This window comes from Trichomycterus rosablanca, chromosome 16 (genome assembly GCF_030014385.1).
Source record: "Trichomycterus rosablanca isolate fTriRos1 chromosome 16, fTriRos1.hap1, whole genome shotgun sequence".
Classification (NCBI taxonomy): Eukaryota; Metazoa; Chordata; class Actinopteri; order Siluriformes; family Trichomycteridae; genus Trichomycterus; species Trichomycterus rosablanca.
In genome coordinates, this window is record NC_086003.1 from 15355901 (window position 1) to 15500079 (window position 144179).

Consider the following 144179-nt stretch of genomic DNA (forward strand, 5'->3'; position numbering starts at 1 on the left):
GATATCAGCCCACAAGTTCTCTATGAGATTGAAGTCAGGGGATTGTGCTGGTCACTCTATTACCTTAGTCTTGTTTGTCTGTAACCAAGATGTTTTGGGTCATTGTCATGTTGAAACACCCATTTTAAGGGCATTTCTTCTTCGACATAGGGCAACATGATCTCCTCAAGTATTCTGATATATTTAAATTGATCCATGATCCCTCGTATGCGATAAATAGACGTAACACCATGGTATGAAAAACATCCCCATATCATAGTTTTGTACCACCGTGCTTTACTGTCTTCACAGTAAACTTTGGCTCGAATTCAGTGCTCGGGGGTCGTCTGACATACTGTCTACGGCCACTAGACCCAAAAAGAAAAATTTTGCTTTCACCAGTCCACAAATGTTGAGCCATTTCTCTTTGGACCAGTCAATGTGTTCTTTGGGAAATTTGAACCCATCCAGGACACGTCTTTTTCTTAACAACGGGACTTTGCAAGGAGTTCTTGCTGGTAAATTGGCTTCACTTGATCATCTTCTGTACTCACTGGGAACTTCAGATGTTCCTTGATCTTTCTGGAGGTGATCACTGGCTGAACCTTTGCCATTCTGGCTATTCTTTGATCCATTTAAACAGTAGTTCCATGCTTCCTTCTGCATCTTTCAGGTTTTGGTTGTCACTTCAAGGCATTTGAGATCATTTTAGCTGAGCAGCCTATCATTTGCTGCACTTCTCTGTATGTTTTTTCCCTCTAAAATCAACTTTTTAATCAAAGTACGCTGTTCATCAGAACAATGTCTGGAACAACCTATTTTACCCAGTATTTCAGAAGGAAATGCGCTATGACCAACCTTTGCAACATTTGCCCCCCTCCTACCTTAAATAAGGGCCAAAACTGACACCCGTTCTTCTGCAGAATGAATGACCACCAATTGAACTCCTCACTGCTATTATTTTGAACAACCCCCTTTCAATCAATGCTTCAATTACTCAGAATGAACGGCATGCATGTCCTAATTGTTGGGTTTGTTTTGTTTTCAATACTCTACTACACTTTCAAGTAAATTTTTTGCTATGTAGAAATAGCATTTCTACTAAAAACAGTGATTTATGAAGTTAATGGTGTTGGACTGCTATTATTTTGAACACTACTGTATGTCCCCACCTACCCCAGTACCTTAACCATTTGGCTCTAGGCTATCCTCATAAATAGTTTTCTTTATGCCTACCATTTGAGTTTAACCAAGTTTAGAAACAGGCTCACATTTCTCATGTACTACACCAACTATAAATACTAGCCTGTTTTATAGAATGAACTGGAAGTCTTACTCTGTCTCTTTGTCTGCATGTGGTAATTCTTCCCAGTGCGCACTTAAAATTTTCAGGACTGCTTTTCTCACATTCAGCAAATGACACTGGAGTAGAAGATCTGAGCAGCAAGAAATTTCTTTAAATAAGAAGTTGATGTTCTAACAGGGTTTAAGGAGATTTATATTCTTGAATTGTTGTCTACTTAAACTAGAGTAAGGTAATGTTTACTATGGAAGCACTTCTGTAAGTCGCTCTGGATGAGAGCATCTGCTAAATGCCGAAAATGTAAATGTAATGTAAATGAATTCATGTCCCTGGTGCTGACAGTAATCAAACTGGTTACTTAGGGTGAAATAGTTATATATTTTCACTAACTGCTTCACTCTGATGAGTCACAGGAGGTCCGGCACTATCTGAAAACGTTAAGCAACCAATCCACCTATACAGATTTGTTCCTGGAGGTGGGAGAAAACCAGGAGATAACCTAAGAAGACATTTACATTTTCTGCATTTAGCAGACGCTCTTATCCAGAGCGACTTACAGAAGTGCTTCCATAGTAAACATTTAATTTCTCAAGTTTTAGTAAACAACAGTCGAAGAACACAAATCTGCTGAAACCTGTTAGAACCAAAGTGTTTTTTTTTTTTTTTTTTTTTGAGAATGGAAAAAAATGTTAGTAAATAAGTACAAGTCAGCTTAAGTGCTTAGTAAAAAAATGGTTTTTTAATCGTTTTTTAAAGACAGCAAGAGACTCAGATGTTCGGACAGACAGAGGAAGTTCATTCCACCACTTGGGTGCTAGAACAGAGAAGAGCCTTGATGCTTGTTTGTTTTTGTTTTATTAGGATTTTAACGTCATGTTTTTACACTTTGGTTACATTCATGACAGATACGGTAGTTACAGTAGTGTTAAAAAAAATAGCAGTCCAACACCATTAACCTGATAAATCACTGTTTTTAGTAGAAATGCTATTTCTACATAGCAAAAAATTCACTTGAAAGTGTAGTAGAGTAATGAAAACAAAACAAACCCAACAATTAGGACATGCATCCCACTCATTCTGAGTAATTGAAGCATTGATTGAAAGGGGGTTGTTCAAAATAATAGCAGTGAGGAGTTCAATTGGTGAAGTCATTCATTCTGCAGAAGAATGGGTGTCAATTTTGGCCCTTATTTAATGTAGGATGGTGGCAAATGTTGCACAGGTTGGTCATAGCTCATTTCCTTTTGAAATACTGGGTAAAATGGGTTGTTCCAGACATTGTTCTGATGAACAGCGTACTTTGATTAAAAAGTTGATTGTAGAGGGAAAAAACATACAGAGAAGTGCAGCAAATTATTGGCTGCTCAGCTAAAATGCCTTAAAGTGACAACCAAAACCTGAAAGATGCAGAAGGAAGCGTGGAACGACTGTTCGAAAGGATCAAAGAATAGCCAGAATGGCAAAGGCTCAGCCAATGATCACCACCAGAAAGATCAAGGAACATCTAAATTTACCAGTAAGTACAGAAGATGATTAAGTGAAGCCAATTTACCAGCAAGAACTCCTTGCAAAGTCCCGTTGTTAAGAAAAAGACGTTTCCTGAATGGGTTCAAATTTGCCAAGGAACACATTGACTGGTCCAAAGAGAAATGGCTCAACATTTGTGGACTGATGAAAGCAAAATTGTTCTTTTTGGGTCTAGTGGCCGTAGACAGTATGTCAGACGACCCTCGAGCACTGAATTCAAGCCACAGTACACTGTGAAGACAGTAAAGCATGGTGGTACAAAATGATGATATGGGGATGTTTTTCATACCATGGTGTTATGCCTATTTATCGCATACGAGGGATCATGGATCAATTTAAATATATCAGAATACTTGAGGAGATCATGTTGCCCTATGTCGAAGAAGAAATGCCCTTAAAATGGGTGTTTTAACATGACAGTGACCCAAAACATCTTGGTTACAGACAAACAAGATTGAGGTAATAGAGTGGCCAGCCCAATCTCCTGACTTCAATCTCATAGAGAACTTGTGGGCTGAAATCTGAAACGCGTTTTTTTGAGGCAAAACCCAAAATTGCAGAAGAACTGTGGAATGTAGCCTAATCATCCTGGACTGGAATACCTGTTCAGAGGTGCCAGAAGTTGGTCGACTCCATGCAACACAGATCTCGGAAACAATTGTTATGCCACTGAATATTAGTTCAGTAATTTAAAGTAAAGTAAAACCTCAAACATTTTTTCATGTTATAGATAAATTTTTTGAGTTTTTAAAGAAAAATGCTGGCACTGCTATTTTTTTGAACAGCCTAATATTAATTTTTCTTAACTTTCTGTAAAGGATTAACACAAACTGGCTACATATAGTTAATGTTTTGATTTAGAATTGAAAGTGTAGTATTTTCAGTGCGTTTGCATTTATGGAAATAAAAGTTATTATAATGATTTTGTGCTTTATTCACTTTTTTAAAGTCACTGCTATTTTTTTGAACACTACTGTACTCATCACACAAGGTTTATCAGTTCTCAAGGTTATATCGAACACAGTCATGGACAATTTAGTGTCTCCAGTTCACCTCACTTGCATGTCTTTGGAATGTGGGAGGAAACCGGAGCTCCCGGAGGAAACCCACGCAAGCACGGGGAGAACATGCAAACTCCACACAGAAAGGACCCGGACCGCCCCACCTGGGGATCGAACCCAGGACCTTCTTGCTGTGAGGCGACAGTGCTACCCACTGAGCCACCGTGCCGCCCCCTTGATGCTTGAAGACATGGTAAGAATATGAGAAAATCCTTACAGACAGTGACTGTAAACAAGGACTAGTTACTGAAGATGAATTAGTAATGTAACATTATACATAGCTAAGAGGCACATGTAGTCTACCATGCTTTCTGGTAGACTCCATGAATGGCATGTGTACAAACTGGCAGAGTCATGCCGGTTACGACAGTTATTACTGTGAATATTCAAGGACATCCTCTGTGTACAGTGAGTGGTGCTGCCAACCCAGATTTCAGTGTGTGGACTGGAGCACACAGCTACGCTAAATGCTAACTCATTCCGGGCTGTAGTCAAGGCTAAAGGCTTTGTCTGTTCTTTCTTTACTGGTAAAACCACAGATCTGTGGATGTAACTGGATGCTGTTGTTATGAAGATTCCTGTGTGTGTCCATCAGTGAAGAGGAGACAGCTGTGTGAGAGGATCAGAACTCGGGCCGCATAGCACTGATTGAGAATCCAGGCTCTAGACTACGCACGATGCGTAGGAATCGATCGTAAACTACGTGCTGGAAAGGGGTTCCGGCGTGGAAGAAGTGCACACGGTTGTGCTTGCATTGCACGATCAGACAGCAACCGGGCGAATGACAGCTGCTGTCCGCGGTACACCGAGCAAGCTTGGGAGAATCGGGACGCTTCTGATGGACAGCAATGTGGTGCAGGTCCAGAATGCGCTTTGATGAACTGATGACAGCATTCCAGCCAATCGAGAGAAAACTTCCGAGCTTACAGTAAGAGCTGTGGGGTAAACAGGGGCAAACGAGGCACTGCGCACCGGATCAGTGCCGATCTGCATGTTTCCCCGACAAGGCTAACTGCATCGGGGTGTTATCGGGGTACGATCGGCGCGGTTTGGAGCTAGTGGTGTTATTTATGATCGTATGCAAGCAAACAAACAACTGACAGGCTGTTCCGGGGCGTAGCGTCTCGCGCATGAGACGCATGGGTCCTGCGTGCACCAGCCCCCGGATTCCCGCACGGCTGAATTAGCGCTGATCGAGGCAGACGGTGCGGTGCGGTGCGGTGCGTGTTTGTTTACTCCACATCTACCGAGCAAGCTAGATCATCGGAACGAAGATCTGCACCTATTGAGGGAATCCCTGTGACATTCAGATCTTAAAACCATTCCCTTTCAGTAGGACGCGGCGTCAGGATTTACGAACATTGCGTAAGGCTGTAGCGTACCCTACGCCGCTTTAAATCCAAACCGATCGGGTGACATTGCAGTCTTGGAAATTCTTTCCCTTCCCAACCCCACAAGGTTTTGGACGTAAGCTTTACTCCTTATAAAAATAAATAACTACAGCGAGAAGGTGGAGCGGCGTGCGTCCTACGTGGTGACGCAGTGGGATTTTTACGCGTGGTCGGCGTTTGGCCCCGCCCTTCCCGCCGTGACGGCGATGGGTCGGAAGCGGTGTGTCGGTGCAGATTGTTCGAAGATGGCGGCCGGCTGCTGCGGGGTGAAGAAGCAGAAGTTGTCGGGATCCCCGGGTTCAGGGGGTCCCGGAGGGGCGGGCAGCGGGGCAGCCGGGACCGGACACTGCGGATCGGACTTGGGGATCGGATCGTCATCGACGGTGGTGGCCGGAAACGTGAATCGAGTGAACGGACTCGGGGGTCCGGGGGGCAGCGGGACTAGCAGTAATAGTAGCGGTAGCAGCAACACAAGCACCGCTCTGTCCCCAACTCCCGGAGCCTATAACTCTACTGGCCTGTCCCCCAACCTCAGCCCGGGACCGGGATCCTCCAGCGGGGCCAGGAAGATGGTCGTCTCGGCTGAGATGTGCTGCTTCTGTTTCGACGTGCTTTATTGCCATCTTTACGGATACCAGCCTCCCCGCACACCCAGGTTTACAAACGATCCCTAGTAAGTAGCAAGATGGCTAAGCTAACAAACTAGCTAATGCTGTTTGTCTCTGTTATCCAGATGAAATAAAACCTCACTCAAAGAGTTAGCTAAATGATTCTAAACCTATTATATGCGTTTAAAACGGGCTCACTTTTACTAACACACATGCTAAGTTTTATTCGGTTTTAAAGACCATTCATATGGAGTTACTTTATCATTCGCCTTGACACATTTTTAGAAAATACACTAAGTTTACAGTCACAGCTATGTAATGTTTGCTAACAAGTCAAATCACCACTAGCAACGCACAGCGTATGAACTTTGGATTGTTGTTTTTTAAGTTAATTTGCCAGCTATAATTCTGTCAAAGTTCTATATTGCTTTACAAATTATTATACAACTATGTTCTATATTTTCTACCACCGACTAATGATTTTACACTGCAATTTAATCTGAACGTGTTAAACTAAGGTTAACAGCGATTTACTCCCTTTAACCTAGGGCTGTGTTCCAAATCGCATAGGACACACTACACAGTCAATCGCGGACACAATTGCTGGTGTGCTAGATAGACATGCTACTTAGGACAGGAGCGTACGATTTGAGACGTATCCCTTAAACCGTTTTAAAAGAACATAAACACTGTGTTCTGTTTTTTTTTTTTCCCCTAAAACGTTTAATACACATTAATATGACATCTCGGTAGAATAATCAAACATCTTAATAACTTTGGTCTGGTCTGTATTGTATGATCTGGTTTAATTTTAAAGGGCAGATTAAAAAAAAAAAGACATCAGAAGCGTTAAGAGAAATCTGCACACAGCAGGTCAAGCTTTCCTCAGCGTTTACATTCGCTCTTTAAGGTCATTTCCTGCCAGTGCTTTTTTCCCTTTTTGTTCATTTAAAATAATATATACATGCCTTTTCATTTTCGAAGGTCATCGCTATAGTGAACTTATTGCTAACGTTGTTGTAATATGCCTGTTTTACTTGAGGTGATAATTGATCGATGATTATTTAATTATTTAAATATTAAGTAAGACAGCACATGCTACAAATTACTGTCTACAGTTTTACCAAGACATTAAATATATGTACGTTACCTAATTTTATTATGTTTTTTACCATCAGCAAGCAAATTCCAAATATTAGCCGCGGTTTAGGGATTTAGTCGCTATGACCTGGGTTGCGTCCCAAACTGCTTAGTACACACTACACAGTATATAATGGATACATTCGCCTAAGTGCGAGTTAGACATCCTAGTTATTAGTAGGGTATGCGGATTTGGACGCAGCCTTAGATTAACGTTTTACCCTTTGTGTTCGCACAAGCACAATTTAAAAAATCTTGCTCTTTTTATAATACAATTCACCAGCTACAATTTACTCGAGCTTTAAAAATAGCTTTAGTGTTTTTATCCCGTATTAGTTTGTTTCCTACAAAAGGCTAACTAACTGTCCCAGACTACACACACAGTACCCACTCTGTTGTCTATTAATGGCACAGTTGCCAGTGTGTTTGTTAAATATTTTAATAAGTAAACCAGTATGCATTTTTGAAACAAAGCCATACTAAAAAGGCACAAACTGTATCATTTATACTTTAAATATTTACTTTTTTAAGGACAAGCTTTGGCAAGTTGTCTAATTTGTATGTCCTGCACACATCCACCCCTAAATTTCTTGAATTATTTAATTTATAAATATGAATGGCTCTCTAGTGTATACATTTATGCATTATACAATAGCTAAAGCTTTTAAAAATGATCTGTGTGAGACATCTGTTAAGTGTAATATTTCCAGGTTGTGTAATGGCAAATCCAGGGGCTTAGTGGGTAGCACTGTCGCCTCACAGCAAGAAGGTCCTGGGTTCGATCCCCAGGTGAGGCGGTCCAGGTCCTTTCTGTGCAGAGTTTGCATGTTCTCCCCGTGTCCGTGTGTGTTTCCTCCGGGTGCTCCGGTTTCCTCCCACAGTCCAAAGACCTAGCCGCTAGATGCACAAACCAGTGCATTGTAGTGCCGGTCCCAAGCTTGGATAAAATAGGGAGGGTTGTGTCAGGAAGGGCATCTGGCGTACAAATTGTGCCAAATCAATGTGGATCACGATCCGTCGAGAGCCGACCCCGCAACCGAACGGGACAAAGGCCGAGGAAGAAGAAGAAGAAGTAATAGCAAATCCAGCCCAGAATACAACTCTGTTCAGGCTGATTTTTAAACCTCACACTACTGAATGGTAAGACAAATTAGTAAGGATGGCTAATAATCTTGTATACTATTTAGTAGAGTATTGAACAGGTTCGGTTGCAGCCACTGTTTTTTTTATTTGTGAGTTTCATATGTATTAATGAGTAAATATTGCTATATTTTGTCACCCATCCCCACTATCACTTTGCTAGTGAGAAGTAAAATAACATCCTTGCCTAAAATCATGCTGGTTTATTTCTTTCTGCTCCGTTGTGTTTAATCTTTTTATATTTTTTCTTTTTCTATCATTGTCTTTCATTATTACCTGTCTGCAGCCCCTGTTACTAGGTCTTGTCCATTGTTTTAATGGACTACTCCTAAAGTGAGTGATAGTACTAAGAAGCGAACTGCAATCACTAACAGTCTGTAGTTAGAGGGAAAAACTAAATTACAGTCTCTCCACTTACATGTGCTCAAACCTGTTTGGCAAATTTAAACATATTCTGTTTTAAGTCTTAGAATGATTTACCTTTACCCTACTGACCTGAAACACTAGTTCCTGCAGCTTTATGTTAACTGTTCTGCATTTTGTTTGTTCCTTATAGGAACAGCTGTGGAATCAGTGGAATAGAAATGGAGTCATTTTTTAACAAGCAAAAATGTAAAGCTCTGAAACCATCATTGCCTTTTGTGTCATGTGTGTCCAATTTAGAGTACTTAAGACACCTTAGGTAGGCGGTCTTTTAGACTCTCATGAACCAGACTGGATAATACTTTACATTTAAATAAGCCTCTTAAATTGCTCTCGAGGAATCACTGTAATCAGGAGGGCTTCAGGGAGCTTACTGGGGCATTTTGGCAATCGTTTCTTTCAGATTAGTGGTACTAAATATCTGTCACTGCTGTGTCAGTGCCAGTGACTGAACATGCTATATTTATGTAAATAATTCATTTTGATATTGCTTTGATCTTAGTCACACTGGGTCCAAAGATGGACCCAGAAAGACTAGCACATGTTTGAAATACACCCAGGTCATTCTGCCAAAGGTTTGCAGGGCATCTCACAAAATGACCTTCCCTGTCCCCCAATCACTTCAGCAGCAGCAGTTAATTTCAGATGTCCTGGAGGTCATACATAAAAAAGGAGAAGGATTGAGAGGCAGATGCTGGTTTTGTGTTTTGGAGGAATCACATGCTAGCCCTTAAGTTACAGATATCTATTACCCTATCAGAAATTACACAAGTATTTTTTTCTGTGCAACAGACTCTTATACCTAATAACTTTTTTTGTGCAGTGGTGAATCAGTGCCCACGGCATGGGTGACTTGCATAGGTGTGAAAGTGTGACCTAAGGTGTTTATGGGATTTTAGAGAGACCCATGCTGCCATCAGAGCAATTTTGTTTCTCTTTAACTCCATGTTTCAGCAAGACAATACCAGGCCTCAGAGAGTGTGTGCCAGAGTGTGGGCCTGCTACACCTTTTTCTAATTGAAAATGTATGGCACTGGCACATCATGAGAAGAATTAGGGATCAATAGGGATCACTGACTGTTGAGTAGCTGGAGTAATCTATCAAGTAACAGTGGGCAAAAATTACACTTTCAAAACTTAAATAATTACAATCTTTAGTTACTAAATAATTAAAACGTGTAACTAATAGGAAAAGTGATGTAACAGTGGTAAATGTGCCTCTGTCCCAACTTTTTTGATTGTGTTGCAGGCATTACATTCTAAATTTGTAAATCACTGAAAACATTGTAATTCTTTGTACTTTTGAGAGATAAATCAAGCTTTTAGAGAATCAACAAATCATAGCATCTTGTTTTTATGGCATTTTACAAAATGGACTAGGAAGAGACTAACCACAAACCTCTGACAGGATTTTGGACGGCCAAGACTTATTGATCCCAGAGTACATTAAGGATATGTTGTTTGGTACTGACCAACAGATGGGCTGCTGTGGTTTGGAAGATTTTTAGTCTCAGACCAAAGTGTCTATGCCAACTCCTGTAGACTCCGTACGGGAGTAAAGTACCTACAGTGGGCATCAGAGTAATGGATTGTGGTTGAATGGTCAGATGGTAAAAAAAAAAAATGGATTCAAGATCATTTGAACGTCCTAGCTGACGCGCCAGATGCACTGTGGGAAAATCCAGCTTGCAGCTTACTTACTAAAGTGGAAGGACCTGCTGGTAACATCCTGGTCCATGTCTTGGTGGGTCAGAGTGGTTTTGACAGTATGTTAGGTGGCTGGTTGCTTATGATCAGAAATGTAAGATTTATGGCTACACTATGACATACAATAGTATAGTATCGCAAGCAGTCCAATGTCGACCAGTTATACCCTTTTCCCCTGCACACTACCCTACATTGCAAAGGGCTCTCATGAAAGTAGAAGTTTGCCGAAGGTAAGGCTGTGATGGCATTCTACACCAGGTACTGAGGGCAAATACACTACCATCACTGTAAACAATAGCAATAACAGGATTAGTTTTTGGTCTGATTTTCTTTAGTCCTGTTTAATTCTATCATGGTTTTTAATCACACCGCTTTATTAAAATCTTACCTCGACTAAAAAGTTGAGTTTTCAATATAGCAATGGTATTCTGTAATTACATTGGAGACACCTATCACCATAAAACATATTCTGAATGAATGCCCAGTGTACAACAGTGAAAGACAAAGTCTCCATGTGCCCAATACATTCAAAGAAACTCTCACACAAGATAATACAGTAATAATCATTAAATTCCTTAATTATATAGGACTGAAAACATATACACTGGTCAGCCATAACATTAAAACCACCATCTTGTCCATTTTATCAGCTCCACTTACCATGTAGAAGCACTTTGTAGTTCTACAATTACTGACTGTAGAGCATCTGTGTTTGTTAACATGCTTTGTTAGCTCCCTTTCATGCTGTTCCTCAATGGTCAGGACTCTTCCAGGACCGCTACAGAGCAGGTATTATTTAGGTGGTGGATCATTCTCAGCACTGCAGTGACACTGACAGGGTGGTGATGTTTTTGAATACCGTGTCCACTCACTGTCCACTCTATTAGACACTCCTACCTAGTTGGTCTATCTTGTAGATGTAAAGTCAGAGACGATCGTTCATCTATTGCTGCTGTTTGAGTTGGTCATCTTCCCACAGGGTGCTGTCGGCTGGATATTTTTGGTTGGTGGACTATTCTTAGTCCAGCTGTGACAGTGAGGTGTTTAAAAACTCCAGCAGCGCTGCTGTGTCTGATCCACTCATACCAGCACAACACACACTAACACACCACCACCATGTCATTGTCACTGCAGTGCTGAGAATCATCCACCACCTAAGTAATACCTGCTCTGTAGTGGTCCTGTGGGGGTCCTGACCATTAAAAAACAGGGTGAAAGCAGGCTACCAAAAAGTATGCATAAAAACAGATGGACTACAGTCAGTAATTGTAGAACTACCAAGTGCTTCTATATGATAAGCTAATAAAATAGACAGTGAGTGTAGAAACAAGGAGGTGGTTTTAATGTTATAGTTGATCTGTGTATCTGATACAAGACAAATAAAACTAGCGAAAAGCACAGATTTCTGCCATGAATATCATAAATGTGACAGCATAGCTTTTTCCATTGGCAATTCTGTTTGGCCAATCAATAGTCTGTGTTTTTCTTTGCCCCACTCATACACCCTGCCTCAGTCCACTTCGTACCTATTCACGAAAGGTAACAAAAGTTATCATGGGTACCTTAGGTACAGTATGGGTCACTTGTCAATGGAAACAGCAACCAAGTGTGGGATCACAAATTTAAAATCAAGCGAATCCTAAAATTCATTTATTATTTTTTTCGTGAATTCAGGGTCAGTTGATGTAATGTACACATCAAATCAAAAAGCTGTATACTGCTAAAACCTAGCCTAGACCCTTCGAAACCATTAGGTCATGGAAAAATGAAGGATAATGAAGGTTATTTTGGTTGTAATCACAGCTGCACTGTAGACCTTGCTGTTAGCTATTGTTTTCTCTAGTGTTCCACCTCTCAGCAATTTGTGCAGAGGCCTTTTGGTCCTGTATCCCTGAAAAGAGAAAGACAAATTAGGGATATGATTATTTTTGTGTACGTTTTTCAGTTATGACACTTTAAGCGCAAGTAGAAATGTGTTAGTGTTTATAGGGTGTGATTTTAGTGGTCTTGTAAGATCATTACTTGCCACGCTATAAGTTTGTTCAAAAATATCTTGTCTGATTTAATGACACTGAGACTGTATTCCATGTTAGATTATTTTATTTCATATGTCACGTTTTTACCACCACTTATACAGGTCAGGGTCGTGGTGAGTCAGGCTTTCTCTGGCAGAGTATCACATTGTAATGCTGGCTTTAGTTTTTAGGACAGAGGTAGGAAAATATTACACCATCAGTATTTTCCACTGACTTTAAACAATTTCAGTAGTGATATAGTCCAGTCTGAACTTGTGGATATACTGTGAATAAATCTCTCGACTGTTGTCGTTAGGGGCCCTGACCTGAGCAGCCTCGTTTTCACCCCAGACTCTTGCATGTCCTCCTTCACCACATCCATAAACCTTCTCTTTGGCCGTCCTCTCCTCTTTCTCCTGCCTAGTGGCTCAACACCCTTTTCCTGATATAACTCTCATTCCTTGTCTGCACATACCCTAACCATCTCAATCTCCCTTCTTTAACTTTGTCTCCAAAACATTCTATAAATAGGTGATGTCCTACAGTGTAATGGCACCAGGGTAAGGTGTTTTCTCACTCCTCGTCTGTGTTTCCAGACGACACGATTTGGATCGGTTCCAATGGATCACAGTCATACCAAACCTCACTTTCATTAATACAGGGGCAAGGTAGTATGTAGCCGTTGGCTTGTTGAAGGTCATGTGACCAGCATGTCTCCAACATGTCTCATGCATAGGGATCTCTTAAATTAGCTTTCTATTTTTATACAGACTCTACCAAGTTCAAGCTGATAGCTGGGGGTCTAGCATAGGTCTTCCCCATCCCTCTATACACACACGCGCGCGCACACACACATTAAAACCACCTCCTTGTTTCTACACTCACTGGCCATTTTATCAGCTCCACTTGCCATATAGAAGCACTTTGTATTTCTGCAATAACTGACTGTAGTCCATCTGTTTCTCTGCATGCTTTGTTAGCCTCTCTTCTCTTGCTGTTCTTCAATGGTCAGGACTCTCCCAGGACCACTACAGAGCAGGTATTATTTGGGTGGTGGATCATTCTCAGCACTGCAGTTACAATGACATGGTGGTAATGTGATAGTGTGTGTTGTGCTGGTATGAGTGGATCAGACACAGCATTGCTGCTGGAGTTTTTAAATACCGTGCCCACTCGCTGTCCACTCTATTAGACACTCCTACCTAGTTAGTCCACCTTGTAGATGTAAAGTCAGAGACGATCGCTCATCTATTGCTGCTGTTTAAGTTGGTCATCTTCTAGACCTTCATCAGTTGTCACAGGGCACTGTTGGCTGGATATTTTTGGTTGGTGGACTATTCTTAGTCCAGCAGTGACAGTGAGTTGTTTAAAAACTCCAGCAGCGCTGTTGTGTCTTATCCACTCATACCAGCACAACACACACTAACACACCACCACCATGTCAGTGTCACTGCAGTGCTGAGAATGATCCACCACCCAAATAATACCTACTCTGTAGTGGTCCTGGGAGGGTCCTGACCATTGAAAAACAGGGTGAAAGCAGGCTAAAAAGTATGTAGGGAAATATATGGACTACAGTCAGTAATTGTAGAACTACGAAGTGCTTCTATATGGTAAGTGGAGCTGATAAAATGGACAGTGAGTGTAGAAACAAGGAGGTGGTTTTAATGTTGTGGCTGATCAGTGTATAAATGTCTGCTGCAGTGATACAATACTTAGTGATACCAGTGTGTGGTATGATTTTATTCATTGCATCATATCACAAGCCTGTTTGTACGTCTGTGCTTAGTCACATGAATCCAGTTGGAATCTTGTAAGGACAGTACACATTAGGAAAATGTGTTAATGTAATATCTAGAGCGGTACGATCTCTAACATGGCTTAGCCTAAGCTTTAGCAACCACATCTTAAAAATATTTTTTTTTTAGGCCTTCTATGTAAATCAGTTTTTTTTGGCAGTATAAATGTAAATAATTTGGTAACAAGATACCGATACTAAGGTGTATCTTGTTGCCCCACTAGGGGTGTGTTCGAAAAGCTAGGGAGCTCTCTACATAGACAGCATTCGAAATCCTAGATGCCTTAATATCCTGTCCAGTAAGGCATCTTAAAATTTCAATGTTATTTTGACTCGAGAACGAGTGAGCATCAGAAGCGTCCTTAGTGATTAAGGCAATCCCAGCATTCAGTGCGGCAGCTCTTCTCTCACAGAAAACAAAACAAAACATGGTTGTCAGCAAATTTAACCGTTTTCGGTACACGAAGGGAGATGTTAGTTGACATGCTAGCGCGCTGTGCCACCCCATCCCATTGGTTTGAATGGCAAGATGCTAAATGCAAAACCCGATGGAATTGCTGTCTAAGTAGCGCGTTCGAATAACCTGACTTATAAGTCATTGACTTATTAGAATCCTTTTTACTGAGGCAGCTGCCTATGTAGGCAGTAAGACAGCAAGGCAGCTCCTAGGTTTTCGAACACACCCTAGATAAACCTGTTAGTACATCTATAGAAATCACTTTCGCTTTTAGCAGAGCTTTCTTGGTTGGGTCAGTAGATGGCATGAAAATTTATTTCACAATAATCGACTTATTGTTAAGCAATTGCAGGGAACAGAGAACGGTCAGCTCCAGAAAGAATGCCAAGCTCTAATGCAATGGCATGTTTTAGTATTTCTTTGCAATTTGGAAAGACTAAGGCAAAGACCAACCTTTCTAAAGATCATGATCGATAAAAGTTCCCCAACAACTAATGGTGTCCAAAGGTTTCTATCACCATTGTTAAGACTGCAGTTCTGAGCGTGTTCGTTTTATGTTGCATTTAGAGACAGGGATATGTTAGCTGGCATTCTATCGGGTTCTGTCTCCACAACCCATTGGTTTGGAAGTTAGCTTAGTTAGCTAAAACTGTGATGATGTAATTACCTCAATCGCTGTCTAGGTAGGGTGTCAAAATAATCCACCTTATAAGTTTAATGTCTTATTAGAATCCTCTTTACTTATGGAGCTGCCTAGGTAGACAGTGGGCAGCAAGTCAGCTCACTAGGGTTTCAGACGGACCCACAGACTAGTAGTAGGTTTTAAGATCAGCAATAATATGTAGGCATTGACTAATTGTGACACAAGTATTAAAAAAGTGTCCTTATTATTCATTTCTTTGTTAATTTGCTGCATTATTTATTTGATAAAGCGAATCCAAGCGCTGCAGAAAATATTATTTTCTTTGGAGAGGTTGAATACGTCTGAGTGCAAGTGTAATAAGACCCTTGACATTACTCAGGATTTACTTGTGTCTTCACACTACTCTCAAATAACACACACACTTTTTTCTACAGATGGTCTTTCAACAGATGTTTACTGTCTGTGCAGGCTAACCTGAAAACAGTCTGTCTGGTGAAATCAGACTGATCACTGATGTATTACGTCCAATTAAAATGTTCTGCTTGGCTTTAAACACCTTGACAGATGCGATTCCTCCTTCATGTCTGAGATTCAGTTTAATTTTAACCATGAAATCAGTGAGGCTTATTCAGAATAGCATGTCATCCCCCAAATCGCTTGCATGGCTTTCGTACTGGCCCAGTAAGGGGCTTTCCTGGGAGTTGACATCCTTATGTGTCTTAACCCACATTCTCTTCTAATCTACTTCAACTCACAGTACTCAGAGGACCTGGATGCTTAGTTTTAAATTGACTGGTAATAAAAAGGATGCACTGTTCCTGGTTAACGGGATGTCTCAATGCAATATAGTACCTTAGTATGAAGGCTGTTGCTGGATCTGTTTTGGTTTGGAACTGTAGATGCAAATTTTTCCTATTTCTTTTAACCACTAACTAACCATTGTTGGTCAACACTTAACCGATAACCAACTTATAGCATCCCACCAATGTGTAAAACATAAAAAAATGGCATGTTAACAAGTCACACATGCTTTATGAATTTAAAAACAGCGCAACGTAGTAAACATGGCCTAATCAAGAGCAGTGAAAGAAACATAAACATTGTGAGCACCAGTTGAGCTTTCAGACGATTCATTGTAAGCGCCAAATAAACATGCTAATTATAATTAAATAAGATGCAGTCTGTATTTAAAAGCTTCTTCTGAGACTTTAGCAGTTTACTTCTATAGTGCAGCATGATGCAAAGTATCCACATCATTTTTGAATAAAAAAAAAAATCCCAATACCGATTTCAACTCCACGCTCTTTCTCTGTACAGACTGCAGCTGCACTTTCAGTTAAATTAATTTAAAAGTCATCTTTAACTGGCAGCATTGATCTGACAATTGAACTTCTTTGATGGTTATAGGTTAACCAGTTACAGTAGACCCTTGACTTACGAATTTAATTGGTTCTGAAGGGCTGTTCTTAAGTCAAAATGTTCGTAAGTTAAACCTATTTTTCCCATAAGAAATAATGTAAATAGAATTAATTAGTGCCAGACCTCCCAAACCACCTCCTTACCTAACCTCTCTAATGTCTTAAATGGTCTTATTTTCCTTAAATCTTAAATAATAGAATAGACATTCCTGTGATAAACAATAATAAACAACAATACACAGTAGTACTGTACTGTACACACATCACATTTCAGTACAGTACGTGTGCTGTACCATACACTATAATAAATTTCCTTTTTTTTTAATAAAATGTATCTACCAGAAATAACTCTCATATTTCTGTTATTTCCTTCTTTATTTCAATAGTGTTGTATTTTGTAAGTGTAATTGCACAAAAGAAAGAATACTTTACTAAGCCGACTTCCTTCTTCTCTCTCACTCACTGTCCCCTCTGTCTGATACACAGTGACAGCTACTGGCATGAGTAATTATACAACACAAAAATACTGTAGTAATAGATTCATTTTCTCATCACTACGCTTTCTCTGCACCTTTCTGGGGACATTTTAATATTGAATTTTGCAAAATATAAAGAAAACGCCGAAAAAGCACCGTCCGCTCTCTGAATGTTCGCGAATTTTGGTTCGTAAATCGAAATTTGTTCGTATGTTAAGTTGAAAAAATGTGCTTGTAAGGGTCCACTGTAATTATATAGTCATTTCTGGGGGCTAATAAGACTTGCACCCAGCCTCCAGAAGAGCTTTAATTTCTCCTGGGATTCTGTCTTACAAATAAGTGGTTTATAGTGTGATAGTGGCCTATGCTACAAGAACAAAATTCTTCAGTTCTTTGAGAGATTTCAGATCTGATTCACAGTCAGCACTTGGAAATTCTCATTATTGTTGCTTGTTTAGATGTTATTCATTAACCACTCTTTATTTAGGATAGTATTAAGGATGCATCATCCTGAGATATGGAACCATTATTAGGAAAGTTTTTGGATAACAGGGTGCATTCTCTTATACTTGTTGGCTGTTATGTCATTATGATCCCTCAGTTTGTTTGAGTCTGCATTGACATAGACAGCCTTGGCGTTTGGCAAAAACAAACTGATTTCAGTTAGAATGTTGTGTTGAAGCATGGCCATACATCAAAATGATGCTGTGTTATTTGTTACAATTCACCAGGTTTGAATCTGACCAAACACTGCCAGACATTTCATAGAGAAGATCAGATCACAGCTATAGATTCTCATCCAAAAATTTTCCAATTCATTACCTGTTTTTCTTTTTTTAAGACATAAAAAACATAGTTATTTTAACTTTTAAACATAGTTATTTCAGTGATTGCACTTCAGCAACTTTTTTAATGCATTTTCTCCCCATTTTCCGATTTAGTGCACTCAATTTTGTCTTCCGCTGCTGAAGGATACCAGATTGCATCCGAGGAGAGCACGTTGCTGTACACGCCTCCTCCGACACATGTACAGCCCTCCTCTTCTCGCCCCTGCATTCTGCGCAGGCGTCTCTTCCGCCAATCAGGGTCCTTACCCAGCGTATGAAGACCCACCCGCACTGCCAATTATGTCCACTAGATGGTGCCCAGCCGACCGGAGGCAACACCGAGTTTCGAACCGAGGAGTTCAGAAACTCGGTGCTGGTGTGCGAGTGGAATATCCCGCTGCGCCACCTGGGCACCATTAAAACTTATTTTATTCTGGTCACTGAGCTTTAACACGTGCACATTTTGATCGATTCAGCCTTCTTTGCATTTTTGTACCTGCATTCTGAAAACCCTCCGCATAAACATACTAGCAACCTGATTTACAATTTTTCAAATGATTTGATCATAATAATGAACAATTAAATAATAAGCATATTCTGTATTTTTTTTTTTTGTTTGTTTATGCATTTCTCCCCTTTTTCTCCCTTTTAGCACGTCCAATTGCCCGATTGCGTCATGCTTCCTCTCCACCAGTGCTGATCCCTGCTCTGATTGTGGAGAATAAAGCATGCCGTATGCATCTTATCACCTACACCTTGACGAGTGCAGTGCAGTTCAGCGTTGTGTACGGAGAGACACACCCTGAGAGCACTCTTTTCTCATCTCTGTGCAGGCGCCATCAATCAGCCAGCAGAGGTCGTAATTGCACCAGTCATGAGAGAGAGACCCCATCCGGCTTAGTCCCACCCATATCTGAACAACAGGCCAATCGTTGTTCATGTGGCCGCTCAGTCTAGCCGGCAGGCAGAGCTGAGATTCGATACGATGTGACATTACGAGATTTTTTTACTTCTAAAACTAAAGCAATTAATTTTTCACCCACAGGAGACATATTTAATTATTCTCACTGACCACGCTCACACGCACGTTTAATGTTATTTAGTTCCGTTTGACAAAAAAAACCCTTCAAAATAGAGCTAACAGCGAAGATAACCGGTTACAAAAGCAGCGACCGCTGTTATAGGACGTGTTTGTGTTCAATACTCTGTTCACAGTGTCGATACAAGTGATTCAGAAGTCGACTCATTTTAAGCACAGCGTAAGTTTCTTTTCTCAGTCAATTCTCCGTGTTTACTGTTATAATGAATGTTGCGGTTCTAAATAAACACCAAATACTACAGAACATTTTGTGTGACTCGCTTACCTTATAAAGCTCAGGCTTAATTATACTGGTTTTTACCACAGAGCGGGAGCCGACTCAGAGTCGTTTACGATTTACCGAGGTGAACCACGAATGGATGTGCTGATAGAATCGGCTCAGATGGGATCGGACTGTATTATCTTTTTAAAGTAAATATTTCAATCAGCAGAATCGCATCGCATGTAGGATGTGCACAGCGTTAATTACGTGCGTTTATTAATGAACGTTAACGTTAGCTTGTCAGAAGCTTTCTCAATTATGTCTGTTCCACTGCACTATTTTACACTAAAAACTACACTATTCCATAATGATCCAGATTGCATCATTCTAAATAGGTATCGGTATCGGCGAGTGCAAAAATACATGTACTTGTACTCGTACTCGGTTGGGAAAAAATGGTATCGATGCATCCCTACATTTTATTATTCATGTGACATTTGCTTCCAATAAAAGATTTGGCAACAAACTGTTACATTGAACAAAGTAACTTAAGATGAGCGATTACTTTTTACATGTAAACATTCATGAAACAAAGATCCCATCTATAATCTCAGTTCTAAATCTGTCCCAAATAACCACTAATGCTTTTGTTTGGAAAAAACACTCATCCAACTGGACAAATAACCAATTCCAAAGCACATCTAAGAATCTGAACTGAAAGCTATTGATGGCCTGGTGCTTCTATGTTATTTTAAGATTGAAGAGTAAAAACAACTCTCTGCTGATTGTGATTGATTTGCTTGTCAGACTTCTGACTGAGCGAAGAGTTGAGCTGAGAATTCTGGAATGAATTATTCATGGCATCTATAAACCCCTGTGGATTAGCACAAGTGTGTTTGCTCCATCTGAAAGGTCCAAGAATCAACCAGGGAGGCATAGGATGGAAATGTTCATCATGTAGTCCATTCATATCACCCTACATTAGTGGCAAAACATAAACGCCTACATTTGTACTGAGATGATGTCTGGACAAATTAGTGCACACTTATGTTAGTGTCACAGGCAGGTTAATATAATAAAACTAGAAATAAAATGCATTAGGATTTATGATTCAGATCAGTAATGTGGATGTTTAGGACACAGAAGATGAACTGTAATAGAATAACAGAAGTCTGTTTAATAGCTTTTGCCTGGCCTGTCTTTGAAGAAGGCAGAAATCTCATCAATCAGTCATGCTTCCCGCCTTCTTGAGTGGATGGATAGATAGTATTACATTACATGAATGTCAAAAAGACAAGGCACAGACAAGACTAGCAGCAGCGGGAAAGAACATTGATTTTAATTTAAGTACCTATCTGTAGTTTTTTACAAAAACATGGTCTGATTGGCAATTTGAAATCAGTGGAATGACTTCCTGTAACCACATTAAGATCCTCTGTAAATATCCCCTCCACTGCCAAGCTGCTACTGTTTGTCCTTTAAAGGAGTCTCCCCTAGATCCTTGTGTTTTATGCTGTCTTTATTTTAAGTAGTTAAGAATAGGGCTGTGCAGTATGACCAAAAAGTTGTATCACTTTTTAAGATTCTGATGGTTTCACGGTATATCATGGTATGTTTTATTTTTTTGTATGACTGTGACTGTTTATATGTCTGTGGCTTATTCTACTGTCATCAGTAGATAAAATATAAACATTTTAATTTTACCATGTACAACCCCAAATCAGAAAAAGTTGGGACAGCATGGAAAAAGTACATTTCTTACATTGACTTTTATTTGATTGCAGACAGAATGAACCTGAGATATTTCATGTTTTATCTGCTCAACTTCATTTCATTTATTAATAAACATCCATTCCTGCATTTCAGACCTGCAACACATTCCAAAAAAAGTTGGGACGGTAAAGCATTTATCACTTTGTAATGTTGCTATTCCTTTTCACCACACTTAAAAGTTGTTTTGGCACTGAGGATACCAAGTGATTTAGTGTTTCAGCTTTTATTTTGTTCCATTCTTCCTGCAAACACGTCTTAAGATGTGCAACAGTACGGGGTCGTAGTTGTCACATTTTTCCTCTCAAAATTCTCTGTTGGGGACAGGTCAGGACTGCAGGCAGGCCAGTCCAGTACCCGTACCCTCTTCTTCCACAGCCATGCCTTTGTAATGTGTGCAGCATGTGGTTTTGCATTGTCTTGTTGAAAAATGCATGAACGTCCCTGGAAAACATGACGTCTTGAAGGCAGCATATGTTGCTCTAAGATCTCAATGTACTTTTCTGCATTAATGCTGCCATCACAGAAGTGTTACTTACCTTTGCCAAGGGCACTGACACAGCCATATACCATGACAGACCCTGGCTTTTGGACTTGTTGCTGATAACAGTCTGGATGGTCCTTTTTGTCTTTGGTCCGGAGAACACAGCATCCATTTTTTCCAAAAAAAGACCTGGAATGCTGATTCATCTGACCACAATACACGTTTCCACTGTGTGATGGTCCAGCCTAGATGCCTCAGAGCCCAGAGAAGTCGATGCCGCTTCCGGACATGGTTAACATAATGCTTCTTTTTTGCACAGTAATGTTAGTGGTATTTGTGTATGTAACTCTGTATTGTAGTGCTTGACAAAGGTTTGCCAAAGTAATCCCTCACCCATGTGGTTATATCAGCTATTGTTGAGTGGCGGTTCTTGATGCAGTGCCGTCTGAGGGATCGAAGATCATGGGCGTTTAGCTTAGGCTTGTGCCCTTGGCCTTTATGCACTGAAATTCCTCCCGATTCCTTGAATCGTTTAATGATATTATGCACTGTAGAGGGAGAAATATGCACATTTCTTCCAATCTTTCTTTAAACATTTGGGGCAATGATAGCTCAGTGGTTAAGGTACTGGACTAGTAATCAAAAGGTTGCCGGTTCAAGCCCCACCACCGCAAGTTGCCACTGTTGGGCCCCTGAGCAAGGTCCTTAACCCTCAATTGCTCAAAAAATCATGTTCAGTCATAACTGTAAGTCGCTTTGGATAAAAAAAAGTCTGCTAAATGCTGAAAATGTAAACATTTAAATCATTTTCTTACGCATTTGTTGAAAAATGGAGATCCTCTGATCATCTTTGCTCATCAGAGACTCAGCCTTTCCTGGATGCTGCTTTTGTACCAAACCATGATTACAATCACCTGTTGACATCACCTGTTTAGAATCACATCATTATTTAGTTTTTTCACCTCATTACTAGCTCTAAATTGCCCCGTCGCAATTGTTTCAGGCCTGAAATGCAGGAATGGTATATTAACGAATGAAATTAAATTGAGCAGATAAAACATTAAATATCTTGGGTTCATCCTGTCTGCAATCAAATAAAAATCAAAGTAAATCTAGAGAACACTGCATTTTTATTTTATTTGCATTTTCCATACTGTCCCAACTTTTCTTAATTTGGGGTTGTATATAATAAAGGTTTTGAGTGCTATAAGGTTTGTTTGGTCCTTATGTATACAGTTTTATATACAATATTACATGATTTGCTGCCTATTGGAGCCTAAAGCTGTTGTATTACAGTGGGGCCAAAAAGTATTTAGTCAGCCACTGATTGTGCAAGTTCTCCTACTTAGAAAGATGAGAGAGGTCTGTAATTTTCATCATAGGTACACTTCAACTATGAGAGACAAAATGAAAAAAAAAAAATCCAGGAAATCACATTGTAGGATTTTTAAAGAATTTATTTGTAAATTATGGTGGAAAATAAGTATTTGGTCAATAACAAAAGTTCAACTCAATACTTTGTAACATAACCTTTGTTGGCAATGAAAGAGGTCAAACATTTCCTGTAAGTCTTCACCAGGTTTGCACACACTGTAGCTGGTATTTTGGCCCATTCCTCCATGCAGATCTCCTCTAGAGCAGTGATGTTTTGGGGCTGTCGCTGGGCAACACGGACTCCACAAATTTTCTATGGGGTTGAGGTCTGGAGACTGGCTAGGCCACTCCAGGACCTTGAAATGCTTTTTACGGAGCAACTCCTTCATTGCCCGAGCGGTGTGTTTGGGATCATTGTCATGCTGGAAGACCCAGCCACGTTCCATCTTCAATGCTCTCACTGATGGAAGGAGGTTTTGGCTTAAAATCTCACGATACATGGCCCCGTTCATTCTTCCCTTAACACGGATCAGTCGTCCTGTCCCCTTTGCAGAAAAACAGCCCCAAAGCATGATGTTTCCACCCCCATGCTTCACAGTAGATATGGTGTTTACTCAGCATTCTTCTTCCTCCAAACATGACGAGTTGAGTTTTTACCAAAAAGTTCCATTTTGGTTTCATCTGACCACATGATATTCTCCCAATCCTCTTCTGGATCATCCATAAGCCCTCTGGCAAACTTCAGACGGGCCTGGACACGTACTGGCTTAAGCAGGGGGACACGCCTGGCACTGCAGGATTTGAGTCCCTCTCGGCGTAGTGTGTTACTGATGGTAGCCTTGTTTCTTTGGCCCCAGCTCTCTGCAGGTCATTCATCAGGTCCCTCCGTGTAGTTCTGGGATATTTTGCTCACCGTTCTCATGATCCTTTTGACCCCACGGGATCGAGGGAGATTATCAATGGTCTTGTATGTCTTCCATTTTCTTACGATTGCTCCCACAGTTGATTTATTCACACCAACCTGCTTGCCTATTGTAGATTCACTCTTCCCAGCCTGGTGCAGGTCTACAATTTTCTTCCTGGTGTCCTTTGACAGCTCTTTGGTCTTGGCCATGGTTGAGTTTGGAGTCTGACTGTTTGAGGCTGTGGACAGGTGTCTTTTATACAGATAACGATGTCAAACCGGTGCCATTAATACAGGTAACGAGTGGAGGACAGAAGAGCTTCTTAAAGAAGTTGTTACAGGTCTGTGAGAGCCAGAAATCTTGCTTGTTTGTTATTGACCAAATACTTATTTTCCACCATAATTTACAAATAAATTCTTTAAAAATCCTACAATGTGATTTCCTGGATTTTTTTTTTTCTCATTCTGTCTCTCATAGTTGAAGTGTACCTATGATGAAAATTACAGACCTCTCTCATCTTTCTAAGTAGGAGAACTTGCACAATCAGTGGCTGACTAAATACTTTTTGGCCCCACTGTAACTATGCTTTGGTATGGCGATATATGGAAGAATTTATACTGTATGAAGAAACAATGCCGGTATACCGCCCACCACTAGTTAGGGGTAATTTTACCAGTTTTAAAAATGAAAATGTAGCCATGACTTGACTGTGTTCATATTGAGAACCACTAACTGCAAATGCAGTTCAACTGCCAAGAACATCCACAGTGGTCAACAGTCAAGCATTGTTTTTAATACATCTTTTAATGTATGAAACCTTGAAATTAGGAGGATTAGGGTAGTTAAACATTAGAATGAGAGAAGAGAAGGTAAATGACGTGATGTCACATTAACTGTGATGTCAGATAATATGACATGTTGAGTCTGTGAAGTTCAGCCAATTGAGACAGACAAGGGGGGTGATGAATATGAGGGTACAAAGGCCACTCATGCCAGGGGTTAGACAGAGTCCTCCCTGTGATTGGTGCACGCTTTTCCCTCAGGATGCAGCTTCTTGTGCAATTATGCTCATCTAGTTTTCATGGCATACAGCACAGAAGGATAGTACTCACTTCATGTAGTGCCTGTGGGAGTAATTACCATCACACTAAAACAGAGAAAGGTTTCTCAATGTCAAATAATGCACAGACTGAATCTGAGTGTACCTAAAAAGACCTTTTGTGTTTGGTTTGATGCATTCACCTTATTAAAGGGCTAAGCATTTAAGAGGATTTTGAATTCTACCTTTGACATTTTCATTCTGGGTAATGGATTACGACAGTTTTTGCCAGAGCAAGCAAGATGATATTTATTCAATGCTTGGATTACAAATGTTTCGTTATACGTGTTCCTTTGCTCCGTCTGACGAGTACACCGATCATTGTTTGCGTAGTGCTGGAGCTGTTCTGCTATCCACAATTCATTAAGAAAAATCATTGACGCCTTGTGGAGTGTCGGCTCAGCTGAAATAACAAACCTTCTGACCCCTGTTTACAGGTATCCTCTCTTTCTCAACCTAGCCTCACATAGCTGAATTCATGCCATCCCCATGAGCCAATTGTGTTCCCTCTTTTGAAATTTTAGAAGCCTTGACGAAGGGGCACTAGGTTGTTTCCATTGCTATTCATCGATATCCATTCTCTGGGTGTAAGTTTATCCGTCCTGCCTATATGCTTGTTTCTAGGTAGTGCTGCTGTCTCTGAAGCTATTGTTTGATGGTGCCAAGGGCCTGCTGTTTGAGATTGAGCACCAAACCAGTCCTGCTGCTATGAATTACCAACACTAGCTTTTCTCTTACCTACTAGAGCTTCCTTCTTCCTTCTTTCTCCAGTTACCCCTTACTGTCTTCCCTACTCTTCTTTTCATTCTTTGAATACAGAATTAGGTGGCGCAGGGGGTAGCACTGTCGCCTCACAGCAAAAAGGTCTTGGGTTCGATTCCCAGGTGGAGCAGTCTGGGTTCTTTCTGTGTGGAGTTTGCATGTTAGCTAGATAGATAGATAGATAGATCAGTAAGAAGTAAAGTAGAGTATCAACCTAATATAGGTTAAAAGTAGCGTCTCTGAGAACTGAGCTGCTGCAATTGGCTGCCACTCAGCTTGACACCTAAACTACTACTACTCCTCCCTGTGTGTGGGTTTCCTCCGGGAGCTCCGATTTCCTCCCACAGTCCAAAGACATGCAAGTGAGGTGAACTGGAGATACAAAATTTTCCATGGCTGATGAATCTTGAGTAACCAGTAATTATCTGTCCTGTCATGAATGCAACCAAAGTGTGTTAAAAATGATGTTAAAATCCTTATAAATAAATAAATAATACAGAATTCAGTTAGCATTGTCCATTATATAAGAGGATGTTTATAGTTTAGGTCTACCAGTATTGAATTGTACTAAAATTTAATGTAATGAAACCTTTACACTGATCAGCCATAACATTAAATCCACCTCCTTGTTTCTACACTCACTGTCCACTTTATCAGCTCCACTTACCATATAGAAGCACTTTGTAGTTCTACAATTACTGACTGTAGACCATCTGTTTCTCTACATACTTTTTAATCCTGCTTTAACCCTGTTCTTCAGTGGTCAGAACCACCACAGAGCAGGTATTATTTGGATGGTGGATGATTCTCAGCACTGCAGTGACACTGACATGGTGGTGGTGTGTTAGTGTGTGTGGTGCTGGTATGAGTGGATCAGACACAGCAGCGCTGCTGGAGGTTTTAAATACTGTGTCCACTCACTGTCCACTCTATTAGACACTACTACCTAGTTGGTCCACCTTGTAGATGTAAAGTCAGAGACGATCGCTCATCTATTGCTGCTGTTTGAGTTGGTCATCTTCTAGACCTTCATCAGTGGTCGCTGTCAGCTGAATATTTTTGGTTGGTGGACTATTCTCAGTGAGGTGATTAAAAACTCCATCCACTCCTCTGATCCACTCATACCAGCATAATACACACTAACACACCACCACCACCCAAATAATACCTGCTCTGTAGTGGTCCTGTGAGAGTCCTGATCATTGAAGAACAGTATGAAAGGGGGCTAACAGAGCATGCAGAGAAACAGATGGACTACAGTCAGTAATTGTAGAGCTACAAAGTGCTTTTGTATGGCAAGTGGAGCTGATAAAATGGACAGTGAGTGTAGAAACAAGGAGGTGGTGTTAATGTTATGGCTGTATTTAGAAGTAACAAGATTTTTTTTCCAATCAAGTCATTTTCAATTCCCAATTATGAATCTAATACCGCTTGCTTAATTCTCAGTCTGATCAAGAGGAGCTGGATCACCACATGCCCTGCTGACAAGTGTCCAATCTGCTGTTGGTGGTTGGGCTCTCATACAGAGCTTTATCACATAGGGAGAGCCACCCTGGGCTCCATGTAAACCCTCCCACTCTTGTGCAGGCACCTGGACCAGTCTCAGAGATTTCATATTACAGCGACAGCAGGAAAGGGACTTCATCTGACCTTTCCTCGCTCACACAGCCAATTGTGTTTGTGTGGACACCCGGCCAGATTGGTGGCTCAGCCAAGATCCGAACACACCACAGTGGTGTGCTGACGCATTCTAAAATATTTATTAAACATGGACATGGATCCATGCAGTTGGGCTTGGGTGTAACAGTGGTCTTAAGTGCTAGCCCACCACCACCACAGAGAGTCTCGGAATCGGCTCACCGTTCTTGTCTGTAGCCACCTCTACCGACAGGATCTCTGTTTTACTCTGTACTATTAAAGCTGTCTGTAAAAATCTGCCGTTAGGTGGTGGAAAGTTGAGTCGGAAGATTTACACATGTCAGATGAGCCAAAGAGTTTTTGTGTATTTAAGTAAATTGAGTGTGCTGATCTGAACTAAAAATTAAAAACAAAGTCTAGCAAAGAAAACAGGAGGTTCCTGTGCTCTCTCTACTGCCTGCCCAAATTGTTTTCATAGTTTATGCCCCTGCTGAAGTATTTTTTTTATTTTTTATTTTTTTTAATTTATTTTTAATTTTTCCCCTTTTTCTCCCCCTTTAGCGCATCCAATTGTTCGATTTGCATCGTGCTTCCTCTCTGTCTATGCCGAACCCTGCCCTGACCGAGAAGATCGAAGCTAAACCATATCCCCTCCGAAACATGGGCAGCAGCCGGATGCATTTTTGCCACCCACACATCGATGAGTGTGGCGCCACCTAGCGGTGCATGCGGAGAGACACACCCTAAGGGCACTCTTCCTCATCTCTGTGCAGGCACCTCTAATCAGCCGGCAGAGGTCGTAATCGCATTCTGACACAGAGAGACCCACATCCGGTTCTTTGTCCCGCCCCCATCTGAGCAACCGACCAATCGTTGCTCATACAGCCACTCAGCCTCGAACTGGTAAGGCAGAGCTGGATTCGATACGATGTACTCAGAACCCAGCTCTGGTTGCAGCATGTCTTTTTACCGCTGCACCACCTGAGCGGCTGCATCCCTGCTGAAGTATTTGAAGCAGAGTTCATGTATGTATCTGTTGCTTCTCTTTAGGGCTGCCACTAATGATTACTTTCCATTACGATTACGTTCTCTTCACTGGCTTCCTGTAGCTGCACGCATTCAATTTAAAACACTGATGCTCGCCTACAAAGCCAAAAATGGACCAGCCCCAAGCTACCTTCTCGTGGTCTAATCAAACACCGCTCTGTAGCACGCAACCTCCGAACCACTAGTCTCGCTCGCTCCCAAACTTTTGATGATTTGGGTCTTGGAAATTTTTTACTTTTAGCTTTTCTTTGAAAGCTTGCTACAATCGGCTTCTGACTCTGGCTGCAGACGGCATTTTTTTAAGACTGCGCTTAATGCCACCAACCAGTGACTGGACTAAATACGACTTAGGGTCATGCATGCAGCAAGTAGTGCTGAGGGAAATCATATGAACGCTTATGTGAACGGAAACTTCGTAGAAATGAAAAAGGATCTTTTATAAGTATAGTTTTAAAAACGACACATCGCATTTTTAGCGTTGACGTCATCGACTAGGTCGACCAGTCGAGGCAGCCCTACTTCTCTTGCTATTTTCTTCAAAATTACACAAGGTGTTAGGATTTTAATAATGGCAAAATACACCTATATTTGGCACTGTAACACTCAGTAAGTGCAAAGATAAGAAGGTGTTAATTCTTACTGCTTTAATGAGAGCTTAAGTCTTATCTAGCAGGCTAACATTAGCTGCATAGCATAAACAACATACACTTAGAATTTAAAGTAAAGCAAATATTTTTCTTTTAACTCTCAAGCTATCTATAGCTTCCATTGTTGGTCACTTACATTTAGCAGTGTTTATCCCTTTGAAGCTTAATCACAGACTGCTACTTATTGTGCTTGATTTGATCTACATAGTCTTGTCTGTATATTGTATTGTTTGTAAATTGTAAAGAGTCTACATAGTCTTGTCTGTATATTGTATTGTTTGTAATTGTAAAGAGTCTACATAGTCTTGTATGTATATTGTATTGTTGTAAATTGCAGAGAGCTAACAACAGCCGGAAACAAATTCCTTGTGTGTGTAAATATACTTGGCGAATAAAGCTGATTCTGATTCTGATTCTGATTCTGATTGTAAAGGCAACAGGTTGTTCTAGCATTAGCACAGTAGCAAAAACAAGGCAATTGGTTCTACAGCAGGGGTGTCCACACTTTTGTGGCTTGAAATCTACTATTTCAGTTGACAGGTCATTGCGATTTACTGTTTAATGTAGTCCTCCTCCTTTTTCTTTTTTTTTTTCCGTAAAAACCTTTGAAGCTTTTTAAAATGCACTTCAGTTCCTATGTTGATATTCAGCAATTAGCGTGCAAGCGACTGAAAAATCACACTAACCTTATTCTGATGATTTGCACTGAATGGTGTCAGCCAGGTTTATGTAGTCTGGACACTAGCTGCTGATGCCAATCCTCAAGTGTTCATCAGTAAGGGTGGACCGATATTTAGACTTAATTATTTTCATGTTGAAAAAGGCTGATTCACCCAAGTAGGTTGATCCAAAAATGCTTGTTTTATACGATTGCGTCATGCTTCCTCTCCACCAATGCTGATCCCCGCTCTGATTGAGGAGAACAAAGCTAACCCACGCCCCCTCCGACACAGCTGTATGCATTTTTGTCACCTACACTTTGACGAGTGCAATGCGGATCAGCTCTGTGTACGGATAGACACACCCTGATCTGCACTCTTGTCCCGTCTCTGTTCAGGCTCCATCAATCAGCCAGCAGAGGTCGTATTTGCATTAGTTACGAGAGTCCCTATCCAGCTTAATCCCACCACTATCTGAACAACAGGCCAATCGTTGTTCATGTGGCTGTTCAGCCCAGCCGGCAGACAGAGCTGAGACTCGATACGATGTATTCGAGATCCCAGAACTGGTGTTGCAGTGTGTGTTTTTTACTGCTGCGCCACCTGAGCGGCCTGTTAAATAGTAATTTTTAAATAGTAAAGTGTTCGCCTTTGTGTGGGTCTGAGGCTGATCAAATGCTAGAAGACTAGTTTCTTGTGGCCTATTTTGTTTTTAGTCATGTGTTCTTTCCCTTGCTGTGACCGGACTAAGTACTCAAGCAGGCTGTGTTTATATTTTAAAAGGTATTTTGGATTCATTTCTTCAACAAAACGCAAACTCACTGTGGGTCCCGATTCGTCTCCTTGCTGTCCGTCACTCAAACTATGCATCAAAATAAAACACATAATGAAATGTATATAAGTAATGAAAATGTGGCAATCTGGTCTCACTGTGGTTTACAAGATGTAACGTAAAAGCCTCAACAAGGGGTGTTTGTGTAAAAGTTTGTTTTGTTTTTATGTGCCTGTTAACATTCATTTGTTTAATTATTATTATTTTTCTTTACGACTCATTTTTTTTGGCTCGTGACCCACCCAAGGGTTGCTTGAAAAACCCTGGTTTGAAGTATAGACTGTATGCTATGTGTTAAGACCACACAGGTTCAGTTTTCATAATAAAGTCCTTACACTTAATGCCGTTTTACTTGGAAAGATGGCATTGATTCAGGCTTGCAAGCTGTGAATGCTGGAAAGAAGTGACTGCATAATATAAAGACGGTTTTCTGTAATTGCCTAGCCCTATTATGCCTGGTTAAAAATGTATGAATGAAAGGGCAAGGATAACACACTAGCTGACCTCTAATAATATTATTGGCTTTATTTGAATTCTATAAAGAGATCTTCAACATGAAGGATATGCAATGTTTGGCTAACCTTTGTGTCCTATTCATTATGTTGTCTTTAAAGAACGTTTTTTATATTTTTAAAATCTATTACTAATTTATTTTCATTGGGTGCAAACTGAGACCTTTCGTTAGAAATGAATACGTGTTAGGTTCTCCCCAACCTTTAAGGCTGTCACAGATATCTTATAGCTTATATCTAATGTCACAGCTTCCTTATATGTAAGCGCCCAGCGTGTTAATGAGAATTTAACTGGGTCAAAGGTTTTGAAATCTGAACATCTTCTAATACTAAGAACTGTTGTTGTTCCCAGTGGGCATTTAAATATATGCCAAAGGTGTTGGTCAGCGATTTGTATAGGCCTTTTATACAAGACTTTAACTGTTTTTAGATATCTCTCATTGTGCATTAGCCATTGTCATGTTGAAGCCTTGTCATGAAGAGTTGTCTAGGGAAGTGCCACACTGTCTCTGAACTTTTGGTATGAGTCACTGTTCTGCCAGTGTTTGTCTATGAATATTGCATGACTATACTTTTATACTCTTTATGCACCTAGACAGTAGATGTGGCTAAATTAGCAGAATCAAGCTAAGAAAAGTGTCCACATACTTATGTAAATTTTGTTTGAATAATTCATTTGGAGTCTGTCAACAATTGTATATAAATATTATCTACACCAATCAGGCCTAACATTATGACCACCTTTCTAATATTGTGTTGATCCCCCTTTTGCTGCCAAAACAGCCCTGACCCGTCGAGGCATGGACTCCACTAGACCCCTGAAGGTGTGCGGTCGTATCTGGCACCAAGATGTTAGCAGCAGATCCTTTAACTCCTGTAAGTTGTGAGGTGGTGCCTCCATGGATCGGACTTGTTTGTCCAGCACATCCCACAGATGCTCGATTGGATTGAGATCTGGGGATTTTAGAGGCCAAGTCAACACCTCAAACTCATTGTTGTGCTCCTCAAACCATTCCTGAAGCATTTTTGCTCTGTGGCAGGGCGCATTATCCTGCTGAAAGAGGCCACAGCCATCAGTGAATACCGTTTCCATGAAAGAGTGTACATGGTCTGCAACAATGCTTTGGTAGGTGGTACGTGTCAAAGTAACATCCACATGGATGGCAGGACCCAAGGTTTCCCAGCAGAACATTGCCCAAAGCATCACACTGCCTCCGCCGGCTTGCCTTATTTCCATAGTGCATCCTGGTGGCATGAGTTCCCCAGGTCAGCGACGCACACGCACCCGGCCATCCACGCACACGCACCCGGCCATCCACGTGATGTAAAAGAAAATGTCATTCATCAGACCAGGCCACCTTCCATTGCTCTGTGGTGCAGTTCTGATGGTGCACAGGGGTCAGCATGGGCACCCTGACTGGTCTGCGGCTGTGCAGCCCCATACGCAACAAACTGTGATGCACTGTGTATTCTGACACCTTTCTATCAGAACCAGCATTAAGTTCTTCAGCAGTTTGAGCTACAGTAGCTCGTCTGTTGGATCGGACCACACGGGCCAGCCTTCACTCCCCACGTGCATCAATGAGCCTTGGTCACCCATGACTCTGTTTACCACTGCTCCTTCCTTGGACCACTTTTGATAGATACTGACCACTGCAGACTGGGAACACCCCACAAGAGCTGCGGTTTTGGAGAAGCTCTGAATCAGTCGTCTAGCCATCACAATTTGGCCCTTGTCAAACATTTTTCCTGCTTCTAACATCAACTTTGAGGATAAAATTTTCACATGCTGCCTAATATATCCCACCCACTAACAGGTGCCGTGATGAAGAGATAATCAGTGTTATTGACTCCACCTGTCAGTGCTCATAATGTTATGCCTGGTCGGTGTATATTGGTTCACTTTCTTTCTTGTGACCTGTTCCAGACAAACACACTTATATTTTTTGCTGTCTTCATTTCTGATCCAAGTTTACTGCTGAAAAAACCCTTGAAACTAATCAAGTTAATTTCCTTATGGTACTAGTATACTGCAGAAACACTTAAAACTAATCAAGTTCATTTCCTAAATGATGTTAATTGAAGCACTTTATTTATAATGTATGTTTGCTTTCTTCTGATGAAAAGCACTGTGATCTGCTGACCAAGCATCATCTGTCAGAGCAGATTTTGCCTGAGCGCTTTGGTTTTTAGATGATTAATCAGACTGACCTCTACTTGATGATGAATGTGGACATGCTGTGAGGTTATTCGCATATGCTCTACTAATAATCACTCTCCAAGCTTCTATGACACTATATACATACAGATCTGATAATTTAACAAAATTAAAATTGGGCAGTCATCTGATCAGCCAGCTTGCATGAGCCTCAGTAAATCTCTGAACCGATTGAAGTCAATCAGTAATCTGATTTACGCCCCTTGGCTATGCCAGACTTGCCATTAAGAACTTCATTCTGGTTTTGCAGGCTCCATGAATGAAATGTAATAGCCCTAGATTAACTTGGATCACGAAAGCAAGTCGTACCTGTACACCAATTTTATGCATTGGGAGTACTTGGCTAAGATACACAATGAAAAGCACAACCTCAACACATTTATACACATACACTGATCAGCCATAACATTATAACCACCCCCTTGTTTCTACACTCGCCGTCCATTTTATCAGCTCCACTTACCATGTAGAAGCACTTTGTAGTTCTACAATTACTGACTGTAGTCCACCTGTTTCTCTACATATCTTTTTAACCTGCTTTCACCCTGTTCTTTAATGGTCAGGACCACCACAGAGCAGGTATTATTTAGGTGCTGGATCATTCTCGGCACTGCAGTGACACTGACATGGTGGTGGTGTGTTAGTGTGTGTTGTGCTGGTATGAGTGGATCAGACACAGCAGCGCTGCTGGAGTTTTTAAATACCGTGTCCACTCACTGTCCACTCTATTAGACACTCCTACCTAGTTGGTCCACCTTGTAGATGTAAAGTCAGAGACAATCGCTCCTCTATTGCTGCTGTTTGAGTTGGTCATCTTCTAGACCTTCATCAGTGGTTACAGGACGCTGCCCATGGGGCACTGTTGGCTGCATATTTTTGGTTGGTGGACTATTCTCAGTCCAGCAGTGACAGTGAGGTGTTAACAAACTCCATCAGCGCTGCTGTGTCTGATCCACTCATACCAGCACAACGCACACTAACATACCACCACCATGTCATTGTCACTGCAGTGCTGAGTGGTCCTGTGGGGATCCTGACCATTGAAGAACAGGGTGAAAGGGGGCTAACAAAGCATGCAGAGAAACAGATGGACTACGGTCAGTAAAAGTAGAACTACAAAGTGCTTCTATATGGTAAGTGGAGCTGATAAAATGGACAGTGAGTGTAGAAACAAGGAGGTGGTTTTAATGTTATGGCTGATCAGTGTACATACATATAATGTTTCCTTTAGATGGACAGTCATAGTGGTATAGAAGGTAATAAAAAAGCAGATAGCTTGGCGAAGGAAGCAAGAAACAGAGATTGCTTGGAGATGCATCCCAATAACTGATGCCTACCCAGAAATCAAAGATTACTGCGGAATAAAATGGCAAGAAGATTGGTCTAGCAATTCCCAAAACAAACTGCATGAAATAAGTCCAGACATCAATGTTAAACACAACCCAGACTTCTTTAAAAGGAAAGACCAAACAATTATAACCAGGTGCCAAATTTGACATACTGCCCTCACCCACCGACGACACCTGGTTGGTGAGCAGGCACCAACCTATCAATTATGTGCTACAACCCTCACAATTAAACATATTTTGTTTGAATGTTCTAGAATTTCAGTTATCAGAGACGACTTAAAAGAATTGATTACTCCAATTACAATTCTGAACTTTTCAGGCAGACTTGATATAAAACAAATGATCTGAACAAATAATGATGTACAGTTTTAATATCTGTCTGCCATAAATATAGCCGGTATGTTGCTGATATGGCAATAAACCCATCAAACAAACAAACTTCTTCAGATGGAATAATTTGGTATTGAATATTAAAATATTAGGGCTCGGTGGGTAGCACTGTCGTCTCACAGCAAGAAGGTCCTGGGTTCGATCCCCAGGTGGAGCGTTCCGGGTCCTTTCTGTGTGGAGTTTGCATGTTCTCCCCGTGTCTGCATGGGTTTCCTCCGGGAGCTCTGGTTTCCTCCCACAGTCCAAAGATGTGCACGTGAGGTGAATTGGAGATAAAAAATTGTCTATGACCGTGTGTGACATTAAACTTGAACTGATGAATCTTGTGTTACCAGTAACGTCCTGTCATAAATGTAACCAAAGTGCAGTTCTTTAACAACTGACTTTGGCACTATTTGGCAACTATTTGTGAATGTGAATCACTGCACCTTTAAAGATCATTACACAGAAGGATCGCTGTGTTTGGTCGCCCAGCAGTTTTCGAGTCAAAGTTCAGCTAATTTGAACTTTTAACCTGGTTTCTCTGGAATTGGGTTTGCTGAATTGTTTATTTAATTATTATTAACTTAAAACCTGGTGTGACTGGGACATGGTAATGGTAACATGACACTGTATGGCCAAACTGAACTGATTATTGAGTTTTTGCCCATACAGTGTACATGTGGTGGAGCATTTTATTATTCAGGCTGAAATAAGAGCATCACTACACATTCAGATTGCAAAATTGAAAAGTAGTGTTGTACCACTTTAGCCACCCACATTACATTTTCCTGTGAAGCACACCTGAGTACCATAGTATAGATAAGCACTCTGCAAAATAATAAGAAAGTTTTATGTGATAATGCCAAGACTAACAAAAAGCATATGGGCAGCCAAAATCCCTATCTAAAAGAAAACAAGACACATTAATAATACAGTCTCCAGATGTTTCAAATTTCAAATTGCCTTTAGGTTTAAGTGAGGGAATGAGCCTGCTGTAATAGGTGCCATGTTCAGGGTGTATTTCCACATAGCACCTGGTTTTAGGAGGGGTTGCCTGACCCACTATTAACCTTCTGTTCTGATAAACAACAAATGTTCTGGGCTTTCTGAGGGAGTATTTTATGGTATATACTATGATTTTAGATATCAGAGTATATTGTTTAATGATAATAAATCAAATAATATACCAAGTCCAAAGCCAGTAGACTTCTTATTGTTTGGCTAAACAGTCTTTCGTGGTGGTTGCCCTTTATAAGTACAGATTATACGCCTTATTTTAGCTATAACCGCTGCTGAAACTGAATTTGCCTCCATTTGTTCTTTTAAGCCTTGTTCAGGGTGTATTTCTACAGTACATTGCACCTGGTGTCACGAGGGGTTGCCTGACCCACTATAAAACTAATAAAGTTCTGAGCGTTCTAAAGAAGTATGGTATATACTATGATTTTAGATATCAGAATATATTGCTTAATAATAATGATGATAAATCAAATAATATACCTAAGCTAAGTCCTAAGCCAGTAGACTTTTTATTGTTGGACTAAATACACTCTTAACAGTCTTTCATGGTGGTTGTCCTTCATAAGTTCATATTATACGCCTTACTTAAGACATCACCGCTGCTGAAACTGAATTTGCCTCCATTTGGTTTTTTAAGCCTTGTTCAGGGTGTATTTCTACATTGCATCTGGTGTTCGAGGGGTTGCCTTACCCACTATTAACCTTCTGTTCTGATAAACAACAAAAGTTCTGAGTGTTCTGAGGGAGTGTATTATAGTATACACTGATCAGCCATAACATTAAAACCACCTCCTTGTTTCTACACTCACTGTTCATTTTATCAGCTCCACTTACCATATAAGAAGCACTTTGTAGTTCTACAATTACTGACTGTAGTCCGTCTGTTCCTCTGTATGCTTTGTTAGCCCCCTTTCGTGCTGTTCTTTAATGGTCAGGACTCTCCCAGGACCACTACAGAGTAGGTATTATTTACGTGGTGGATCATTCTCATCACTGCAGTGACACTGACATGGTGGTGGTGCGCCCTGTGAGCAGCGTCCTGTGACCACTGATGGTCTAGAAGATGACCAACTCAAACAGCAGCAATAGATGAGCGATCGTCTCTGACTTTACATCTACAAGGTGAACAAACTAGGTAGGTGTGTCTAATAGAGTGGACAGTATTTAAAAACTCCATCAGCGCTGCTGTCTGATCCACTCATACCAGCACAACACAGCTCATCCACCACCTAAATAATACCTGCTCTGTGGTGGTCCTGTGGGGGTCATGACCACTGAAGAGCAGAGTAAAAGCAGGCTAAAAAGAGTATGTAGAGAAACAGATTAACTACAGTCAGTAATTGTAGAACTACAAAGTGCTTCTATATGGTAAGTGGAGCTGATAAAATGGACAGTGAGTGTAGAAACAAGGAGGTGGTTTTAATGTTATGGCTGATCAGTGTATACTATGATTTTGGATATCCGACTATATTGATTAATGATAATAAATGGAATAATATACCAAGTCCAAAGCCAGTAAAATTCTAATTGTTGGATTAAAAAACAACTCTTAACAGTCTTTTCTATGGTGATTGTACTTCATAAGTACAGATTATATGCTTTACTTTTCTCCATCACCACTGCTAAAACTGAATTTGCCTCCATTTGGTCTTTTAAGCTTAAAACGCTTGTCAGCTGTATCCTCACCGTGATAAGCAGATGCTGAGTACAAAAAACAGCAGCTTTTCCTTCACTATATTATTCTTAATGTTGAATCATCAGTAATAAAATGAAGTGAATAAATTGTGAATGTGCTGCAGATGCTATTTTGGTGTTTCGAGATTACTCACACTTTGAAAATGTAATAAAACACTACGTTTTTGATGTAGATGTAATAGTTTCGTTTGATATTCTAATACGTATTTTTTGTCTTTTCAACAGCCCACTATTTGTCACTTGGAAAATCGGCCGGGACAAGCGGTTGAGGGGTTGTATAGGTACATTTTCTGCCATGAACCTGCACTCAGGACTCAGGGAGTACACCCTTACCAGGTACAATATCTGTTTTTGTTGTTATTAATGTTGTTATTAATGTTTAAAGCAAGTTTCATTTTGTGAATACAATTGGCACATTTTAGCTAATATAAAGAAAAATCTAATTACTATTTACTAGGGCTGGCTCAATACCACTTTTTTATGTCCGATACCGATGCTGCAAATTGAGTATCTGCCGATACTGATACCAATCCGATACGTCATTTCTCCTCTCAAACAACTAAGCAGTAATAATACATGTCTCAATGCACCATGGTTAAACTAGCTATCTAAATATCAGTGCTCAGACTGTAAAACAAATATTCTAAAGGAATAAATACAGAACCTACAACATCACACTTATGCAGAACTGCTGTTTTTATTTGAACTTTTACACACAGAACATTTAGCCGCATTTCTGGCTTGTTTAACAGCACCGTACAAACATTTAAAATAAAATTTAAAGTGCAACTTTATCTGTATTTAACAAATAAATTATAATTTCAATATAAAATTCTAGATCTGTCAACTCTCAAGTCTACACCTTATAGAGGCAGTGAAAAAAATATAAAATAAATAATACAAACTATTATTTATAAATGCTAAAAATGAAACAATTAAATAATAAAAGATAAACAAATGTATCTATCTTTTCCTGGCTTGGACATACCTCACATCCTCAACGAAATTTAATTCATTAGTGTTATGAAATATAACAAACTACACAGTTTCCCGTTTAGCCACAGACGTCCTTTTCAGACTCCAGCAGGGTTTTTAATAATAAGCGCACTTTGGTTTTTAATAATCTAAAAACGTTACAGAACTTTAACGGAAAATCTCAACTCTGCGTCAGTTCTAATTGGTCCATCGCGTTTGATTGACATCCACATCTTCCAATTGTAGACAATTTATATGACACGCTGTAAAACGAGTGTAAAACGCGCCGTAAAACACGCCGTGTTTTTAGATGTGGCAGTAGTAGATGGTTTTTAAAATGCTAGAAGTTTAAGTAGATCAGTGTGTTTTAATTTCTGAATAGCCTTATTTACATTAAGTGTTATTCACATTAAGTGTTATTTACATTAAGTGTTTTATTACATTAAACAACAGTATCAGATCGGATTACACGTTTTTTTTCTTCCGATATCCGATCCAGTGATTTGGGCCAATATCGGACGGATCGGTGCCAGCCCTACTATTTACCTTTAAGTTTTGCTTACGTCCTGACTCACCTTCGTTGGACATTATTCCATAAGACTTAAACCACAGATCCAGATCATTCTACTTTTTATTTTTTTCTACTTTCTCCTTTTAATTGTTAACCTTTGGCTGCTTACTAAGGTGTCATTAGATACAGTATGTGTTAATTATTTAACTATAAATATTTTATTGCTGGTAATATTTCTCGTGGTTTTATGCACAGTGGCTCAGTAGATAGCACTGTCACCTCACAGCAAGAATCTCCTGGGTTTGATTCCCAGGTTAAATTTGGGTCCTTTGGGAGCTCCGGTTTCCTCCCACAGTCCAAAGACGTGCAAGTGAGGTGAATTGGAGATACAAAATTGTCCAAGACTGTTTGACATTAAACTTGTGAACTGATGAATCGTGTGTAACAAGTAACTACCAGAGGTGGAAAGAGTACTAAAATATCGTACTCAAGTAAAAGTACTATTACTTTAATGATTTTTTACTTGAGTACAAGTAAAATTACTAGTCTACAATCTACTCAAGTAAAAAGTAACTAATTTAAAATGTACTCAGAGTAAATGTTACTACGTTACTTTTTTAACAGAAGGAGGGACATCATTTTCCAACAGAAGTTCATAGATGAATGAGGGTTAGGCGGTTAGGGTTGCACTTATAAAAAATATAACGGGTCTTACACAGGAACATGAATAAAATCAAAAACAAACCAGCAGAATCTCACAATCACATTTATGCTGTCAGTTTTACTTCAAATAAATGAACATAAAAAATCACAATATTTCATAATGCTTTGCTATCATTGCAAAATGAAAGCGTACCGTAAACAGCAGAACCGCGACCCAGATCAGTCACACAGCAGCAGCAGAAAATCATAACCACTTATCTGCTTACCTGATCTATATCTGTGTGTTGTCCCATTAGGGATATAATCCACTTTATATAAGACCATCTTGTATGTTTCCAGAATATATAAATCCATACCCAACTGTTTTATCCACCTAACTAATGAAAACTATTGTAGATCATTTATTCTCTCAGCTTTACTGGTAAAAAGCTTAAATTGGTGATTCGTTCACTGAACTGTCATTTATACAACAACCAATGAAGAAAGAGATTGAAATTCCGCCCAGAATCTGAATTCGGAAGCTCTGATTGGTTTATACATCTGAATCTCTTCACCAAATGAACCGATTCATGGATTTGTTTATGCCGGATCAAACAGCCTAACAGTTTAGTCACCACTGCTCTATATGTTTGCGCAGGTTTGATGTCGAGTTTTTTATTGTTTTCTTTTTTTTTTTACTCTGTAACGGATGTTATTTAAAATGTAGCGAATTACAATTCTTAATACAAAACATACTTAAGTAAAAGTAAAATTACAGGTTGTAAAATCTACTTTAAAAAGTACAAGTACACAAAAAAACTAGTTAATTACAGTAACGCGAGTAAATGTAATTCGTTACTTTCCACCTCTGGTAACTACCCCTGTCATGAATGTAACCAAAGTGTGTAAAATATGACACTAAAAATCCTAATTAATAAATAAATAAATAATTCATGTAAAATACACACACCAAGCCCCAGCCTAATCTTAAAATTTAATAGTTCTGTTCTTCATGATATAAATACTGTAATTCTAAAATAGGGGGCGCTCTGGCTGCTTAGTGGTAATTTCTGTTAGCCCATTACTGCAGAAATCTCTGGTCGTATCTCAGTGATGCTGTCGGCCAGCCGATCGTCAACACAGATATGATTAGCTACTAAAGCTCCGCGATGGATTGTTCCTGATGGTTTGTTAGGCCCAGTGTTTCTCAGTGGAGCTGGAACCTCGCGACCCTGACTAGGACAAACCGGTTGATGGAAATGAAATTTGACAAGTTGACCAAGCTAGATTTAAATTGAACAGACCTCTGAGTTTCTGTCATGCAACAATTTCATGCTCATATCTGTAAGATCAGGCAGTAATGCAGTCTCATCAGCGCACCTGGGCTCTGGCTCAACTCTGGCCGGAAATCTTGCGGCCAAGTTTCAGCCTCCCAGCCATTCCATTACCCTGGAAGCCATTTTTATCGTCCACAGCGGCGGCCTTAACCTTTAAACCACTCAATTCAGATTATGAATAGAGCTTAATGTTCAGGCTGTATATCACTCACTGCTTGCAGGGAGCCAACCCTGACTACAGACACTCGTCTGTGTTTCAGTAAAGACAAATAAGGGTCGTTAAGTGATTTAAAGATTCTTTTGGGGGTTGGGACGACCCAATGTTATATTACTTGATATTACTTAATATATTACTTAATATCAAACTGGGCCATCCCAACCCAGTTTGATATTTACAAAAAAGTAACAGTAAGGGTAACAATGGGTGAAAGTGCACCCGTTTTGAGAAATTCTGAGATGTTTAGTGGGGGAAGGTGCAATGTGGCTTTATGTATCAAAACAAGACACTAAGTAGAGCTTACTAAATTTCTCTAAATGTGTTAATTAACCGGCACGGTGGCTCGGTGGGTAGCACCGTCACCTCACAGCAAGAAGGTCCTGGGTTCGACCCCTGGGCGGGGCGGTCTGGGTCCTTTCTGTGTGGAGTTTGCATGTTCTTCCCATGTCTGCGTGGGTTTCCTCCGGGAGGTCCGGTTTCCTCCCACAGTCTAAAAACATGCAATGAGTTTAATTGGAGACACTGAATTGCCTCATACCTTTCTCGGATGCGATTGGGATGCCTATCAACGGAACACTAATTAGCTATGCTAAAATCAGTAGAAAAAACGTCACTCGGAAAAAGATGGCATGCTCCCTGCGAGTAAGAGGTGAGAACCTACCCCAAGTGAAGGACTTCAAATATCTTGGGGTCTTGTTCACGAGTGATGTGAAGAGGGATCATGAGATCGACTGTAGGTTGGGTGTGGCGGCTGTAGTAATGCGATCACTTTACCTGACCATTGTGGTAAAGGGAGAGCTGAGCCGCAAAGCAAAGCTCTCAATTTACTGGTTCATCTATGTCCCTGTCCTCACCTATGGTCACAAACTTTGGGTAATGACCGAAAGAACGAGGTCATGGATACAAGCCGCCGAAATGAGTTTTCTCCAGTGGGTTGCTGGGCATACTCTCCGTGATCGGGTGAGGAGCTCAGCAATACGGGAGGAGCTTGGAGCAGAACCGCTGCTCCTTTACGTGGAGAGGAGCCAGTTGAGGTGGTTCGGGCATCTGATAAAGATGCCTCCTGGACGCCTTCCTTTGGAGGTATACCAGGCACGGCCAACTGGGAGGAGGCCCCGGGGTCGACCCAGGACCCACTGGAGGGATTACATCTTCCAGCTAGCATGGGAATGCCTGGGGATCCCACCAGAGGAGCTGGTAGAAGCGGCAGGGGAGAGAGATGCCTGGAACTCTTTGCTTGCATTGTTGCCACCGTGACCCTGAGTGAATAAGTGGAACAGATGATGATGATGATGAAAATCAGTGGAAAAAGGAAAAAAATTTGCAGCCAAAAGGTCGACAAGCTGATCAGCTTCATTTTATAGCATTGATCAATCTAAGATCAAATCGGAAACATTTGGGCAGTATGGAAAATGCTAATAAATAAAAATAGAGTTTCTTACATTTACTTTCACGTATTTCATTGCAGACACTATAAACCCAAGATATTTCATGTTTTGTCTGGTCAACTTCATTTCATTTGTTAATAAACATACATTCCTGTATTTCCATCCTGCAACACATTCCAAAAAAAGTTAGGACGGTAAAGCATTTAGCACTTTGTAATGTTGCTATTCTTTCTCACAACACCTAAAAGATGTTTTAGCACTGAGGTTACAAAGCAATGAAGCGTAGCAGGTGTTATTTTGTCCCAATCTTCCTGCAAACACCTCTTAAGGTGTGCAACAGTACAGTCTGTTTTTTTCTCAAATTCTCCACACATTCTTTATTGGGGACAGGCCAAGAATGGAAGAATATTTTGTATTTTAGCTAACCCTGGTTTTACATACCTGCCAATCCCTATCTTCTAACAGTTTTTACATTTCACGACAGCAACCAGTGTAGCTTTCTCTGAGATCCTTGAAACCAGAACTGCTACTCAGACCGCATTACATGGCAGCATAACAGGCCTGAAAGGGGCACAGGCTGTACCAGATTGGTTTGTGTCTCTTTGATCTATAGGTTATAAAAAAAAGGAGTATTACGTTTCTTGGACTCTGGGGCATGTGTGGCTGCGGTGTCTTCAGTTCAGTGATCAGACTAATCTTATGATGTGTGCAATGCTTGACTGTAGTCGAGAGGTATTTTCATTTTTGTATAGTTCTTATATTATTAGAGTTTTTCCTTCAATAAAGTACATTTAATTTTTATAAAGCGTTTGATACTGCCTAAAGTAAAGACAGAAAAAATTCAATTCAAGTGGCTGAACGTTTTACCACTAATAAGAGTCATCTCAGTCTGGTCCCAAAAAAAACTCTGGAGCAAGTGGTTTGTGGTAAGAAGGTGGTCCAACTTGAATTCGTCTTATCTTTATGAGCTCTTCTTTTCTGCTTATGCCTAGTTCACACTACACTATTTTTGCCCTGGTCGGCGACAGATTTGCCGGCTCGGGAGCAACTCGGCGTTCACTCGCCGATCAAAACTCGGCTCTCGATCGCTATGTGTGAACTACCCAACAACTCGAATCTGACCGAAGCGAGATTTCTAGCATGTCAGATATCTGAATCTGAGTTGCCCGACTGGCAATGAGCGCTAAGTCGAACAGCCACTGAGAACGTAAGAAACAGGGTGAGGGAAAACGCAGGGGAGGCATTGTAAAAAGGTGGGACAGGGGCATAATATAGTTTATATCAGAATACATCGGCACACACAAGTTTTACAGTATTTCTGATCTGATCGTTCTCTACAAAACATAACGCCAACACTGCATTGCAAAAATATTTATTAACCTCCAACTCACTATAGAACAATCCATGCTGCTCGCGTAGCCAAATCCACTCAGATTCATTTATTTTTTCTCCTTGATTTTACACGGAACATCAACACACAAACTTTGATCGCTCGCCACTTGTTGACGTGCATTTTTGGACATGGTATCATTAAACCTTTCGTCACTTCTCGCATTTGTTTTTGTGACAGAAAGTAGTTTGGGAGACCATAGAAGCTCGCCTGCGATTCCAGTTGGTGACAGATCGTGTAGTGTGAAACCCATCACCGATCAGTCGTGTAGTGTGAAATATACACTTAGACTTGAAAGACTCCTGCTTACAAGAAATCCAGTTGTGTAGTTTGAACTGTACAGCGACCTGACGACTTGGAAAGTCGTGTAGTGTGAACTTGGCATTAGTCGTCCGAAGGCGGCACGTCATCTGAAGCAGTACAGAGTTTTCAAGACGGGCAGTTGTAGCCTAGCGGTTAAGGTACTGGACTAGTAATCAAAAGATCAATGGTTTAAGCCCCACCACTGCCAGGATGCTGCTGTTGGGCCCTTGAGCAAGACCCTTAACCCTCAATTGCTCAGACTGTATACTGTAACACTACTGTTGCTTTGGATGAAGGCGTCTGCTAATGCTGAAATTGTAATGTAAATGTAAGACGTGCTCTCAGATTGAATTTGGCGTTCTGCGTATTGAGTTTTGCCTGCTATATTGCACAAATAATTACCTATATGGTCACAATGTCAGACCTCTTTTGGCCAAAATCTCCTGTGTCTGGCTTGGCCATGGCCATTGAAACAGAGGCAGACATGAGGAATTGACAATTTATGCATTATATCAGTTTGTATTTTATTTATATTTTCATAAATGGTTTAAAATGGTAATAAAACACTCAGCTGTACAGAGATTTATTTTAATACTACAGCAACCAAACTACTTAGTATGGTAGGGTGAGGTTTGGAATATTCTCCTCACTGATGTGTCCTTCAGCTCTGCCATCTGAAAGTCCTAGATTGGCCTAAAAAATCAAAACTACTTTCCTGCCCTAGTCGGGTCTTTTGTTTTTATTCACCTTTTAGCCAAACGTCCCAGCATGCTTCTTCAGACTTTTAATTTTGGAGATAGTCTGGACTGGACTGATAATGATTTTACATGCTAGAAAATTGTCAATGACAGGCTGGCGACTGGTAAAATCAGGTTGTTGAGTTTACTCCGAAAGATTCTCATTCTCAATAAGCATTCACTGCATGTAGTCACTGTTCAAAGATTAGCTTTGCAGGGAATGCCCTTAATACCGCCGCCTCCATGATTTTCAGTCTCGCATAAAACCAGAGACTTCAGAAAGCGAGGGAGCGTTACAGAAGCGAGAGAAGAAAGTAAGCAAGTGGCAGCGGAAGTGTATGTCTGCTCAGGCTTGCTGGCTGCACTGGCTTGTCATGTCTTCTGGTGTGCAAAAGAAAACATGAAAGAGGGGATGACAGAAACAGACAATGAACCCAGAGAGGTTTTGGGAGTACCCCTGGAAATGCTTACTACGGAGTTCATCTACCTGCTTTGCACTCCTGCCACGTTCTCCACACTGCCGGTGCTCTGTAGGCAGCTGCTGTGTTTGGTCATCATGTCAGGAAATGGATTAAACCATCTATTTTGGGCTGAGCAGCGAGCCAGGTGGACAGGAAAAAAATATTGTTAATAGTGGGGAAAGGGCGGGGGGTTGGGATTCTCGCTCTCGCACTCAGACATCTGGGAACACCTGCTTCCATTGGCTACAAGTTAAAGCTGCTTATTGGCTGGGGTTGTTGCTAGGATGATTCCACTGTAGACCCTATAGGGGAGGCCATGTGGCAAAACGCTCTGTCAGCAAAGCGTAAGAAAGCACTTTAAATTTAGTGTCATTCGTTCCATTTTTTTCATCCCCCCCCCCCCCCCCCCCTCAGATCTGGTTGTATCTCCTCTACTGCTGCCAGACCCTGACCATAGAGGGCCTGACATGTTTAGTAGCAAGTCCTTACTTTTCACCTGTTCGATGGAGGTTCTAAAAGGTATCAGTCATGCACTGATCTCCATTATTCCCCATCTCCCAATTAGGCATCGTAGACCAGCCAGCAGAGGCAACAATTAAGAATCCCTTCGGTCCGCCTACCCTCAGACATAGTCAATTATGTCTTTGAACATTGAAGCGCTCCGTTTCTTTGCATTTAATACGATATAGCATTTGTTGTAGTTAATAAATAATAAATAGTAGTTAATAAATAGTAAATCATATACTACATGTATGTCTACCTTTATGGACAGTAAGTAGTTATTGTTTCTTATAAACCTCAAAAAGAAAGATACCAAGGTGGTTTGATTGTTCTTGTTCATCTTGATGTCCACAAGGGGTATGAAATTAGGATTGTCTTTGAGGCAAAATCATAAATGTCTGGACATTAGTGCTTTAGATGGAAAGCTGGAAAGCCTTTATTTGTCATATATACATATACAGGTGTACAGTACAATAAAATTCTTTCTTTGCTAATCCCAGCCTGTTTGGAAGCTGGGGTCAGAGCACAGGGTCCTTTCTGTGTGGAGTTTGCATGTTCTCCCCATGTCTAAGTAGGTTTCCTCTGGGAGCTCTGGTTTCTTTCCACAGTCCAAACACATGCAAGTGAGGTGAATTGGAGATACAAAATTGTCCATGACATTAAAGACTTGAATTGATGAATCTTGTTTAATTACCTGTCCTGCCATGAATGCAACCAACGTGTGTAAAACATGACATTAAAATCCTAATTAATAAAGATAATCGTATTTCAATTTGAACTCAAACTGGCGACATGGATCTATAACAAAATTTCAGGATTATACTCTTGTGAATATATTGCATAAACATGTAATGCCGTTTAAATCGTTTGTTATGGCTAGTTCTGTAATATACTCTAAGTTTGTATTGTTTTAGTAAGATTGTAAGTCCTTCATTGGCTAATTATGTCTGATGGGCACTCGGCCAGACAGATGGCACCACAAGAGCCCCCTTCCCCCCAGGCCAGACTTGATTATTGATTTTAACTGGTACCAACCTGTTGTTAATTAATACCACTGTCGATGAAACTTGGCAAGTGGATTAAATAAATGTAATGCCACAAGAAGAGCAGAGTTGCCCTTAAGTTAGATTTCAAAACTACTGCATATTATTTGTTGCGATATAAAGAAATATTATGCAATAAAACAAACCCCAGTGTTTCGGGTGTGGCCGCCATTGTCTATAGGGGTTATATAAGTTGTGTAACTTCTGTCACTAGGGACAGTGTGTACTAACTAGAAGTTTTTGGGTTACTTAAGGTACAGGAGAAATACGATACAAACTTGAGACCTAAGTATTCACAGAGAAATTACAGGGGTTGGTGAGTTCATATTTAAAAGTCTGTTCAACATTCACGTCACCTCCAGTGTTTTATGGCTGTGCTGTAAAGTGGCAGTGCGTATAACAAAAAACCCAGTCAAGCCTTAATTAGCTTAATTGCCTGTAAGAGGAACAACATGAGAGGAAATAATTAAATAAAAAAGCAATTTTTTATTTATTTTTTTTCAACTAAAATAAAACAGAAAATTTGTTTTCAGACATTTGCATTTAATTTCATTTAAGCTGCATTTCAGGTTTGATTTACTACTTTAAAAATCTATAAAAAAAAAAAAAAAATGAATAAATGAGCATAAATGCTTTACTAAAATAAATTGTTTTTTCGAGCTTTTAATTCAGCCCCACTGAACAGCTTTGAAATAAGCTGAAACATCAAATGAGGCTTTCTTGACAAAGATCACTGCCCAGCCATACAAATCCACTTTGTCTGAATAGGCACAAATTCCCACAGACATTTTTTAAAGAATTTTTTTCAGAAGAGCAGCTGCTGTTTTAGCTGAAATGATCACATAGAGGTCACTATTTTAATACCATTTGTTTTTCAAATAGGATGTCTAACAAGCTCATGGTCAGGTGTCCAAATACATTTGGCCATATAATGTATTATTAACTTTAAAACTTTGCCACCTTTATCTTTAGGCTATGATAGTCTAGGGCAGATTGAATGTCATTATTTGTCAGCCATAACATTAAAAACACCTCCGTTTCTACACTCACTGTCCATTTTATCAGCTCCACTTACCATATAGAAGCATTTTGTAGTTCTACCATTACTGACTGTAGTCCATCTGTTTCTTGAAGTCAGAGACGATGGCTCATCTATTGCTGCTGTTTGAGTTGGTCATCTTCTAGACCTTCATCAGTGGTCACAGGACCCTGCCCACGGGGCGCTGTTGGCTGGATCTCAGTCCAGCAGGGACAGTGACGAAGCTAGGGTCAGAGCGCAGGGACAGCCATTGTATGGCATCCTGGAGTTTAGAGGGTTGCACTTGCTTCATGATAGTCAGTATTTTAACCTGCAAGCTTTCAATTGGCAGCCCAAAGCTCTGCCCACTAGGCTACCACTGTCACAGCTATTTACCTCTGCCCTTCCCAATCGGAATATGTTTTAAGTCGTAAAAGTAATAGATTTTGCTGGTGAGCTAAATCTTTTAACTACATCATTATCAATTTCTGTTCTGTTTAAACCAACTCATTTTGTCTTCTTGTGCATTTTTACCACTTTACATTTTGTAAAGACTAATATTCTACACTGTAATGTGTAATGCTACTTTAAGTACACAATGCCAGTGTATGTAGGGAGGGCTACATCGAAAAGTATTCTTGTAGCTTGATGTTTTGTCAGATTGTCCTAAACAAGGCTTATCTTTTAATCATGGGCTGTGTTAGCATGCCACTATTCCAGTCCTGTACATTCACAGCAACCCCTACCTCATTCCTGTCCAGCACAAGCAGTGTTCTCTGTTAGTTGCTAAATTTGGCACATTTGCCTTAATAAAGAAATTCATATTAACCCTTTAATGGTATGCTAAACCATTTGGTTGAGCTTACCTTGAGTCTTAATACTTGGGTAAAAATAAGCTGTATTTAAATAATCTTGTTTGGGTCGTATCTACTCCTTGGTTGACATGTGTTGAAGTCAAAATATTGGTAGATGGTTTTAAGAAAACAGCCTTTCTAACTTATGTCAACTTGAAGTCAGCAGCTAAAAATCTATGAAAGTTGCATCATTTTTGTGATGGTCTCAACTGTGAATAGAAAAATTTATTTGTTTATTGTCTGTGATTGTTTCAACTGTGAATAGAAAAAAGTAATTGTTTATTGTCTGTATAGTCATTTTTATTTTATTTATGTATTCATTTAAATTTAATTATTTTAATTTATTAATTTATTTTCTTGGTGAGATCATTAAAGGGTTAATTTGTCTCAATAAAACCTTTTTAATAGGCTGCAGCACACATACCTTTACTCTCCTTTTCTACTTTTTGTACCTGATGTATATAATTAAACAACAGCTACTACAAGCCAGTCTTTAAGCTCTAAAGTAAACCAGTGGCAGGTTTTGTGTGGGCAGGTCTGTGTATAATTCACCATATTGAGTCTTGGATTGTTCAGCTGTGAATCTTCAGTGTGTGAACAGTGAGTGTCCTCAGAGAAGGCTTTCCTGGATTTCTCTATTTGTTTCATGTACTGCTCTATTACTGTTCCAGTGTCTAACACAAATTAATACTGAGGGATGTTTTGCTAAAGGACACGTTTAGTGCCACAGTCATTCAGACATTTTCTGCCCTTTTTCAAACCAGACACTGCCTGTCTGGTACATGGTGTTTTACCGGTTATCACTCAAAACATATAGGAAAGTGCTTATTAGTGGCAATTGGATGGCCCTTGGAGTAATGAGCCAAGGCTGTGCCAATGTGTAATCCGTGCCTAAGCTCATTTATAACAATTAAGTATAGTCTTAAGCAGACGTCCAGTGTGTGGTGGGTAGAGTAAAGCCGCTTTTTCATTGCACAGTGACCTACAGAACAAAACGGTACTCATCCGAATCCTAATGGAATATGGCTTGTTTCCAATTGCACAGTCACTCGTGAAGATAGGAGTTTGCTAAATGTGAGAGTGTGCTGGAATTTTCCACCCTACCCTACGGTAACTGTAAACAATAGCCATTAGGGACGTAACGATACACTCTACCCACGATGCGATACAATTCACGATACTGGGTTCATGATACAATTTTTTTTTTTTTTTTTACAAAATGGAATTGAAGACAAATTATGACAAAGTTTCCTCAATTAAAAAAAATGGAATCTTTTATTTATCTAAATAATGAATGTCCTTTTATTTCTGAGGTAGGTACAAACTATGCAAAACAATGCTGCACATTTCCCTTTTTGTGTAAAACCTGTAACCCTGTAGTGACGTCAACTAGGCGAGGTGAATAGCGCCAGTGCCCTCTGCTGTTTAAAGTGAATATTGATTTATTTTATATGAATTATGGATTCGAATCGTGGCACATGTTCACCGATTTTTAACTGCCTTGTGGTGCATCGTTACATCCCTAACAGCCATAGCATCGATCGGATAAATTTCAGTTTGCCTGGCTACGATTGTTGGGGTGTTTAAAATTCTTGCGTTCTGCACTTTTTTTTAGCTCACTTATGCAGGTCTGTTCAGTTCTGAGCCATAAAACGTTTTAGATGGTCACTAGACCTGAACAGTACAATAATACTAATAATAATAATAGCAATTAACAATTGTTTTGTCTTTTTAAGTTTGATCATTCAGACTTTAGTCTTTTTGTATTTCAATTCGTCAAATTTATTTGTGTGGCACTTTTTACAGTGGACATTGTCTCAAAGCAACTTTACAGAATCCAGGACCGACAGACCAAAAACCCCTGTTGACCATCCGAGAACTTCTTTAAAATTACAGGAAAAAAACCTTGAGAGGAACCAGACTCAGCAGGGACACAACAACAGGATTTACACAAATCATACATACACAAAATTAAATAATGTAAAAAATTTCCTTGCCTCCTTGAAAACAAGAAGTTGTATTTGTTTGCTTTGAGACCAAAGCAAGTGTGGGTTTACTACCCCCACTCTGGGGTGAATAGAAAAACTGCTGTTTGCACTCTCCTGCCTGCAAAAACAATGAGTCACACAGTACTGTTTACTACTAGCTTAGTGTGCTTCACTTTTCTTTCTCTGGTTATTTTAAGCTTCAACCTGCCTCAGAAGTGTGATGTTGGAAATGTGGGTTATGTATTTTCTGACCACTGTCTGTTCTAACCCATCAACATACAGCTTTAGTCCTTGCTTCCATTTATAACTTGTGGACTATAAATCTATTTATGAGCTCTCAGTGCTGTGACAGGACAAACCAAAGACAAGCTTAAGTGGAGGCCCACATTTTCCCAATATGTAGCTTGATTAGTGCTACTTTACTGTTGTTGACTGAGTGAGCAACCATGTAATGAAGTCATATGCCAACAACAGTGTTGTGGAGACCTTTTTACAGTTTTCTTGTATTCATTCTGTTGGAAATTCAGTCGAACGCATAGTTAGCATAGCAACTAGGGATGCTGATGATTAGCTGATAAAGAAATCATTGTTTGGTTAAAATGTCATTAAATTCAATTCCAACGGCTGACACTTAATTCAGACAAACGTATTTATTTATAGATTTACAATTTATGTATTTGTATATACGTAAGTGGGACCTTGAAACTCGAAGTCAGTTGGTTCTGGGTGTGGCGTCGAGTTTTAAAGGTATTTTTTTCTATAAGGATGTATGGGGAAACCTGTTAATGTGTTCCATGGTCCCGTGGAACTGCATATATTTTAGGCTACTGTAAAATAATGGGGTTGTTTTTGACACTAATACACTGAAAGTAACACAAATGTAATATAAAACACTAAAATACAATAGAAAACAGTTAAAATTAATATAAAAGTGCCCTTTACCTTTACTTCTTTATTGGTTCCTTACACTTCATCTTGGAATATTGCATTCCTTAGCGAGTTCAATAAGGGCACATTCACGTGAGAAGCGGCAAAACTGTTTTTGCGCCGGCTGTGCTGTTATTTTTTATGAAGTGTTGGGGTGCACAAAACTTGACGTGACTTGTTGTACTAAAACAATTTCATTAGTAGAGAGAACTTATGAGCAGTAATAATTAAGAGAGGTTTAGTGTTTCTGTGTCGTTCTTTCAATACATTAAGTCATGTTTAGCTTTTTTAACGATTCTCACAATTTCTAAGAACCTCGAGCTATAACACAAGTTTAAAAGTGAAACAGGAGGAAAATCCAGCTAAACACAGATACATGTGGAAGCTTTCAGAGTGAATTTGACAAATGTTACAAGGTACCACTGTATGTATTAATACATAAATTTAATATACATTTATTCATAAAGTTTTACGTTCTATCAGTATCAAGTGATTAAAAAAGTAAGAGTTGATACTTTGCATAATTTATCTTGGTAATTTTTGGTAATCTTTTATTTAGTTGTCTTCTTGATAGACAATTGCACCATTTGACTTTGTGTTGTAGTTTGACCCTGACTTGGTTAAATTTCCTGACACCTGACATGTTAAGTAAACACATCCCTCGTATGTCCTTAAAGAAATGCTTTGTCAAAGCAAATTTGAAGAATGAAGGCAGTGCCTTTTAGCCATTGTTTCACTCTATTACTGGAACTAGCCAAATATGTGGTGATGTTTTTCATTCCTGATGGACTCATTGTGTCGCTATGCCAGAAATAATCCTTTGTCTCAAAACATCATTGCTTCATAATAAGCCTGGATTCAATTCCTTATCTGAACTCTTTTGAGACTGATTGATAGACTGCTGCATTCGACATTGTTGAGTAGGAGTGCTTGCTGTCTGGAAATAATTAAAAGGAATTTAAATGAAAAGAATAGCAGTCGTGTTTAAATTATTTAAATATGTAGTCTCTTCTATTTTTTTTTTTTACTCAACTAATCACTTGAGACAAAAGTAAAGTACCGCATTTAATGTTCAGACTGAACAAATGGACGTTTTATTTTGCAATACAATTATACAAAACCTTAATGAAGTCATACATTTGCTCTTTTTATTTGCTCAGCATCCTGCCAAGTTTTCTTTTTTAATAAATGTGCAAATCATTATTTTCTCCTCATGATACGCCGATCCTACGATGGTTTTTAATAGGTTTGTGTACATTCTTCATTCTGCACTGTAACATTTTGTGAAGACAAAAGTAAAGCCGCAGTAATCAGCATCTTTTTTTTTTCAAATGAACTGATTTTTTTTTCTTGTCGATAGTCAAACGAGAAGTAAAAGCTGGCGATTGCTATGACAGCCAAACACCATCCATTCCCCCTCCAAAAAAACCTGTTTGTCCTCAGCACACAGGCTAGAGATCTGCCTTCTCTGGTTACACATTTTTGCAATCCTGTTTAAAGGGAAATACTGTTAAGACCATTTTGCATTTTGTATGAACTTCTAAAAGCGTTTGCAAAAAAAGTTCTGAATTTTGTTTAACTTACACCACTTATGATTTTTTTTCCACTGATTTATTCACACACTAGAAGAAAACACTTCAAACCTGTGCTCATTTGAAAAGAGATCCAATTACTCCAGTTAGTGGTAATCCAAATTTGATCTAAAGAACAAATTAAAACATTTCTCATTTCAAATTTTGAACCTTAAGTACATGATGTTAAATTTAAATGTTTAGTAAGGTATGTCTTTTGTAAACAGAGTTTTCACCAGCTACAGGAACAAAAGGGTTTGATGCATGTGTTGTTACATTTACTAGTATAAAATCGCATTCAAGGCACCCAGGTGGTGCAGCCGGGTATTCCGCTGGCACACCAGCGCCGAGATTCTGAACTCCTCGATTCGAAACTCGGCGTGGCCACCAGTTGGCCGGGCGCCATCTGGCGGGCATAATTGGCAGTGCCTGCAGCAGATACTAGTTGCCCACCGTATCTGCAGGGTGGACCGGACTATGTGTGGGTGGGTGGGTCTTCATGCGCTGTGTAGGGACCCTGATTGGCTGAAGAAGACGCCTGTGCAGAAAGCAGAGGCGAGAAGAGGAGGGCTGTGCACGTGTCGGAAGAGACGTGTGCAGCGATGTGCTCACCTCAGATGCAATCGTGCCCTCTGTTAAAGACGCATCCCAAAAGCACCAAGGTTCTAAGAAGCCTGAATGGAACCAGTTCAAAAACAGTTCTTTTGGTTAAAACGGTCTATTGATGGCAGGGTGTTAATAGACCGTTTTAACCAAAAGAACTGCTTTTGAACTGGTCCTGGGCATTTACTAAACAACCCTTGAATGGAAAAAGCTATCAAGCTTACCAAACTAAAATTATTTCATTAAACCTGAGTGGAAAGTTAAGGAAACTGTGTCCATGATATTGGAATTAATTTAGGGATTGCTCACCCATAAAACATCAAAACCAAACAGCAAAATAAATTGTGCATGTCATGGAAACAAGTCTTCAGCTGAATAGGGTTGCTATGTAGCTACACCACTAATGTATAGCTGCAGTGTTCAGCAGAATACCTGCTTTGCCGTAATGTAATCTGGCAACCCTCCTCATGGAGCCAATTGGTCAGCAGTAAATGCCTAGAATTGGTGAAAAGGTGGAGAGCGATTTGCATGCCAAAATCACTTCTGCTTCTACAGTCAAGTTAATCTGTTAGGTATCTGCTTTTATTGGCATCTGAGCTGATTGGATTGGTAACTTAGAACTTGAACCACAAGAATGCCTCGTCAGTCTAGCCAGCAGTTACTTTAAGGATGTTTGCACTTTTCATAACCTGGTATTAAATACTCTGTAAAACATACATGTGTAAAAGCAGTTCTGCTGGCTATTTTATCTGGTAAGTCCACCACGTAGGTGCATTGTGTGTTGCTGTGCAGCACCATAAGACCACATCTGACCAAATATTTGCTTGGTTGAATATTTTTATCAGAGGAAAGATTCTGACGTGGTAGTGATGGTTGTTCTTTCTTTCCATATTATGATATTGTGATATGGTGTTTTTTATAAAAGAAATAAGCACATTCTGAAATGAACAAAACCCTATTTTAAACCACTTCTTGTCTTCTATTAGTTGTTTCTTAATTAGTTTGAACCATGTGGAAGAAAAACAAGTCAGTTTGCATCAACACCAGAGCTTGTTAGCAACCTGGCACATCATGTTCAGTTTCACACATTTTAATTTGGTTAACAGATTCATCAAAACATTTAAAAGGTGCTGTAAGGTTTTAATTTCTGATTAACAGATGTAGTTTCAAGATAAAATCCTGGTCCTATCTACTTCACAGTGGGGTACATTATAAAAGAAAAAAATACTGTACCACGGACTGTTAAAGGCTGAAATAATGTTCTATGGTTTGAAAAGGGAAAATGTTAACAACATAATATTGTTGCTAACACATGATTAAACACGTTTCATTTAGGGTCATGGAAACCCCAAACCTCTTCAGCTATAGCTCATAACTATTTAAGCCATACTGATCAGCCATAACATTAAAACCACCTCCTTGTTTCTACACTCACTGTCCATTTTTTCAGCTCCACTTACCATATAGAAAACAAACTACATCACTTCTATGTAGTCACCTTCCTTTCTGATGCATTTTTCCCAGCGTTGTACCATTTTAATGCCATCAGCAAAAAATGTTTTTGGTTTAGCATGTTGCCACTGATGCACCGCTGCTTCGACATCATCGTCTGCAAATCGAGGTTTACCTAGTAAAGACAGTTTAATACATAAGTTATACTAAAAGTGTGTTTTTGAAGTTTAACCCCATGCTTCAAATACATTTTGACTGTGTAGATAAGTAAATACAGCCAAGCTGTGCTGCCTCTAACATAAAGCAATCTTTAATAACTGTGGCTAGTAAAAAAACATTATAGTCGATAACCGAACGTCATGTATTGACAGTTAACCAATAACCAACAAACGCATCTAAGCTTCCTGTCATGAATTTTTTTTACCAACCGTGAGCACAGCAGTAATGTAGAACAGCGAGTTAAACATAAACACCATGCGCAGAATCAGTTCAACATTCAGAATTTCAAAATGTGGCAGGTCAAAGATTTTTTATTTCTCTAAAGCTTTAAGTTATGTGTGCAATACCCTTTTTCTTTTCTGTGCCCTCTGCAGTGCCCTTAAAGACAGCCGCTTTCCCCCGATGACGAGGGATGAGCTGCCGCGCCTCTTCTGCTCAGTGTCTCTGCTCACCAACTTTGAGGATGTTGGTGATTACCTAGACTGGGAGGTAAATATCTAACATTAGCACTTTATCCACTTTCTACTATTAGGAGAAAAATAATCAATATACTGTAGCTATTAGAAGAACATTGCATTTCATCCCATCACTGAGTAAGTTAACAATTAATCATGCTGATGGGTGTGTGTTTGTATAAAACTGAGGAACCCAGAGTTTTTAGTTTTTTTACACTGTCAATGAGCAGTTCCACAGTGCATCAGATACCATGGAAAAATTTACAAATATGTAAGTGTTTAGCTGCATTGACAACCCAGAATAACAGGAAACACAGTGGGACATGTGTGGATTTCATTTACACTGATCAGCCATAACATTAAAACCACCTCCTGGTTTCTACACTCACTGTCCATTTTATCAGCTCCACTTACCATATAGGAGCACTTTGAAGTTCTACAATTACTGACTGTAGTCCAATGGTCAGGACCCCATAGGACCAACAGAAAGTATGTATTATTTAGGTGGTGGATCATTCTCAGCACTGCAGTGACACTGACATGGTGGTGGTGTGTTAGTGTGTGTTGTGCTGGTATGAGTGGATCAGACACAGCAGCACTGCTGGAGTTTTAAAATACTCACTGTCCACTCTATTAGACACTCCTACCTAGTTGGTCCACCTTGTAGATGTAAACTCAGCGACGATTGCTCATCTATTGCTGCTGTTTGAGTTGGTCATCTTCTAGACCAGGGGTTCTCAACCTGTGGGGCGCGCCCCCCCGAGTACTTGTCTGGGGAGGCGCGAGTGCCTTTTCTCAGTCATCTCTCCGTGTTTACTGTTATAATGAATGTTGCGGTTGTAAATAAACACCAACTACTACAGAACATTTTGTGTGACTCGCTTACCTTAAAAAGCTCAGGCTTAATTATACTGAGTATTACCACAGAGTCAGAGTCGTTCTGTCTGTGGAGCTAAACGTTTTCAGTCAGAGCGGATTATCCTGAACTAACCAACTTAGTAATTGATGAACTTTTGTCTATGCTTGACTCTGTGAAGTAACGTTTTCTGCTCTCATCTACATCAAAAAGCAAGAACCGCTTATGATTTACCAAAGTGAACCACGAACTTATATAATGTGCTGATAGAATCGGCTCAGATGGGGTCGGACTGTATTATCTTTTTAAAATAATATTTTCAATCAGCAAAATTATATAATGTGCACAACATTAATTACGTTCTTTTAGCTTGTCAGAAGCTTTCTCAATGATTTCTGTGCGGTGGTTGACGAAGGGGAGGGGGCAAGTTCACGGTTGGCACACGAAGGGGGGCGCATGTCCAAAAAGGTTGAAAACCCCTGTTCTAGACCTTCATCAGGGTTCACAGGACGCTGCCTACGGGACGCTGTTGGCTGGATATTTTTGGTTGGTGGACTATTCTCAGTCCAGCAGTGACACTAAGGTGTTTAAAAACTCCATCAGCACTGCTGTGTCTGATCCACTCATACCAGCACAACACACACTAACGCACCACCACCATGTCATTGTCACTGTAGTGCTACGAGTGATCCACCACCTAAATATTACCTGCTCTGTGGTGGTCCTGGGAAAGTATGCAGATTAACAGATGGACTACAGTCAGTAATTGTAGAACTACAAAGTGCTTCTATATGGTAAGTGGAGCTGATAAAATGGACAGTGAGTGTAGAAACGAGGTGATTTTAATGTTATGACTGATCTGTGTATATTTTTTCCTTATATTACTTATGCAATATAAGTACTGCTTAGCTAAGAAACATCTTAAACACAACATTTACAAAGCCAGAGCATTTTAATAATCTTGGCTGTTTTTATTTAACCTGTAATTTAATTTCTTTGTTATGCTTATGTTTTTTTCCCCTCACAATAGCTGTGTGCAACAAAACAGAAAAGCATTCATGTTTCCTGTTAGTCTTCATGTTGGAGGTCACTGGTACATCAGCTGTCAAATTACATTTACATTTTCAGCATGTAGCAGACACTTTTATCCACAGTGACTTACAGACTGACAGTATACAATCTTGCTCAAGGACCCAACAGTGGCAACCTGGTAGTGGTGGTGCTTGAACTGACAACCGTTTGATTACTAACCAGAGAACTGTTTAGTGTACATCTAGTTGGTTCGTTATGTGGGAATTGCGGGAGATGCTGGAGTGACTGTGAAACTGATACCATGCTGTCACTGGTATCTAAAATTGCTTTTGGCATTGTTGGGTATGTTCTCTATTACTTTTTCTACACAAGCATGAGTTAAGCAGATGCCAGTTTCACTGACTTTATTTCTACTTCACGAAAACGTGTATTAGAACTAGCACTATAAAATAGGACAGACTTTCATATTGCTATTAAAATGTACAGAGTTTTACAGTCATGACTCCACTTTGCCACTCTGTCAGTATTACTGATGCTGTGAAATACATAAGGTTAGATAATATTTACATTTAGCAGACGCCTTTATCCAAAGTGACTTACATTAGAGTTGCAGTAGACAGTCTGAGCAATTAAGGGTTAAGGGCCTTGCTCAAGGGTCCAACAGCAGCAACCTACTGATTACTAGTCCTGTACCTTAACCACTAGGCTACAGCTTGCCTCACAAAGGTCATTTCAGATGAGTGGTCAAGTAAGTGGTGATTTGCATGTTCTCCGGTGGACTAACAGTGTATTTGAAAGCAACAGAAGAAAAGAAGTGGTAAACTTGTTTAAGCCAATGTTAGGGTATGCTGTTAAAAACACTAAGCTAATCAGTACAACCGATTTAGTATTTTCTATCTAAACTAACCGTGCTGCATGGTGGCTAAGTGGGTAGCACTGTCGCCTCACAGCAAGATGGTCCTGGGTTCGATGTCCAGGTGAGGGCGGTCCGGGTCCTTTCTGTGTGGAGTCTCCATGTTGTCCATGTGTGGGTGCTCCGGTTTCCTCCTGCAGTCCATGACTTTTCAGCGCGTCCAATTGCCTGATTGCGTCATGCTTCCTCTCCACCAATGCCGATCCCCGCTCTGACTGAGGAGAATAAAGCTAACCCACACCCCCTCCGACACGTGGGCAGCATACCATATGCATCTTATTATTTATTCATTGACGAGTGCAGTGCAGCTCAGCGTTGTGTACGGAGAGACACACCCTGAGAGCACTCTTTTCTCATCTCTGTGCAAGCGTCATTAATCAGTTAGCAGAGGTCGTAATTGCACCAGTCATGAGAGAGACCCCATCTGGCTTAGTCCCGCCCATATCTGAACAACAGTCCAATCGTTGTTCATGTGGCCGCTCAGCCTCTGCCGGCAGGCAGAACTGAGACTCGATAAGATGTATTCGAGATCCCAGCTCTGGTTCATCTGAAATGAGCTACTCTAAATAAATCAAAAATAGGTCTAAAAATGTGCTATATTTAAATGATTGGGGTCTACAGATTGGTGAATATTAATTATCATAAATGTCAATGAAATTAATTACCAATACCTAAATATTAGTTTAAATAAAAAATCCAAATATTTAATTATTTATAACAATACAAAAGCAGCCATTTGTGTTTTTGACCTGCAACTCTAACTAATTATGGTACTTTAATTTTTCCTCAGATAACTTACCAGTATTATTTCTGTAATTTTTGATTCTGCACGTATTAAATCTTAATTGGCATTAATTAGAGTGCTTTCTTAAAAGCGAATTTTAGATAGACATTAATAAAAAAAGCTTTTTGCAGTTATTGTCTGTGATCAGTGAACGTACGTGCAGTACATTAGAACTAATGAAAGATGTTTCGAGTGGTTAGTTTACTTGCAGTTAACTCACACAACCCAAACAATTAATAATAAAAAAGGGTGGCACAGCAGGTAGTGTGAGCACCACACATCTCCAGGGTCCTGCAGACCTGGGTTTAAACCTTATCTCTGGCCATTTTTGTGAGGAGTTAGACATGTTCTTCTTTATTTGGGCAAACGAGATAAACTGACTGATCTACATTCCCACCATGTGTTGGTGAGTAAGTGAATGTGTAAGTGTGTTCCTGTCTTGAGCCCATTGTTCCTTGTTTATGACACTTCTGCTGCATCATGAAGTGTCATCAAACCAAACTTTAGACATGTTTTAAATAAAAGTGATTCCATAAAAGGAGACATCTGGTTTAAAGGCTCCTGCCCTGTAGAATCTCACAGTAGAATCTTGGACAGACACTAGGTTGTAATAAAAATCTTTATTTATTGGCTCTTTAGATATTGATGACCATGGGGAATAAGCAATCACTATTTAAAACTATTGTATAGGTTTGCTTTGGGCCATAACATTACTTTTAGCCATAACAATAAAACCACCTCCTTGTTTCTACACTCACTGTCCATTTTATCAGCTCCACTTACCAAGTAGAAGCACTTTGTAGTTCTACAATTACTGACTGCAGTCCATCTGTTTCTCTGCATGCTTTGTTAGCCCCCTTTCATGCTGTTCTTCATTGGTCAGGACTCTTCCAGGACCACTACAGAGCAGGTATTATTTGGGTAGTGGATCATTCTCAGCACTGCAGTGACACTGACGTGGTGGTGGTGTGTTAGTGTGTGTTGTGCTGGTATTAGTGGATAAGACACAGCAGCACTGATGGAGTTTTTAAACACCTCACTGTCACTGCTGGACTGAGAGTAGTCCACCAACCAAAAATATATCCAGCCAAAAGCACCCCGTGGGCAGCGTCCTGTGACCACTGATGAAGGTCTAGAAGATGACCAACTCAACCAGCAGCAATAGATGAGCGATCGTCTCTGACTTTACATCTACAAGGTGGACCAACTAGGTAGGAGTGTCTAATAGAGTGGACAGTGAGTGGACAAGGTATTTAAAAACTCCAGCAGCGCTGCTGTGTCTGATCCACTCATACCAGCACAATACACACTAACACACCACCACCATGTCATTGTCACTGCAGTGCTAAGAATGATCCACTACCCAAATAATATCTACTCTGTGGTGGTCCTGTGATGGTCCTGACCTAGATGGACTACAGTCAGTAATTGTAGAACTTCAAAGTGCTTCTATATGGTCAGTGGAGCTGATAAAATGGACAGTGAGTGTAGAAACAAGGAGGTGGTTTTTATGTTATGGCTGATCAGTGTATATTCATTGTCTGTTTTACCACCGTTTTATCCTGGTCAGGGTCGCAATAGGTCTGGTTCTTTGGGTGAAAGGTAGGACACACCCTGAAGAGGTCACCAGTCCATCATATGACATACACACACACTCACACTTGGGGCTATTTTTAGTGGCTACAATTAGCTTGACTGCTTGTCATGTTTCCCGGAGGAAACCCACACAGACACAGGAGACTCACCACAGAAGGGAATCAAAGGAATCAAACCCAGGCTCTTATTGCTGTGAGGCGACGGACCTACCCGCATCGCCACCGTGCCGCCCATAATGAGGAATAATCAACAAACAAATGTAGCTTTTTTGTAGTCATTGTGGATACAAGTTTAGTCTGGCCTGGAAGAAAATAAACTCGGTTGTGTTTGGCTTTTAAAACCACCTAAAATAAAATCATTTAGAGACAAGAACATAGAGCTTTACCACAAGCCACCATGAATTTTGTAATCCAGCAGCATGTAGAGAAATGTGTTTGCCTTACTGATTATAAAGGCTTAAGTCTTTTCAAAAGATTACAACACTTCTGTCAACAATGGAACAATCTCTTCCTATCTCACAGCCAGTTGGGCTCGAATGGTTAAAGCTAGAAATGATAATAAAAATACAGTTTCTCATGTCATGCATCATGGTTTGACCCTTAAATCGATGAAACATGGTGAAACGTGCTCACAATACACAGATCAGCCATAACATTAAAACCACCTCCTTGTTTCTACACTCACTGTCCATTTTATCATCTCCACTTACCATATAGAAGCACTTTGTAGTTCTACAATTACTGACTGTAGTCCATCTATTACTCTACATACTTTTTTAGGCTGCTTTCACCCTGTTCTTCAACGGTCAGGACCCCCACAGGACCACCACAGAGCAGGTATTATTTAGGTGGTGGATCATTCCCAGCACTGCAGTGACACTGACATGGTGGTGGTGTGTTAGTGTGTGTTGTGCTGGAGTTTTTAAATACCGTGTCCACTCACTGTCCACTCTATTAGACACTCCTACCTAGTTGGTCCACCTTGTAGATATAAAGTCAGAGACGACCGCTCATCTGTTGCTGCTGTTTGAGGTGGTCATCTTCTACACTTCCATCAGTGGTCACAGGACGCTGCCCCCGGGGTGCTGTTGGCTGGATATTTTTGGTTGGTGGACTATTCTCAGTCCAGCAGTGACGGTGATTAAAAACTCCATCAGCGCTGCTGTGTCTTATCCACTAATACCAGCACAACACACACTAACACACAACCACCATGTCATTGTCACTGCAGTGCTGAGAATGATCCACCACCCAAATAATACCTGCTCTGTCGTGGTCCTGTGGGGGTCCTGACCATTGAAGAACAGGGTGAAAGCAGGCTGAAATAGTATGTAGAGAAACAGATGGACTGCAGTCAGTAATTGTAGAACTACAAAGTCATTCTATATGGTAAGTGGAGCTGATAAAATGGACAGTGATTGTAAGGAGGTGGTTTTGATTTTATGTCTGATCAGTGTGAACCAGCTCATCCATCATACATAAACCAAGCTCACAGTGTGTGTATGGTGCAGAACAAACACTCAGCAGACCAGTGTTGCTCTGTATTAAGATCATCAAGTCCTTTTAGACCCAGTTTTAGCTCTAAATCAGCATAAACAGAGACATTGTCATGGCAGCATCTGTTTTCTCTTTCTCTGGAGTGGCCTGTAAATCCTCTAGACCGTGATCAGACGGCGCACTGAGTAAAGAGGCTTTGCTATGTTCTCGTAGTCGAATAAAAGTGTGGCCTCGAAGCCTAAGCTAGGCATTACACCCAGAGCAATATTGAATCAGTATCTCTCTCACACACACACACACTTGCACACTGCATGTAGGCAAACTGACGTCACTAGATGTCCTTCGTGACCCTCAGCGGCGCAGGCAGTAAGGCACCCCTGGGTAGGAAGTGATGAGATTTTAATGTGTGGGACAGAGAGAACAATTCCTGACCTGGCAACCACATTGTTACTCTGGTCTAACTGCTGTGCTTTGTACCCTGAATCTTCATCCCCAAGTCTTTTTACTTGAATCCTGCATCTCGCTGGTACCATTATTGCCCTTTAATACATTTTTCATGTCACACTGATTTTGTTTGTTTGTTTTTGTTTGTTTGAATCCATTTACCTCCTGCCAGGACTGCTCTGTAAAAAATTGCAGAGTGACCTAGTTTAAGTGTAGCTTCATCCATTTTCACCTTCAAGTAAAGACGGAAATGTAAAATGTAAAAAGTATGTGTGGCTGGAGAACATCAAGTTCTTAATTTGATTAGATCATTTATTTATGACAGGAGATCAGCCCTCATGTTTCTTTTAATCATATTACACACGGTTGTTTTCCGGCCAGGTTTCATTCTAAATATGGGACTGAGGTCATTGGCGTACACATGCTTTTTATAGCAAACATTAATTACATCTGGGGGTTGCGTGGTTTATTTGTTTGGAAGGGAGTGCTGTACCAATTTCCGTCCGAGATGACGAAGCATAGCTATTGAATAATGTGATGGTTTACTACTCTGGACAGAACAAAACCTGTAATTTAATTTAATTTAAATGGTGCATTATAAACAGAGTATCAGGGAAGAATCAGGGATGGTTAAACTTTAATTTCCTTCTATCTGTCTGTCCGTCCGTCCAAAACAGATATATTCCTTTTTGGAATTCTATAATAAGTCCTAAATAACTGAAATAAAATTTAAATATACTTTGCATTTTGGCAGCATCACCCATTATTAGTTATTAGTCTATGTAAAGATCAGATCTATAAAAGATCTATTAAGTAGACTTGCAGATTATGGATCTGTCAAAGTGCATGACTGATGAGGTAGGTATAATGGCCAGAAGTATGTCCCCCTTCTATAATGATCAACTTCAGGCATTCAGTGTTTCAGACACACCCATTGCTAATGGTCTTAAAAAAATCAATTAAAGTAAATGATGTGTTTAATATTGTGGTGGTGGTTTGGCAAAGGTCGTTTTCTGTTTCAGCAGGACTGCCCCTGTGTACAAAACAAGGTCCATAAAGACATGGTTTGACGAGTTTGGTGTAAAGTATCTCATCTCTTCTAGGATGAATTAAGATATTGGAATTGGAAGCCAGGTCTTGTTGTCTAATGCTTCTTTTCGATATAGTATAGAGTAGAATGCCTTTATTTGTCATATATACATATACAGATGTACAGTACAACAAAATTCTTTCTTCCCAGTTTGTTTAGAAGCTGGGGTAAGAGCGCAGGGTCAGCCATTGTATGGCGCCCCTGGAGCAGAGAGGGTTAAGGGCCCAACAGTGGCAGCATGGCAGAGCCGGGATTCGAACTCTCAACCTTTTGATTGAAAGCCCAAAGCTCTACCCACTAGGCTACCACTGTCCCAATGTGAACTGTTCCTAATGTGCTATTTTCTATTGCACTAGGGTACTAGGCTACTAGGCTTTGATGGCAATCTCCATCAGACACTATTTTACGTACCATGGTGACTGTTTACATCAGCAATTGCAACAGCAATACAGTTTTGTGGTGTTTAATTTTCCTGTAGCTCTGTTTCAACTCTTGCCACTGTACTGCTTTAATAAAATCTATTGCAGTTGGGTTTTAAATACGACACTTTATTGTCCCGCTCTAGTCAAATTCTCTTTGACTAATCAACCATGTGCTTCATTTTTCACTTCACCCTTTCAGCCCACTTTGATGCATGGGTCTCTTGACAGTGGAAACTAAAATTGGATATATAAACCATAGTATACCATGTTTTGGAAAAAGGGCATAACATTAGTGCCTGATTGTACAAACGCTGTATGGGCACACGTTCTTGCAGACACTCCAAAATCACACCATTTTAAAAGAGTAAAGGATGTTTCTTATATGTGAGGGGGGCGTAGAGACTTCTGTGATTTTGGAATGGTATTGTGAACAATTTCATGCTCAGTTGTCCACATACTTATGACCCTTAAAAACCCTGTGGCACACTGGTCTTCCAGGACTGACATTAAGAACCCGTGATCTAAATAAATGACTAAATAGCTGTGGTTAAGGTACTGGACTAGTAATCAGAAGGTCACTGGTTCAAGCTCCACCACTGCCTGGTTGCTGCTGTTGGGTTCTTGAGCAAGGCCCTTAACCCTCAATTGCTTGGACAATATACTGTGACAGTACTGTAAGTCGCTTTGGATAAAGGCGTCTGCTAAATGCCTGAAATGTAAATGTAAATCACTGTAAAGAAAAATGTATCGCTGTATTAAATTGTCCTTCCTTTACGAATAATATCTTTGTAGCACTTTTACACTATTTCAAATGAACGATTTGTTTAGCTCTCCACGATTTATTCAAGTAATTGGTGTCTGAATCAGCATTAAATACTTTTTGTTTTTCTTTCTCTGTGCTTCCAGGTGGGTGTTCACGGCATTAGGATAGAATTTTTCAATGAAAAAGGATCAAAGCGCACCGCCACCTACCTGCCAGAGGTTGCAAAGGAGCAAGGTGAAACGATTAAAACTCAGCTAATTCTATGCTGGTGTGAAATTTGAATCAAAATAAATTCATTCTAGCACCTTCAGCCAAGCGCATTACTCTGTTTCTGTTAGCACACAAGCTTTCTGGAAGTAAACCCCCCAGACACTTGTTTTCAGGTGGACCAGAGGTACCCAGGAGCAGACCCAGTTTCAAACTGCCCAAATGTACAGCCCAAACTCTAGATCTAAACTGACTCTGATCTGGAACTAATGTGCAGGTGTAAAAATACCCTACTTATAGATGTTACTACAGCTCTTTCTCACTTTTGATGCCACCATCTAAAACTGAGCAAGAAATTCCATTGGTAAGATCTAGTCGTATCCAATTATCAAATTGCATTACGCTTCCTTTCTACTGATGTTGACCCCCACTCTGACTGAGAAGAGCCATGACTAACACACACCCCCTCCAAAATGTGTGCAGTAGCCAACTGCATCTTTTTACCTGCACGAGGTGAGTTCATATGTGAATCAGCTTTGTATATAGGAGAGAGGTGATGCAGGCACCATAAATCAGCCAGCAGATCGTAATTGCATCAGTTATGAGGAATCCCCTCCAGCACCTACCTTAAACAACAGCCAATCATTGTTTGTGTATCATTGTTTAGTTGTATGTGCACAACCTGCCGGATGGCAGAGCTGAGTTTCGAACCGATGAGTTCAAGATGTCAGCTCTGGTGTGTTAGTGTGTTTTACCGCTGTGCCACCTGCCTATGTTTTTATGTATATTAGGTTTTCTAGAGGCTTGGTGCTTTGCAGAATTTAAAGCTTTCCCTACTCCCTACACACCTGATTAAGTGCATGACCTAATTATATAACTCCTCACAAGCTGGATCAGATGTGTTTAGGTGCAAAGAAAGCTTAAAAACCCAGTGGCACACTGGTCCTCCAGGATTCACATTGAGAACCAGTGATTTAAATGACTGAAAAAAGGAAATAGGATTAGATAATGAGTGTCTGCACTTATCTGTTCTAGTGAAACTTACTGCTGTGTTAAATACTCTGGATAGTTTATTGGTATTAAAGCGTGCCAGTTATTGATTGATTATTGTTTCTACGTAGTCCAGACTGCATTTGAAATACATATACAAAAGGGAAATAAGTAAGTTATGTCTATTATTTGCCATACAGGATGGGACCACATTCAGACCATAGATTCCTTACTTCGAAAGGGAGGTTACAAAGCCCCTATCACAAACGACTTCAGGAAGACCATTAAACTGACCAGGTAAGACACTTGAATTAAGTGGGTCAGATTCAATCATGGTTGGCTATTTTTGGAGGAATTTAAAAAACTGTGTACTACCAGTGCTTTTGGGGAAAAGTGCATTATTTACTTTTGTTACCTGGGAAAAAGTGACATCAGTGACCCAGTTTTCATTAGCTGTGTCTAGATCAAACAGGAGAAAAACATGACCATAAAGCACAGACTGCTTTACACTAATCATCCATCTGCTAGTTTATACCAGCACGTTTATTCTCTGGAGCTTTGTTCTCTCCCTTCTTTTATGATTCACACATGATGATATTGGTTCTATTTCCATTTTTTTTCTTTTATAAATAATTTAAGGAAAATCTAGCATTCTTTTGAAGGTCTGGCATTAAGCAATGTTTTTATTTTTTTTATTTTCAAAAATTTGGTCTAATGTGACCTGTCTTTTTATATATATATATATATATACAGTGTATCACAAAAGTGAGTACACCCCTCACATTTCTGCAAATATTTCATTATATCTTTTCATGGGACAACACTATAGACATGAAACTTGGATATAACTTAGAGTAGTCAGTGTACAACTTGTATAGCAGTGTAGATTAACTGTCTTCTGAAAATAACTCAACACACAGCCATTAATGTCTAAATAGCTGGCAACATAAGTGAGTACACCCCACAGTGAACATGTCCAAATTGTGCCCAAATGTGTCGTTGTCCCTCCCTGGTGTCATGTGTCAAGGTCCCAGGTGTAAATGGGGAGCAGGGCTGTTAAATTTGGTGTTTTGGGTACAATTCTCTCATACTGGCCACTGGATATTCAACATGGCACCTCATGGCAAAGAACTCTCTGAGGATGTGAGAAATAGAATTGTTGCTCTCCACAAAGATGGCCTGGGCTATAAGAAGATTGCTAACACCCTGAAACTGAGCTACAGCATGGTGGCCAAGGTCATACAGCGGTTTTCCAGGACAGGTTCCACTCGGAACAGGCTTCGCCAGGGTCGACCAAAGAAGTTGAGTCCACATGTTCGGCGTCATATCCAGAGGTTGGCTTTAAAAAATAGACACATGAGTGCTGCCAGCATTGCTGCAGAGGTTGAAGACGTGGGAGGTCAGCCTGTCAGTGCTCAGACCATACGCCGCACACTGCATCAACTCGGTCTGCATGGTCATCATCCCAGAAGGAAGCTGACGCACAAAAAAGCCCGCAAACAGTTTGCTGAAGACAAGCAGTCCAGGAACATGGATTACTGGAATGCCCTGTGGTCTGACGAGACCAAGATAAACTTGTTTGGCTCAGATGGTGTCCAGCATGTGTGGCGGCGCCCTGGTGAGAAGTACCAAGACAACTGTATCTTGCCTACAGTCAAGCATGGTGGTGGTAGCATCATGGTCTTGGGCTGCATGAGTGTTGCTGGCACTGGGGAGCTGCAGTTCATTGAGGGAAACATGAATTCCAACATGTACTGTGACATTCTGAAACAGAGCATGATCCCCTCCCTTCGAAAACTGACCCCAAACACAACCTCCAAGATGACAACTGCCTTGCTGAGGAAGCTGAAGGTAAAGGTGATGGACTAAACCCAATTGAGCACCTGTGGCGCATCCTCAGGTGGAAGGTGGAGGAGTTCAAGGTGTCTAACATCCACCAGCTCCGTGATGTCATCATGGAGGAGTGGAAGAGGATTCCAGTAGCAACCTGTGCAGCTCTGGTGAATTCCATGCCCAGGAGGGTTAAGGCAGTGCTGGATAATAATGGTGGTCACACAAAATATTGACACTTTGGGCACAATTTGGACATGTTCACTGTGGGGTGTACTCACTTATGTTGCCAGCCATTTAGACATTAATGGCTGTGTGTTGAGTTATTTTCAGAAGACAGTAAATCTGCACTGCTATACAAGTTGTACACTGACTACTCTAAGTTATATCCAAGTTTCATGTCTATAGTGTTGTCCCATGAAAAGATATAATGAAATATTTGCAGAAATGTGAGGGGTGTACTCACTTTTGTGATACACTGTGTATATATATATATATATATATATATATATATATATATATATATATATATATATATATATTTGTATTATTGTTCTGTTCCATGTTTAAATCTGATAAAACTATAAATAATATATATATATATATATATATTTATATATATATATATATATATATATTTTATTTATAGTTTTATCAGATTTAAACATGGAACAGAACAATAATACAAATGTGAACAAACACACAACCCTATTTACTCCCCACCCACAGACAATTTAACACAGCAATGATAATAACAAAAAATGTAAAATGAGCAAGTTCAAAAGAAGAGGGAAAAAAAGTACAATAATAACACGTAAATAAAAAAATAAAAAAATAAAAAAATTAGCTTAAGGTCCCCCTAATAATAGACTCAGAGTACCCAAACATTGCCATGGCTGGATCAGGGTGCACATACAGTAGTGTTCAAAATAATAGCAGTCCAACACCATTAACCTGATAAATCACTGTTTTTAGTAGAAATGCTATTTCTACATAGCAAAAAATTTATTTGAAAGTGTAGTAGAGTAATGAAAACAAAACAAACCCAACATTTAGGACATGCATCCCACTCATTCTGAGTAATCAAAGCATTGATTGAAAGGGGGTTGTTCAAAATAATAGCAGTGAGGAGTTCAATTGGTGAAGTCATTCATTCTGCAGAAGAACGGGTGTCAATTTTGGCCCTTATTTAAGGTAGGATGGTGGCAAATGTTGCACAGGTTGGTCATAGCACATTTCCTTTTGAAATACTGGGGAAAATGAGTTGTTCCAGACATTGTTCTGATGAACAGCGTACTTTGATTAAAAAGTTGATTGTAGAGGGAAAAAACATACAGAGAAGTGCAGCAATGATAGGCTGCTCAGCTAAAATGATCTCAAATGCCTTGAAGTGACAACCAAAACCTGAAAGATACGGAAGGAAGCGTTGAACTACTGTTCAATTGGATCGAAGATTAGCCAAAATAGCAAATACTCAGTCAATGATCACCTCCAGAAAGATCAAGGAACATCTAAATTTACCAGTGAGTACAGAAGATGATTAAGTGAAGCCAATTTACCAGCAAGAACTCCTTGCAAAGTCCCGTTGTTAAGATAAAGACGTGTCCTGAATGGGTTAACATTTGCCAAGGAACACATTGACTGGTCCAAAGAGAAATGGCTGAACATTTTGTGGACTGGTGAAAGCAAAATTGTTCTATTTGGGTCTAGTGGCCGTAGACAGTATGTCAGACGACCCCCGAGCACTGAATTCAAGCCACAGTACACTGTGAAGACAGTAAAGCACGGTGGTACAAAATGATGATATAGGGATGTTTATCATACCATGGTGTTACGTCTATTTATCACATACGAGGGATCATGGATCAGTTTAAATATATCAGAATACTTGAGGAGATCATGTTGCCCTATGTCAAAGAAGAAATGCCCTTAAAATGGGTGTTTCAACATGACAATGTCCCAAAACATCATGGTTACAGACAAACAAGACTGAGGTAATAGAGTGACCAGCCCAATCCCCTGACTTCAATCCCAGAGAGAACTTGTGGGCTGAAATCTGAAACGTGTTTTTTTGAGGCAAAACCCAAAATTGCAGAAGAACTGTGGAATGTAGTGTAATCATCCTGGACTGGAATACCTGTTCAGAGGTGCCAGAAGTTGGTCGACTCCATGCAACACAGATCTCGGAAACAATTGTTCTGCCACTAAATATTAGTTCAGTAATTTAAAGTAAAGTGAAACCTCAAACATTTTTTCATGTTATAGATACATTTTTTGAGTTTTTAAAGAAAAATGCTGGCACTGCTATTATTTTGAACAGCCTAATATTCATTTTTCTTAATTTTCTGTAAAGGATTAACACAAATTGACTACATTTTGTTAATGTTTTGATTTAGAATTGAAAGTGTAGTATTTTCAGTGCATTTGCATTTATGGAAATAAAAGTTATTATAATGATTTTGTGCTTTATTCGCTTTTTTAAAATCACTGCTATTTTTTTGAACACCACTGTACTTGTTAAGTAGATCAAAAATGAATGCAAATATATTAGACCAGAAGCTGTGCAAAGTTGGACAAGACAATAAAAGATGGCCTAATGTACCCTCCTCAACTTTACATTTCTCACACAGCGGGGTAATAGATCCATAGATCTTGCTTAGTTTTGTTTTAAAGTAATGAAGTCTGGAGAACCTTAAACTGTATCAGCCTAAACCTTGAGTTACTAGAACAACGCGCAATTCTGGACAGACCCTCCTCCCAGATCTCACCCGATGTGACCTCTCTTTAATTGAATTCTTGCACCCATTTTGACTCCTAGAATAAAAAATACAACCCCAAATCAGAAAACGTTGGGACAGTATGGAAATGCACATAAAATAAAAATGCAGTGTTCCTTACATTTACTTTGACTTTTTAAACAGTTTAAACCCGAGATATTTCATGTTTTGTCTGCTTAACTTCATTTAATTTGTTAATATACCTCAATTTCTGCATTTCAGGCCTGCAACACATTCCAAAAAAATTTGGGACGGGGGCAATTTAGGGCTAGTAATGAGATGAAAAAATTAAATAATGATGTGATTCCAAACAGGTGATGTCAACAGGTGATTGTTAACATGGTTTGGTACAAAAGCAGCATCCAGGAAAGGATGAGTCTTTAATGAGCAAAGATGATCAGAGGATCTCTAGTTCAACAACAAATATGTGAGAAAATGATTGAAATGTTTAAAACAACGTACGTATCATATTGGAAAGATTGGAAAGGATTTGCATATTTCTCCCTCTACAGGGCCTAATATTATTAAACGATTCAAGGAATCGGGAGGAATTTCAGTGTATAAAGGCCAAGGGTGCAAGCTTAAGCTGAACGCCCGTGAAATATTTTATATTTAATTATTTTGCACTTGTCACCCAGCTCTAGTTAGAACCCTGTAGTATTAAAACAACATATTTTCATATAGAGAATTTAGAATACTACCCAACATTTGTGTTTTGTCTCATTTCACATTAGCTTATCCTCCCTGTGCATATTTCCTGCTATCCACACCAAGGCCTGTCCTGGTAAATCTCCTGAAGATTCATGACGAGTCGTACCGGGAATTCATTGATTCATCACCTGCACCTGTGCTTTTTATATCACGCCAACCATGGCTTAAATTTTATGACATCTGAGACTAGAGGATTGTAAATTTTGATTTAGGTTTGCTTTTAATGTTCTGCTTCCTTCAGTCTTCCTTCAGTTTTTTTTTATAACAGCCTGCTGAATTGGAAGGTTAAATATTAAGTGTTTGGGAGTGAATGTTTTTATTATTTTAATTGGAAGATGTGCACACATTATTTTTATTGCCAGTTTCTGGTTTTACCGTTAAATTGGCAAAGTGCATTTGTACATGTAGTGATTGAAATATTAAAGACACTAGTACTTTTTCCATTACCATTTAGCACAGTATAGCCTTGTGGGGCCAGACTTCTTCTTCGATGAGATCAGAATCTGGTGGGTGATATTAACTTAAAGATTTATTCAGGTTCTTACAACCTCATTTTACATTAAATAAGCCAGTCTTTAAAAGGTGATTATTGAAGGCTTGAAGTTGCAGCTGTTAAAGCATCTGTGTCCCAAATTGTCTAATTAGTGCACTTTAATTGTATAGTTACACACCTGTTACACACAGGATTGATTTAGTTGATTTAAACATTATTGTAAATGTAATGACTTTTTTCCAGACTGTCTTGCATTATAGGAAAAAATATTTTAATGGTAAATGATCAAATAAGTGATGGTGCACTATGCAAAGAGTGCATTATTAGTCAGGCAAAAAGGATGCAGAAAAGTGCACCAGTACACCAGTAAAATTAATGGTAAGTTGAATACAAGTATGAAAAAGTTCTACTTAACTCTGAGCAGCCCTGTCCTGTTTTATAGCCTCTCTTTACTGATTGCTAGCTCTTCTTTAGATATTTTTGGAACATTAAATTGCATTTACAAAGTGAGCTGGATTAAAATTGATTCACTAATTGCAATTTAAAGCCATGCAGTCACAACACAATGCAGCCCAAAAAATTGCCAACTGTTTGATTGTTTAATTAATTTAAATCAGAGGCAAATGTAGCTCGGTGGTTAAGAGGCCTAAGGATTAGCTGTTTGGTAATTGAATGTGTCGGGAGAATAAATACAAACCCCTTTCAGTGTAGATTAGAACATAATTCTAGAACATTGAGGTGGAGTTTAAGTTTTTACTCCACTGTACTGTACTGTAAATGACAAAGCACAATAATTGACTAGTTACTTCACACAAAAAGCCTCTAAATATGGACTCCTCTAACAACAGTCTTGCTTCATGCGTGGTTAAAAAGGAAACATGCAGCTAAACAGAATTTAATAATTTGATGCATTAAAAAGTAAATGTCCATTGAGAACATTAAAAAAATGATTATTGCATTCGTTGCCACAAGGTGCATTAATGTAAATATTTACAAGGTGATTTAAAGGCGGCTCGGTGGGTAGCACTGTCGCCTCACAGCAAGAAGGTCCTGGGTTCGATTCCCAGGTGAAGTGGTCCGGGTTCTTTCTGTGTAGAGTTCTCCCCGTTTCTACGTGGGTTTCCTCCGGGTGCTCCGGTTTCCTCCCACAGTCCAAAGACATGCAAGTGAGGTGATTTGGAGACACTAAATTGTCCAAGACTGTCTTCGATATAACCTTGTGAATTGATGAACCTTGTGTAAAGAGTAACTACCGTTTCTGTCATGAATGTAACCAAATTGTGTAAAACATAATGTTAAAATCCTAATAAACAAACAAACTCTGTAGCAGCCCTGTCCTGTTTTATAGCCTCTCTTTACTGATTGCTGATCAAATTAATTCACTAATTGCAATTTAAAGCCATGCAGTCACAACACAATGCAGCCTAAAAATTGCCAACTGTTTAATTGTTTAATTAATTTAAATCAGGGACAAATGTAGCTCGGTGGTTAAGAGGCCTAAGGATTACCTGTTTGGTAATTGAATGTGTGGGGAGAATAAATAAAAACCTTCTCAGTGTAGATTAGGGTCACAGTTGTTCATTTTAATCATAATTCTAGAACATTGAGGTGGAGTTTAAATTCTTACTCCACTGTACTGTCCTGTAAATGACAAAGCACCATAGTTGACTAGTTACACAAAAAGCCTCTAAATATGGACTCCTCTAACAACAGTTAAAAAGGAAACATGCAGCTAACCAGAATTTAATCATTTGATGCATTAAAAAGTTAATGTCTATTGAGAACATGAAAAAAAAGTTTAATACATTCATTGCCACAATTCCGGTCCATGAAAGGTCCATTAATGTAAATCTTTTCAAGGTGTTTAAGGCAGCACAATGGCTCGGTTGGTAGCGCTGTCACCTCACAGCAAAAATGTCCTGGGTTCGATTCCCAGGTGAAGTGGTCTGTGTAGAGTTCTCCCCGTTTCTACGTGGGTTTCCTCCGGGAGCTCCGGTTTCCTTCCACAGTCCAAAGACTTGAAAGTGAGGTGAATTGGAGATACAACATTGTCCATTTACATTTACATTTTCGGCATTTAGCAGACGCTCTTATCCAGAGCGACTTACAGAAGTGCATCCATAGTAAACATTAAGAACACAAATCTGCTAAAAACCCAGTTTTGTTTTGTTTGTTTTTTTGCAAGAAATGAATGAGAATAAGAGCGTTAGTAAGTAAGTGAGTAAGTACAAGTCAGCTTAAGTGCTTAGTAAAGAGGTGGGTTTTTAATCGTCTTTTGAAGACAGTGAGAGACTCAGATGTTCGGACAGACAGAGGAAGTTCGTTCCACCACTTGGGTGCCAGTACAGAAAGGAGCCTTGATGCTTGTCTTCCTCAAGTCCTGGGTGGAGGATCAAGTTGGGCGAGACTAGTGGCTCGGAGGTTGCGTGATACAGTTGTCCATAACTGTGTTTGACCTTAAACTTATGAACTGATTAATCTTGTGTAACCAGTAACTACCGTTCCTGTCATGAATGTAACCAAATTGTAAAACATGATGTTAAAATCCTAATAAAATAAAATAAAAAGTCAAGGTGATTTAAAATGGAACAGTGCTACCATCTGGCTATGAGTTGAATGTGGATAAGCATTTGTAGTTTTTAAAGCTGTGGCTTACACAGCCTCTCCTGAAACTGTGAACTATGCCCCAAATTGTATCCTACATACTTAATGGTGTAAAAAATGGTAACACTACCATTGGTGTTAGAAATATTTGACATTTGATTAAGTTTGGTTGTGCACAGTTTAGGACACCCCCACCTATCAATAGTGTTTATCTGACCATTCACATCACATGACTGTACAGATTTCAAATGTGTTTGTATAGCACTTTGTACAATGGACATTGTCTCAAAGCAACTTCACAGAATTCAGGACCGACAGACCAAAAACTCCTGTTGAGCAAGCCGAGGGCAACAGTGGCAAAACTCCCTTTAAAATACAGGATGAAACCTTGAGAGGAACCAGACTCAGCAGGGACCCCCATCCTCTTTGGGTGGCCCGGAGGATAATTTGAATAAATAGGATTTCCACAAATCATACAAAATTAAATTGAACTAAAAGTTCAAGTAAAACTTCATCCATTTAAACCCATATCTCAACATTTTTATTTTTATTTTAGGTACCGTAGCGAAAAGATGACGATGAGCTACGCGGAGTACATCGCCCATCGTCAGCACCACCACTACCAGAACGGCATCGGGCACCCTCTTCCCCCCTACAACCATTATTCCTGACAGCGAGCCGCATGACCAGTCACTGGACCTCTCCGCGGACCTCTTCCCGGGAGAGCCTGCCCCCTCATGGTCTAGCTATCTCTACTACTGTACCATTTTATGATGATAGTTTCCGTTGCCATGCTAACACTCTTGAAGATGGTGGTATGGCAGCGGGTGGCAAAAAATCACAACTCTGATTGTGAAGAAATACAAGTTATTTTCTCCTTTTTATCCTTTCTATTCATTTAGTTTTTGCAGCATATATATCGACCTATACACACATTTTTTTTCCTATTTTTAAAAGCAAATAAACATAAAAGTACTGCATTTCTTTTTGCTTTAAAAAAAATCTCCAAAATTCCTAATCAGGTTTTTGAGTCTGTGGATGGGAATGCATTATTAAGGGGCTGCTGTTGCAGATAGACGTTTGCTTTGTTTAATTATGCTAAGCTTTAGATTGGGTGACCGCTACTTGACTTTACCCAGGTTACAACTGTTACAACTACAACTTTTTTTTTTACACTGTACAACTATTACATTACTTATGACCTGCTATGATATGATCACTGAATGGCAGCATTAGCAGAGTTATGAGCTGAATGGCCAACCCAGCATTTCAATGCAGAACTAGTTTGGGACTGCTACTTAATCGGCCACTGGCTTCAGATAAATTCAATTCAGTTGACCTAATTTCTTAAACGTTGGCAAAGCTAAAACCAGGGTTAAAGTTGAGTAGTGGACACTGCCAGTTTTTATGTGTTATTCCTTTATCTTTACTTTATTCATTTATTCTTGTGTGTAGATGTATGCTAGTCTGAGGGATTCTGTCTTTTCCTCTCCATGCGATTCAGTTGTTGTGAGGTCTTTGAACTAGTGAGTCAAGTTGTGGATTTTTGGATTATCCTGTGTGAACGTTAAGTTGGTCAAGAATGAACAGGTTGCTTTCTTTTTTTAGATGTGCAGTGATGTCTCTAACAAACTCGTCAGAAGAAACCGCTAGATTAAATTAGTTATTGGAGGTACCAAAATATTTTCCACAATGCCAAGGAGAGCCACTCTTCACAGTGATGGTGTTGTGTGATTTTACTTGGTACAGTTGAACTGTTTACTGAATGGTAGTCTTTGTATCTTGTGTGAGGGAAAGAGGTTTTGAAAAATATCACACTGTTGTGTTGTGTTGATTGATCACTTCAGGAAAATGTCCCTTTCACTTCATTGCATTGTTTCTATAAGCTGGTGGAAGGAGTTTAAGGTGCAGGATTAGTTCCAGGTGCGAGAACAGGCAACATCTTCCATGTGATGGTTGCTCCTGACATTTGCTAGTAATAAGAGCAAAAACTAGCATTTTTGAGAATGTGGCCTCTAGAGATGGTGGCTTCTGGGCGTAATGCACCTTTTGATGTTCACAACACTTTCACTGCCTCTGTGTTCAAGCTCTTGGAGAGGAGAACTTGCTAGAGACTTTGTTCAAACGACAGGGACAAGCTAATAAGCCATACTCTCTTTAAAGGTGTGCTTCAGGGTGGTTGCTTGGTCAGTTCTCGCATTATTTTCTTTCAATGGGAATTTGTTTACTGGAATCTTTACCCATCAAGTCTTGTCAAGGCTTTTGCCCAAAATTATGTATTTTTTACGCAACACACAAGTTTTTATCAGGTTGTACAACAACATTGGTTAGTGTGTTTGTAAAAATAGAATGTCTTCGCACCAAACCATCCCAATTCATAACGCCTGGCACAAGCAATGTTTACATCCATGCACAAACGCCACAAAATTGACACCAATTGCCATATTCGGTTTTATCGTGAATCCTCAAGTCAAGCACATGTGGCTGTTTCGGTGGCCCTGCTTATCACAGCGTGTTTTGATCAGTAAGAATAACTACATCTCTTAGCTCTGAAATGCACATTATTTTTGGCATTGAAGACCTTTTTGTGACGCTGGTGAGCATTTTTTTAAAGTATTTTCTTTTAAAGAACTGTGTGATCGTGTAACATCAAAGCTTTTTGGGTAAACAAACTCATTCTTTAAACCAAACTTCCTGTTCTAGTTAGTAGCAATGTAGGACCTTGAGGGGTGTTTTACCACTGTTTTTGTGTAGGAAAGGCTGAGGCGATTTTATCACTGAAGGATTCTCTGCTTTCATATGCAAAAAAGTTTAAGGGCTTTTGGTGTTCCATCCACAGGCATCTTCAGCTCATTTGAAGGTTAAAACAACCCATATTTCAGTTGTGTTGCCTTAAAAATGGATCAGAAAATGTTGCCCTAAAGGTTTCAGTTTGCTCATTTGCACTGCAAAGTGAGGCCACCTCAGATTCTGTCCGCTATAATCAAGTCTTGTTTGTTTGCTGGACTGTATGCATTTTTCAAATCTGTTTGTTATGGAGAGTTCAGCTTGTTAAGTGTTCTCTCTGTGCGATCTCAAACGCTGTTTAAAAACACCCAACATGTTATGTCTGTCACCAAGTCTTCAAAGTGTCATACAAATGTGTCATACATTGTTTAGTGTTATTACAGGTCAGCATTTTCTGATCCATACTCAACTGATTTTTTTTTTTCTTTCTTTTGTCTTTTTGCTGCAAAACCAAGTACACCAGTTCTTTTGCATACATGTATGAAGGTATGTATGCACATCTGCAATACATTTTTTGCATGTATGTGAAGAAGACCTCCTGTTCAACCATGTGTGTTCAACCGCTAGAGACTAGACAAGAGGGGGAAAATAGACAATATAAAATGGTGCTACTGGACCTCATTTTCGGGGGTGGTCACAGTTCAATGTGACTGGTCATGCGGACTCATCGATCATATCAGACTTATTGTTATCCTCGATATATGCAGATCTGTTTTACAGGTGTTTTTGTTGTTCCTGTCAGTGTAACAAGTTGAAATTTCCTGCAGGTTTGAAAGGACAAGAAGTCACAAGTCTAAACCCATCCTTCCCTCATGGCCTAGGGAAAAGGAGCGTACACATTTCATCCCATTTATCATACAGTAGGTAGATATAGCAGCTTCTTTTAGGCAAGGGTCAACCCCAGTGGGCAAAGGTTAACCCCAAGGGCTTTTTACATCTGCTCTACAATGAAGAAATTTATGTTCAAATTTAAATTGACTTCAGCAGTTGTGGTCAAACACAATTGTACTGTTATATTTAACTTTAAACCTTTAATAATAGATTATATATTAAATATTCCGTTATTGGGGTTTTGACACATGCTTCATATAGACTGTATAGACATCTATCCATAATGGGAAAAACGCCATAAAGATAAATACACTGCTTATCTCACAGGGGTCGGACATAGCCAAATCTTTGCCACACTGCAGCCCCGTCCTGCTCTAGTTGTGAAAATCGAATACTTGAAGGCTTGTCTGAGTGTTGCAGAAGTAGTCCACCAAATACATGCACTTTAGGGGTGTAACGATCCCTAGAACCGATGGTTGCTGGGCCAAAATTATTAAACACATACCAGAATAGCTGTCCTATTGCATCGTTTAGTCAAAGATGAGTCGAAAGTTTGCTCATTGCTGGCATTTCAATCGTACGTCCTCTTCCACTCATCTTTGGCACAATTGGGATCAAGCGTTTGGTATTTCTAACATCCACTCTGAGCAAAATATTAGTGGTTTTCACAGCATACAAAGGTTTAATGAATTATTGCCGTTCATCCTGTACTCCTTCAGAGTTTTTACTCTCACCTTTGTGTGTTCAGTCAAACCAAAGATGCCTCCAGCCATGTCCAAATGCTGCTCTTGAGACCTGCCTTCCTGTCCTTCCATATAAACCCCTGCAAGAAAAATGTCTTTTGTGTTAGTTTTTAAAATATTTTTTGTACAATTTCTAACTTTCGTTTAGATTTTTAGCAACCTGAGATCAATGAATCTTCATTGTAGCCGTCTTTGATACCTCATTAGGTGTTAATGACTAATGCTAGGTTGCTCATTTTTATTTAAATTGTTTCATTATTGTTATCGTATATTTTTTTTAAAGAAAACCCCATAGCGTGCCTCTTAGATTCATGTGTTTCTTAATGTGTTTTTCCTAAGACCAGCAGTTATACTTTATATAAAGATGTGTTAATTCTTATTTTTAAATGCCATTTAAAAAGCCTCTTTTCTTTACTCTGGACCCAGTAGCAGCACTGGTATACAATCGCACTGATAGATAAAAAAAGGACACATAATAATAATAATAAAGGTCATAAATACACAATACAATATACTTGTTTGAGAACATTTTGTAAGAAACTACACTTAAATGAGAAAAAAAACTATACTTTTTTGTACAACAGAGGTTGATTCTTTAAAAAATATTTTGGATCTAGTTTCTAAATTATTTTAGTGGTTTTCTATGTTCTGAACCTTAAGCTGAGTTTTGAACGTGTGACACTGGCGATTTGTGCAGCATTGGCACAGTGGGTTTCGGGGTTGCCTGGTGTAGCCCCTCATACCCACCATTTATTTTGAATGGATTTTATTGAGTTGGGATTTTCTCTGCTTTAATAACTTGAAATTGTTGATGAAATAATGACCTGGAAAAAAATAAACAGACCCTTTCCTTGTAGAACTAGACCCTTCTTTCCTTCCCCGTTGAATTTGCTATTAGTGTGATGAAACTTGAAATGGGCATTTATCAAGACTATGATAGAATGACTGCAAAAAGAGTAAAAGAAAAATAACAAAATAACAAAATATACCAGAAAAAAAACTCAAGGTTGGGAGGAGGGGAGGGGGGGGGGGGGGGGGGGGTCCTCATATATAGATGGATTACCAATGGGTATGTGAGTTATGGCTGTGGCGATGTAGTTTTAAACATTGTTATTACCTTTCAAATCATTTATCCAATAAAAAAATTATAAAAACTAATGTTGAGCGTTGTCAGATTTTCTTATTGTATTGTGGTACATTATAATAATGCATGAGCTGGTTTTATTTTAAATTTACAGAACTGTTTAGAAGCACATGATATGAACTGACATAGGGAAATAGAATAAAGGTTTAAGTTCATGAATGTTAGCAGCAGAGCAGTTAAGACTGGGTGGGAGTAAGTGGGAGGTTAGATGTCTGAAAGTTTATTAAGTACCACTGCGGGGCCCCTACAATTAGATAATGTGAAAACCTGCAGTCTTTTGTGCATTAGATTGGACAGCCATTTGCATGAGGTCATGCACCCACATTGGACGAAAAGGACGGATTTATTCTAATATATTTGTTAAACGGGGTTTATATACTGTACATACACACATACTATAAGTGTTAAATATTTGGATGTCTGATCATGAGATTGTTGGACATTCCATTGGACATCTATGATCTTTTCAGATATAACAGCCACTTTTCTTAGAAGGCTTCTCACAACACATTAAAGTATGTTTGTAAGAATTTCTGCCCATTCAGCCAAAAGAGCATTTGTATGGGTGGGCACTGATGTTGGTCAAGAAAGCCATAATTGATGTTTCGGTTCTTTCCACAGCTGGTCAGTACTGCTGAAGTCAGAGCACTGTGCAAGCTTTCTTGGTTACTCTAAACCAAGCTTTTCTTTATGTCTTTATAAACCTTGCTTTGTGCACAGGGGGACAGTCATACTAAAACAGGAAAAAAGCCTTCCCTGAGTTACTGCTTAAAAGTTGGAAGCATATAATGTTCTTATGTAAATGATTTATTACACCTGTTAGCAATTGTTGTTGTTGAAACATATTGCAATAACTAGGACAATTTGTCCTAATATGATATATAATATATATTCAAATATATATTAGGAATGAGTAGCTACATATCTTTGGCCCTATAGTGTTTTTAAGGCCTCCCATGTATATGCAACACTTCTATTTTTATCCAGGCTTGGAACTGGCATTGAGAGCACAAACCTGACTTCCCTTCCCACCGGATATTAACCAACCTTTAGGTTCAAGAAGTTTTCATTTTTTCATTGTTTATGTCTAATCTGATGGCAAAATCCACTATAATAAACCACTAAACTGTATTAAAGGGACATTTATTAGATGTACGCTGGTTTAATTCAATATCCCACAATGCATAATGAGAGCTTATCTTATATTATCTTATATTAAAGTTCTTTTTTAAATCATTAATATTTAGTTACTACTCTGATGGTTTTTCTCCAAGCTCTGACATGTATTAGGTGGATTTGCTCTAAATTTTTCCTAGGTGTGGATGAGTAAGTGGAGCCATCATAAAGCTATTACTGTTTTAAGCCTAATGTTTCTGTTTGCCACTAGACCAAATGCAATTCTGAATCAGCATAAGGTAAGTTATAACATATTCTTAGGTAATAATTAATATTAGGTAACCATTTTATACTATACTGACTAGGCATAACATTATGACCACTGACAAGTGAAGTGAATAACACTGATTATCTCTTTATCACGGCACCTGTTAGTGGGTGGGATACATTAGGCAGAAAGTTATTATTTTATACTCGATGTGTTAGAAGCAGGAAAAAACTGCAGCTCTTCTAGGGTGTTCCTGATCTCCAGTGGTCAGTATCTATCAAAAGTGGTCCAAGGAAGGAACAGTGGTAAACTGGTGACAGGGTCATGGGTGGCCAAGGCTCATTGATGCACGTGGGGAGCGAAGGCTGGCCAGTGTAGTCTGATCCAACAGACGAGCTACTGTAGCTCAGATTCCTGAAGAAGTTAATGCTGGTTCTGACAGAAAGGTGTCAGAATAAACAGTGAATTATAGTTTGTTACGTAGGGGGCTGCAAAAGGGGAGCCAACACAATATTAGGAAGGTGGTCATAATGTTATGCCTAATCATTGTATACCTGAAATACTTCTTATTTGAATTAACTGTTTAAATGTAAATATGACTGAACAGATAGCCTTCCCACCTTGCACCTTATTCTTCCAAGTAGACTTTGGACCCACCTACTGCTAGTCTGTTTGACCTAAAGCTGGCTTACCACATGATTTAAACCTTTGCAAACTCAAGGAAGCTGTGATGTGTTATATAAACACCACTCAGAGACTCAAGTGTTGCAACCAGCATAACAACTAAAAATCTGTCACAAAAGCTGAGCAGGTGAGAGAATTCCATTGCATCAATAGCACAATGGGTGAAAGATCTCTAAGACCTTGAACGTTCCTCGAGACACCACTGGGAGTATTGTCTGGAAGTTCCAAAGTTATGGTGCAGCAGCAATTCTGCCTGGCTGTGGGAGAAAGACCAACATTTTATTTAGATGGCTTAGCAATCTCATCAGGACAAGGATGGAAACCCCCTGTGTTACTGCAAAACACTTATAGGATGACATGATAAAGACTGGGACAAATGTCAGTAGCAGCTAAAAGATCACTTAACAACCAAAAACTTTATAGCCCATGCTATTCTTGAAGGTAGAGTCGACTGGGATATGGTAGAATGAATGTGGATATACAGTGGTGTTCAAAAAAATAGCAGTCCAACACCATTGACCTGATAAATCACTGTTTTTAGTAGAAATGCTATTTCTACATAGCAAAAATTTTACTTGAAAGTGTAGTAGAGTAATGAAAACAAAACAAACCCAACAATTAGGACATGCATGCCGCTCATTCTGAGTAATCGAAGCATTGATTGAAAGGTGGTTGTTCAAAATAATAGCAGTGAGGAGTTCAATTGGTGAAGTCATTCATTCTGCAGAAGAACGGGTGTCAATTTAGGCCCTTATTTAAGGTAGGAGGGGGGCAAATGTTGCACAGGTTGGTCATAGCACATTTCCTTCTGAAATACTGGGTAAAATGGGTTGTTCCAGACATTGTTCTGATGAACAGCGTACTTTGATTAAAAAGTTGATTGTAGATGGAAAAAACATACAGAAAAGTGCAGCAAATGATAGGCTGCTCAGCTAAAATGATCTCCAATGTCTTGAAGTGACAACTAAAACCTGAAAGATGCAGAAGGAAGTATGGAACTACTGTTCGATTGGATCGAAGAATAGCCAAAATGGCAAAGGTTCAGCCAATGATCACCTCCAGAAAGATCAAGGAACATCTGAAGTTCCCAGTGAGTACAGAAGATGATTAAGTGAAGCCAATTTACCAGCAAGAACTCCTTGCATAGTCCCGTTGTTAAGAAAAAGACACGTCCTGAATGGGTTCAAATTTGCCAAGGAACACATTAACTGGTCCAAAGAGAAATGGCTCAACATTTGTGGACTGGTGAAAGGAAAATTGTTCTTTTTGGGTCTAGTGGACGTAGACAGTATGTCAGACGACCCTCGAGCACTGAATTCAAGCCACAGTACACTGAAGACAGTAAAGCATGGTGGTACAAAATGATGATATGGGGATGTTTCTCATACCATGGTGTTACGTCTAGTTATCACATACGAGGTATCATGGATCAATTTAAATATATCAGAATACTTGAGGAGATCATGTTGCCCTATGTCGAAGAAGAAATGCCCTTAAAATGGGTGTTTCAACATGACAATGACCCAAAACATCTTGGTTACAGACAAACAAGATTGAGGTAATAGAGTGGCCAGCCCAATCTCCTGACTTCAATCTCATAGAGAACTTGTGGGCTGAAATCTGAAATGCGTTCTTTTGAGGCAAAACCCAAAAATGCAGAAGAACTGTGGAATGTAGTCTAATCATCCTGGACTGGAATACCTGTTCAGAGGAGCCAGAAGTTGGTCGACTCCATGCAACACAGATCTCGGAAACAATTGTTATGCCACTAAATATTAGTTCAGTAATTTAAAGTAAAGTAAAACCTCAAACATTTTTAGTTTATAGATAAATTTTTTGAGAAAAATGCTGGCACTGCTATTTTTTTGAACAGCCTAATATTCATTTTTCTTATTTTTCTGTAAAGGATGAACACAAACTGGCTAAATTTGGTTAATGTTTTGATTTAGAATTGAAAGTGTAGTATTTTCAGTGCATTTGCATTCATGGAAATAAAAGTTATTAGAATGATTTTGTGCTTTATTCACTTTTTTAAAATCACTGCTATTTTTTTTTAACACTACTGTATATGCCTGTAGACTTCTGGAACACAGTTCTATGGAGTGACAAATCAAAACAGGAACCGTTTGGCCATATGGATCAGCGGTTTGTCTGGCGCAAGAAAGGCGAGGGTTATAACCAGAGGAATACTTTCCTTATGGTCAGGCATGGGGCTGGGTCAGTGATGTGGGGATGTTTTTTTTGCTGCAGAAACTGGCAATCTTGACCATGTGACAGGATTCACGGAAATACTCGAGAATTTTGCAGATGTCTCCTTTGGTGAAACTAAACCTTGGTGAAAACTGTGACTTTCCAGCAAGACAATGATCCCAATTCCAAGTCAAAGAAAGCTTGGTTAAGGAGTCAGTCCTAGAATATCCTGAAGTGCCTTTCTCAGTCCTCAGGTTTAAATAATATAGAAAATCTTTGGTGGGAATTAAATAAATAGCTGCAGCACAAAAGCCTAATATGCATTCGCATATTAGAAATTGTCAGAGCAGAGGAATGTTTCACGAAGTACTGAGGTTAATGGTGCACATGGAAATTTGTCAAAGGAACTAGATATTTTTCAGTTAAACTCCAAATTCTGTTCATTTATCAAAATTGCTCATGTATTAATTCTTTCGGTTTACTGAGACATCTTGTATACACTGATCAGCCATAACATTAAAACCACCTCCTTGTTTCTACACTCACTCAATTTTATCAGCTCCACTTACCATATAGAAGCACTTTGTAGTTCTACAATTGACTGTAGTCCATCTGTTTCTCTACATACTTTTTTAGCCTTCTTTCACCCTGTTCTTCAATGGTCTGGACCCCCACAGGACCACTACAGAGCAGGTATTATTTAGGTGGTGGATCATTCTCAGCACTGCAGTGACAATGACATGGTGATGGTGTGTTAGTGTGTGTTGTGCTGGTATGAGTGGATCAGACACAGCAGCGCTGCTGGAGTTTTTAAATATCGTGTCCACTCACTGTCCACTCTATTAGACACTCCTACCTAGTTGATCCACCTCGTAGATGTAAAGTCAGAGATGATCGCTCATCTATTTATCCGTCAGGACGCTGCCCACGGGGGCGCTGTTGGCTGGATATTTTTGGTTGGTGGACTATTCTCAGTCCAGCAGTGACAGTGAGGTGTTCAAAAACTCCAGCAGTGCTGCTGTCTTATCCACTCATACCAGCACAACACACACTAACACACCACCAGCATGTCAGTGTCACTGTAGTGCTGAGAAAGAACCACCACCCAAATAATACCTACTCTGTAGTGGTCCTGTGGGGGTCCTGACCATTGAAGAACAGCATGAAAGGGGGCTAACAAAGCATGCAGAGAAACAGATGGACTACAGTCAGTAATTGCTTCTATATGGTAAGTGGAGCTGATAAAATAGACAGTGAGTGTATAAACAAGGAGATGATTTTAATGTTATGGCTGATCGGTGTATTTTCATTCAATTCTATACACATAACCATGATACCTTTAACAACTGCAACTGTAAATGAAAAGTCCCTGGAAAAAGAAGTGTGCAGTTGCTGTTTAGCACATTTTCTTGTTGTAGACAGTTTTAAATATGCAGTATCTGTTTTATATATACAAGTGCATTCATCACTTAGATAGTTCAGTGTGAAACTATTTTCACACAAAATAGTTGTGACAGTGCTGTAAGTAAATGTGAGGAAATGAGTAGGTGGAGGAACTTTATTTTTGTAACATGGTTTAGTACAGTACTTCACCAAAATATGTACAAAAAAATCTACAAATCTCCCTTTCAATCATTGCGATACACAGACAGTTTAAGAAAACACCATCTGGATTCCAGTAGAAGCCTGTTATGATACACTAACTAAAATCACTGAACTGAGAACAGTCAGTACTGGTTCATGACGTACTTCATATCTGGCAGAGCAACAGCACTTACATTAAATCTGCAGTGATTCATTCATGAATTACACTTTTATGTACAAGCAAATGTAACATCCGCAAATGCCTCGGTTCCCTTTTTTGAGGTTAATAAAAACCCTAGAATACGACTGATAAAAAAGTTTCTTGGCTGAGAACAGAGTCTAAGAGTGATCTAACAGGTCAGAGACATTGTCACAGTTAAAAAAAAAAAAGTTACAATCTATACTAACTCTAGACCTCTGTCATGTTGGACACCACTTTTCCTTTAACATGTATGTTAATGTGCAATACAAGAAAAACTTTAACTCAAACAGAAAAAATCGCAAATATAATACATAGATGAACAGATGTTTGTAAAATGGCCTTGACAGAACAAAAATGATGTTACAAAAGTTCCATATAAAACGTATTTAGAAATGCAGTTTGATAGTCATTTTATATCTACTTACACTCTGTAAAGCTGTTGTTACACCAGAAAAAGGTCATCATCATACCGGGAGATTTAAAAACAGAAATTGTTTATCATGGTGGTTTCCTTCACATTTTAACCAATTCTGATTCTCTAAGCTATATTTTACACTGGAGTTCAAATCAAACTGTGTATGTTTTGTACTCGTTTTGTATGCAATATATGATAAAAGCTACCTAAAACAGTTACAAAAGTGGACAAGACAGCTACACCATCTAAATTATCCTTTTAACCAACTACAAATATGTTAACTGTATTATAGTATTTACAGATTTATTGGATGATATTTTCCGTGGTCACTAGGGTGACACAAGGTTTTGTATCACTTTGTCTATTTAGCATTTGCTGTGTTATAACGTGAAGCTTCACTTTCAGGTCTGGTTGGCGATCTGAATGCAGGTAAACGTGTCAACTCAACTGTTTTCACCTCACAGTGCTGCACTACCTCTGCTTGCTGCTAGCAGGCACTTCAATGGTGTTTGGGTTTGGTTATGCTGAATCAGAAGTCCTATCCTTTTTAAAGTATACAACTAATTAGCTAAATACAATTTCAGCTAACATGAATACCATTTATGTTTTCATTTTTTAATTAATTTTTATTTTTTGTTTATGCATTTTCTCCCCTTTTTCTCCCGACTTTTTAGCGCGTCCAATTGCCCGATTGCTTCACGCTTCCTCTCCCCCAATGCTGACCCCCGCTCTGATTTGAGGAGAACGAAGCTAACCCACGCCCCCTCCGACACGTGGGCAGCAGCCGTATGCATCTTTTCACCCACACTAGGCGAGTGTATATATGCGAATCAGCCTTGTGTACGGAGAGACACACCCTGATCAACGCACTTTTTCCCCACCTCTGTGCAGGCGCCATCAATCAGCCAGCAGAGGTCGCAGTCGCATCAGTCACGAGGAGACCCTATCCGGCTTAATACCCCACACCCCTATATAAACAACAGGCCAATCATTGTTCATGTCAGCCGGATGGCAGAGCCGAGATTCGATACGATACGATGTATTCGAGATCCCAGCTCTGGTGTGCTAGCAGGTTTTTACCGCTGCGCCACCTGAGCGGCCTTCTGGCAAAGCTTCTAACAAGACAGTCTGCGGTAAGGCAAGAGTGCAAATAGACGTTTACCTTTAAATGAAATTCATAAGAGATGTCAAATACCATTAAAACATACAGTATGTCACTAGTGTAACCACAGCTTTACCTGGTAGATTCAGTGGGAGTTATTAGAAGTAACATGGTAACATGGTTATACTCAACCACTCTAAAATCTGACCTTTAATTTGTTGAGAAGATTCGAGAGCAGAAAACATAAAAGCACCACGCATCGCCGTTACAGATACAATATTACACTGACACTAGCTACAACACGTTAACCACAACGAGTACACTGAATGTCTTTAAATACAAACTTCCTAATTGGCAACATTACTGATTAAAATGCAAATAGATGCAGGCGTGGACAAATATCTAGTCTGGTTACCCAGGAGAAGCAGATTCTGTGTCTGGGTAATCAAACTGCTCACTTACTTAATACATTTCAAATAAAGAAGGAAAAGGTGTTTGAGTGTAACATGCTGTAGTTGGTTCCTTAATGGTGCAACAGAAAATATGTGAGTACTTATTTAGTTGGGCTGGGTCCCAAATGCTTGTACACCCTTTACTCCTTAAGGACTCACACATTAGAATCTAAAAGAAATTACTTTCCAAGTGGGACTGCTTCAACATCTATCATTTGTCCACTGTTGCAAAGACAATACAAACAATGATCCAGTTCATGAACCATCCATGAACTGAGAAATCACTGGATTGGCCTTCCATAACTGTTCAAGTTAAATCAGCCGAAACTAAAATGTTAAAGGCAACTGAAGAAGAAAGTTTCTGTTGTAAATGAGCTGACCATTAACAAAAGGCAAGGCAAGTAACTGTTGTGCATCAGTCGATCTTCTTGGAGCGCTGACGGGCGGAGTGAAGCAGGTGGCCCAGGGCAGGCATGACGTACTGGGAGATGACCGTGAGTGCTTTGCCGTGCACCAATGTCAGCGCCGTTTGGTGAGCGACCGCCCACACGCGGTACCACGGCCCATAAAACGGATCGGACACAGCTGGGCACAGCATGTTGTTCAAATTCACCTCCGTCACCTGCAGCAGGTAAACAAGTGTAAGTAGGAGAATGCAACGATTGACTATTTAAAAGAAAAATGCTTTAATTAAGAGACAACTGAGACAGCAAATAAGAAATAGCCATTATTGTGCCAATATTACAGATATTACAGATATTACAGATTTAGTCCACGGACCAAGCTTAATTTAGTCCAAACTTAATAATTCACTGTCATTGAAACAACACACCTTGAAAAACCTGCACATCTACACCGATCAGGCATAATATTATGACCACCTTCCCTTTTGCTGCAAAAACAGCCCTGACCCGTAAAAGAAAACGTGATTCATCAGACCAGGCCACCTTCTTCCATTGCTCCGTGGTCCAGTTCCGATGCTCACGTGCCCATTGTTGGCGCTTTCGGTGGTGGACAGGGGTCAGCATGGGCACCCTGACTGATCTGCGGCTCTGCAGCCCCATACAACGATGCACTGTGTGTTCTGACACCTTTCTATCAGAACCAGCATTAACTTCTTCAGCAATATGAGCTACAGTAGCTCGTCTGTTTGATCGGACCACACGGGCCAGCCTTCGCTCCCCACGTGCATCAATGAGCCTTGGCTGCCCATGACCCTGTTGCTAGTACACCACTGCTACTTCCTTGGACCACTTTTGATATATACTGACCACTGCAGACCACCCCACAAAAGCTGCAGTTTTGGAGATGCTCTGACCCAGTCGTCTAGCCATCACAATTAGGCTCTTGTCAAACTCGGTCCAATCCTTATGCCTGCGAATTCTTCCTGCTTCTAACACATCAACTTTGAGGATAAAATGTTCACTTGCTGCCTAATATATCCCACCCACTAACAGGTGCCGTGATGAAGAGATAATCAGTGTTATTCACTTCACCTGTCAGTGGTCATAAGGTTATGCCTGGTCGGTGTATATAATTATACAGGATCTGTCCTAAACTTCTTTATTTATTTAAAAATCTTTGCGTAACTGTCCTTTACAAGCATCTTGACAAGTTTGTAACTCAGTTAATAGTTTACTGCTCTAATTCAGTAACCAGCAAAAATGATTGTCTTACTTATTGAGGAGAAATTAAATCTTTCATGAATGTTATTCTGTAGACCGTTGAGTTGCACAGCCTGATGGCAGTTGTCAAGCAAAAGCACCAAAACTGTCATTGATTGTGTAGAATGTGCCATCTGCTTTAATGAAATGTTTGAACATGCAGATTGATGCTAATGAGACATGGAAAGCACTTCAGTGTGAGATCTAAATGACAGTATGTATAAACATTTACATTAGTCATCTAACAGAACGTCTGATCGGAGTTGAGCGTGTAAAATAGGGCTGAAATTTTAAGGAAAGCATAAAAATGTAATTTTATCTGGAAAAAATAAAGCACAAATATGACAGATGACACAAATGTGTCTGTCAAATGTTTAACCATGTATGCAATTATATATGTGATGTTCAGTGTATTCATTTTCTTGTTTACTCTTTCTTCCAATTAAGCGTAGCCAATTTGTCTTCCGCTGCTGGATACCCCAACCACATCCAAGAAGGGTATATTTGCCTGACACACGCTCTATCTTATTCACACATAAGACCGGTTTTGCACACGGAGAGTCATGCACTGATCTCTGCATTTCTCCGCTTCTGTACAGGCACCTCTGTCTTCTAATCAAGGTCCTTACACAGCTCCGAAGACCCCACCCCTTCTAATCAAGGTCCTTACACAGCTCCGAAGACCCCACCCCTTCTAATCAAGGTCCTTACACAGCTCCGAAGACCCCACCCCTTCTAATCAAGGTCCTTACACAGCTCCGAAGACCCCACCCCTTCGAATCAAGGTCCTTACACAGCTCCGAAGACCCCACCCCTTCTAATCAAGGTCCTTACACAGCTCCGAAGACCCCACCCTCTTTTTTGTGTCAGTTTTTTTTTTTTTTTTTGCATTTCCCCCCAATTTTCCTCCCAATCTAGTCATATCCAATGACCCGATTGTATTACGCTTCCTTTCTACTGATGTTAATCTCTACTCTGACTGAGGAGAGCCATGTGTAACACACACCCCTCCGACAAGTGTGCAGCAGCCGACTGCATGTTTTCACCTCCATGAGCCGAATTCACATGTGGATCAGCTTTGTGTACGGAGACACACCCTGGTCCACATTATTCCTCTTCCCTGTGCAGATGCCATCAGTCAGCCAGCAGAGGTCGTAATTGCATCAGTTATAAGGTCCCCTCCGCCACCCCCCTTGGACAACAGCCAATCGTTGTTCATGTAGGCGCCCAGCCTGTCTGATGGCAGAGCTAAATTTCGAACCGACGAGTTTGAAATGTCAGCACTGGTGTGTTTTTTTTTAAATTCCATTTCCCATCCAGCAGACTTATGTGACCAATTTCACAAAGTCTAGGGGCGCCCAGCCGACCGGTAGCAGAGCGGAATATAATAATTTATAATAATATAATAATTTAGAGACTATTTAGTCATGCCGTATTCATTTATTTTAAGAAATATTACCTTGACTATCACATCATGTGTATTTAATCAACAGGGTGTAGTTAGCACAGCACATTAGCACAGTACTGCTGCACACAGCATCTTAACACAGAACCACATGTTAAACTAATTTAGCAATCCATGCTAGAAAAAGAATAGTTTGAGTCATACAAACATCCAAGGCCTGGGATTGTTTTACAGAGCTGGATGTGATCTAAGTGACATTCCTCATTTTGAGAAAGCTCGCACATGTTATGCAGGCTACCCCCAAAGGTTAAACATCAGAGAAGTCTAATCCATAACAAACATCAGGCTTACTGTTTAATTCAGTTCTATAGGAGGTGCTTCAATGCACTGATGCAACCTTCCATGCGGTTAATAACACAGTTTAGCTGAGTAAATCCTTGTGTTCATATTGTTATGACCGGAACTGCCAGTTTTATTAAGCCTACATTTCCTCAGACTGTATCATCTTAATTGTAAACACCACAGTTTTTTTTATTTTACAGTCTGCTTTAATAAACACTCTGTCTGGTAAAATAGTACAGAATAGTACAGTTGCAATTAAAATGATTTACCCCCCCCATTGCAAATTGGGTTTATTAGCAAAATTTCAGCTGTTTGCAATAAACCAATGAAACAATCTCCACACAGTATAACAAGTGGTTTCTCCGAATTCAACACAAAATGCCACTTTTAATAACTACTGCAGTCTCAGTATTACTCAACTCCTTTCTTAATGACAAGCGTCTTTAAAACAGCACCCTTTTACTGTTACAAACATGACTCATAGCCAGACACCAGCTCTCTGGCAGCATTTCTAAGGAATCTTAGCCACTTTTCATGGGAAATGGCTTTTAGTTCACTAATGTTCTCTAGGGTTTGTGTGGTGCCACCGCCTTCTTCAAATCCCACCAAAGATTTCTATGGGGTTCAAGTCAGGCGACCGGTAGCAGAACGGAATATAATAATTTATAATAATAAAATAATTTAGACACTATTTAGTCATGCCGTATTCATTTATTTTAAGAAATATTACCTTGACCATCACATCATGTGTATTTAATCAACAGGGTGCAGTTTTGTAAGAAACTGAACACATTAGCACAGTACTGCTGCACCCAGTTTTGTGACAGCCTCTCCAGAACCTTCCAGAACGTCTTCTGAAATCAAGCATTGGTGGACTTTGAGGTATGCCTGGGATAACTGTCCTGTTAGAAGATCCAATGACATTTTCTCATAGGAATTCTGACCCTGATACTTGATAATTCATTTATTTATTATTTATTAGGATTTTAACGTCATGTTTTACTTACTTTTGGTTACATTCATGACAGAAATGGTAGTTACTCGTTACACAAGATTAATCAGTTCAAGTCTTTAATGCCAAACACAGTCATGGACAATTTTATATCTCCAATTCACCTCACTTGCCTGTCTTTGGACTGTGGGAGGAAACCAGAGCTCCTGGAGGAAACCTACACAGACACGGGGAAAACATGCAAACTCCATACAGAAAGGACCTGGACCGCTACACCTGGGAATCAAACCCAGGACCTTCTTGCTGTAAGGCGACAATGCTACCCACTGAGCCACCAATACTTGATTAAATCCATCTTGCAGGTTTCCAGTGCCAGAGTAAGCAAAACAGCCCAAGAGCATCACCAAACCACCAGGCTTCACTGGAGGCAGGGTGTTCTTTTCACGGTACACTTCATTCTCCTTCAGACACCCCTCTAATCCATTGGCCAAAAAGTTGCATCAACAAAGTTGCACTATTGTTTCATTAATCGACAGAACAGAATACCAAAACTTCTGTGGCTTATTTATAAGGTTTGGAGCATATTGGAGCCAAATTCTCCTGTGCTTTTGGGTCAGCAGAGGTGTACGTCTTGAAGTTCGGACAAAGGCAAAGAAAGTGTTTACTATGCACCTTACTGTGCAAACCTCAGTGTCTGCTGCCACCAAATCTTTCTGCAGGTCGAGGGTTTTTTGACCACCCGCCTCCTCAGGAATCTGGTGGCAGATGGTGATAGCTTCCTCTTTCTGCCACGTCCAGATAGTGTAGTCAGTGTTCCTTTAACTTAAACTTGATAACTAAGCTTCCAACTGTATCTCTAGGAACATACAATTGCTATATTTGCACAAGGCAATTATTTCTGCTCTTAGCGTTCTGGACAATTCTCTCTCTCAATTCTCTCCCTACCCAGTCCCTATCTCAAGCACACCTGATGTAGCTACTTAAGTCCTTGATTAGTTGCATCAGGTGTGCTTGAGATAACACCTGATTTGCAAATGTGTGCTCTCAGAACACAAATGTGTCTTCTGAGACTGCAGTAGTCATTAAAAATGGCATTTTGTGTTGAATTTGGAGAAACCACTTGTAATCTTAGTTGTGTTGGGCTTTTTAAATTGTTGTTGTTGGAAGGGTTTACTGCAAACAGCTGGTTTATACATTTTGCAATGGGGGTTGAATCATTTAGATTTTACCTGTACCTTTTTTTCACCACATGCAATATTTTTTTTTATTTTTTTATTTTTTTTACACATCTATAGCACACTGATCTGTTAATTTATTTTCTTTTTCAGCCAGGCGAGCTTATGTTTATAGTTAAGGCAGACATTGTTTACAATGTAGCCAAGTTTCCATATTTTGTGGAAAAAATCCACTAAATTTTAATGGATTTGTTTTTCCTTTTTATGCAAATCATCTTTGATCTGGTTTGTAACACACTCACTTATGTGTAGCAGGTTAAAGTTCCTCCACAAAAGGAAGATAATGGCACAGTTTTAGTGTAGTTTAATGCATCAGTGATTATTTATTTACAACATTTAAACATTTATATGGCATTAAAGGTTTAATATCCCTTAGAGCACGTGTCAAACTCAAGGCCCGCAGGCCGAATTCAGCCTGCCACGTCATTTTATGTGGCCCATGAAAGCTTAAAAAGAGTATGATTGTCCTAAAATATATTGTAAAATCGTACATAAACTACATCTTCCACAATGCATGTCGATTTTGTGACCCATGAAGTGACCGTATCCCGCCACTAGATGGTGGTGTTTCCACATCAGCATTAAACTAAGGCTTCAAGGGTTTCAAACAAGTAAAGTTGAGAAATATCTACAAATAATCCCAAAATGTCCAAGAAGAGACAAATTGATGCAGAAGGAAGGAAATTGTCTATGGTGGCCCATAATGCTGACGTGGCCCTCTGTGAAAATGAGTATAGTGAAAATGACATAAATAAATGTTGATCAGGTGGCGGAGCATTCTAATACGCAAGCTCACCACTGTGAAGAGCTATAGCTCTCAAGTTTGAATCTTAGCAATTCTTTCTACCTGGCTAAGTGTCTAACAGGCCTGCTGAATGCTGGATAATTCAGTCAGGACATAGTGTGACTGTCCATATACTATTTCGCTCTCTTTGGAAACCCACTGCTTGCAGGTGTAAAAAGATGGCCGGTGACAGCACATGTGCGGGAGGGGGATGTGCTAGTCTTTGTCAAGAAGAGAGACAAATTGATGCAGAAGGAGGGAATTCTATCAAAGATGGGAAAGCAAAACACAAGTTTGTGCTTCAAGAAAAAAAACGGAACGACTTGTGTGTTATGAGGCCATGTCGGTGGTAAAGGAGTACAATTATAGATACAATATAACTTTGGCATTTTGACACCAAACACAGCACTAAGTATGCTAAATTTAGCCTCCAAAAAAAAAACCTAATTGTCCAAGATTTAAAAGGCAGACAGCAATCACAACAGGATACATTGCAAACGGCCCTTTGAGGGCCACCATAATGCTGCCGTGGCCCTCTGTGAAAATGAGTTTGACACCCCTGCCTTAGAGTAATGTGACCAAATATTAAATATTATAACAACAACTAACATAACATGAGGTTTTTATATACAAATTAATACAACTTTTCCTGTACAGTAGACCCTTGAGTTACGAACGATCTTTTTCAACTGAACGTACGAACAAATTTCGGATTACGAACCGAAATTTGCGAAACACGTGACGTCACGAACAAGTTGACTCCAAGCGTCTCTCTCTCTCTCTCTCTCTCTCTCTCTCTCTCTCTCTATATATATATATATATATATATATATATATATATATATATATATATATTAGGGCTGTCAAACGATAATTTTTTTTAATCGCGATTAATCTCAGAATTTCATATAGTTAATCGCGATTAATCGCATTAAAAAAAATCTGTGTAAATGTTATAGAAAACAAGGATTTTTAAGTGAAATGTTACAATTAAAATGGTGAACACATTTTATGCTAAATGTACTTATGTTAAAAACTGCTGGGACAAGAGAAAACTGTAAGGGAGTTTTATTCACTCACATACTAGGCAGTAATACTATCCAGTGGTTTAATGGACGTTTCTACACGAAGTGAGTGTGTTTTGACCCTTTGGGGCTTCCATAGTTCATGGACTAACGTGCTTGACTCAGCTGTCCGGTATTCTTTACCGTAACAGAATAAGTTAATAAAGTGTTCTGCTCCCGACAACTTGTGAATATAGCATGTATTTATTTCTTTATTATGCAAGTGCAAATGCTACGACGCTCTTTTACATTTTGTTAACAAACCGCAAATGAAAAACGGTGACATGTCCGACATTAAAACGTTTGTTCTACCAGTCAAGTCTCAACATGAACTAGAAATTGCGTTAATGGCACAATTTTTTTTAATCGCGTTAAATTGAGATCCCGTTAATGCGTTATTATCGCGTTAACTTCGACAGCCCTAATATATATATATACACAGTCATGTGAAAAAGTTTGGACACCCCATGAAATCCTTTGTCTTTTTGAACATATTTAAACATTTGAACATTTGAGCTTCATTTGAACAGTACTGAGAGATGGAGCTTATATAACTAAACAAATAAAATGTTAAAAAATTACTTTTAAACACAAGCTGTAAAATGTAATGAACAAAAATGGAAATTTATTGTGAGGAAAAAGTTAGGACACCCCCACATTTATTACTACTTAAAATGTCTAAAATTAGAATCCAGTGCACCACATCAGCTGCAATGATTAGACCATTGTTACAGGACATTGGAGTTTTATTTAAACCTCAGACATTATTTTGGTTTGCTCTTAATTGTTGAAGTAAGTGATATCACCATGGTGAGATCTACAGAGCTTTCTGAGGCCTTCAGAAAGAAGGTTGTAAATGCATATGAGTCTGGGAAGGGATTTAAAAAGATCTAAAAACAATTAGAAATCAGCCATTCCACTGTCCGGAAAATCATTTACATGTGGTGAAGCTCAAATGTTCATTTGTTTAAATATGTTCAAAAAGACAAAGGTTCTCATGGGGTGTTCTAACTTTTTCACATGACTGTATATATATACAGTGAGCAAACATTCAAACAGTGGACAGTGTTTTTCCAGTGTTTTCTTTATATTATAATTATATTTATATTATAATTATATGTTTTCTTATATTTATAAGCTGCAGAGAAAGTGTTTTTTGTTGTTGTATAATTACTCCTGCCAGTAGCTGTCACTGTGCATCAGACAGAGGGGACATTGAGTAAGAGAGAAGAAGGAAGTTATTCTTTCTTACCTACAAAATACAAAGCTATTGAAATAAAGAAGGAAATATTAATAATAATTTAAGCTTTAAGGGAAATGTATACTTGTATTTATAACAAAAAAGACCATTTAATACATTAGAAAGGTTAGGTAAGGGGGGGTTTGGGAGGTCTGGCACGGATTAATTCTATTTAAATTATTTCTTATGGGAAAAATAGGTTTAACTAACAAACATTTTGACTTAAGAACAACCCTTCGTAACCAATTAAATTCGTATGTCAAGGGTCTACTGTACATAATAACAAGAAAGAAAACGATGATAATAATAATTTTATTCTTATTCTTCAGACAGTGGACTAAATGTTTGCTGTCAAAATAGTTCTCATAATGTCCACATTCTCTGTGTCTGACAGGTTTAGATATTCCCACCTTATTTGGTGAGTCCCCAAACTGCACTTTGAGAAATACTCCTATAAAGTAGATTCTTTGCAAATATAAAGATTTTTGTTCTTACTTGTTTATTTCTTTCATTAACTATTTAATTCAACTCATCTGTACCTATTCAGTAAAAGCTGCCTGCTTTAAATGCCCTCACACCATCTTTTGAAAGACGTTACATTTTGTTGTTTTTCCCACAGCTGTCCAATAGAATAATAGTAAATAGCAATAATAATAATAAGTATAATGAAATAATGTTAATGCCGAACGTGTGGCAATTGTGTAAAAGAAAACAATATACCATCCAAAACCAGGTTATATTAGGATTAAACATCCTGGTCTCAAGCCTACACATTTGCCTTTCTGTTCTAAAATGTTAAATGTAAAAATGCCATGATGAAGAGAAAAGCAGAGGCATGTTCTCATTCGTGCTGGACAAAACCACAAATTGCAGCCTGGAACTATCAACACTGCCCTCTTTTAGATTTATACTATTGAATTAAATGTAACTTCAAGTATTTAATGTTTAAATAAGAAATACGGTAAATATAATATATAAAAAGTATAACTACTGACTGATTCTAAAAGCAGCTTGAGATTTTTTGCTTTAGTGCATGATTATATTCATTTTTGTGGGAGCTGACAGGCATGCAGTACTTTACTAGCTCAGCAATTAATGGTGAAAGCAAACAGGCTGCCAATTCCACCCCTCTATCACAGGGGAGTATTAAATACAACCTTATAACTGATGAGGGAAATATGAAAAGTCTGTCTGCATTTACAAACCTCAGCTGCTTATACAGTGTGAAATAAATGACATTTGTGTGTGTGTGTGTGTGTGTTTGTGTGTTTGTCTGTCTTACCATTCCCAGGCCCTGCAGGAACACAAAATGATAAAAGAAGAGGATGCCTGTGGATAACAGCGCCCACCACATGTCTCTTAATGCTTCTGGTTTATACACACCTGAGAAAAGAAAAAATCGATCAGTAATACAGAAATATATACAGCCAGCTCCAGAACAACTGGCGTCCTTGGAAAAACATGAGTAAAAAAAGGTTTTACAAAAACATCTCAGTGCCAGTGGTGTATGAAATAGCCAATAGTTACATTTAAATAGACGTTACAATAGAAAAATACCAGAGCCAAACTGTAAGTAAGAAAGTAATAAGTAATAAATAAATTCTAATATGCAAGCTCACCATTGTAAAGAGCTAAAGCTCTCAAATTTAAGTCTTAGCGATTTTATCTATCTGGCTGGGTGTCTAACAGGCACCATTGGCCATACCTAGGGGAGGGAGGTACACTGCAGTGGCTTTGAGAAAGCCATATCCTGTTTGGTTGGGGTGCCTGCCTAAATGTTGGATGATTCAAAGTGTGACTGTCCGTATACTAAGTGGCTTTCTGTGGGAATCCAGGTGTATAAAGATGGCTGGTGACAGGACATGTGCCGGAGGGGGATGTGCTAGTCTTTGTCTCTGAAGGGCAGGGAATGATGCGGCTTTGTTGCCAACTAGGAGTGTTTCTATTGTTTTACAAATGTATTTGTCCCTGCAGAACATTTTCCCTTTTAAGATTCCTGGGCTGTCTTGCAAGAACAGCATATTTAGGATCTTCCCACAGCTTTTTATTGATGTTCAGTCAGGGGGGTTTCTAAAAGCTTTGGTTTATAATTCTTGAAGTAATTCGTGGTGGACTGGCTTCGGATCAATGTTTAATCCATGCAGTGAGGCCTGTCCAGGTGGCTGCCACACAAAATCAAAGCATTCCTTGTAATGGGCCAACATGGCGTGAAGATCAGCAGTGGGTTCAGATTACAGGGTCATGTCCATCTGCCCTGCCACTAATAGCCAGTGGGGGCTATTAAGGTGCAAATGACGTTCTCTTAAATCACACAGTCTCTGTGCCTCATCAGTTGTAATATACAGCAACTGGGAGAACAATTTAAATGCTGTTCTCATTAGGCTTTTGCTTGATGGTTCATTGATGTTGTTTGTATTGTGTCTGTGGCACCGGCTTGTGGTATCTTTTGTCTCTGTCGGCTCAGTTGTCTGCATTTATTTATATATTTATTTATTTACATAGTATTTTGGGGATTGTTTAGGTACTTTTGTCAGATATGCACTGACATTCCTTTGGAGTCATGAACACTAGCTAAGGCTAGAAGTATCTGTAGTTCTTTACATGTTTTATTTTTTTCTGGGATCCTTACTGACGTCCTGGTTATCTCTATCCCTTGAATAAATTTTAACAGGCCAGCCATTTCTCAAATTAACATTTTTCATTGTAATTTGTTGGAGTTCTAAAGTCTTTTAATGGATTTTTTATGGTGGCATAGAGCCCTTGAAAAAAAAAAACTTTAAGCTGACTGCCAGACTTTGATTGAATGCTTTAAGATAAGTGAGATTTATCTTCTAGGGAGCTAACCGAAATCAAGCTTTACTGTGTTTTACTGGTTGGTGGTTTATATTTTTTAAATATATTTTTTATTTATGCATTTTCTCCTGTTTTCTCTCGTTTTAGCGTAGTCAGTTTGTCTTCCGCTGCTGGGGGATCCCTGATTGCAGATGAGGTGGCCTCCTCCGACCCGCGTGCAGCCCTTAGCGGAACCCTTTTTCACCCATGCACTCTGCACAGGGCCTCTTTATCTGCTAATCAGGGTCCTTACACAACGTTTGAAGACCCCACCCACATAGTCCAGTCATCCCGCCCAAGCAGAAATGCGTCTGCTGCAGGCAATGCCAATTGTGCCCGCTAGATGGAGCCCAGCTGACCGACCGGTGGCAACGTCGAGTTTCGAATCGAGGAGTTCAGAATCTCTGTGCTGGGCGCCCAGGTTGGTGGTTTATGATAAATTAAATAATGTTTTACAAAATGTAGTGTGTTGAATTTTCCTTTGAGTTCATATTATAATGGGTTGTCTAATAATCTGAATTCTCTGGGTGTAACAAATATGCAAAAATGGGTAATAGAAAAAAGGGAGCTATTCATTTTTATAAAAACAATGGGACACCCTTTATAATATTTTAATTAATGTGTTTCAGCCACAACAATTGCTAACAGGTGTAATGCATCTATTACATAAAGGTAATTATATGCTTCCAACTTTGCAGCTGGTTATGAAAGGTCCTTTCTAGTTCCAGCATGACTTTGCCCCATGCACAAAGCAATGTCTATGAAGACATAAAAAAAGCTCGGTTTGAAGCAATTTCAGAGGCCTGCACAGACTTTACCCCCACTAAACAGCTGTGGAATGAACTGGAACATCAGTTTAGACTTTCTTGACCAACATCAGTGCCCAGCCACACAAATGCAGACATACTTCAATGTCTTTGAGAAGCCTTCTCAGAAGAGTGGCTGTTATTACAGCTGAAAAGTTCACATAGGGGTCACTAGTGTTTTAATACCATTTGTTTTTTATGGGATGTCCTAGCTGTGGGTGCTAACTGCTGTGACATCACACAGGATGTTTTTCTTCCTGAGACAGACAGATGGCGCTGTGCTCTGATTGAAATGTGCTGAATCAAATGGCTGTATGAATAAGGAATCCTGCAGCTCACTCAGGAGTGCAGGAGAGTGAGCAAAAGCTGAATGGATGTATTGTTCTCTTCATGCACATGATCCAGCACACACTAAAATAAGTGCATGTACACTATGGTAATGCACTCAGTATTTCCTTTCTGCTACACTTCCTCCCTCTTTTAATGTGACCAGGGTAATATTTCAACCCTGACAATTCACCCAGCATTCTACAAAACGTGTAGTGAGGTGAAACCTCTCTTCAGTCATTTTTGTTTTTATTTAACATGTACCTCTAATAAATATAACCACTTCCAATTTTATTTCATTTTGTATTTACAAAGATGAATTTATAATAATATATATTAATTATAAACAAGAGATGAGGTATTTCATTTCTCTTGGCAAATCTTTAGTTGCTCAAGATTGAAAAGGCACCTCTATACAGTGACAAATTTAGAATCCACTATAAAATTTTATTTGGTATTATTGACTAGGCCATGCAAGCAAAACAGACTTGAATTATGTTGGCTGTATGTTTGGGGCTGTTGTCTTTTTCCAATGTTAATAAACAGTGGGTAGCACTGTCGCCTCACAGCAAGAAGGTCCTGGGTTCGATCCCCAGGTGGGGCGGTCCTGGTCCTTTCTGTGTGGAGTTTGCATGTTCTCACCATGCCTGCGTGGGTTTTCTCCGGGAGCTCTGGTTTCCTCCCACAGTCCAAAAAAACATGCAAGTGAGGTGAATTGGAGATACAAATTTGTCCATGACTGTGTTTGACGTTAAAACTTGTGAACTGATGAACCTTGTGTAATGAGTAACTACCATTTCTGTCATGAATGTAACCAAAGTGTAAAACATGACGTTACGTTTAATGTATACCTGTACATCGGTTCAATCATGTTTCCCCTTAGCAGAGATATAGACTGATATTATGATGCTCCTACCAAGCATGGTCATGCTGGAACAGGAAAGGGCCTTTCCCCAACCTACTACCACAGAGTTGGAAGTATGTTACCTAGTTTACTTAATTAATTTTAGAAACCTGTTTGCAATGGACTTGACAAAAACACTTGAACTTCATAAAAGATGTGTATATATACTTATACTAATACTAAAAGCTATTGTATGTTCATTTGAAGTGTACAGTAGTAAGAGTATACTGTATGAAAAAACAAAGACAGTTAAATACTTTGTTTTTTACTGTATTCTTTCTCATGTTCCAGTAACATTTCAGTCACAGGAAGAAATGTAGTGCTGTAATAAGGTAAAGATCATAATTGTGTAAGAGTTAGGACCTTTTAAGATTACATCAACAGTATTCAAAACATAACGCCAGCAAGACGTGCACCAACAATTTGTCCTCTTTTGAACTCTGGTATGTCACCCATAATGTTGTGTGCATTGCAATATTTTGAGCAAAACTGTGCTCTTACCCTGCTAATTGAACCTTCACACTCTGCTCTTACTGGTGCAATGTGCAATTAATGAAGATTGGCCACCAGACTGGTCCAATTTAGCCATGAAACCTCCCACACTAAAATGACAGGTGTTTCAGTTTCATTGTCCAACCCCTGTATGTACATCAACAATATTCAAAACGTAAAGATTTTGACCCCAATTCTCTGTATATCTTAAAGCAAGGTGTGTCTTTGGTGGGCTTATATAACTATAAAAATGATTTACCTGCAGTGGGCACTTAAGTACATCAACAATAATTAAAAGGTAAAGATTTTGACCCCAATTATCTTTATATCTTAAAGCAAGGAATATCTTTGGTGGCCTTATATTACTATAAACTTAGCTTTACATGAGGCGGGGACTCATGTAACAGCCCTATTATAACACTAGATGGCATCAATTCTCAATATTTGGCCACAAATATTGAAGTACAAGACTGTTTCCCTTACTTTAGCTTAGCGTTATTGCTAAGCTAATATGCAAACGAATAGCATATGTTTGGAGGCAAAACCACACAGGACATGGTATGTTTGCTAAAGGGCTGCTGAGACAGTTGTTTGTACAGTAAAAAAAAAAAAAGCAAACATAACCTATTCAATAAACTAATTATTTTTTAAATGTTAATGTTTATACACATTTACTTTACATTTAATAAAAATAAAAATGGGGGATGGTGGCATGTGCAAGAGTTTAATTGCTCAAAGTCTCAGGACTTCAACTTGTAATGCCTTTACTGACTTTTAATGCCTTCACTGACTTGTAATTCCTACTGACTTGTAATGCCTTTACTGACTTGTAATGCCTACTGACTTCTAATGCCTTTACTGACTTGTAATGCCTTTACTGACTTGTAATGTCTTTACTGACTTAAGACTTCTTGAGCAGGTCAAACATTGTTATTTGGAATTGCCAAACACCCTGCTAACCCTTAACAGCCATGGGTTTCTTTTAAGAAGCTGAGAATCTGAAAGTGAAACTAATTATTGCCTATAAAGCAGATTTACTTTTACATTTTCAGCATTTAGCAGACGCTTTTATCCAAAGCAACTTACAGCACTGTGACAGTATACTGTCTGAGCAATTGAGGGTTAAGGGCCTTGCTCAAGGGCCCAGCAGTGACAACCTGGCAGTGGTGGGGCTTGAACCAGCAACCTTTTCATTACTAGTCCAGCACCTTAACCACTGAGCTACAACTGCACAGATGAAGCCAATAAAAAAATCAATGTGCTCCCAGCTCTCAAGTTCCAGTCTGAACTGTAATTAGAAAACAGCACTGAAGGGAACTGTGGAAGTCAAAGCAAGATATGAAAGAATCTCAAAGAAATATCAGAAAGAATTGCTTATATGATGCCCACAAAAGCAAGGCAAAATCCCTGTCATGCTGGACAGCTAATCTGACCGAATTGGTGGTGCATAGCATTCTACTCTGCAGCACTGGTTTCACAACCAAGATTTTTAAATGGAGTAAAGAGAGAAAAAAAAAATGCAAACCCATATTTAAATGACTTACAGGTATTTAGAATGTAAGTGCTATGGACTAATGCTTTAACAATTAAACTATTTGGCTAGACAAAGCAGGGCTGTAATCACATTATATATTGAGTGGAGGGGGGAATCACTGAGATCATCCATCACAGAGACTGTGTAAAACGATTTCTCAGAACAGTGAACAGTGACATCACTGAGACTATTTTAAAAGTCTGTTAAACGTCTCAGTAATATCACTGTTGTCATAGAAAACGTCTTGGTGATGTCACTGTTGTCATAGAAATCATTTTACACTTACTGTGACTGGACTGCACAAAATGAAAGACATTCCTAGATTTTGAACTCACTCTGTGAAACAGCATCATGTGGGCACTTATTCTAATCATTGACTGTATGTGTTTTAATAGCACCTAGTAAGCAGGTGTACCAAAGACCTTTGGGATTAATTGGAATGTTGACGGCAAGCCAGGCTTATTTTTGAGTAAAATTAGTGTCTACGCTCAGATTCTCTTTTGACTAATTGGGCACAAATTCCAACTAATTAGGGTGGACATTTAAGCCTATAAGGAGTTTACACTTTTGCACATGCCACAGTCACTGTTATATTTCACTATAATTAAGTATAAATGTGCATCACATTAATGTGTGAAATCTTACCTCCTTTTCTGAAGAGGTATATAGGTACCAGGTAGAGCATGGAGTGCTGAATGTAGTAGATCTCTTTTTCAAATGGAAGCTGCAAAACAAAGTAAAAATTTGCATTTTTATTACCAAGACAAAAAAATCTGAACCCATTTCCTCAAAAGTATGTTGGTCATAAAATTATTTCAGTTGATGGAGTAGTAAAAGAATCATTGGAAGCTCTGTGCTAGTGACATTTGTTTTCGAACTTTCAAGGTCATTTGAGCATGGTTTAAAATGTGAAGACATATGCATTTTTTATGATGAAAAATCTGAACTGAGGGTTTAAGTTTGTGAGGATCTATAACTACAACATGACAGGTTTACTCAACATTTTAAATAGAGAAAATGTAAAGTTAAAGACATTGTTAAATTATAAAAACTTGTTGCATGCATACAAGAAAGCTCTTCTAATAAAGGGGTTTGTGTGTGGGGGGGGGGAGCTGCTTATCAGAGTCTTAATAGAATTACTGGGGAAAGTTCTTTTAATGGATAATGATCCCTTCAGACAAAAAAAAGCACAAATAAGCACAAATTTGTTGTGGTATTTTATCTACATTATATAAATAAAATTCATTATAATGCCAGCAATCTTGGGTGGCACAGCAGTAAAATACGTTAGCCAGAGATCCGAGGTTCAAATATTATCAGTGCTTTCGGCCCATCGATTGGCTATGTCTGAGGGGAAGCGGTTGGCAGAACAGCCTAGCCATTTGGAGGTGAACTTGTCAGTGCACTTTCAGTGCATTCAGATATACAGACCAGAATGATCTACTGTGGCGACACTTAAAAATACAGCATCAGGCGTAAAAGATACATGCTTTGTTGAGATTGACAATTTAAGCAGAGAAAACAAACCTGTGTAAAAATACCCACAGACATCTTCCAAATCTACAATACCCTTCTAAATGAGTGAAGGTTATAGGCCTATTTAGGGCAAAATCAATACCATTGTCCAGAGTTTTGGTTTATTACAAAGTCCTTCAAAATCCTCCCTACAGTCTAGCCACACTATGAACTTTGTTGTAGGGTGATGAGTTATGCTTGGCTCACTGGCTACAGAAAGTCATGAGGACAGCGGCTGAACAGAAAGTAGAGAAGCTCTGCACAAGCGAGCTTATTGTCTCAATACCGGTATTGTGAGGACACAGCCATGCTGCTGTTAATATCTTGTGATCTTTGACATCAGTATTAAAAAGTTAATTCTGGGTAATATTAGGAATGTTTTATGTTTAGTGTTGTCTTACATGACATTTTTGCATTTAATGTTTACATTATTAAAACAGAATCAGATGTAAATGTAGAGCCTATTTATAATTTGCTGCTACTCTCTACGGCCAAAAGTATTCTCCTCTGGGAACGCTTAGATTTTGGAGTGTGTCTGTGGGAATTTGTAAGGTAGAACAAAAAGGTCTGGCCTACAGTCAACATTCTAATTCATCCCAAATGTGTTTAATGGGGTTAATGAAAGTCATGATGCTGTGTTTCAAATTAAACGCTACTGTACCAAATAGTATGTCTACTATAGGCACTTGGAATTAGCAGATAGCATTTTAGTTCATTTTATGCAACTGAGAAGAAAAATGCAGTCCAAGAAAATCTCTTTTTTTGTAAGATTAACTGCCAAGGTGACACTGACATAGTGTTAGTGTTAGTGAGTGTTGTGCTGGTACGAGTGGATAAGACACAGCAGTGCTGATGAAGTTTTTAAACACATCACTGTCACTGCTGGACTGAGAATAGTCCACCAACCAAAAATATATCCAGACAACAGCGCCCCGTGGGCAGCCTCCTGTGACCACTGATGAAGGTCTAGAAGATGACCAACTCAAACAGCAGCAATAGATGAGCGATCGTCTCTGACTTCACATCTACAAGAGGACCAACTAGGTAGGAGTGTCAAATAGAGTGGACAGTGAGTGGACACAGTATTTAAAAACTCCAGCAGCGCTGCTGTGTCTGATCCACTCATACCAGCACAACACACACTAACACACCACCACCATGTAATTCTCAGTGCAGTACTGAGAATGATCCAACACTGAAATAATACCTGCTCTATAGTGGTCTTATGGGGGTCCTGACCATTGAAGAACAGGGTGAAAGCAGGCTAAAAAAGCATTTAGAGAAATAAATGGACTACAGTCACTAATTGTAGAACTTCAACGTGCTTCTATATGGTAAGTGGAGCTGATAAAATGACAGTGAGTGTAGAAACAAGGAGGTGGTTTTAATGTTATCGCTGATTGGTTATGTTTATCTGTACAATACAAATCTGTTTGTATTCTGTTCGTTTCTAGGCAATTCCAACATGTTCTGTTGATCACTGAAGTCCACCTACCAGTTTTCCTGGTAACTGAAGACTCAGAATAGGATATGTGTCTGGCTCAACATGAACGGCAGGTCAAGTGCTATCTTAAAGTCCTTTTATTAATTTCTTACAACATGTGTGCTGCTTTAAGTGGTCCTTTCCTGGTGCAGTGTCATGCCTGGTCTACTTCTAATGAGCCAGTGTGGCCACCAATTGACCTCCTTTAACAAGGTTTTGGTGCTGGGCCTAATAAAGCTGTATAAATGGAAGTATTTGTAGTTGATAAAGCCGTATAAATTGTAGTTATTGTAGTTCGTCATAGGCTGACGAAGTTGATAGGCTTAATTGGCTTTTTCTAAGTTGGAAAAAGTTAAAGGAAAATCGTATCAATCAAAAGTGGACATTACTTTCAAACAGTGACAAAATGCTCAGGAAAAGTTTAGCATGTTTCCTGAGAGTACAGTGGTGTCCAAAGAAATAATACAAAGGAAGTCATTATGAATATAATCTTCCTAAATAATTGATCACCCAAATGACTTTCCATTTTTATGTTTGTGCTGTGCTCAAATATTTCACAAGTTCATTTTCGAGTTGGGCTGCTGGTAATAAGTAACAAACATGTAGCACATTAGTATATTGCACCAGAGCCAAACATTAGTGTTACATTAACAAAATATCTTTATTAATCAGTAAATTGTCTTCAAATGTCATTATATTGTAATGAATATTCTTCCTTGAAACAGCCGAATAGAAAACAAAACAAGGCAGAAAGCAATTGTGGTGGGAGTCTGACTACAACATAATGAATCCATTTCGGTAATGGACTATAAACGTCTGAGAGGAGGTTTTCAAGTAAGTGCACATTTTGCTTCAACATGTTTTTTATTCATTAGACTTTCCTCCACACTGAAACCACTTTTTTCCTATCCAAAGAGCATTAATTTAAAAACACTCTTCAGGAACGGACATATTTGAAAATGTAAGTGCTGTGCAGTAAGGCCATACAAATTCTTCAAATAAGGGATAAAGAAAAAAATATAAGTAGAACATTTACAGTATACACCGATCAGCCATAACATTAAAACCACCTCCATGTTTCTACACACATTGTCCATTTTATCAGTTCCACTTACCATACAGAAGCACTTCTACTTCTACAAAGTTCTACAATTACTGACTGTATCTGTTTCTCTGCATGCTTTGTTAGCCCCCTGTCATGCTGTTCTTCAATGGTCAGGACTGTCCCAGGACCACTACAGAGTAGGTATTATTTGGGCAATGGATCATTCTTATCATTGCAGTGACACTGACATGGTGGTGGTGTGTTAGTGTATGTTTTGCTGATATGAGTGGATTAGACACCACAGCGCTGCTGGAGTTTTTAAACACCTCACTGTCACTGCTGGACTGAGAATAGTCCACCAACCAAAAATATATCCAGCCGACAGCGTCCTGTGACCACTGATGAAGGTCTAGAGAATGACCAACTCAAACAGCAGCAATAGATGAGCGATCGTCTCTGACTTTACATCTACAAGGTGAACCAACTAGGTAGGAGTGTCTAATAGAGTGGACAGTGATCCACTCATACCAGCACAACATACACTAACACACCACCACCATGTCATTGTCACTGCAGTGTTGAGAATGATCCACCACCTAAATAATAGCCATGACCTTTAAAAAACAGTATGAAAGGGGGCAAACAAAGCATGCAAATAGGTAGACTACAGTCAGTAATTGTAAAACTACAAAGTGCTTCTATATGGTAAGTGGAGCTGATAAAATGGACAGTGAGTGTAGAAACAAGGAGGTGGTTTTAATGTTACGGCTAATCAGTGTACTGTATATGTGTATATATCGGATAGCAAGAAACTAATAAAAAAAGAAGGGCCTTTTACTGCAATAAACTTGGAAGAATTCCAGGAAGTCTGAACAATTCAACCTTTTATTTTCACTGGAGATGGGCCATTAGAGTTCCAGATTTTCTTTGAAGAATGGACGCATTGTTTAAGATTGCAAACATGGATCCTCTGCAGTTTAGCTCATTACAGATCATTTTAATAATAGGAAATTTAATTATTTAACAACTACACCATCATACATTACACACTTTTGAAAACCCTCTCCATTGTTGCAGATAACTGCAAATATGTGTTTTTTATTTCTATTTTTATTCATCTGTGAAAGGTGGGGGAAGAGCTTGAGTGGTTTTTATTCAGCTCAAATACAAAAGCCCCAAACCACATAAGCTGCTTCCTTTAAATGAATATGACTTCTGTTTAATAGTCTTAATGCACCGTTTGGTAGGATGATTAGCTAATGCTTTTAGTACATTAGGCAAAGACTTTACTTTTTGCTGTTTTGTAAATCTCATAACACTTGTGCTGTGATCTGTTACTACTGCCTGTTTGCTACCCACCTTCCTGTCCTGACAGCTAGGAACCTCTCACTGTTCCGATAAACAATAAAAGCTCTGTGCTCTATGCATGAGTATATGCATATGAAACTGATTATCTAACAGCAGCATCAAACAGCTATTGTTGTAACAATTGTGGGTTTGTCAGCAATGGTATGTATTAAACACAAATGCAAGAAACAGCAAACCAAAGACAGAATTTTGGGCTAGTATTAAACCAAAACTGTCATTATTTTGACAACATAGAGTTTGGACACAGCCTCATTTATAGCACTTACCTCGTCACATCAAACAACTTAATGACAATGTCGAAATAGTCCTGCTTAGGTACCAAGTGCACGTTTAATGTAACCATTTTGTCTTCCGGTGCTACCAGAGATACCAGATTGCATCCGAGGAGAGCACGTCGCTGTACACGCCTCTTCCGACACGTGCACAGCCCTCTTCTTCTCGCCTCTGCATTCTGCACAGGCGTCTCTTCCGCCAATCAGGGTCCTTACACAGCATATGAAGACCCACCCACCCACACATAGTCCAGCGCCCACCCTGCAGATACGGTGGCTAATTAGTATCTGCTGCAGGCTAGATGGCGCCCAGCCGACCGGAGGCAACACCGAGTTTCGAACCGAGGAGTTCAGAAACTTGGTGCTGGTGTGCAAGCAAAATATCCCGCTGCGCCACCTGGGCGCCCATATGTAACCATTTTCCTGTCTTTTGGTGTGGATTGTCCTTAGCAGAAATTGCCAATCTTGACCATGTGACAGCCATCATGTATATAATACAGAAATACCCAGGCATTTTAGGAAAAATTTTAAGCCCGTCTGTGGTGAAATTGAACCTTGGTGAAAATTAGGACTTTCCAACAAGATACCAAGCACACTTCCAAGTCAACCAAAACCTAGTTAAGGAATCAGTTCTGGAATATCCTGGAGTTGCCTTCTTAGTCTCCAGATTTAAATCCAATAGAAAGCAAGTTGCTGCACAAAAGCCATCAAACCTCAATGAGCTGGACGCTTTTACATAACAAGAATAAGCAAAGATTCCACAAGTATGGTGTCAGAAGCTTTTTAGGACTTACCAACTCGCTTAGCAGAGATTAGCAAAAGCAGACATTAGGCAGATGGATGTTCCTGAGAACTAGATGTCTAGAGAACTAGATGTTTTTTTCCCCATTTAAAATCAAATTGTCAAATTATCAATGTAAGGGAACTGGAGATGACTTGATTGGTAGAGCTTATTTGCTGACATCCTACTTAGTACACTATTTTGGGATTCAGCATAAAAAAAAAAAAGGGCACTAGTTTTTACCAGTACATTTAAGACTTGTCCAGAAGCTTTTAAGATAACTGTGCTCTAATAAAACTATTTTAGTATCATTAAAATAGTGGGCGGCACGGTGGCTCAGTGGGTAGAACTGTCTCCTCACAGCAAGAAGATCCTGGGTTCGATCCCCAGGTGGGGCGGTCCGGGTCCTTTCTGTGTGGAGTTTGCACGTTCTCCCTGTGTCTGCATGGGTTTCCTCCAGGAGCTCCGGTTTCCTCCCACAGTCCAAAGACATGCAAGTGAGGTGAATTGGAGATGCATATTATTCATGACTGTGTTCAATATAACCTTGTGAACTGATGAATCTTGTGTAATGAGTAACTACTGTTTCTGTCATGGATGTAACCATAGAGTGTAAAACATGACGTTAAAATCCTAATAATAATAAAATAAAAAAATGACATTAAAATAGTTGTAATAGAGATGCTTTGGAAATATTACTGAGATATTTATGCAGAAGCAGAACTGAACTGTTATCAGATGATTAAAGTGTAATATTTAAAGGAATTCTCATTATAGTACACAATGAGATTTCAAAACTAATTGTGTCAATGCCACCCATATGTGTAAATAGTTTTGTTTTAAGTAAGCCTTATGTGATTAAGATAAGCAGTGCTCCCGCCTTACTGAAAAGTAAACAAACAGCTTTCTGACTCATGTAGACTAAGGTTTAGACTCAATACGAGGGATTTTCAAAAAGTTTCCACACTTTTATATTTTCATTAGAAACGGTGAGGGCGGGAGGAGTAGTAATTGGTCGTGTCTGAGAGACTGAGAGAGAGCTTATAGTCCGGATTTAACACCATCTGATTTTCACCTTTTTGGACGCTCAAAGAAGCTTTAAGGAGAAGAAGATTTTCATGAGGTGATGATGTGAAAGCAGTGGTGCATCAGAGGCTAAGCGGTCAACCAAAAACATTTTTTGCTGATGGCATTAAAAAGTTGGTACGACGCTGGGAAAAATGCATCGGAAAGTGACTATGTAGAAAAGTGATGTCATTTGTTTTAGAAATTCCTAATAAATAGAGTTGAAGAGAGTTGAAGAACCCTTATATTAGCTTAAAACGATGCAAGTAACCCTAATTATCAGACTGCTAAAATCTAATTTTTGTAGTCATCTGATTATTCTGTTTATTTAAATTCTCTCAGTTGTTATTCCTCTGACAAACAGACAGACACCCATCTCTACTATCCTTCATTACTGTCCATGTGCTTTTAAACTGGCATAAAACGAAAGAGAAATGCATTTCCTTTCACTAACTCAATTTTCATTATCCATAAAAAACATTCTTTCAAACTTCCTTATTGTTGGTTGCACCTTAGTTTAGTATTAACCTTCTCTTATTTCCTTATATGAATGGACTTTTAATTTGTATAGCAGCAGCAAGTGACCCGTAAACAGTCAAAAGCATTTTATTTTGCTGTAGGGCAGAATGCCATGCTCAGTCTTTCCCTTTTTTACTTTATTGTAGAGGTCTAAAAGCTGTTATTGCCAAGAAACAGTTCTTCAAAAAGTACTTATGTTATAAATTTGCGGAATCAGAATACATCTATTAATGTGTCACCTATTAATATGTTATTTGTATTATATTAACATATTTCTTTGTGTTTATAAAATTGCTTATAAATTACAAACTTGCCCTACCAGAATGAAATGTTTCCAGATTTCCTAAATTTATGAACAATAATTATTTCATTATTATTATTTTTTTATTTTCTATTTTTCTCCAACCTTTTCCCTCAAATTCTCTCCCCTAATCTAGTTGAGTCCAATTACCCTGATTGCATCCTCCACTGATTCAACCCTCCACCGCTGACTGAGGAGCTTTTCAACTGACACACGCCCCCTCCGACACGTGCTCAGTACAGACTGCATTTTTCACCTGCATGAGTCGAGTTTATATATACCGATCAGCACTGTGCACGGAGAGCCACACCCTGATCAGCATTATTCCTCAGCCCTGTGCAGGCACCATCAATCAGCCAGCAGGGGTCGTAATTGCACCAGTTATGAGGACCTATGATTTGGCTTGGTCCTAACCCTATGAACAACAGTCAATCATTGTTCATGCAGCCGAGCTGAGTTTCGATAAGATGTATTTGTAAAACCCAGCTCTGGTGTGCTGGCGTATTTTACCGCTGCGCCACCTGAGTGGCCTTATGGACAATAATTATTAATTGCCTAAATTATTAGTTGCACTGATAAATGTTCCTTTTAAATTGATTGACAAATGTCTCACAATGTTTGATACAAAGTGGTGAGTCATGAACCAACCACCTAGCCTTTGTTATTATTATTTATTAGGATTTTAACGTCATGTTTTATACACTGTGGTTACATTTATGACAGAAACAGTAGTTACTCGTTACTTGAGTTACTCGAAGATTCATCAGTTCACCGGGTTATATCAAACACAGTCATGGACAATTTTGTATCTCCAATTCACCTCACCTGCATGTCTTTGAAATGTGGGAGGAAACCGGGGCTCCCAGAGGAAACCCACACAGACACAGGGAGAACATGCAAACTCCACACAGAAAGGACCCAGACCGCCCCACCTGGGAATCAAACCCAGGACCTTCTTACTGTGAGGCAACAGTGCTACCCACTGAGCCCCTGTGCCGCCCGGTATTAAATTAATAAATAATAAATAAGCATTAAAAAATGTTGATGATGGCAGTACTTACTAGTCTTGTGTTGACCACAGGGAAAAGAAGAGCTAACAGTGCACCGTTTAGCATGTGGACCTGCAGCCTACAAAAAAACAAAAAGATTACATGAATTTAAGCAAAAGGAATGCTGTTGTAGAGATGAGTATCATATAACAAATTATAAAACTAAATATGACATTACACTAAGAGAACTATCTATAAAAATGTATAAAAATACACTGTGTAAAACTAATTTTGTGCAATTTATTTATTTCTATTTTTATTCATTTAAAAAGTGATTCGTAACATTTAATTACCAACCCAGTCAGGATTACTGAATTTGGCTTTAGTTAGCCACTTATTACAAACTTTACCATCAAAGCCAAGCAATCACTATAATAATACAAGAGTTTAAATTTAGCTGAAATGAGTTACAGCTGTTTTTAAGGACTGCACCAAACCACAGTGTAAGCAATTATCTGCAAATTGAGGAAGATTGGAACATTGGCCAGCTCCTGATATATCTTCAAATCTTATCTTTTCATAAAAATCCCAGAAAAAAAGAAACTGATAAAAGAACTGCAAATCTCTAACCTCAGCTAAGATAGTTGTTTATGACTTTACAATACATAAAAGACCAGGCAAATTATGTTCACAAGACAGTAACATGATGGAAACAACTTCTAACATAAAAGTTATTATTTTTTTATCTGACATCTGAAATGACAATCCAGCAGTCAAATATTAGAGTGGTAGCGTGACACTGTCAACATTAAACAATGAAGTCCACTCCTTGTCTGAAAATACTTCAACTCTTTGTCTGACAACCATCTGTCCATAGGCTAAAGCTGTGAAAAACTGGTTTGTGTAGTTAGACGAAAGCATTGTCATCTCTGTTAAACGTGATAATACCAGTTATTAAGGGCTATACAAGTGTTTTTCTATACAAGTTTTGAGTAGCTCATGTTGTGGGCGCGACATTATGAGAAATGAGACATGTTTGACTAGTCTCGCTGATCACACACACACACGCACGTTTAATGTTATCCAACTCAGTCGGAAAAAAGGACTCCTGGCTAGCAAAACTTAAAACTAAAGCTAACAGTGAAGATAAATCGGTGACAAAAACAATGACTGCTGTTATAGGACATGGGGGTGTGTGTCTTTCTTTAAGAGAGATGTATAGTGGGAGATGCTCTGTTCACAAATCGCTATAAGTGAGTCAGGAGTCGATTCGTATGAAGCGAAGCTTGTGCACGTTCTGAGTTTCTCTTCTCAGTCAGCTGTCCATTTTACTGTTATTAATGAATGCTACGATACTCCCTTTTCTTTGTGTATTTGGCCTCTTTGTAATTGCTTGTTTATTTATCAGCACTGTACAAATAATTCCCCTATAAAATATGGCATTTTACTCTATTGGACAGGTATATTTGGAGATTTCTGTTTCAACCATACTGAACAGTTGATATCTGGAACATTTTATTGTCATGGTTGAGTTTATTCATATGCATTGGTTTTTAAAAGCCTGTTAAAACGTTAATTTAAGAAAGCATTTTACATGTAAATGCCCAGTCCAGTACGACTTAACCAGGCCATTATGGGTTTTCTAGCTTTCTTGCTGGCCCTGAGTGAACTGCGGTTGGCAGCTAATGTTGGTTCTGTTTTACATGCAAACCCACAAGCCTGTGAGTAATCTGGCAGAATGTTTCAGGGCAATGAGAGTTGCAACAGCAATACACAACAATGTGTAAAAAAAATGAACAAAAATCATTTTAATTACTGTGTATAAAACTTAATAATTATAATTATTAAGTAATAATTAATCCCATAAAAGTCGGTAGTGAAGTCTTAAATGCTATTTTTTAAACTCATCACAAAAAACAGAAGCAAGATAGGATCCAGACCAGCATAGTGCAAGTAAAATATTATCTCCAACAATCAAATTTAATCAGGTGATTATTGTAAAGGTATAGATAGAGTTGATGCCACCCCTCTTCCCCATACTGGCCTCCAATGCTCCAACGGAATAAAATGTGGTCCCAGAGAAAGAAATTCTGCTTAGCATTCCCCTATTTACTTCAACCCATCCTCCCCAAACAGAACCTCTCAAAGCAATGTTTTACCTCAGGGGGGCCAAATACAGACCAGGAACATTCACACGGAGTTGCCAAACCTGTTTCACTAGGACACTTGCCATACTTGTCACACGGTAATCATTTGTTTATTACAGAACCCCAGAGGCTATGTACAACGGTGTATTTTTATAATGTGAGATATTTCTAATAGTGGTGACAGCAAATGTTAATTATTTCATGTTGGACTTTCCCATCCAGACCACAATCCAATTAGACCAAGAGTAAACAAACTCAATACGGTGGAATCAGAAAAGTATTCATACCCCTTGAGTTTTTTGCACACTTCGTGTTGTGGAGTTGACTTTGAATGGATATCTGTCATTTTTACCCATGATATACACAATCACATTACCACCCATAATAATAAAGGTATTCAGACACTTCTACTTTGTAGAAGCTCTGTAGGCAGCAATTACAGCTGTAAGCCTTCATAGACATGTCTCTACAAACTTTGAACAACTGAATTTGGGCAGTTTATCCCATTTTTCAAGTCATATCCTTTCAAGCGCCTTAAGATTGGATGTTGTGCATCTTTGAACTGCCATCCTCAAGTCTCTCAACAGACGCAGGATATAACTTTAGACCCACCCAAAGCTCCGGACTAAACCTCATTAAACACTTTTGGAAAAGCTTGATTACAAGCCAAACATTCCGTTCGGCCATTCAATCGTATATTTTAGGCTCTGCAGATATAGGTACGTCCTTCAACACAAAGCTGTAAACGTTAGGCTTCTGAGCAGGGCCTTTAAACCTCATTAGCTTGGAATGTGTCACGTCTCAATTGTAAGGTGTTTTGAATAAGTCAGCCACAAGAACTCAAGAACCTCAATATAAACTATGTATTACAGTAGCTTGTTATTTAACAGTTATTATTTATATATTATATATATAATATACACTGATCAGCCATAACATTAAAACCACCTCCTTGTTTCTACACTCATTGTCCATTTTATCAGCTCCACTTACCATATAGGAGCACTTTGTAGTTCTACAATTACTGACTGTAGCCCATCTGTTACTCTGCATACCTTTTTAGCCTGCTTTTCATGCTGTTTTTTAATGGTCAGGACCCTCCCAGGACCACCACAGAGTAGATATTATTTGGGTGGTGGATCATTCTCAGCACTGCAGTGACACTGACATGGTGGTGGTGTGTTAGTGTGTGTTGTGCTGGTATGAGTGGATAAGACACAGCAGCGCTGCTGGAGTTTTTCAACACCTCACTGTTACTGCTGGCCTGAGAATAGTCCACCAACCAAAAACATCCAGCCAACAGCGCCCCGTGGGCAGTGTCCTGTGACCACTGATGAAGGTCTAGAAGATGACCAACTCAAACAGCAGCAATAGATGAGCGATCGTCTCTGACTTTACATCTACAAGGTGGACCAACCAGGTAGGAGTGTCTGATAGAGTGGACAGTGAGTGGACACAGTACTTAAAAACTCCAGCAGCACTGCTGTGTCTGATCCACTCATACCAGCACAACACACACTAACACACCACCACCGTGTCATTGTCACTGCAGTGCTGAGAATTATCCACCACCTAAGTAATACCTGCTCTGTGTTGGTCTGTGGGGGTCCTGACCATTGAAGAACAGGGTGAAAGCTGTCTAAAAAAGTATGTAGAGAAACAGATGGACTACAGTCAGTAGTTGTAGAACTACAAAGTGCTTCTATATGGTAAGTGGAGCTGATAAAATGGACAATGAGTGTGGAAACAAGGAGGTGGTTTTAATGTTATGGCAGATCAGTGTATACATTATATGATTTACTAGAATTTATATATAATATACTATATATATACTTACCTAAATATGATCATAGCTGTCTTACCGGGAGGACAGGCCAACAGGAAGATCTGTTCAAGTACACAAAGACAAAATGATGTTTAGTTAACATGCCTGTTATTTCCCTCTGTTTATATTAGTCTACTTTAAACTGTATATATACAAACAGGCATCAAAATATAGGAGCAACTAACAGTGTTATTAGATCAGCATTAGGAACAAAAGTCATGGTGTTTGAAATAATTTACTACACTGTGTATAAAAAATATTCTGTGTTGAGTAGGCACTGCTCTGCCATGCAGTATCCAATCAGAGGGTAATGAGTCAGACCTAGCAGTTTTCTTCATGCTAATCACACAATTAGGACCTTTAAGTCACATACTTTTCATACATAAAGTGAAATGCTGGAAATATAACAAAATAATGACTCAGTACGCAATTGAGAATATGGTAAAATACAAAAAATAGTAGTAAGTGCTGTTAAAGCAGCCATCAATTGCTAGAACTCTCCAATGACCTTCAAGTGGCACTAGTTTAAGTGGCTGCAACAGTATACAACTGTAAAGCTGTTTGCATCTTATCAGTTAGACCTTCGCTGATCAAACATGAGTAAAACCGTCACAAACTTTACAAATCGGAATTCATTTCTGAAAAGTAATATAAAATAACATTTATTTGATTCAGGTTATTTAATTTATGTATGTACGAGGGTCCTTCACTTTTTAAACTCTATTGGTTGAAAAAACAAAAACAAAAACACATGATGAAACAAATGACATCACTTTTCTACATAGTCAACTTTTGATGCATTTTTTTTACCAATGTTTTAAAACCATCAGCAAAAAATGTTTTTGGTTGAGCTGGTAGCCACTGATGCAGAGCTGCTTTCACATTATCATCATCACCACGTAAAAATCTTCTTCCCCTTAAAGCGTCCAAAAAATGGAAATCAGATGGCGCTAAATCCTATACTATAAGCTCTCTCAGTCTCTCAGACACGACCAGTTACTACTCCTCCCGCCCTCACCATTTCCAATGAAAACATAAAAGTGCGAAAACTTTTTGAAGATCCCTCATATGTAATTCATTTTCATTGTCAGATAAACCATCTCATATTTTGACACTGAAAAAAAATCTATTTTCTTATTATAGTAATGTAATTACTGACACCTATGTTAGTGTCAGGAAATAAGTGATAAAACAGAACTGACAACCTGAATAGATGGTGCAAGTTTAAAAAAAAATAGTATTAGGCATAAAACATATTAATATTAATTGCATAAAAAAGTTGATGAAGCTAAAGAAATTATGGCTACCATTGCTAATATGCTATTTAGCCAGAGTGCTATTAAAATGTATGTAGCATACTTTTTATTTAGTAAATTTTTGTTGTTTTTTTCCCTAAACACCACAATCAAGTGTACCAAAATTTATAAATGCTAAACAAAAATATATACATATATAATATATACATTTTACAGTCAAACCAGACCATGTTAAAAGGTAAAAGTGTGTATAAATTCTGTTCACTCAAATAATTGGCAAGAATAGTGCTTAGTAATTTCAGTTTTTCAAAACATTGCTTTTAGCTAAATTTTAATTTATTAATAAAACATTTGACATAGCACTTAAATAAATACTACACTACAAGCTAAAAAAAACGTAATATCAGTTCTTAGTTATGGTACAATACTGTTTCCATTTTATTCAGCCATTGCTCTTTTACTTCTGAGATCAGGTTACTGTATCATTTTCAAATTAAGACATGATGAGTCAAATGTGGAAAATTACAAGATAAGCACTTAAGAACTGACAACAATACCTTATACCTTAAACTATGGTGTTTGGATACAGCTAAATAGATACTTTGGCTTATATCCATATTAAACCCATCATCCAGTCAATGCTTACACAGCTGTTTCTGATGTAAATGAAATCCAGCGCTGTTTATGAAAAACACAAGCTCAGAATTTAAGAACTATGCTTATGCTATCTAGTCTTTAGTGGACACTGAATACACAGACTGAACGTGAAAACCGCAAGAAAGAAAAAATATTACTCTGTTCCGAAGAACAAATCTGTGAAATTTAGATTAACACACAAATAGCAGGATTTCATTTTAAATTGATCACATCTAAGGTTCTACCTCATTCACGGCCGAAAAATCACGTCACGGTGGAATGAGATGCTGCCCGTGCATTATGCAATTTGCTGTGAAATTTAAAATTTAAAGTTTGTGTTTAGCGATTTAAAATTTTTCATTCACGTAGCATATGAAATATGAGGCACGCTATGCAATATGAGGTGGTTCTAGCAATCATACGGCATCATAATTATGTTAGTGTACCAGACTTCTCTGTGGTGTAGTGTGCTGACAATGTTTGATGTATGTGTTTATGTAGTGATGGCATTTTGTCCCTTTGGGGATTTCATAATCAATAAAAAGTGTGCTTCTCTACACACGTGATCATCTCTCTGTAGTCAGTGCTCAAAAGAAGAAGCCAGTAAAGTATTATGCAAACTATAGTTTGTTTATAAACTCAGCAAACTCTAAAGTTCAGTTACATTAGCAATCGGTTAGACAAAACTAAGTTTGGAAAACTCCCAACCGATTATGTGGAGGCAGAGGGGGTGTGTCAAAACACGGACGAGTATTTACATATCTGTTAAGGTGAGCTGTGCTGTGTATTGTAGCTTCCATTGATTTTATCATTAAATTTATGAGTGTAATTTAATTGTCACTGTCGTGAAATGTGGCACTTTAGTTTACAAATCTGTGAAATCAGACACAATCACACAAACACTTTTTGTAGCCAGTCAGGATTTCATTTCTTGTATTCATTTTTTTGCTATTGTTCCTTAAAAATGCTTCTACTCCCAAGATATTATAGGACTGACATCTGTGCACTTCATGTTTAACCTTTATTCACAGATTTGCAGCGATGTACAAGCTTATCTAGATGTTTTACATACTTAAATATTTACCTTTGTGATAAGTTTGCTGACTCTTCAACGCAGCTCTTATCTAAACAAACATGCTGCCCAGCAAATGCACCACCACCACTTATATAGGGGCTTTGCTTTGCCTTTCTGCCAAACATACAAACAGTTTTATTAAATAATTTCTTGGTCTTTCTCATCCTGCCCCCTGACATTTTATAATGACATTTTGGATTGTGTAAATTGCAACTTTGAAGCACTTTGGTATCTTTTTATAGCGTTCCCTACTTTGTAGGCATTGATTCATGGTTGGCACAAGGTTTTAAGAGTACAAGAATTTTTGAATTTGAATTTTTCAAAGTAGTGCTAGGCATGCACTCTTCTGTACATGTTGTGTTCTACCAATTTTGATCTATTTACATCCTAATACTGTTTCATTTGAGGGTAATTTACCTCTCTTTTTTTCTATTTATTTATGCATTTTCTCCCTTTTTCTTCCGATTTAGTGGAGTCAATTTGTCTTCCGCTGCTGTGGCTTCCTGATTGCATTCGAGGAGGGTATATTGCTGCTCACGTGCGCACAGGCCCCTCGGTCTGCTAACCAGGGTCCTTGCACAGCACTTGCAAGTCACTTGGTCCGGTCATTTCCCCACCCAGCAGACACGGTGGCCAATTTGTGTCTGCTGCATGCACTGCCAACTGTGCCCGCAAGAAGGTGCCCAGCCAAGATTCGAACTGATTAACATTTTTTTTACTGTATATTGTTCACCGAACTACTTTAATACACACAGATTTGTTTACCTTATGCAGTTTTTTGCTGGTAATTAGTAAGACTTTCAAACCTAAAGAATGAACAAACTTTAAAGAAAAGCAGTTTGGCTGTAGTGATTACACAGTTTTTTTTTCTTTTTCAACCAGTATTTTAAAATGTTGGCCATTTGACCAGGGAGTCAGTCAGGAATTAGATTGTAAATAGATAAGTCTGTAGTGGCATGAAGGGCTTTTTAAGTTTTAATAATTTGACTAGCATGAGGAAAATACACAAGCCAGTCCAGCTTAGTGTTTTCAGATGTTTAATCTTATTATACACTTGATTTAAAACATTTATTTTTAAATAAGTTTGTTTTATTGTGTTCTTCAAGACATCTTGAACCATTCTTGTACCAAACTACCATTTAGCTTATATAATGGTTGTTGGTTATTATTTAATAGCCAGAGCTTACAATCTATACATGCATTGGGAACAATACTGGTAACAATCATTTATTCTTTTCTTTAAATGGTTTCACCAGTTTTGCTGAAGCATCACAAAACACATAAATGGCTTAGAACCCAATCATTTTAGTGGATGTGCTGCAGCTGGGACACAACAATGTGCTGCTCATAGCAACGATTGTGTTATTTTCAATACAATCAAAGCTTTTACACTGTAGACCATACACATGTGATTACATTTACACTAGGGCTGGGCGGTATTTGTATTTGTATCAAGGATTTGTATCATTTGTATCATTGAATCAGTACACGTGAAACAGTTGCAATAAATACATTTTTTATTGTTTACTTAGTATTTAAGTATAGTACAATTACCCTTAGCTCTCCCTTAAACAAATAAAATGACATGTACAACTTGACCACAGGTCTGTTGTAGAAAAGTGGACGACTTTAAATATCTCCGATTCCAGTTTGCTTATAACGTTGGTTTAGCAACTGACCTGAAGTATTTTCGCCCTGTAAGACATACCTGGAATCCACTGTTTTAATTATTGCTCTAAAAGCTTCTTTCTCGAATGTCTATAGAGAAATCATGTCCTTTAATATGTGGATTGTTACGGCGTTCGTAATGTCGTTGTTTGCAACAGCCATGGCTCGACAAACCGTACAGTATATAGTGTTTTAGTCTGTTCTAAACTGCCGACACGCCTTATTTCTTTGGCAGGTTCATACGGTGCATATTTGGTCTTCCTCTCTTCATCCTCCATCTGTTTTTGTTTATTTTTTTCACCATATCGAGGAAACCTCTCTCATCTGTTAACACTGACATGCAAACGCTAACTGGCTAACTACTTCATCTGCACGACGCTCCATAGCACTTTTAGCGGTAAACAATATTATTTGAGTTTCTGCCTACTGAGGCCTACAGCTGTTGTATTAACTATGCAACGGTACGGCGGTATTTGAAAAATCCATGCGGTATAAGGAATCAAAGACTATATAACGAATGTACCATCATACCGCCCAGCACTAATTTAAACATAGTCCAACCAGGGCATACAATATGGCTTAGGCTTTAGCTACCTGCATTTTCCCAAAGGTAAATCCAGATACACAGCAGTAGTTTTAGTAATATAAGCAGTAACATCTGAGGCAGAACAGTTACCTTGTTTTCTTTTTGGAGTCGGGTATATAAAAGATTAAATATGTAACTCAATGGGTGTGTTATAACATGTCAGCAGCAACTTATGCTATAAAATAATAAACACCCAGTAGACATTTTAATACAAAACTAGTTTATAAAAATTTAAAGAAAACCTCAAAAGGGATTTGCAGCGGGGTATTCCGCTAGCACACCAGCGCCGAGATGCATATTACATGGTTACCTGCATAATGTTTTATCAATTACATTCATAAATGTTGTAATTGCACTATTTATAAATATGCACAAGATGGGTACAAGATAAAAGACACACCACTTTAAACTGAAGTGACTAAATTGTAATCACTGTTGCATGGGTCAGTTTTTACTGAGCAAGAACTATTAGGCTGAATGATGATTAACAGTATGCATTAGATCTAAAGTGACGTGACATTTAAAAAAAAAAACTTGCAAAAAGGGTGCACACTGTCATCAGCAAAAGGTCAAACCCCTAAGTTTAGGAGACTATAGTTGTATGCTATATTTTAGAAACTTGTAAGTGTGGCTAAAATAACCAAATCCATTAGTTTAGAGTGTCTATGCAGCGTTTCTGACTAAAAATAGGACCATAATCAAATAAAACGTTTTTGCATCTCTGGTTATGTGAACTGGAATTTGTTTTATGCAGTTTTACTTAGTAGGTTGAGTATTAGAATAGCAAACAAAACCAACAAAATATTTCAGAAGATTTATTGTCTGAAGAATGACAACATTTATTTGTTATTTATCCCAGAGCACATTTAACTCAGTGAATGAGACTGTTCCATTTGTAAACATGAAGTGTGTGGGTGGGGGTGTGTGTTGGGTGGTGCACAATTGTTGCCATAAACATAAATAATTGAATCATGAACTTTGATGTGGCCAAAACTAGAAAGCAAACAGTGACCTTACCAGATATTGCTATTCTGCATGCTTTACAGTATTATTGATACAATATGGTGGAAACAAATATTTAATGTCAGATGACTTGACATTTTAATGTTTATATTTATTTCTCTATTTCAGTTGTCTGCAACGATTTTCAATGATATGAAGGTCAAGAGACGCCAGCAGCTTTACCATCTTTTATAGAAACAAGTCTTGGTCAAGTCAAGGTATTTTGGCTACACGTTTTGGGTTGTTTTTTGTTGAAACATGTAAATTCATTTTCTTGGCAGATTGAAAGCTGTATGCAGTAAGGTAACGGGGATGTAAACATAAATAAACATATTCCAATCATGTTATGATATGTTGGCAAGAATGTTTTACAAGGCAAGAACCCCCGCCCCTCCAATATGCCCACTTCCCCTCCATGTTCAATTCATGGCTACAGCCTTGATATGCATGCATTCTGCACAGGCGCCTCTATCTGCTATCAGGATCCTTACACAGCGATTGGAGACCCCGCCCACATAGTCCGGTCTTCCCGCCCTAGAAGACACAGTAGCCAATCAGAGTCTGATGCAGGCACTGCCAATTATGCCTGCTAGATGGCGCCCAGCCAACCAGCGGAAACACAGAGTTTCGAACCGAGGAGTTCAGAATCTCGGCGCTGGTGTGCTAGCGGAATATCCCGCTGTGCCACCTGGGCGCCCATACAGAAACATTTTTTATATTTTATATTAGTCCTACTTTTAGTCAGACTGATGTATACTGTACATTATAATATAGTGCAATTATTTTATCAGTGTCAATACATTTTAATTATATATATGCAAGGCTTTGAGATACTGACCATGTCTCAGTCAGCATACTTACTTACATTTTGAATCAACAAACATTTTACACTGTTGAATAATCACAAAAATGAGGACAAACCAACGGATATTTCATATAAAAACTAAGCAGCACATGGTCACAGGAAGAACGTTTTAAATGTCCTGCCATTATAAAAACATTGTCCAGTTTTAAAGGTACAAACATATATTTGGCCACCCCCCCATGTTTAATTCATAGCTACAGCCTTGATAATGTATACATTTTAACATAGTGATTATTTTTCAGCTTCAGTATATTTTAATTATATATATGCAATTGACCGATGAGCTAATGAGATACTGACCATGTCTCAGTCAGCATACTAATAAGCTGTCCTACATTTTTCACTGTTGAGTAACCACAAAGAGGAGGACAAACCATTGGATGTTTCATATAAAAACTGAGCAGCACAAGGCCACAGGAAGAACGTTTTAAATGTCCTGCCATTATAAAAACATCGTCAAGTTTTGAAGGTAGCCAAACATGATGGTTTCCTATTAAAAGAGCTGTACAGAAACAAATATTGATATTAAATGTTAATACTGCTTTTTGGTCACTAAGTCCACCCCAAATCAACGTATTTTTAATTACCAGTGTCCCTGTGGAACATTGTAGGTAAAACAAGGCTTCCTTCTGTTGTTTGTTTTGGCAGGTCGGTTCAAAAGAGGGTGAGTAAACAAACCAGCTTTCTTCAACATTTCCAGAAAGGACTTCGCTAATGTGAATTATATAATGTATCTAGTGCTGGACAATAATTCGATATCGATATATATCGCGATAGAAAATGTTTCAATAACGGTGATATGATTTTTAAACAAATTCGATCGATATGCAATTACGTCAGTGCGCTTTGCCCGTGTTACTTTTTTGCGGAAGCTTTTCTGCTCGCAGGTGTTCCAACAGGGACGCAATTCAACAGCGCACCTCAAGCGAGTAGTTCTCCATCAAAACAGTGCAGTTACACACTCAACATAAATGTCAACCACCAACACAATTACAGAAAAAGTACTAGTACTGAGTACTAATACCAGTTATTAATATTACTTCTTATTAGTTGTGGCGCACCACGAGTAAAGGCACCAACGGGTGTTTTTTTTTTGTTTGTTTTTTAAACAATTTAATAGCAGTTAAATAACACTTCTATTGAAAAGAGAATATTCAGTTTTAAGAAGCCCCAGCATTGAAGAAGGCTATTAAAAGTAAAGTAAATTTTCAATGCCGATTTGGCTTCATAGTGTTGGTCAGAATGTATCATATTCTTCAAAGAAAATTAAAATTTGTTTTCCATGCATTCACACTGACCTGTTCTGGGGTTCTGGAGTCTCACCAGTACACACAAGTTTGCAATCAAATGATCAAGTATTGCAAAGGAATATATTTGAAATTCTGTTAAGGTTATAGGCTATATTTTAGTTTTTCACAGGGAAAATGAGAAAAAAATAAAAAGCTTATTATGCTAGGCTTGATGTAATTCTACATGGCACTCACTGCCTGTATAGGTAAATGAGTGAGTGACCAAAACACTACTAGATCCACAGCTACTAGCCACATACAAAAATAAGGTATCAGACCCCTGTGTGAGCAATGGTCTCAGTCTGGCCACCACTATGAAAATTGTCTGGCTCCGCCACTGTCCACAGTTGAAAAAGAAGCAGACGAAATAGCTGATAAGAGATGAAGGACTAATTTAGTGTTGTAATCAGCTTGTATTTCTTGCCAGAAACCAGAAAAGAGGTTTGCAGGTACAGCCATCCAATTTTGGTGTTCTTGGCAGTTTTTCTGACATTTGTGTTATTCATATCGATATCGGAATTATATCGTATCGACCGAAATTAGGAGTTATATCGTGATATAAATTTTAGCCATATCGTCCAGCCCAAAATATATCCAATACATTTGAAAAGCCAGTGGTTTTGAAAAGAATATGTAAATGGAGGTAAAATGATTCCTCTCAATGCATTACTGATGCAAACAGACGTTGATGTGGGTAGACCTAATTTTGAAATATTCATCCTTGCATCCGGTTTATACAGGAATCTAAGTGCTATGAGTCACAGAGGTATGCCACAAACCTCTCTACCTAGTTCAGCATATTTATCCAACATATAGCAGTGCAGCAGATAATATTAAGACTTGGCTTTATGATTTAAAAGTTTCAGACTCCAGACATTAGAAACATTCTGTTCGGAGATGTTTTAATCTTCCAACCAGAATCACTGATAAAACAAACAAACAGTGGGAAACAGTTTGATCCTAATCTAATATAACACTTTACATTATTTTAGCTATGCAACAAAACCATTTTTAATTCTGATACTGATCCTTAAGTACTGGCAGAGTACCAATACTAACATACCCCGATTAGCCATAAAATTAAAACCACCTCCTTGTTTCTACACACACTTGTCCATTTTATCAGCTTCACTTACCATATAGAAGAACTTTGTAGTTCTACAATTACTGACTGTAGTCCATCTGTTTCTCTGCATGCTTTGTTAGCCCCCTTTCATGCTGTTCTTCAATGGTCAGGACTCTCCCAGGACCACCACAGAGCAGGTATTATTTGAGTGGTGGATCATTCTCAGCACTGCAGTGACACTGACATGGTGGTGGTGTGTTAGTGTGTGTTGTGCTGGTATGAGTGGATCAGACACAGCAGCACTGATTGAGTTTTTAAACACCTCACTGTCACTGCTGGACTGAGAATAGTCCACCAACCAAAAACATCCAGCCAACAGTGCCATGTGGGCAGCGTCCTGTGAACACTGATAAATGTCTAGAAGATGACCAACTCAAACAGTAGCAATAGATGAGCGATCGTCTCTGACTTTACATCTACAAGGTGGACCAGCTGGGTAGGAGTGTCTAATAGAGTGGACAGTGAGTAGACACGATATTCAAAAACTGCTGTGCTGCTGTGTCTGATCCACTCATACCAGCACAACACACACTAACACACCACCACCATGTCAGTGTCACTGCAGTGCTGAGAATGATCCACCACCCAAATAATACCTACTCTGTGGTGGTCCTGACCATTGAAGAACAGTGTGAAAGCAGGCTAAAAAAAGTATGTAGAGAAACAGATGGACTACAGTCAGTAATTGTAGAACTACAAAGTGCTTCTATATGGTAAGTAGAGCTGATAAAATGGACAGTGAGTGTAAAAACAAGAAGGTGGTTGTAACGTTATGGCTGATCAGTGTATATTCCTGATATTTACAATAAACCAGGATATTTACCAAGATATTTACAGTATAAACTTTGGGGTTGACATTTTTACATTTACTGTTGGTATATTGCTCTAGTAAAAGCATCTGCAAAACTGGTCCTCGTCCTTAAGCCTGGCAGGATTGTTTTGCATAAGACCGTTACCTGACTCGTGTATGTGTCAAAAATGACGCCATGGTATTAGTGTTCTCTTTGGCTGATGCCTATACGTCTCAACTACCAAGACAAGCTTCTACAATTATTATTAACAATGTAATAATACAAAATTATGATATGGCAAAAAAGTCAGAATATCACCTTATTATTGAGTTTTAGCCATATCACTAGCTTATGTGTGCTAAATTAATTATATAAAACAAACTGTTTGCTTATAACTTTTGGAAGCAGTTTAAGAAAAGTACTCTTTGGGCACAGTTACAGCATAACTATGCCCCTCATTGCGAGGCCCATGAACACATGGTTCACCAAGAACTTTGAAAGAGGTCTGACCTTAACCTCACTTAAAATATTTGGGATGAATTAGAACACTGACTGTCAGCCAGGTCTTGTATGGTACATTTTAGCAGATGCTTTAATCCAAAGCGACTTACAGTACTGTGAGAGTACACAGTCTAAGCAATTTAGGGTTAAGGGCCTTGCCCAAGGGCCCAACAGTAGCAACCTGGCCTGAACCAGCGACCTTCTGATTACTAGTCCAGTACCTTAACCACTAGGCTACAACATCCCTACTTAATAATAACTCATGGTTTGATATCGGATGTACAAAACGTTGGCCAGACAACCAGATAATTTTGACCAAAGATTGCATGAAACATGCCTAAAGCTCATGACCGTAAAAAGAATCAGCTAGGATCAGGGTGTGCTCATAGTATATAATACTCTGGCGTGGTCTCTGGCACAATGTCTGTCTGTTACTGCCAAGTATATCAATCCCCTGGCTTTTAATCATCAAATGCATGACTACACATTTACCAGAATGAATATCTGCCTTAAGAGATCTAAACTATTAACTAGAGATGGGACGATCGATCGGCTACGAATCGGTATCGGCCGATATTTCCTAAAAGTAGCCGATCCGATCGTGTGATATATAAAGATCACGTTAAGTTAACAGCTCAGTGGATTGATCCAGACTTTAAGCTACGAAGCGCCAACCATCGCATCAAAATTCATCAACCATCGTACAGAAACCACAGTGAAAGCTCTTCATGACCTAAAATAACATCATTAACGTTGTGCATCATACATACGATGTAATTTTGCTGATTGTAATATTTACTTTAAAAAGATAATACAACCCGGTCACATCTAAGTCGATTCTATCAGCACGTTATATAAACTCCTGGTTCACTTTGGTAAATCGTAAGCGGTTCTTACTTGTGATGTAGATGAGAACAGAAAACGTTACAGAGCCAATCAGAGGCAAAAGTTTATTCATTAGCAAATTCGTTAGTTCAGGATCATCTGCTGAACTTTTAGGATCAGAAAATTTTTAGCTCCTTAGACGGAACGAGTCTGACTCGGTTACAGATCTGTGGTAATAGCAGTTTAATTAAGCTTTTTAATTAAGCTTTTTAATGTAAGAGAGTCACACAAAATGTTCTGTAGTAGCTGGTGTTTATTTAAAACCACGACATTTAATTAATAACAGTAAACACGGAGAGATAACTGAGAAGAGAAACTTACGCTTCACATAAAACGAATCAACTCATGAATCAATGAATCACTTATAGCGATACTGTGAACAAAGCGTCTCTTCTAAAGGCACAAACACACACACACACACACACGTGCGCGCTCTGCTCCGGTTTATCTTCACTGTGAGGCTCTTTTTAAGTTTATTTATTTTATTTACTGCTAAACATAATAACAGAGTAGACTGGACATAAGAAACACACTTCGGGTGTTATTGTCTCCTATCACCCCTAGGTGGGAGTGTCTCATTGCAGTGAAAAAAGTTCAAGGTTCCCACTGATTTTCCGTCATTGGTGAGTAGTATTGTTATGCACTTTGTGTTTTTTTATTATGCTCATCGTATAATGTTGTTTTAAATCCTCCCGCCCCCCCGCCGATCCGTGAAATTATACCTAATATGAAACTGGTCCGTGGTGCAAAAAAGGTAGGGGACCGCTGATATAGAGTACCAATATAGAGCACCAGGTGGGACACCAGATGACCATTTGCTGTTTGTGTTGAAAAAAATAATAATTTGGAACTTGCAAAACAAAGACCATGGCAAAAACGTGCAGGATGTATTTGTTAATTAAATTTTTATGGGCAAGTATTTTACATGTGTAAATTTGCTGAATTTAGACAAAATACTAGTTTTATTTTACAGTATTTGCATTTCTTTTATGTTACATTCAGACAATAAATGGAAGTTGTGCACTAAAATGTGTAAAACATTACATATTGAAGCCTGCCTGTACAGAATGTGTTAACACTGATGAGAAAAACCATTATGTCCCCCAGACTAACATGTGGTCAAAACCACTCTGACCCACCAAGACACTGACTCCACATGACTTCTTAAAGTATTCTGTAGCATCTGCTATCAGAACCTAGCCAGCACATCTTCTATCTCACAAATCAGTGTAGTATGCCCAAGTATCCACTTATTGAGACTTATTATTATACACACTTTTATTTTACACATATTAGCCTTAATGCGAGACGACTGTATAGAAGTACATATACACTGATCAGCCATAACATTAAAACCACCTCCTTGTTTCTACACACATTGTCCATTTTATCAGCTCCACTTCCCACATAGAAGCACTTTGTAGTTCTACAATTACTGACTGTAGTCCATCTGTTTCTCTGCATGCATTGTTAGCCCCCTTTCATGCTGTTCTTCAATGGTCAGGGCTCTCCCAGGACCACTACAGAGTAGGTATTATTTGGGTGGTGGATATAATAGAGCGGACAGTGAGTGGACACGGTATTAAAAACTCCAGCAGCGCTGCTGTGTCTGATCCACTCATACCAGCACAACACACACTAACACACCACCACCATGTCATTGTCACCGCAGTGCTGAGAATCATCCACCATCTAAATAATACCTACTCTGTGGTGGTCCTGTGGGGGTCCTGACCATTGAAGAACAGGGTGAAAGCAGGCTAAAAAAGTATGTAGAGAAACAGATGGACTACAGTCAGTAATTGTGGAACTACAAAGTGCTTCTATATGGTAAGTGGAGCTTATAAAATGGACAGTAAGAAACAAGGAGGTGGTTTTAATGATATGGCTGATCGGTGTATGTACTTTAGTAAAATTCTTCATAGGCCTCTAACCATTTTTAGGCAGATGCTAGTCTGATGCACATCTTACTCCAGCCACTGACTGATATATTGCTTGTTAACAATCATTGTGATTAAGTTGCTGTTTTGTAATGTCTATGCTAAAAGAATGAACCTGTTATTAGAATACGTTTTTGACCAGTGCCAAGCCAAAACATCAACTCAAAATATAATTGTTTTTAACTACAGAGCAATATAATCAGCAATAATAATGAGGAGCAGGGAGAAGTGTGTTTGAGCACTGACAATTGGTAAACAATGTTTGGTAATGCTAAAATAGACTTATCTTATTATTGTATAGTACTGTGTTTTTCTTGTGGCTTTAGTCTAGACAATATGATTATTATATCTGATGTAATATGTTTTCTAGTCATTTACATCAATTAGCATGCACTTTAATCCTAAGTGACTTATACATGTGACGTATGTAAGCACTTAATGGTTAAGTGGCAGCGTGGTGGTGGTGGGGCTTGAACCAGTGACCTTCTAACCACTAGTTTAGTACCTTCACCATTGAGCTTCTGCTGCCCATTAGTCACTAATGACTTGGGTGCATTTAAGCTTAAGCCTTAAAAGCTGTACCTCTTAGACATCTCCTGTTTAATGAACTTGGCTGAATTATAAGTATTAGAGCTGTCTAAAACCCAAACAGGTCATGACCAGGTTTAATAAACTTGAATGCACTTCGTACCTCTGTCTTTAAGATTGTGTTCATACAGAGCAGAGTTTAAATCTCTCTAATACTAATACTGACCAGGTCAGAGAGAACAATAGAGTAAAGAAACACATCAAAGTTGTGTAAACAGTTTTTATATCACAAAAACCTGACCTACACTTTTAAACCTCGTGTAGACGTTTAATGTCCACTGTATGTAATCATGTATGATTTATATATTAAATCTTTATACATCAAGAATCAGCCCAACATTTAATATACAGTGGTACCCTGTAACTCAACATCTCCTAAACTCAAAATCTTCGAAACTCAACACCCTTTGTCTAGAAATTTGTACCCTTAAACTCAACGTTTCCCTTAAACTCAATGTGTGTGTGACTGCTGCTTTGCTCAGTGCTTGGCTTGAGCGTTGCGGTAAAACGTCATGCGAACATGAGACAAATCTGCATTTGTGTGGAATAACCGTCAAATTTACTCTGAAAGCTCCACATGTATCTGTGTTTAGCTGGATTTTCCTCCTGTGTCACTTTTAAACTTGTGTTACAGCTTGAGGTTCTGAGAAATTGTGAGAATCCGAATTAGCTTCTTAGAGAATCTAAAACGCTTATCGTTAAAAAAAAAAAAGCTTAACATGATTTAATGTATTAACAGAACGACATTGTAACACTAAAACTCTCTTAATTATTACCGTTTATAAGTTCTCTCCACTAATTAAGAAGCATAGGTAAACGATTAATAAGTAAAGGTAAAGTGCAGGTTTTATTGTATCTTGTATTGATATTTAACTGTTTTTAATTGCATTTCAGTGTTTTATATTATATTTGTGTTATTCTCAGTGTATAAGTGTCAAAAACAACCCCATTATTTTACATAAGCTTTAAATATATGCAGTTCCATACCGTAAAACTAAACATCTTTTAAACTCAACGCCACTCCCAGAACCAACTGATGTTGAGTTTCAGGGTACCACTGTACTCCCTAATGTGTCATGCACAACTGTTCGGGGTAGTTCTAATGTGTAAACTAAAAGTTCCAGTTCATTCTTTCTATCTATCTGTCTGTCTGTCTATCTATCCATCTAGCTAAAAGTTCCATCTATTTTTAGCAATCTGAACCATACTGTCGAATGTTTTTACTACTAATGTTTGAAGAAGAAGAAAACATTAAAGACTAAAACAAGGTGAACAAACTTTTGCATTTGAACAAGAGAATTATTAAAACAATTATTAAAAATGCACTGGCCCAACATCTTTCTCCTTTGTAAAAACATAAATAAATAAAATTACATCCCGCCCTAGCAGAAACGTGTCTGCTGCTGGCACTGCCAATTATGCCCGCTAGATGGCGCCCAGCAGAGTTTCAAACCGAGGAGTTCCGAATCTCAGCACTGGTGTGCTAGCGGAATATTCCGTTGTGCCACCTGGGCGCCTACAGTAAGAAATTATTATTGAAACTGAAAAATAAACATGAATGTACTAGTGCATACAAAATTAGGTTTAATTCTGGCAAGCCTTATTAGTATAGTAGATGCAAATAAAAGTCTCTCTAGCCTGCACACTTCATCTCTAACTGTTCTGACTGACTTCCTTTTAATTAAAACTGTCCTTTAGCATTTTAAGCTCATTGTTTTAAAGATGACAACTGCTTTGCAAGAAAACGGACATGCTATTAAAAAAGCAGAAGTGCTGCAGTATTAACAAATAATTATACTTCTGCATTTTTTATTTCAGAAAAAGCAGACTGTGTTGATGGAAAAAAAAATAAGGTAAACATTTTAACTGAATTTCGCTTGACAGTACTCAGTGCATAACTGCTGTTACTTTACAAGCTCGAACAATAACAATAAATGGACACAGCAGGTTACAGGTTAGGTTAGACAATACTCTTTTTCTTCAAAGGTGGTGTTCCCAAGGACATTTTCAGTATTCGTCACAAATCTTTCAGTTAGAGTGTTTTGTTGATAAAGTGTGTGGTGATGTGTAAACAAATCCTTTTATAATCAGTTCACCAGTGTTGACCTTTTGATTAAACGTATCCCTAACATAACCATGCATTAACCCAGTGGTTTTCAAACTTTTCCTGCAGTGCCCTTTTGTAGATAAGAATATTTTCAAACCCCCATCCCTCTATCACTCCGTTACACATGTATACATCTTTAGCTTCCAACAATTCATTATTTAAACCAAACTGCAACTTTCATTAAACAAAAAAGTGCCAAATCACCTTTACAGTGTTGTTTTTACAAGTAACATGCATTATGCTAGTAGTGCTCAAACATGCCTCTTTCATTTGCCTTACTGCCCCACGTACACCACCAAAAAGGTGGAAATCAGATGGTGCTAAATCTGGACTATAAGCTCTCTCTCAGTCTCTCAGACACGACTAATACTCCTACCATCCTCACAGTTTCCAACCAAAATATAAAAGTGCAAAAACTTTTTAAAGATCCCTCATAGATATATTACTGATAAAAGAATAATTCTTTTAGCGTGGACATTACAAAACAGCAACCTAATCACAATAATTGTTAACAAGTAATATATCAGTGGCTGGAGTAAGATGTGTGTCAGACCGGCATCTGCCTAAAAATAGTAATTGATGACCTTATGAAGAATTTTACTGAAGTACATATACACTATATTGCCAAAAGTATTCGCTCGTCTGCCTTCACACGCATATGAACTTGAGTGACATTTTATTCTTAATCCAAAGGGTTTAATAGGATGTCGGCCCACCCTTTGCAGCTATAACAGCTTCAACTCTTCTGGGAAGGTTTAGGAGTGTGTTTATGAGAATTTTTGACCATTCTTCCAGAAGTGCATTTGTGAGGTCAGACAATGATGTTGGACAAGAAGGCCTGGCTCGCAGTCTCCGCTCTAATTCTTCCCAAAGGTGTTCTATCAGGCTGAGGTCAGGACTCTGTGCAGGCCAGTCAAGTTCTTCCACATCAAACTCGCTCATCCGTGTCTTTATGGACCTTGCTTTGTGCACTGGTGCGCAGTCATGTTGGAACAGGAAGGGGCCATCCCCAAACTGTTCCCACAAAGTTGGGAGCATGAAATTGTTCAAAATCTCTTGGTACGCTGAAGCATTAAGAGTTCCTTTCACTGGAACTAAGGGGCCGAGCCCAACTCCTGAAAAACAACCCCATACCATAATCCCCCCTTCACCAAACTTTACACTTGGCACAATGCAGTCAGACAAGTACCGTTCTCCTGACAACCGCTAAACCCAGACTCGTCCATTGGATTGCCAGACGGAGAAGCGTGATTAGTCACTCCAGAGAACACGTCTCCACTGCTCTACAGTCCGCTTACCCCGCTCTGTCATTTTACGTGGCCTACCACTTCGTGGCTGAGTTGCTGTCCTTCCCAATCGCTTCCACTTTGTTATAATATCACTGACAGTTAATCGTGGAATATTTAGTAGTGAGGAAATTTTACAACTGGACTTGTTGCACAGGTGGCATCCTATCACGCTGGAATTCACTGAGCTCCTGAGAGTGACCCATTCTTTCACAAATGTTTGTAGAAGCAGTCTGCATGTCTAGGTGCTTGGTTTTATACACTGAATACTTTTGGCAATATAGTGTATGTAATTCTATACAGTCGTCTCGCATCAAAGCTAATATGTGTATAATAACAGTGTGTATAATAATAAGGCTTAATAAGTGGATACTTGGGCATACTAGAAAAAATCGAAATAGTACTTAATCAGGTGCCTAATTTCTTTTTCAATTTAAAGACGGCGAAACTGCAACTTTCATTTAACAAAAAAGTGACAAATCACCTTTACAGTGGAGTTATTAGACGTCATTATGCATCTTAAATTTTAACATCATGTATTGCTTTCAACATATTTTCTCACTATGCCTTTCTGCTTAAGTTAATCATTTCCCTGGAGGCCCTCTCACAAACTTGTCCACCTTATGCTAGTAGTGCTCAAACATGCCTCATTCATGCCTTACTGCTCCACCCACACCACCACTACACACACTCAAATTAGTCCCCCCACTTCTGGGAACCACTGCATTAACCAATCAGACATAAGACTTTACTACACAGTCTCAACTTGGCAATCTGAACCCTTGTGTGTGCAGAGATTTGTGCTCTCGGTCCAAATAAGGCCACAGCTATTAAAAAATTTATATAAATAACCCTTTCATTCGACAGCATTAATCAATGACCTGCTATCAGCTAACTGATTAATCAATGACACACCTTGTCAATATATTAAATGTGTCTGCTTCTACTGATAGACGGGTTAGAATGTGACTAACATAGCATGGTATGATTAGTAACTCTACAGCCACCATGTGCACTTACACCGATTAGGCATAACACTATGACCACCTTCCTAATATTGTGTTGGTCCTCCTTTTGCTGCCAATACAGCCCTGCAACTGTGATGCACTGTGTATTCTGACACCTGTCTATGAGAACCAGCATTAACTTCTTCAGCAATTTGTGCTACAGTAGCTCGTCTGTTGGCCTTCGCTCCCCACGTGCATCAATGAGCACTGGCTGCCCATGACCCTGTCGCCGGTTAACCACTGTTCCTTCCTTGGACCACTTTTGATAGATACTGACCACTGCAGACCGGGAACACCCCACAACAGCTGCAGTTTTGGAGATGCTCTGACCCAGTCGTCTAGCCATCACAATTCGGCCCTTGTCAAACACGCTCAAATCCTTACACTTGCTCATTTTTCCTGCTTCTAACACATCAACTTTGATGGTAAAATGTTCACTTGCTGCCTAATATATCCCACCCACTAACAGGTGCCGTGATGAAGAGATAATCAGTATTATTCACTTCACCTGTCAGTGGTCATAATGTTATGCCTAGTCGGTGTATATGGCAGATGGACCTCATTCAATGGTGAATGAGTGAATATAAAACTCAACTCTGCCTAACAAAGTGGTGAAAGAGTTAAAGTACTTGCAGTCAAGACGATTTCAACAATGTTAGAATTACTGTGTGGGCAGCATTTTTTAAGCAGTGTACAGTGTACAGTGTCACACTGTTTATAATCACAGCAGGGCTTTCACACATAAGAATCCATAATAAATAAAGTGGGCCAATGTATCGTGAATCGCATCGTGGGTAGAGCGTATCGATACATCCCTAGTGGATACAGGCACAAACTGCAATCTTGAATCTTGAATGTTTTTCATTTGTGCATCACAAAGAGGGTCTACTATTGGAAAGTAAAAAAAGAAGTAGTGCAGGAGCCATTGTGCGTGTGTGTGTGTATGTTTTGGTGGTTATATTTGGGGGGGTACAGTGCTTCCTTTTCACCCAAAACACAATTTTGTCCTACACACTTTCTTTGGTTCTGCCTTAGTTTGTTTAGTCAAATAAACTTTAAACACAATTCAAATACAGTGTAACAACAATGTTAGTAAGGAACATGGTGATTTAGGTTGCTCTGTGTGTATAGCAGTATGCAGTAAAGAGAAAGTGTGTTAATTTATTCTTTATCATGTAGGAAGTTTAATCTTAAAAAATAATTTTAGGAACCTTTACAGCAAAAATGAGTGTGGTGGGAACTGTCCCGCTTGGTACTGTATTAATACAAATCTTCTACGGCTATAAATCCAAGTGTTAAGTGTCAAGTTTAAGACTTTGACTAAATTCTATTATTCTGCTGAATAACAATAAAATATGACCTACATTTCAGCATTTCATGCCTACAGACCATATAAAAATGTCAATTTTCCAAATGGCCCTACGCTTTTGGCTACCCTAAAAGGTCCTTTTCCCCAGAGCCATTAGGCTCTATAACTATAGCTAAGGACTGAGGGCCCTACATGTAGCCATGTATGTATGTGTATATACATGTATATACAGTATGTGTACTTAAGTATATTCATACACATGCGTATGTATGTCTATGTATATATATATATATATACTCGTCACTTATCACTTTACTATTTAATATGTACCATATACTGTATACCTGGAACTGCACCTTCCTGCATTTTAAATTCCATTTGTTTATTTACACTCAATCCATCCTCATCATTAATAACTGCTCTGTAGTTATGCAATATATGTAAAACTCGGGTTACCTTTAATTACCTGAATTAATATTGTTAATTTTTAAAGTGTGTATTTGATGTATAATGCTACTGGGACTTTAATTTCCTTCAGGATCAATGAAGTACCTACCTACCTACTGTGCCTATATGAATTTGAACATAAGAACATCTAACATTAATGTTTAATTACTCTTTTCTTACATGTCTTCTCTTACTTACTATTTTAAGCTATTGTTACTGCATGGTTTTAAATAATACCAGATCAGTTTAAGAACTATTAAGAAAAGAACAGTACTTTAACAGTACTTATCCACTGTGCATATTCAATTAACCATTGTGCTTTCTACAATGGTTTCAAATTACCATTGAATTTTTTTTTTTTTCAATTTCAAACCTTGCCCCCAAAGCTTAACAATCAGTCCCACCCCTCCTCGTACTCCCTTTGAATCTCTGGCACCTGATAGCTGTGGGCTGTGGTTCGCCTTTGGGAAGCTTATATGCAGACTACACAAAATGTATAAAACTAAATACTAGCAAGTAACTTTAAGTACAAGATATTACCTGAGCCTTTCATCTAGTTCAACTGCAGCATGTATGCCACATGGTATGATGCATGCTTTAAGCATTTAGTATTATAAAAATATCTACAAAGCCAATAGGTTGGGGACGAGAGTTCAAGTCTCACCTTTGATCCCTGTGTACTGTTTGGCATTTTGTTCTATTCCAGTGACTACGTAGGTTTTCCCATGTACTCCAGTTTTTTTCCCCTCATAGTATAGGTGGACTGGCCATTTGCAATTGTCCTTAGATTTGAGTAAGTCTGTGGGTGACTGTGTGACAGCCTGATGGACAGGCACCCAGTTCAAGAACGTAGCCCATAGCCGCACAGGTGGCGCAGCGGTAAAACACACGCTGTTCACCAGAGCTGAGATCTCGAATACATCGTATCGAATCTCGGCTCTGCCTTGCCGGCTGAGGCTGAGTGGCTACATGAACAACGATTGGCCTCTCTCTCAGACTAGTGCGATTACGACCTTTGCTGGCCGGTTGGTGGCACCTGCACGGAGATGGGGAAGGAGTGCGGTACGGGGTGTGGCCCTCCGTACACAGCGCTGTACCGCACTGCGCTCGTCAAGTGTAGGTGATAAGATGTTTGATTGCTGTGCACGTTTCGGAGGGGGCGTGGGGCAGCCTCGTCCTCCCCAATCAGGAGCAGGGACCAGCATTAGTGAGAGGATGATTGACGCGTAGAAATTGGATGCGCTAAAAGTGGGACTGTGGATCCATGGTCTGTTAAACTATACACAAGTATTTTGTGGTAAACAAACACACAAAGGCACACCCACCTGTATCATGGTGACCACATGACATGGGTTCAGCAGGTAGATCACAGTCTTGGTTGCAAACTTGAAGCCCACCTCGACACCGAAAGTCACACATAAGGCTGCCAGCAACAGATTCTTGCCAAGACTGTCCTCCTTCTGTCTTCTGGTGTCTCTGATGGCATCTCTGTGAGCTTTAGAGATGTTGATGTTGCGCAATGCTAGAATTACCTCTGCCACTGACAGCAGGGTGAAGATGAGGGTCTCGCAGGCGCGCTGCCGAGGGAGAATAAAGGCGGCGCACTCGGGGCCTCCGTTCCCCTCAAATTTGGGGTCCACTCCACCATACATCCAGTCCAACAGGCTGTAAATATTGTAACGGGACATGTTCCTTTTCTCGTATTGGAACAGGTACGAACAGGACGGAATGAATGAGAGGACGCTGACTTCTTGTCGAAACATGAACTGCGGTTGGTTGGCCCTGCCAAGCGTGGTCTTCCAAGGGGCGTGCAGTGGTCTAATTTATCTACTGTAACTTCTCCAGAACTGCTTTAGCTAAGAGAACGTGATTAATGTATATATTCCTGTGTCTATTTATTATTTGCTTTTACATCCTATAACACAAGGATATCTTTCTACGTACCTGAAGTGTTATATAATCAAACTGGCACAGACACCCTACACACATTACAGAAACGCTCCTTCACTAACGTTCCTCAGTTGAAAGAAAAGATGCATTACAGAAAAATCTAAAACCTACAACAGTAACCGAGATCCACCCACAAGGATCCTTTTATCAACAGGATCCAGTACCCACCTAATAGGCATATACGTGTAAAACCCGCCCAAGCACATAAAAATCAGTAATTAACAATTTGTACCCAATGCTCGCCTTGCTAAGAACTAGGATGTGTCGCACCAAAACCTCCAGCTAATGGTACCAGCTTGACACGATTTCATTCAGATTCGGGTAAGAAAAGTCCGTGTTCCCAGTAATCAGTCCTCTCACGTCTCCCAGTTCACTAGAGACATTTCTGCTCCATCAACATGTAGCCACGATTCAGTTTCAACCCGCTTACTTCCTCCAAAACCCATTTTCATTCGTATATGGTTACGCGTTCTTCCTTTCCCCACCCGTTTTCTGACAATTCCCACCTCTTAGGCTGTGGCTCGTGTCTACAGCGGCTGTTCGGATTGGATCAGCCGACTCGTTAGACTCCGCCTCTTTTCAGGAGGGTTTATTTTTAACTATTTCCCTGCCACTACACATGCGTCCACAACATGTCTTTTCTTTTACCATACAGGTTTTATCTTTAAATTGACATGCATTTTTGATTTAGAATGTATGTGTTGATAGTTCTAAATAATACGTTTCCACAATTTATTCTTATTATTATCATCAGCAGAATTATTATTATTATCATCACCATTATTATTATTATTATTATTTACTTGGCAACCTATCCAGGGTGTTTCCTGCCTTTCATCCAATGAATCAGACCCACCACGACCCTGATCAGGATAAACTGGTGGTCAAACAAACAATAAATTATTATTATTGTTATTATTATTATTATGTACCTGGTTACCCATCCAGGGTGTTTCTTGCCTTTCATCTAATGAATCAGACCCACCACGACCCTGATCAGGATAAATTGGTGGCCAAACAAACAATAAATTATTATTATTATTATTATTATTTTATTATTATTATTATTATTATTATTTTATTATTATTATTATTATTATTATGTAACTGGTTACCCATCCAGGGTGTTTCCTGCCTTTCATCCAATGAATCAGACCCACAACGAACCTGATCAGGATAAACTGGTGGTCAAACAAACAATAAATTATTATTATTATTATTATTATTATCATCATCATCATCATCATCATCATTTGCCCTGTGATGGACTGGTGACTTAGAGGTTGGTAAAACAGACAATGAATAAATTGAAAATGATGATGACCATGATGATTATTATGTGCCCTGTGATAGACTGGCAACCTATCCAGGGGGTTTTCTGCTTTTCACCCAATGAATCAGACCCACTGCTACCCTGATCAGGATAAACTGATGGTCAAACAGACAATTAATTATTATTATTATTATTATCATTTGCCCTGTGATGGACTGGTGACCTAGCGGTTGGTTAAACAGACTATGAATTAATGAAAATTATGATGTTGATGATGATGATGATTATTTTTATGTGCCCTGTGATGGACTGGCGATCTATCCAGGGTGTTTCCTGCCTTTCACCCACTGAATCAGACCCACCGCAACCCTGATCAGGATAAATTGATGGCCATAAAGACAATTAATTATTATTATTATTATTATTAGCCCTGTGATGGACTGGTGACTTAGAGGTTGGTAAAACAGACAATGAATAAATTGAAAATGATGATGATTATTATTATTATTATTATTGTTGTTATTCTTATTATTATTTTGTGCCTGGCGACCAATTCAGGGTGTTTTCTGCCAATGAATTCATCCAATGAATCAGACACACTTTGACCCTGATCAGGATAAATTGGTGGTCAAACAGACAATTTATTATTAATTAATATGTGCCTGGCGACCTATCCAGGGTGTTTCCTGCCTTTCACTCAATGAATAAGACCCACCTCTACCCTGACCAGGACACAGCAGTGATAACACCAAAAATGAATAAGTAATAATTATTATTATTATTATTATTATTATTATTATTATTATTATTATTATTATTATTATTAGGGGTGTTTTGGGGACTGACTAGGCTTTTCTGCTTTTCCTTAGAAATATGGAGCAGGTGGATTAACTTACTGGTGTCCTGTTCAGGGTGTATTCCCTCTTGCATCTTGTGCTTCTTTCATCTTAGGTGGCATTTCTGTATACTGCTTACTTTTTTGTGTAGTCTTCTGATGGACTGTGTTTACTGAAGTGTTATTGACATGTAATAATGTTTTTTTTTTTTGCCTCAGTTTCAACACACAGATATTTCTTTGTATTCTGATTCTTTTAATAATGATATGGACTGTAGATAGTAAAATTCTTAAAATCCTTGCAGTTTATTTAAACTGTTGAACTATTCACTCATAGCATTTTACAGAGTGGCAGTCCTCGACCCATATTTGCATGTAAACAGAATCACCTCCACCCTTCCAACACAGGTGCTTTTGATCATTCCACAGGTTTAACTGTTGTATTCATACACTTTGGAAACAGTGTTTATTTATAAAAGATAACAAATAAGGTAACACCTTCAATTAAGGTATTATTAGAGCAGTATTAATGTAGTATTAATGTTTAATTCACAACAAAATGTGTGCATGGGTAAAACGCCTGGCATATGCAATGTAGAAAAATGACATCTTGTGGTGAACCTATGGTACTATTGTATGAATGCAAGCTTTAGGGCGGTGTTCCTAACACACTGTACTTTCCAGTTATGTAAGAAAACCTTAAGAAACTAGTGTGCTAAAAATATACAGGTAAATAATATGTTATGACGTAATATAAGCATGTCATCGTTGCCATGGTGATGGTGGACGCTGGCGCATTTGGCTGCCGCTACCGTTACCGTATTTTACCGTATTTTATTGTATTTTTATCGTTTTTCGTTTTCATCTTTTTACACACCTTGTGGATCTATTTCTTTTATGTTACTTTTGATACTTTTATTTGTGCTTTTGATACTTTTTGTTCTTTCTACTGTACATCGCGTCTGCGGCCGGTGGTGAACGGTGGATGAGTTTTCCTGGGATCGGCACGATGTTGAACTATTCCGTTGACCAGCTGATGAAGTTCAACAACTGCACTACTCCATCGTGTATTTCAGTCATCAAACAGCTTGGACTCCTTCGCCGGCCTCGTTATATTCACAGGGGCTCCCGGAGAAAGCTTGTTTATCTTCGAAACGGTAACGCTATTCCATCCTTCTGGTCAGCCGTGCGCACTGTCGCTCCGCAAACACGTCATCAGAGCGCTGCTGCCTTGCACACCAGTAGCGGTGTAGTCTCCATGACAACGCTGTCCACGGAGTGGGATAGGAAACGCGGAGTGGACTTAGCAAATCTCCGTTCTCTTCCTCGTTCCTCACAGCCAACTACACAACAATACCACTTGAAAATGGCATTGCTTAATGTTCGTTCACTCAACACAAAAAGTACTGTACTCAGTGAATTTATATCTGACAGTGAACTAGACTTTTTCTGTCTCACTGAAACTTGGCATAAACCCTTGGATTATTTTATGTTAAATCAGACCACGCCAATGGGATACTCGTATATTGATGAACCTCGTATGGAAGGGCGAGGTGGTGGTGTTGCTGCAGTCTATAGGGATGATATTAAAATAACCACTTTGTCTTTTCCTGCTGCTCTTTCTTTTGAACACCTGGCTTTCAAGTTGTCAGGGCCTACTCCTCTGGTCACTGCTGTAGTTTATCGTCCGCCAAAGCCAAACGCTTCCTTTCTCTCTGACTTTTCAGATTTTTTAACCCAGCTTAGTGCCCTCTCATCCTCTGTACTGCTTATGGGTGATTTTAACATCCATATTGATGACAACAACTGTAAATTTGCCAGGGAATTTTTGGAATTGTTACAGTGTTTTAATTTCACACAACATATACATTTTCCAACTCATAAAAAAGGTCATACTCTTGACCTTGTCTGCTCTACTGGTGTCCTAGTTCATCAGCCGTCCAGCCATGACCTTACTGTCTCTGATCATTTGACAATCATCATGGACATTGAGGTCACTAGGCCCATCACTAGAGCTAAACGTAAAATATCCTTCAGGAATCTTCAATATATCTCTCCCTCTGCTTTCTCAGATTCTCTTGTTAAAAAGATGTCTGTCTGTCCTGTACTGTCTAGTAATTCATCTGACCTTGTCGATTACTATAATGACAT

At 39.1% G+C, this 144179-nt stretch overlaps 2 protein-coding genes across 2 annotated transcripts; one reads left to right on the top strand and one right to left on the bottom strand.

The window, feature by feature from the left end:
- Positions 1-5452: 5452 nt before the first annotated feature.
- On the top strand, positions 5453-76079 carry ammecr1 (AMMECR nuclear protein 1). Its single transcript, XM_063011424.1, has 6 exons — positions 5453-5934; positions 37823-37933; positions 56109-56223; positions 65729-65819; positions 66983-67079; positions 75754-76079. Exons 1-6 carry the CDS (start codon positions 5468-5470, stop codon positions 75866-75868), a joined length of 996 nt encoding a protein of 331 aa, XP_062867494.1. The 5' UTR covers positions 5453-5467; the 3' UTR covers positions 75869-76079.
- A 10425-nt stretch (positions 76080-86504) lies between these two features.
- LOC134330327 (transmembrane protein 164) lies at positions 86505-140350 on the bottom strand. Its single transcript, XM_063011401.1, has 6 exons — positions 139296-140350; positions 117619-117668; positions 113707-113773; positions 104942-105020; positions 98684-98784; positions 86505-89337 (listed from the first exon to the last, which is right to left on the bottom strand). Exons 1-6 carry the CDS (start codon positions 139731-139733, stop codon positions 89131-89133), a joined length of 942 nt encoding a protein of 313 aa, XP_062867471.1. The 5' UTR covers positions 139734-140350; the 3' UTR covers positions 86505-89130.
- Positions 140351-144179: the final 3829 nt, after the last annotated feature.

Bases quoted from the DNA above. Each gene is read 5' to 3' on its own strand.
- ammecr1 (XM_063011424.1), top strand. From the start codon at position 5,468: ATGGGTCGGAAGCGGTGTGTCGGTGCAGATTGTTCGAAGATGGCGGCC. The intron at 56,224-65,728 runs GTAAATATCTAA...CTGTGCTTCCAG, and splicing joins GTGATTACCTAGACTGGGAG to GTGGGTGTTCACGGCATTAG. The intron at 65,820-66,982 runs GTGAAACGATTA...TTTGCCATACAG, and splicing joins AGAGGTTGCAAAGGAGCAAG to GATGGGACCACATTCAGACC.
- LOC134330327 (XM_063011401.1), bottom strand. From the start codon at position 139,733: ATGTTTCGACAAGAAGTCAGCGTCCTCTCATTCATTCCGTCCTGTTCG. The intron at 113,774-117,618 runs GTAAGTATATAT...GTTTTTTTGTAG, and splicing joins ACAGCTATGATCATATTTAG to GCTGCAGGTCCACATGCTAA. The intron at 105,021-113,706 runs GTAAGTACTGCC...TTTGTTTTGCAG, and splicing joins CTGTGGTCAACACAAGACTA to CTTCCATTTGAAAAAGAGAT.